The sequence below is a fragment of the Labeo rohita genome, chromosome 21 (genome assembly GCF_022985175.1).
Source record: "Labeo rohita strain BAU-BD-2019 chromosome 21, IGBB_LRoh.1.0, whole genome shotgun sequence".
NCBI classification, from domain to species: Eukaryota; Metazoa; Chordata; class Actinopteri; order Cypriniformes; family Cyprinidae; genus Labeo; species Labeo rohita.
Genome location: NC_066889.1, coordinates 998931 through 1120826, shown reverse-complemented (window position 1 = coordinate 1120826; position 121896 = coordinate 998931). Strand labels below are relative to the sequence as shown.

General features: G+C 35.5%; 4 protein-coding genes across 9 annotated transcripts; 2 read left to right on the top strand and 2 right to left on the bottom strand.

The window, feature by feature from the left end:
• Positions 1-835: 835 nt before the first annotated feature.
• On the top strand, positions 836-2720 carry zmp:0000001268 (CYTL1 domain-containing protein). Its single transcript, XM_051093140.1, has 4 exons — positions 836-988; positions 1074-1118; positions 1863-2012; positions 2155-2720. Exons 1-4 carry the CDS (start codon positions 839-841, stop codon positions 2215-2217), a joined length of 408 nt encoding a protein of 135 aa, XP_050949097.1. The 5' UTR covers positions 836-838; the 3' UTR covers positions 2218-2720.
• A 274-nt stretch (positions 2721-2994) lies between these two features.
• Positions 2995-56719, top strand: stk10 (serine/threonine kinase 10). Its single transcript, XM_051093611.1, has 19 exons — positions 2995-3424; positions 11478-11642; positions 25613-25661; positions 26087-26236; positions 27526-27598; positions 29660-29854; positions 30117-30198; positions 32675-32815; positions 35853-36512; positions 42696-42817; positions 44648-44854; positions 46694-46874; positions 48994-49086; positions 49187-49316; positions 49408-49532; positions 51486-51674; positions 51758-51883; positions 53879-53992; positions 55378-56719. The coding sequence occupies exons 1-19, from the start codon at positions 3266-3268 to the stop codon at positions 55516-55518; spliced, it is 3102 nt and encodes a 1033-aa protein (XP_050949568.1). The 5' UTR covers positions 2995-3265; the 3' UTR covers positions 55519-56719.
• A 1990-nt stretch (positions 56720-58709) lies between these two features.
• On the bottom strand, positions 58710-98301 carry sh3pxd2b (SH3 and PX domains 2B). 4 transcript variants are annotated; one of them, XM_051093104.1, is made up of 14 exons: positions 98039-98301; positions 92715-92795; positions 83556-83631; positions 80727-80803; positions 74227-74318; positions 72623-72648; positions 72364-72399; positions 68600-68734; positions 66887-66988; positions 63415-63532; positions 63139-63335; positions 62577-62623; positions 61891-62016; positions 58710-61791 (listed from the first exon to the last, which is right to left on the bottom strand). In XM_051093104.1, exons 1-14 carry the CDS (start codon positions 98108-98110, stop codon positions 60340-60342), a joined length of 2637 nt encoding a protein of 878 aa, XP_050949061.1. In that variant the 5' UTR covers positions 98111-98301; the 3' UTR covers positions 58710-60339. The 4 variants fall into 4 exon arrangements, with proteins under 4 accessions (XP_050949061.1, XP_050949063.1, XP_050949064.1 ...); XM_051093105.1 differs by lacking the exon at positions 72364-72399 and having other exon boundaries at positions 58711-61791; XM_051093106.1 differs by lacking the exons at positions 72364-72399; positions 72623-72648; positions 74227-74318; ... (2 more) ...; positions 92715-92795; positions 98039-98301 and adding an exon at positions 72282-72358.
• Positions 98302-99111: 810 nt separating this feature from the next.
• Positions 99112-106530, bottom strand: LOC127152462 (leukocyte cell-derived chemotaxin-2). 3 transcript variants are annotated; one of them, XM_051093136.1, is made up of 6 exons: positions 106477-106530; positions 106303-106362; positions 103266-103538; positions 103040-103177; positions 99650-99795; positions 99112-99472 (listed from the first exon to the last, which is right to left on the bottom strand). In XM_051093136.1, the coding sequence occupies exons 2-6, from the start codon at positions 106343-106345 to the stop codon at positions 99461-99463; spliced, it is 612 nt and encodes a 203-aa protein (XP_050949093.1). In that variant the 5' UTR covers positions 106346-106362; positions 106477-106530; the 3' UTR covers positions 99112-99460. The 3 variants fall into 3 exon arrangements, with proteins under 3 accessions (XP_050949093.1, XP_050949091.1, XP_050949092.1); XM_051093134.1 differs by having other exon boundaries at positions 103087-103177; XM_051093135.1 differs by having other exon boundaries at positions 103087-103177; positions 103356-103538.
• Between the last annotated feature and the right edge of the window lie 15366 nt (positions 106531-121896).

Sequence of the window (121896 nt, the reverse complement as noted above, 5' to 3'; positions counted from 1 at the left end):
ATGCTCGTTATATATAAAACGCAGAAAAATCTGTATGTTGAGTGATGTGCTGATATGGGTTTTTAATGGTTGGTGCCAATATTAAAAGAGAGCAAGGTGGCTGATTACTCATATAGTGCCAGTATGCAATGCAGCAAATGAGAATTTATATAAACACTTATTTACACATTATTTAGGAGTAATTATAGTTAAATGAATCATTTTTGACATTGAGGTATGTTCAGCCCAATTTACTTGCATCCTCAATCAAAACAAGACAAAACAAAAAATCAGCATTAGTGCTGTTGATGTCGATAGTCTCAAAATGAAGAAATCTAGCGATGTTGCTCTATCAGTAAATAAAATTTGCTCCTTCGACAAGAATTTACAATCAACAGTGACACTAGGAGACATGGATACAACATAACATTTCTTTCATTCTGCCTTTCTTCTTCTTTTTCTTTTCAAACCAGTATTTTATGGGATGGGTGTTTTTGCAGTTATGGAGACATTTGGCCCTGTAAAAATGAAACTCCTGTAGATTACACATACTCTGTTCTTCACTGACAGTGCTTTGAATCTTTATTGGGGCAAAGACAGTTTGTAGATAGGAGGGAAAGTTGTAATTTGAGTAAACATTTTCATGGTGCTAAATATTGAATTGATTCAAGTTTGTCTTATTGTTAAATGTTGTTTTGCATATTGTGGCATATTCTGAAGATGCTTGCCTAAGAAGAATCTGATGTGAATTCCAGCTTAATTGATTCATATATCATGTCATTTTCTGTAATGAACACAAGATGTTTGGATGTGCGGTGGTGTATAAATGCAGCAGTGCTCTTCACAGTGAGCAGACAGGATGCTAGCTTCCACGCTGCTGCTCGCGGTGGCGATGCCCGTGCTGTGGGCTCAGCCGTACCCCATACCACCAACCTGTTACACCAAAGTGCTGAGCATGGGTAAAGAGATCACACAAACAGCGGCCGAAATCAAAACAGACTACGACACTGTAAGTCAAACACAATAAACGGAGGTGAGTACAACAATGTCACAACCAAAAAACCTGATGTTTTATTTTGTGTTTTATGTTGCAGTACGGATGCACAGCTCACCTGCCCGACCTCTACATCGATATTCATGTGAGTACCTGTCAGTTATGCATTCAACATTTAAGAGACAAAACTTGCTTGTAATGTAAAATAATGCTGACATTCAAAAAAAAAAAAAAAAAAGCTAAGAAACTGAAAAGTTTAACTGCTGTCAGATAGTGTAAAATAGAACTGACGAAGAGTCTGGGTCAGATTTTACAAATAATAATAATAATAATAATAATAAATGTATATTATATGAAGAAAATGACACATAGTATCATTATTATTATTATTATTATGATTATTATTTATATTTTTGAATTGTAAGAATGTTTTTATGACAGTTCAGTACATTCCTCCCACCTCCATTATTTGTGACCCTGGACCACAAAACCATAATTCGCACGGGTATATTTGTTTCAATAGCCAAAAATACATTGTACGGATCAAAATTATTGCTTTTTCTTTTATGCCAAAAATCATTAGGATATTAAGATCATGTTCCATGAAGATATTTTGTGAATTTCTTACCATAAATATATAAAAACTTAATGTTTGATTAGTAATATGCATTGCTAAGAATTTCATTTGGACAACTTTAAAGGTGGTTTTCTCAATATTTTGATTTTTTTTTTTGCACCCTCAGATTCCAGATTTTCCAATAGTTGTATCTCGGCCAAATATTGTCCTATTGTATTGTTATGACTGCTTTTGTGATCCAGGGTCACATTTGTCTGTTAAAAAAGATGTGAATTGCCTTGTATTGTCATTCATATTTTCTTTCTATGGCAGAACGCTTGTGTAATGTCCACCATGAACTCGTATCTGTCTCTGCTCGACGATTTGAAAGAACGGCGATGTGCGTACACCAGGAAAGTACAGAATCTGAGTCATAAGATTAGACAACTCCATAAAATCATCACGTCACAAAGATGTCACGGGGTAGGTTCATTTTAAAATGAATTAATTTTAATTTAATAATTTGATTTAATTTAATTTAAAACAGGAACCAAGTTTATACTTCTGGATGTGTCTGTGCCCTAATTGGGTGCCTGTTTCTTTAAAGGATGTTTTTCTGTTGCAGGACTTGGTTTTTACCCGTGATAATTGTGAAGCATTACACTACAGATGGAGATGGAGAGGTTGAAATCACTTCAAACATCACCAAACTTTGGAGTTTGGAGGATGGTTTTACAAGATCATAAAGAGCCCATTACTCATCAGATGTTATTCATAATCAGTAGAACAATGAAGAACAATGTTTTTATAAAACGGCGTCCTGCATGTTGGTTGGTTACGCCAAAGTGACTTTGGTGAATTTGTGAATTTTTCAAATCTGAGCTTTATTTTAAAAAACAAATTCTTAAAAAATACTTTTAAAAACATAAGAAATACAAATAATTTCAGAAATTGAAAACATTATCATATAATGTTATCATATATGAGTAACTTAATAACTGCAAGAGATTGTCAAGTCATTGACTCATATAGCTGTGTATTTTTCACAGGTATGTCTAATATTTCATTTACTAAGTTTTTTAATTTGTATTGTTTTTAATACATATATATATATTTTTTTTATATTCTAAGCATATTCTATATAAAGTGTTGTATAAAATATTGACTTGTTTTCCGGTCTCTAATAAATAAACAAATTGTACTACATATAACCACTAGATGGAGGTTGTGTGCAAGTTTTTTTTAACTTTAGCTTTTCAGAGATTTGGTCTGTGCCTTGTTTTTTTTTCTGTGCGTCTTGAATATATTATTAAAACACCATTGTTATATACAACGATTAAAATTAATTATAATTCATTAAGATGGCTCGTTATAACTGCTTGTAGCTCATATAGTTATGACGCATAAATAGGCTTTAAAAACTACAAACCCCATGATTTTGTAGTCCGTGCAGTGGGCGTGGCTCTGTGTCTCACACTTACTGCAGCCGCGAGTGAACAGGTGAACATGAGTTCTTCAGTCGCTCTGACAGCGGACGTTTGCTCATGGATGGAGTGGAATAAGTCTATCACAGTTTGATGTTATTTTATTTTTTTAAACGATGAAGGTGTTTACTTCCGTGGAGTGTTGGACAGTTTTCAGCTCACACGCTTTTGCTATTTTCTGAAGCCAACTAATTCATCATCTACATCATCTGTTTTTTTTAGCATTTGAGTTTTCTGTCTGTATTATTTAAAATGGCTTTTGCAAAATTCAGCAAGATCCTCAGACTTCCTACAATTGAAGTGAAGAAGAAAACCAAACAATATGAGCACGTTCATCGGGATGTAAATCCGAACGACATTTGGGAAATTATCGGGGAACTGGGCGATGGCGCTTTCGGCAAAGTTTATAAGGTGAGTTCGAATGTTAATAAACCTGTTGGACAGGCAGCTAAACGAAACTACGACTTTTACCGTGGTGGTAAAAGGATTGGTTCATGAATATTAATTTAGTCGTGTTGACGTTGCAGTCTGTGCTAATTAATATTCATATGCCAGGCCTCTACGAGATTCGCTGCCGTTTGCCCGTAGCGGTCTTTCAGCCAATCAGTGAGACCTGCTTGGTGAACGTCGTTTGCGTACTTAATATTCATAGACCAAGCCTTGAGCGTAGTGGAATTTAAAAAGTTCTAGTAATTGGCAACCTTTTTGGTTATGATAGTTAGAATAAAAACATATGTTGTAAAAAAAAAAAAAAAAAAAAAAAAAAAAAAAAAAAAAAAAAAAAAAAATATATATATATATATATATATATATATATGTGTGTGTGTGTGTATATATATATATATATATATATATATATATATATGTGTGTGTGTGTGTGTGTGTGTGTGTGTGTGTGTGTGTGTGTGTGTATATATATATATATATATATATATATATAATATTTACAAATACAAAGAATTGTCTTTTTTATCGACACTTACGTACACACTGTTTTGCACTTTTAATAAAAAAAAAATCAGGTACACAAAACAAATGATCATTAATCATTTCTGTCTTAGAACTCTTCGTTTACTTTATTTACACGTATAAACAGTGTGTATATTTAAATTCTGAAAAAAAAAAACTTTATGAGTCAATCAAAAGATAACACTTGTGCACACTTGACTGAGTCCGGCTTGGTATTTCATGTACTAACGTGTGGTGATATGCACTGATGTGACATGAAGTAATGCACCCCTTAGGGCGTTGCTACCTTTAAGGAAACTATCTTAACTTAACTGTTTAAATATACGATGATAACTCTGTTTAATGGCACTGAGCCCTTGAGACATCCTGACAGGTCAAATGCGTTCAGTCTTGGGCCCCTTAGGGGCCACTCGGACTCTCTGAGTAGGAAGATGCTGGAATGTACTGCAGTTTCGGTAGGCGGAGAGGAACCCTTCTGTAGGAAATGCTGAATTTGCCTTTTGTCCCCAACTGGGTGTTGTGAACTATGGGGTGTTTCAATCCAGGGCCACTGTAACCCTCTTACCCTCAGAGACCTGGTTAACTGGGGTTAAACACAACTATAACAAAGACAGCTTTCACAGTGGACTAATACTCTAATAGAGCAAATCTCATGAAAACCTACCCTGGTCCCAAAAATAAATAAATACATAAATAATTGGAGCCTATTTTTAAGACATCTATAATTTTTTTTAGCATGCAATCAAACATTTTTCTTTTAACTTTTTAATTTTCTGAAATAGTAAGCAACTCTCGTCTGTAATTTTTATTAGACTGTCACATATTTTAAACTTTTGTATAATTTTTTTAAAATTTAAATCTGCAAAGTTTATTTACAGTTTATATTACTTTAAATATTACTTTAAAGTAATATTAAATAATCCTAAAATAACCTTCATTTTCTTCTTAATTTTTTCTTTTAAAAAGAAACAAAAGATCAGACATTTTTTTTCTTGTGCGGGTTAGAATGTGTAAATTATAATGATAAAATTTGATTTATATATGTATTTGTAACAAATATACAATAAAAATGAATATATATGTGAAAATATAATGTAAAAACTATACGTTTTGCGCACACTGAGTGCTGCTAAAGGAAGTTTCGTTCTGGGAGCTTCAGACTCATTTACGGAAAGGAAATATGTCAAAGTAATGAATGAGCGATTGTATAATAAGCACAGAACAATGAGTGTATCTAATATTGTCTAATGTTCTGTTCTTTAGAATCTCAAATACTTGTTACAAATGAAAACACTAAGAACAACACAACATCTTGGTGCTGATCATCTGCTCCTGCTGTAGAAGTGTACAAACGTTCTCTGACTGTTTGGCAGATAGCAATTAATCATGATCAGGATCTCAAAGTGAAGATCAAATTGTCGCCATGTACTGTTGATTTTTTGCCCTGGTTGTGTGGGTGCACATGGCTCTATGAAACAACATCCTGTGCACAGGAGATTTCGTTTTTACTCATGTTTTGCAGTTTAGACAATGTATATTACTTCCTCATTGCTCTAATAACAGGTCAGAACAAATGACAATACATTAAAAAAAGTAAGTTTTCTAGGGCTAATCAGTAACTAATAATCATAAAATAATTATTTTGGACATAACTTTTCATTACCATCTATTTTATCAAAATAGTGTTTAAAAGTTAACATTTTAATCCAAAATGCTGGTATTTCTCACCTCTCTCTCATAGTTTTGATTATAATATATCATCCCTTCTACTTGTGTATGGAAGTGTGTATTTACGTAAACAAAATGTTGTCACATTTCAGACACAATGTGGCCAGGTATATTTTTTTCCAGGTATATTATTTTTACTCTGCCACAAAATAATTCCAAAAGAAGTGATTGCGAGATATCAGTTGTGGCCTGTTGGCCCTGGTTTAAAAATACGTTTGATTTGATTGTTGATGTCTTTTAAAAATACACTAAAAATATTAAGGCCTATTTATATTGTTTAAATTGGGGTGCAAATATTTGAATTCCTTGATAAATGATGTGGTGCATGTGAAATCTGGCCATGATTCAACACCGTCCAATTCAGTTATTTTGGTGCGATTCATCAAAAAATGTTTAGGCCTAAATGTAAAGCTTTATGTATTTAATTTCTGCATTTAAAAAACTTATGTTATAGTTTATTATTTGCATCTATTTGATTTTATTTAAACTTCATATTCAGATTGCTTAGAATCTGTTCACTGTGAAAACAAACTAAAATTATTCAAGAATGAACGTAAAATATGTCTAGTGGTGGAACAAGTGATATTCACTTAGGTTTTAAAGGGGTCATTGGATGCAAAGTTCAGTTTTACATGTAAGCAGGGATGTAAGTTAGACAAGAATATCTCCGACTGAGCGATTGAGGTGCTGTGTTTCTGGATGTAATAATGAACATAGTGGTCGTCATTTACTCCCGACATCTGAGCCCCTGAAGATGCAGTAGATTACATTTGTTTGAAGGGAATGCGCTTCCCGATCTACATAAATGCGTCTATGTTCGCACAAATCATTCGTGATCCAGCTTCACTTACAGCAGAAGTGAGTATAAGGGTTTTTTATGAATCTTTGCGATCGCATTTCCTAATAACGTGCTAGTTAGCAAGTTTAGTGGCTAAACACAGCTAAATGCGGCTAAAGTAAACAAGCTTGTCACTCCACAGAGAGAAGAGAGGGGCGGGGCGAGCAGAGCTCATTAACATTTAAAGCAACCTCGACCAGAACAGGATGATTTTCGCAGAGCCGATTTTGACATGGTAAAAGGGGTGTTGTTTTACACAACCACTGAGAATTTTTAACCAAGGTATATTATAGACTTTTCATTAAGACCCTAAAGAATCATATCAACTTGTGAAAAAATGGGTATCCGATGACCCCTTTAAACTATGAGACTGATGATAAATATATAAACCTGGTTACTGTGTATTTAAAACACTATAACAGAAATTGTACATACATCGTTGCTGTTTAATTTATGAGTAACTGACAAATATGCATCACGTAATGTTTATTAATTTGTTAAAATGGTCCTAATGGCTGGAAATTATATATACAATTCAAATACATAAATCTTAAATTTAGGCCTAGACATTTTTGATGAATTGCAACAAAATAACTGAATTGAACTGAGTGAAATCATGGCCAGATTTCAGATGCACCACATCATTTAAGGAATTCAAATATTTGCAAAAATTCCCACACCAATTTAAACCTTATAAATAGGCCTAAATATATATTTTTTTGACGAATTGCACCAAAATAGCTTAATTGAATTCAGTTTAATCAGCCAAATTTTAGATTAGTCATTTAATTTAATAAAATTAGTTCGAATGTTTGCTAATATTTCCACCCCTGCTAAAAATGTATAGTGCCACTGTAATTATTTCTCATGGAGCTGTTTGCAGTTCACTTGGATTCTTTCTCTGATGGTATTTAAGGAGGAGTGAAGTGTCTTCCTGTTTTCTCCTGTTAGTTAATGCTGAGTAGCTCTTTGATTGTTAATTATTGATGGAAAACAAGTGGGCGCACGCAGCTGCGGTGCGAACGGCGAACTGTTGGACCTGAACGCCCGTCGGGGTAAAGTTTGACGTGTGTGACGATCATGCCGTGCCTGCGAGGTTTGCGATCACGTGAGCTCTGCTAATCACCAGCGTTCAGTGCTGTCAGCTTCACAATGATAAGAGTGTCTTCCCTGTGGGTGGAGAGGAGCATATTCTACACACTAGATAAACTACATCATCATCCACACTAAAAGGATCTGCTTTTGGCCTCACTGTTTCTGTCCATCATGTAGTTTCGCAATTGCCGCCCAGTTGATTGAAACCATTTAAGCCATTGTTTGAACTTCTAAGACAGGGAGATAATCAGACATAAAAGTATTGGTGTTTGTCATGCTGTTCTTTAGAAATAGTTTCGTTTGGTCATTCGGTTTTACCGAATTGGCCCTGTTTATCATCATAAACTCAAGATAATGACAATGAGTCCAAGGCTTGGCTTTTGTTTAAAGCTAATTTTGTTTGAGGCACAAGGTTACCGAGTCTGTTGTGTAAGAATGAAAGGTTAATAACTGATCCAAAAGTATTTTTTAAAATTGATAGTATTTTTAAATTACCCATTTGGGGCAATTAGCTAAACTACACTGTAAAAATAAAAAAATAAAAAAATAAATAAAAATAAAAAAAGTGTTTTATTTTTTGTTTTTGAGGTTGTGAATTAAACAAAGATTAGGAGTACATTTAACAATAGTTATTTAAGTCTTTCTACTTAAATATTTCATGTTAAATTCAATTGCTTGCAATTTCTTTGTTATTATTTATGAAATTTACTAACAATTACTGAGTTGAAATTGTTTCCTATAGCTTTTTTTAATGTAAATATTACTAGAAATTTTGTACAGTGTACACTGTGTAAAAAATTAATCAATTATGTTTGTGGCAAAGACAAATAGCTTCAGATTTATGGCTGAAATTATGATTGAAAATCTGTTTATGTCAATAATATAATTCTTTATTGAGGTCAACTCGACTCTATGACCTTCCATTCTTAATAATCACCAAATAGTCTATTTCTCAAGTGGTTTTTACATATGTTTGATACTTTCAGCCTGTTGATCAAATTACTTAATCTTAAAGTGATTTTCGTACGAAAATCATACTGCAGTAAAACCTGTTCAGGTCTCAGATTTTTTAGTTGTTCACCCACAAATTATGATTCATATAATTTTTTAAATAAATATAAAATGTTATAATTTTATTGTATAATTAGGAGTCACACGATCACTTCTTTTACCAGTGTTAAAGGCAGTCCTGTAGTAACCAGTTTTTTCCTTGTTCCGAGTTTTGCAAAATGAAGCAGAGATGAACTAATGAAGTAAATGACTTGTTTCGCTGTCATCATTACGCAAGCTACATAATAATGCATAGTTTCCAAGAATAGCTCAGAGTAGAAACTTAGAGTTATCATTTCATAATTATGGTCATTCTGACACAATCTGACACAAGCTGTAAGATAAGGGCTTCCTCGAATCTGTAGCTTGAGTGTTTTCTTGAAGGTGTGCTGGTACCAGATGTAAACAGAGGTGTTTCCTTTTTATGGATGTGTTGAAATAGTCATTACGCTGGGTTGATAGTACACTATCCTGCTGTTGTTGAGGGTTTGAGGTGGCCCTGCAGGATATTTAGCTCAGCTGAAAAGCTGTGTTTTTGTTCTATCCCCTTGAGCAGGTGCTGTAATCCTCTCAGTGGAAATGTAAGTGGATTTCAGCCTTTATTTGTGGTTATTCTTCTTTGAGGATAGGAGTGTTTTTAAGTCGTCAGCTATACTGTACTGTACAAACACTAGTGATGTTTCTATCTTCAGTCTCTTTCCCATCTGTTTGTCCAACCAATGAAAGACGATCAGAGAGAGACAATCAGAAAACTATTTTGTAAACTAAAACTAGATAAAAATGTGTGTCAGTATAACTTTAATGTTAGTGAGCCCTGTCTCAATGAGTGATTCATTGAATCATTCATTCCAATGATTCGTTCAAACCAGCTGATTCATTTCGAATCGAAGCAAGCAACTTTATAAATGGATCATTGAATCATTGAGTCAAATGATTTGTTCAAAACAGATTCATTTGGGAACAAAATGCTGAAGTGTTGTTCTGAGACGCACAAATGTTTTTGTTTGGAACTATTTTCATTGGCCAAACAACACCAACAACAACAACAACAAAAAAAAAACAATAAAATTGTGTCTCAATATTAACTCAGTATTAACTTTCTTAACTGTTCTATAAAAATCAACAAAACATTTGCAATTATGCTCATGCTCTGATATTCGGGAAAACAGCACTGGTCACAAAAAACAAACCCATATTTTTGCTTTCATAACCTGTATTATATTCATTCATACTGCATAGGTTTGCTTAAGGATTCTGTTTTTTGAGTGACATACTCAATAACGTCAGCTCACACATTGTTAAAACAACAGCTGCGATACTACCGTAGACAATAAATATCGCACACCCCTACACAGAAGTTCTGGTCATAAAAAGGAAGATGTTATTCTGTGAGATGTGTCTGTGCTGAGGTCTTCTGATATGGTTCTTCAAATTCAGAGGGTGTGGAGTTTCTTTTCCCGTTGTTTCATTGAACAGGGGTTAAGACAGATGTAAGTTAGTTGTGTTTACTAGGTCAAGCATTACATCAGCATGTGACTCATTTGCACAGTTTGACTCCATGACCCTTGCAACCACCCAAAACACTCAAGCATCCACATAGCAATGTCATGGCAACCACTGACAACACACTAACACTGTTTTTTTTATTTATTTTTTTCTTTTTGATTAAAAACTAATTTAGTCATCTCAGCCTGTTCTACTTTAATTCTTTCTTGCATTACATTTTATCACAGTTAAATGTATGTACAAGTCCTACTGTCTGTTAGTTGTGCCAGATAATGTCTGTGATAAGTTGATTTTAATGAAAAAACAAAAAAGCAAAAAAAAAACGGAAGTCTTGTTTTGAGTGGTTTGGCAACACAGTTTCCTCTAAAAACATACCCAGCTAACCACAATGACCGACCCCACCTTGATTAACGCTGCATACTAACACAACAAATTTCCCACCTCACTCTCACTTACACGTTAAGACTACTTCTGTTTTACTATGTGCATTTATTTATGTAACTTTACATTGGAAATGCTTGAAAAACACAGAAAAAAGACACAAAACTATCATTGAACACTATGGTGTTCATCAGTATTAGAAAAATGTAATCAAAAAGTGAAGATTTGACCATTGTGACCAAAATGCAAAAAAATGCTAAATAAATAAATACGTTTATTTTATTTTATTTTATTTTATTTTATTTTATTTTATTTTATTTTATTTTATTTTATTTTATTTTATTTTATTTTATTATTTTGGGCATCTGCAAACCCTCATGACCCTAAAGGTCAATATGCCTAAAAATTTCATTTAATGACAAAGCATGGTTGCTTCACATTTTCACATGTTATGGCTTCTCAAAAAATGAATGACTGACATAATATTTGTAAGAAAAAAAGAAAATTCTATTTATTTTACCTTAAGATATTTTTTAACATTTGAAAATAATGAATAAAATTATTATTGACACTCTTATTTGCATTAATTCATTATTGCATGTTATTCAAAATAAAAACATATAAGTTGGCTTTGCTTTTTTAAATCCATTTTAATTTCTTCAAACACTCATCACACCTTAATGGCAGCAACAAATTCATTGTCGCCTCATCTTGCATGTGCGGTAAAACAGTAATGATGCCCATTATTTGAGCTCTAATGGAGAACTAAGGCTGAATCCCAGAGGCCTCGTGAATGAACTGCACCAAAGGGACGAACATGGAACAGGAATATCAGCGGGATGTAATCATGTGAATCACACAGGCTTTGTTTTGATGCAAAACTCATTTGTTTTTCAGGCCCAGAATAAAGAAACCGGAGCACTAGCTGCAGCCAAAGTCATTGAAACCAAAAGTGAAGAGGAGCTGGAGGACTACATGGTGGAGATCGACATCTTAGCGTCCTGCAACCATCAGTACATCGTCAAACTGCTCGATGCCTTCTTCTATGACAACAAACTGTCGGTAAGATGGTCAAACAGAGCAAATTGAGCTTTCTTGAACACCACAAGGTGTGTTGTGTGACATAGTTTCTGAATTGCTCAGCAGGTTTAAATTAATAAATCATCTTTGCAGACGCCATACACACACCCTTATCGGGTCATCCAGTGTTCACTCAACCAGTAGTCCCTGGCTAAAATGTAGATTTTGATCATTTTCTTTCTTGTAAAAGAAATGCATAAATGAAGAAGAAAGCCAAAAATATTAGATGTCATCGATGTATATTTACTGAGTAATCCACTGTTTTGTAGAGGAGGGTCAAAATGACAATTTTCACCTGATTTCAGAGCCAAATTACTGGGGGGTAAAAATGACTTTAGAACGATGGCAGTATCACTATGTTATATATACACAGAGATTGGTAGGTATATTAGTGAAATCTAAAATGACATTAAGATATCTTTAATACTTCTTGAGTTACAGCCACGCAAACTTTGGGGAAAAAAACTCCAAAAGTGTTTTTTCCTTATTTTTGGAGTGTCACCATTGCCATATAATACTTCAAAGATTGCTAAAGTCAACATATTTTACTAACAGACCTACCAATATCTGTGTTAAAGTAATATAATATCACTGCCATCTTTCCAAAGTTATTTTTTCCTTTTATAATTTTGCTCCAAATCTCATGTGAAAATTGTCATTTTGATTCCGCTCTACAAAACAGTGGATAACTCTGTAAATATACACCCATGACATTTAATATTTTGGCTTTCATCACTATTTATGTTTGTCTTTTTTCTGAAAAAACATAAGCAAAAGGAAAGAAAAAAGCAAACAAAAAAAAAAAAAAATAATAATTTGGATCTTTTTGGCACAGAATGGTTATGTTTTAACCATTCATAGATCTGACAGACAATTTGCAGGTTTGACTGCTTAATTTTCACTTTCCAAACAAAAACACTTACACATCCTCCTAATATTAAATATTAGGCTTTAAGTTAACCATATTGTACACATATAGCATGTATCATTTTACTGAAGTCCATGTGTAATTACATTTTCCATGATAAATTTTCCCACCTTCTCTCTAAGAGGCATTTACACAACTTTTGGCAAGGACAAAGCAACCTGCACTGTCAGTTTTTAATGAGAATTGATGATTACCAGACAGCATTTACTGAAAATGTGCTTGAAGTCTTGAAAACTTGTCGGCTGTTGGCTGGCTTGTAAAAAGCTGTTGTCACTCCTCTTAATAACTGAATGGTGCATGAATGTAACTAATTCAAAACTGACAGCTGTATTTTACTGCTGCATGAATTTTGTTACAACGTCTGTAATACGTAAATGATTTGTGAAACGCAGAAGTTCACACTGTTGTTCATCAGGGTGGGACGAGCAGCTGAACACTATATATAGAAGTTGACAATGAATGTGTATGTTTGTGGTGGACTTTTGTAACTCCACAGACGACATGCTGTCAAGGTAACTGCCTGTAAAAGCGAGTTTTCATGAGCTTAAAGCATTGCTGGAATTCCTCAGTGTGAAGGTAAATTTGCTCGTCTGAAAGATGTCCTGAGCTCTGAGTGTTTGGATAAGACTTCCTTTTCAACAAACCCCAAATACTGAACATTAGTGTGCAGTGCTGTAGTAACTGATTACATGTAATCTGGATTACGTAATGGGATTACAAAATGAAGTACTTGTAATTAAAGTATGTTTCATTCTAAAATACTTGTAATCAGATTACAGTTACTTTCTGTCGATTACATAGTCGTCACACAATAGCAATAGAATAATTTTTTAAATTTCCTTTTCTTTTTTCAAATAGCCTACCACTTACATACATTCAGAAAGTCTTTCAGTTTTGTGGACATTTACACCACAACCAGTCACTAGTCAAGTGGATGTAATTACTCAGAAAATTGAGACGCAACACAGCTTTTGACCACTTGATTGACAGAAATCGTTTACAATTTAAAGGTCCACTGAAGTGCCTTGAAACACGCAGTGTTATTCTATGTGGTGACATTATTTCAACTGAAACAGGATAACAGGGCGTGACCACTGATCTATAATAGAGATCATTATATATAGATCAGTGGGCGTGACACATCAATCAGCCCGCCACCTTTTTAAAATAGCCAATAGCGTTTGATTTATATCTCCTTTGGCAGAGCCGTTGAGCTCGATAAAGCTACATTTGACAGCCATGGTCTAAATGATTACTCCCAAGATTCAATATGAAACTCTTACTAAAACAAATTAGTGATTATAATCATACTGAGGCTGTGTAGTTTTAAATCTGTCTCTTTAAGGGTGTTTTCACACCTGCCTCATTTAGTTTGGTTGAATCACACTAGAGTTCGTTTTCCCTCTTGGTGCGGTTCGTTTGGGCAGGTGTGAATATAGCAATCGCACTCGAGTGCACACCAAAAGCAAACCAAAGAAGCGTACCGAGACCTCCTTGAGACCTCCCTGAAGAGGAGCCAAAGTCCGGAGCAGACCGTGCGTGCTGCCATGGTTCGTGTGGCACAATGCAAAACTTGACCTCATTTGCCCCAATCGAAAGCATATTAATGCTGTCTAGATCGTTCCCTATCGCCTCCATTGTGCACTACGTGCCGTTCACCATACAAAAAATACAAGTGACCGATATCAGCCAGGGTTGCCAGGTTTTCGCAACAAAACCCGCCCAATTGGTACTCAAAACTAGCCCGCTCATGTTTTGGTGGGGGTCCCCCGATTAAAAATTGCATTCTAAGGGGTAAAATACAGGTTTTTGGTGGAATTCCCCTGGTAAAATTAGAATTCCAGGGGATAATTGTCACGTTATTGGGGTCGCTTAAACCCACAGACATGAAAAGCAACCCGCGGCAGCAGTGTTAAAGTAGCCCAATTCCGCAGAAAAACTGATCTCAGCCGCAGCTTCAGCTTCTGTTTATAGTGTAGGGGGCGGGACGCTTCAGATTCTAGAGAGCATTTGATTGGACAGAAGATTCGATGAGAAGCTGAAGTGCAGCGTTTGACATCAAAATCATTGATTCATATTGACGAAAGTGAGATACTGTAAGTTTTGAATGCTTATATCTTGTAAACGTGAATTGGCCAATCATTGTTTTAGAGCACACTAGCGTATAGATAACCTTAAGGTTAACATATTCACATTAAAAGCCAATGGGGACTTTAAAAAAGTGTTTTCTCAACATTTCAACATTGCAACAACAACATTTGTTTTGGTTTAAATTATCATAGTGTTTATTTAACCATGTATTACTGTGTCTCTGGAAGGCTTTTGTCATTCAAATCCATTAAAATACGTTATTTCTTATTCACATGTAATGCAGGGATCCCCAACGTTTTTGTCAATGTTTCATTTACTTGAAGTACCCCTGAGATTTTACATTTGCATGTTCATGGTTCTCTGATGTTGGTTAATGGTCACATGACATGCAGGTAAACAAATAAAATATTTCATCGTTTTTATGAAGTGCTAATATAGTGTTATTTAAAATAAAATTATATTCATTTTACATTTTTACGGTTTAATTAATGATTCGTTTTTCATTAAATTCACAAACCTCTTGCTGCACCTTCATGAACCCTAGTTTGGGAAACCTTGATGTTATGTAATGTTTAATGTTGTTAATAACAAGGAATGGAATATATTTTCTTTCTCTTTGTATTTTTATATCAATAACTTACAAGATTATTTTATCCTAAATGAATGCGATAAACAAGTTAAGTCAAAAGTAATCTAAAAGTAATCAGAAAGTAGTTTGATTATTTAAAACGTGTAATGTAATGGATTACTAACTACAATTTTTGTCATGTCATTTGGAATCATAAACGGACTACAATTTGTAAGTAATCTACCCAGCTCTGTTGGCACGTAACTGGGTTATGGATGTGAATAATGTCCCAGATTGCTGGAGAGGAGTGTGCTGTTACTTTACTCTTCACTTCTGAATAATCAAACTTAGATTTATTGCTTTAAGAATAATAAAGCGCCAATACAGACTCATATTGAAGGAGGGACCAGAGTCAAATCTAAAGGACAGACTATCAAGTAAACTTTGGCTGGAGTCTAGATATTTTTTGCTTCCTTTTCTTTAAGTGCTGCAGTGATGATTTTTTTTTATAGGCCAAAATCCGGAAACAGGTTAGCATTTTAGCACTTCCAGTTCCATTGTCCCAAAAGTCAAGACTTGTCAGACATTAATATGGTGATAATGCAGTCATGTGACTGTGTCATTTATAGCCTACAGTTAGCCAAATGTATTTAGGCTTTAAAATTTGTAAAAGCTGTGTTTATTTGTGAAGATCATCATGATGAACAAAATGTGTATGAATCATAATCTTTGGATGGTCACAAATCTTATTTTCTAATCCAAAAGCCAGTGGAAACCAAAGTAATGTGAACGTCAGGTCGGCCTACAAAAAAATGCCATAACCGCAGCATGCATTGCTTTTAACCTGCAAATGTTTGATAGATTAGTAATAGAGCTGTGATAGAGAAGTTTATAATTAGCACTGACGTGTTTAATTAGCATTTTCTCAAACAAGAGGTGTGTTTTGTGTTCATCAGTAGATGCCCGGCATAGCTGTCGGAGCAATCCTTCGCTGACATAGACGAACATATTTGGGTGTGGGTGAGGCGTCTGATCGTAAAATCTCTCAGTGTAAAGCATTCAGATGGGAATGTTTGTGGGGTTTTGTGAAAGGAAATGGCTGCACACTTGTTGTCAAACATAACAAGCACTTGTTCCTTCTAACTTGAGTGTGTCATGTTGACTTTGCCGTATCTGGTGTTGCAGATGCTGAACTAAAAGCACCAGACTGTCCTCAGACCTCAAGCATTTTGTTCGTTTACATTTAGGTGTAAGCAATGCGCAACAGATGGCGAAAAGGACTTTATTCAACTCGCCGGTGGGGAGAGAAGAACCACGATCAAAGATTTTGTGTTGACATGGAGTGAAAGCTGTACAGCCGACTTTCTACTATTGTTTTATTACTGTGTGAATTAGTGTAGTAGTAAACAAATATAGTTGTGTCAGGATGCCTTGCAGTAAAGTATACTGGCATCCATATGTGTGAGAAGAATGGGGCTTTCTGAAGTGGTCACATTTTCAGTTAAATGCCACAAAAACAAATTCTCACTGGGACTTACCTCTGGGAATGTAATACACAATAGAATTCAAAACAATGGTATTATATATTGTTTGGCCATTTAACCTTTTGAAATGAGGAATTAGGTCTTCTCTGTACCACATTGTTCACCTTAGATGTGACAAGTTCTTATGCTCGAGTCCTCCATCATACACAGTGTGTATGTGTGTGTGTCTGTGTATGTGTATATATATATATATATATATATATATATATATATAAATAAATAAATAAACAAACAAGAGTTCATTTGCAAAAACACACTCAGCTTTTAACAAAAAAAAATCAAATCAAATTTTTTTTTCATTGAGCATTCCAGTTAATCTCAAATTGCAAAAAAAAATACAGCTAAGTAACACAATAAAACACAATAAAAACATAACATAATAAAAAACATGTTTTTTGAAAATTGAAACAGTTTTTGCAAATGTTTTTGCAAATAAATTCAATATATATTTGCCATTATTCATAAGATGCAAAACTGAAAAGAAAAAAGGGCCCATAGAATGATAAACCTGTTCCAACTATTATCTTTTTATTCATTTTTTTTTTTTTTAACATTTATAGTGTTGTCAAATCGTTTTATTTATGTATTTATTTTTGTAAGTTTGATATATATATATATATATATATATATATATATAATAAAAAAAAAAATCTCTTGTATTTTTATGTAAAGCATTATTTTTAAATTTTTTTTTTTTATTAATTTTACAGTGTGCAATAATACTAATAACTTTCAAGCCACTGCTGAAAACTCATCTCTTTCAAAACTATTTGAAAAAAAAAAACCTCTTTATTCTACTCTTTTCCCTTTCTAGCTTGTACTTATCTGAACAATGCCTGTTTTATGGTATTATGAGCACTTCCTAAGTCGTTTTGCCTCGTCGATAAGTCGTTAGGACAAATCGCTTGACATATTCCCCACTTGTAAGTCGCTTTGGATAAAAGCATCTGCTAAATGAATAAATGTAAATGTAAATGTACTAATATTATTTTAATTAGTTCAAAGGGTCACACTATGTGTAGTGTGAGCACCAAACCAAATCTTCAGCTACTGTTATGAGAACCAGACTGAAAATCCTACATGCATCCCTGTCTGTTATTGTCTTGATTTGTTGTTGACTGAAGTCTGTAGCGGTCAGCAGCCAAGTAAACCTGTAACAGATGTGTGAAGATCTCTTACCTCATGCGTCACAGATGAAACGTGCCGTATCAGCGCGTGTCAAGGGATTTTCTGAACTCTTGTAAACTGTCGCTCCTAAGAGCCAATTAAACAGCCGGATGAAGGATGTGAGCTCAAAACTGCTGTCGCTCCTCCGTCTGTGTGCTCACAGCTAACATAATCTTCTCTTATCCTCTTTTATCACCATCACACACTCTCTCTGCTTTCAGTTCTGTGTGTCTCCACAATATCAGAAATGATTGTTGTGTCTAGTATCTCACCAAAGGTCAACAATAGGATTGTTTTTTACTATGTGAAGACATTACGTACTGTGAAACACATTAAATGGCTATAATCTGAACTTCAGTCAATGTTACTCAAGGACAACAAAGAAAAGTGTTTAACACATAAATGATTATATACTAGATGTTGTTTTACATTCTGTTAAAATAGTAGGCAGGTGGCTATGAAGCTTCCATTCCACGTCAACATGCTGCATCCAAATCTTTTATTTTAAAGCATAAATTGTGGCCGTGGCTCATCTCGCTACAGGCTCTTGGATAAAGTCCTTTAGCCATCTGTTGCGTCTAAATGTAAGCGTGGAGCTCTGTGCCAGTGAGGTGAAAGTGATAATCATCAAAATGAATTATTCAGCAGGTTGAATACGGTTCAGGGCACATGTCCAGAATCAGTCCAGTTATACAGTCATTATTGACTCCGGCAGCTGTTAACAGTGTTGTGGAATTGTCTCATTAAACACTGAGTCGTTTCTGTTTGTTTAACCTCTTGTTGGATTTGTCTTGAGATATGCATGTAGGCGCTCGAGGAATCTCACCTGTGTGTGTGTGTTTGTTTGCTCAAACTCTGACAATCTGACTTTGTTCTCGTGGTCAGACTGGTTGTTCTGCCTTCCTGTGCCTGCGGCCATCGCTGTATGTCATTGGAAGATTCCATGCATTTCAGAAAGCAAGTGAGTGATATAAATGTAGATGTCAATGACTGGTTTCTCTAGTTTGTATTGTGTTGACAGGTGTTACTGGAATTAAAGGACATTTTCTTTATAATACGTCTTTAAAACTTTTTTCTTTAAATCCGGATCTGTGATTCAAAAATGCGTTTAACTATAGATTTTCATACAAGGAGTTGACCTCTTCTGTGACCGAATTCATGAATTTAAATTGATTTTGAAATGTTCAATTGAAAAACAATTCTTTATACTCCATATGGCACAAAAAGTATACTTTCAGATATATTTTGCATTATATTTCAAAATAGACAAAAATGGTCAAAAATACATTGCTTATATAGATTTTAAAATATATCTATATATTCATATTTTAGCGTTGTTCTAGATACTTACATTCCCTTACATAAGTTTGAACTTATTTGTGACCCTGGACCACAAAACCAGTCGTAAGTATCACGGGTATATTTGTAGCAGTAGCCAACAATACATTGTAGGGGTCAAAATGATCAATTTTTCTTTTATGCCAAAAATCATTAGGATCATGTAGGAAGTAAAGATCATGTTCCATGATTTTGTAGATTTCCTACTGTAAATATATCAAAACTTAATTTTTGATTAGTAATATGCATTGCTGAAAACTTCATTCAGACAACTTTAAAGGTGATTTTCTCAATATTTAGAATTTTTTGCACCCTCAGATTCCAGATTTTCAAATAGTTGTATCTTGGCCAAATACTGTCCTATCCTAACAAACCGTACATCAGTGGAAAGCTTATTTATTCAGCTTGTATAAATATTACATAATACATATTTCATTAAACCATACTTATCTGAAATATACTTTGGCCTAAAATATTTTAGTGAAAATACAATTGTTTGAACTTTACATGTTTGGAAACTTTATTATTAACGTTATTATTATATAATAGTAAAATACTGATTTAGGATGTTAATATTGAATTAAAAGTCAATATTCACATTGTGGCTGTATTTTCTGTGTTTTCTTTTTTCAGGATTGTGTCGTAATAGCTCCGATGTTGAATATGCTCTTCCTGTACATTCTTTCTGCAAACATGCAGTCATGTGTCTATTGTTTGAAAACGCCTGGATTATCCGTCAGGCCAGTGACTCATTGTACAATGTTGGCATTACACGTGTTCAGTAATGAATATGCTGAAAGTCAGTCTTTTTTGTAGTACACAGTAGATGTGGCATTCTTTCATCTATCCATCCGTTTTCTGAACCGCTTTTCCTGTGTAGGGTAACAGAGATGCTGGAGCCTAATCCAGGGTCTCAGGTCATAGGGAAACACCCTGGACGTATGGCCGATCACGTCATACAACAATTATATAATAGTTCGATGATGAGACAGGCAAACTTGTTTGGTGACGTCAGCCTCATAATATGCGGTTGTTTAGGGCGAGCACAGATTCATGTCTCTAGGGCAAGCATTACTGTTATTAAACTTAATTTTTGGGGTTGAACAAACCCTGAGTCAGATCCCAGTCCATATGTAGAGTACAGTATGTCCTAGAGAATTTTATATATTACAGAAAATTTATTCTTAACACATTAGTGAATGAAACCCAATGTCACTTTATCTAGAGACCAGAGGCCTATTAATCAGAACATACCAGCCAACCAGAACACCCGAAATAACACACAAAGCAACAACTTGGCAACCAAACACCCAGTAAATGTAAATGAATTAAAAATTGTATGATGTCCCTCATGTGTTTTGTTTGCATGTCTAAGTGTGTAAATGGGTTGTTGAAGTGACATGGCATTTTCACTTTCCCACAAGACAAAAATGAATATAATTATTAATATTGGCATTATTTAAAATGCAGTAAATCGTTGAACATTTCTTTGTCCTACATGGATCTGCTGTTATAAAAGCTGTTGTGTTATTTTACATCAGCAAAATCTCAAAATTGTCCTATGGTGTGACTGTCTCAAGTATGGTTCAAGAAATTACAACTTTTATAAATGAAAAAGAAATGCATAAAAATGTTAATAAATACCTTCGGCGTAATAGTACAAGTGTCTATTTTAGTAAATGGCATTAATTGTTTTTATCCATGTAGTTCTGAAAACATAGGAATTTGATACAGTTTGTCTCTGAAAACCATGTCCTCTGGTGTGACACCGTATCCTGATTTTAAATCGGACAATTCCAGAGAAAACTTTAATTAGTTGAAGGACCCCATTCATGGTCATGTTACTGAAGCCCCTTATCAAGCCCATGACATGTGCACATGGTACATCTTTGTCTCAGAATTGTTCAGAAATTAACTTTTTTTGGAACAACTAGAAAAGTGTTTTGTTGTCCTTTGGTGTGACATCCCTAAATTATATTTTTAATTTAAAAAATGTATGTTAAACTACGTAATCATGAACAATGATGCAAACGTGTCTTGCAAACCACTAATGACAGGTTAGCTCGGAATAGCAAGGTCATTAATTGACACAAAAAGGTTAAAACGTCCTGTGGTGTGACAAATAATGTCCTTCGGTGTGACACCTGTACTGTCACATCATAGGACAAAAATGTCACACCAAGGACAAGGTCTCTTTAAAAAGCATTTTAAATAATCAAATAAGATTGGTTTAACTTATTTTCAGTGTTCTTAAATGTAATAATTACAATACTTAAACTATTTTCTGATGTTTTTGCAGAAAACTTGTACTCTTACAAGGTGTCATGAAAATAAGCATAAAATATGATACTTTCGTTTTGAAACAGAAAGAATTGGGGGAGAGAAATTAGTGGAAGAGAGAGGAAACAGAAATATAGACAGAAAATGAACAGGGATCCACCAGAAGGGAGGTGATCCTAAGAGAACGATGCAGAAAGTAAATAGTCAACATGATGCCTTAAAAAGAGTAGCCATATATTTAAAAAAAAAGTAATACAAATCTTTATGAAAATAGTTTTAATATTAATCATATTTAGCTGTGCTGTACCTGCAGTGTAGGGGCTAGAAGAGTTTCAGTAACTGATTTCAATACTGACTGACTGCGAGACTGAATTTTGTAGATGAAAATTATTTTGTTTTGTTTAAAAAAACATGTTGATATTGTTTGTATTAAAATTAAACTCTCTCATTTGATATGTTCAAAATTAAATAGAAATACTTTAATAACGATCATTTCTGTGACATAATGTCCTGTGGTGTGACACACATAAAAGAACCACAGATTTGTCTTTATCTTAAAACAAAAACAGTTGAGTATTGCAATAGGGAAGATAGAAATATCATTCATCTTAAAATGGTATAATTCTCAGTAGTTTTGAACGGATGACAGCAAAGTTTTTCATGAAATTTTCCAATAAGTCATGGTGGAAAAATTTATGTTAATTATAATTTCACTTTAAGTAAATAACACTATATGAAAATAAGTTTCTGACAATGAAGATAAATTTCTGTCATGCTATTTATATATTAATAATTTTTTTTTTTTTTAATTTTTGCTATGTCACACCATAGGACAAATTTATGGCACAGTTCAGTAAAACTGTTAAAAAAAAACAAACAAAAAACAAAACAATGAAAGAATCTACGAAGTTAGTGAGCCTTTATATTTTTTGCAAAGATCAGACTTCAAACTACATAAAAATATGCATTTATTCTTAAAAAATTGTCTTTTACAAAATAAGCATTTTTTACTGCCTATTTGTCAACTACCCAAATCTAAGCATTCAGGAGTGAAGATGCTCCATCAGAAAAAACAGCAGTTTTGTTGGTTTGTGCTCTGGTTTGTTGGACTGATGCCATTTCCCTTTGCTTTGGTATGTGGTTTATGTATCTTGGAGGCAGTCATGAATCCGTGTGTCACTGTGTTATCGCCATCATCACTAAATATACAGACACTTGTTTTTACCGGTCCACAGGGGTCGAGACATGAGAGGGTGAATGCTTTCGAGAATGCATTCATGTCTCGTGTCGAAATGCATTTCTCAAATGTACATTTCTCAAGGAGTAGTTCAGCCAAAAATGAAAATGCTGTGATCATTAATCATGTCATCCCAAACCCGTATGAATTTGAAGAATGACAGTGACAAGTTAGGCTCTTCCTCATACAGTGTTATATGATTCCAGAAGAGTTTAAAAATATAGTACAAAAGTCACATGGACTAGTTTAATGATGTGTTTATTGTGCCTTGTATTTTTTCATTCTTTAATTTGATGATGTACGTGTTTGAAACAACACAGATTACATAATGTCCTTTTACATGTCAAAATCTTGACCATGAAGTTGCAGCATGATGCCTCTTCTTAAAGTAGGTCAAGACAGATTGATTGACAGGCATGAAATTTGTGACACATTCCTTAAGTTTTACTCTTCTGAGTGCTTTCTCTCTCTCTCAGTTCCAGGGAAATTCCTGTTACTAATGTATTTTTATAGAACATTTGATGGAACTTTCTGGATCTGTTTGGAGAGCTGTGTGCAAAACTTGTAAATTCATGTCAGTGACAGCCAGATTACAGTATGTGAAGATCCTGGCCCATTATTGTTTTGGCAGGCGATGTGGGGTGTAGGTTTTCTTGGCTCATGTCAGACAGGGAGTCAGTCACCCCATTCATCTGGAGGGAGCATAGAGAAAATGCTGTGAAATTGTCTGATGACTCAGGAATTTGCTTTAAGATTTAAGATGGTTATCATTCACAACACCACTATTTTTGTATGTTGGGAACTTGTCAAGTCAAGATTACTTGAACATGTTTGATACACACAGAGATATATTTTATCTTTGTTTTTTGAACATGTGATGACATTGTTAGACATGTCATAGCATTTTTGTTTTTATGATATGAGTTTATGATAGTAAAATATTATTACTGCATAGATTTAACTTGAGGCAGGTTCATATTTATTTCAGATAAGAGATGGTTCAGTGCTGAACTAGCTGAAAAGCTGTTTTATTTTTATTTTATTTTATTTTATTTTTTTATTTTTTTTGCATGCACATCAATTGTGGATGTTTTGAGTGGTAAATTTAAGACCTGAATGAATGCAATAAAAAAAAAAAAAAAAACACTTTTTATTACACCATCTGTAAACGTGTTCAGTTAGAGGAACAAAAACTGAAACATCAGCACAGTCTAGAAATATATACAGAGACTCCGCTAACGACACTGAATAACTCCGGTTCTGTAGGAATAACAGTGACATGAGTTCATTTGTTTTTCTAACCAGGCTGTGATCAAACCTCTCTCTTCCGTGGAAATGTCCAAAAAATGATCCAGACGTTTTCGCCACTTAACTATTTAAACATCAGATGTGTTCTGATTGGTTGCAATTGTGTCGTGTGCAGAATTTCCCCTTCCAGTCTGCAAAAATACATTTGTGGTCACTGGAAGCTTGTTGTGTTTTGTCTGCTTGTCTCAGTGTAAATTATATCCTTTCACTAAACTGTGTGTGTAGGTGAATCTTCAGGCCAACTATATTATACCCCAATTATCATCATCTCAGGGTAATTTTGCTTATCCAGCAAGTAAGCCTGAAAGACTGATTTTAAAAACCATGATAGGAAAAATCAGCAGCTGATTTTTAGTTTAAAGTATTTGTCGTTTCATTTGGCATTAGTAACTTTTTTTTATGTTTATTAACTTTTTATTCATCAAAGAATCCTGACAAAAGAATCACAAGTTCCAGAAAAATATGAAGCAGCACAACTGCTTAGAAAAATGTTATTTTAATTTGACAATATTTTGCAATATTAGTGTTTTCACTGTATTTTTGATCAAATAAATGCAGCCTTCACCCTTAAAAATAAAGGTGCTTTAAAAGGTTCTTCACAGCGATGCCATAGAAGAACCATTTTCGGTTCCACAAAGAACCGTTCAGTCTAAGGTTCTTTAAAAATCCATATCTTTCTTACCTTTTTATAATCTGAAGAACCTTCTTTCGCCACAAATAACCTTCTGTGAAGCAGAAAGGTTCTTCAGATGTTAAAGGTTCTTTATGGAACCATTTAGACAAAGAAGGTTCTTCTATGGCATCATGAAGCACCTTTTTTTTTTTTTTAAAGTGTTGATGAGCAGAAGAGACTTCTCAAAAAGAACAGCATGTATTTAAAATAGAAATATTTTGTAACAATATATTACCCTTCAAAAGTTTAGGGTCAATATGTTTTTTTTTTCTTTTTTTCTTTTTTTTGAAAGAGATTTATAATTTTATTCAGTAAGGATGTGTTAAATTGATAAAATGTGACCTGTTTTCAACTTTGATGGTAAATCAGCATAAAGAATCACGTGACACTGAAGGCTGGAGTAATGAAGCTGAAAATTCAGCTTTGCATCACAGGAATAAATATGGTTTTAAAGTATATTACAATAGAAAAACATTATTTTAAATTGTCATAATATTTCACAATATTACAGTTGTTTTCTGTATTTTGTACAATACAAGTAAATGCAGCCTTGATGAACGTAAGAGAAAAAAACATTAAAAATCATACTGATCCCAAACTTTTGAACGAGCCATAATGTTCATGCTTCAAATTCTTAAATAAACCGTATCAATCTGGCATTGTTCTCTGTTCTGTTCGCATACACTGCACCACCTTTTCCTGTTTACATCAAATGACTCTTTTCTTTGAACTCCACTGAGTTCTTCTGTGTCTGAATTTGCCAGAAAACTCTCTCCTGAACAAACCCATCTCATGTTGTACCTCATTTCCCCTCACAGATAATGATCGAGTTTTGCCCCGGAGGTGCGGTGGATGCCATCATGTTGGGTAAGACCTGCATCTCCTATTATGTTTTCCTTCATGTTATCATTTTTTCATAAAAGCCCCCCGCAGCTTCCTTTTATGATCTTTGCTCATGGGTGAGTAAGCAAACTCATTTTTCCTTAAGTTTAAACAGGATATTGCATTATTTTGGATGTTTTATGAACGAGCTGGTCAAGGTCACTCAAAGTTCATTGGCTTTGGTTACACCACCCTGCCTCTTGAACTCTGAATATGCATGTTTGTGTTGTTGACATTGACAGAACTTTCATTTTTAATTATCAAATACCCTTTAATAGTCTTAAGAACAAGGCTTATTTAGTCTCTATGTAATATAATGTAGCGTTGCATAACAGCTATTTCATTTTCTTTTAACATGTTTTACTCATTTGGTGCGCTAATCTGAAGAATATATTGTTTGTGTCTTTCAGAGTTGGACAGGGGTCTTCAGGAACCTCAGATTAAAGTGATCTGTAAACAAATGCTGGAGGCTCTCCAGTATCTCCACAGCATGAAGATCATCCACAGAGACCTGAAGGCTGGAAACATCCTCCTCACACTGGACGGAGACATCAAGCTAGGTTTGTATATAAACGGATCAGTGCGACGGATCATCTGATTACAATCGGGTGCGGTTTAGCTCTGGCAACCACAATTATGGAATTAAACAAGTTGATTTGTGCTGAGGTTTCTCTTCTGGATTAAGGCCATTTATCTGGTATCATTTGTCTTTTTTTTTCTCAAGCACACAAACTCGTTCTAATTTGATGAGGGCCGATAATTATGTTACAAAACCTAGTAAGCAGCCTCGATGCATAGGCAGCTGCCTTCTAAAGGAATATCCTAACTGAATTGGAACATAAATGATTGATTTGGACACTTTATTTTATTTTAGAAGTCTCTAATGCCTACCAGTGCTGGATAAAAAGGCACAAAAATACATTTTCTGCTAACATTTTCTATGTGAATATATGTTAAAATATAATTTAAACTTGCTACTCAAAAACATTTTACAAACACTAGGTTTTGTAACAGAGCTAAAAATATCTTACTAATTCTTTTGACCTCTCTCACACTTACACACACACACACAGAGTCCTTAAAACCTTGCATTGTATTGTATGAAGGTTGCATTGTAAAGTACCAAAGTTTGCCAAGACTTTCTATTTCATTACACTTCTCTGTTCAAGTCTCACTGGATTTAGTGATTGAATGAGAGAATTATTCCCTCTAAATGCTGCTTAACGTGTAACCGAATGTGCCTTCGCTCTCTGCTGGTTAATGGTAGCTCAGAATGTCAGGCCAAGTCATACGAGGATCAGACCTTTACCACTTCCTGTGAGAAAAACTTACACATACTGATGTGCTTCAGATCGCAGCAGTATTAAACATAATTGTTCAAAAATACAGTCAAAACAACCGATGTTGTATATTTTTTTTTACTATTTGAAGGAACTTGATATTATCGACGAATCCTGGAAAATAAAATCCACAAAAATATTAAACGGCATTGCTTTCAAAGTCGATAAAAAGAAATGTTTCTTGAGCAGCAAATCAGTATATTAGAATGATTTCTGAAGGATCATGTGACACTGAAGACTGGAGTAATGATGCTGGAAATACAGCTTTGATCACAGGAATAAATTACATTTTAACACATTCACGTAAAAACTAGCTATTTGAGTTTTTACTGTATATTTTTTATTAAACAAATGCAGCTTTGATGAGCAGAAGAGACTTCGTTCAGAAACATTTAAAAATCTTACTGACCCCAAAGTTAACGTGTAACATAGTGTATAATGTATATTAGAGGTTTTACAGACTAGGATAAAATCTTCATGTAATTCAACATTTCTGTTTTTTGTTACAGCGGATTTTGGAGTTTCTGCCAAAAACACCAAAACCCTTCAAAGACGAGACTCTTTTATCGGGACGCCATATTGGTAAGTGCTAACGATATGCTGTTGTAATCAATTCAGGCAAATAGATATTGGACAAATGCAGTCGATGCTGCTTAAATTTGATCTAATTGGAATATCCTTATTAATATTTACCATTTAAACAGTGGCTGTAATAACTTGTTTAATGATAGATTTGTTTAAAAAAAAATGTAATAGTGAAGACAACAGGTTATTTGAAATATAATGAATATGTGATATAGTGCATACATTTAGCAAAATGATAAAATGCTAGCTGTCTAACAAGATATGGACAGTGGATGACTTTCTAAAGGTAAATGTGACGTTATGTGAAGCTTTTTTTATTGACGTCTTTCTGTGGTTGAAAGAATGAGTGATTGCATGAGACATGATTCATTTCAGGAAGTAGTTCTGTTTCTTTCAATGCCTTCAGATGTTTATTCATGTTTATTTGGTGGTATAGCTAGCTGTAAAAAGGCTCTAATTAGATGTCACGGTTTTGGGTCAGTAGCCAAAATTTCAGTGTCTCTACAGTATATAATTATATAAAACAAAATTTCTACTTAATAATTACACATTTTATAATTGAGATGAAGCTAATGGAAAGGGACAGTTGTGTCCCACAGGACTAAAGCAATCATTAACTAGAGCTCAGTGTGAATGTCCTGATATGAAATATCTTTCCTACCTTTGTACTTTCTTTAAGTGCACACAAGCACTAGTTGATGTTAGGTTCTTTTTATCGTAACTCGTAAACAAACGTTATCAGTTCTATTAATGGCCTGGAGTAAATTCTTTCAGTCACTGGCTAACAGTGCTGGGTAGATTACTTAAAACTTCTGGTCCATTACTGATTACAAATTACTTGATGAACATTGACACATATTAAGGAAAAGTAGTCTGACTACTTTTAGATTTACTTTTGATCTAACTTGTTTATCACAAGCAAGCCCAGACCAGAATAAAAAAGTAACACAAAAGTAACGTGATGCATTACTTTACATAAAAAGTAACTAATGAAATTAATACTTTTTGATTACTTTTGATCCAACTCGTTTATCACAAGCAAGCCCAGCCCAGGTTAGAAAAGTAACACAAAAGTAACGTAACGCATTACTTCCATAAAAAAGTAACAAAGTAACGTAATTAGTTACTTTTTAGGAATTTACACAATGTTGTACTGCATTACTTTTAAAAGTAACTTAAAAACATAATCTGGTTTAAACATACTAGGTAATGTAGTCTGGCTACTTTTAGATTACTTTTGATCTAACTCGTTTATTACAAGCAAGCCCAGATTAAAAAAGTAACACAAAAGTAACGTGATGTATAAAAAGTAACTAATGAAGTTAGTTACTTCTTAGGGAGTAACGCAATATTGTAATGCATTACTTTTAAAAGTAACTTAATAGCATAATCTGGTTTACACATATTAGGTAATGTAGTCTGACTACTTTTTGATTACTTTCGATCACAAGCAAGCCCAGCCTAGATTAAAAAAGTAACACAAAAGTAACGTAATGCATTACTTTCCATAAAAAGTAATTAGTAATTAGTTAGGGAGTAAAGCAATATTACACAGTGCTATTACACATATTAGGTAATGTAGTCTGACTACTTTTTGATTACTTTTAGATTACTTTTGATCTAACTCGTTTATCACAAGCAAGGCCAGCCCAGATAAAAAAAAAAAAAAAAGTAACACAAAAGTAACACAAAAGTAACGCAAAAGTAATGCAAAAGTAAGTAACACAATGCATTACTTTGCATAAAAAGTAACTAAGTAACGTAATTAGTTACTTTTTAGTGGGTAACGCAATATTGTAATGCATTACTTTTAAAAATGTTGTTAAGTGGTTGCTTTATTAAGAAACTGAACAGAACTGGGGTGGATCAATTAAGAATAGTTTACTGTAATTCTGTGAATAATTTTTCAAAATCTGATTACTTTTCCAAATCTGATTACATAATCCAGATTACATCTAACTGACTACTACCCAGCATTGCTGGCTACATATGTGCAGTCTTAATACTTGGTCTGACCAGCTCCTGATGTACCTGCTTTGGTGTTTCCTGTGTGTTCAGGATGGCTCCAGAAGTGGTGATGTGTGAGACCATGAAGGACGCTCCATACGACTACAAAGCCGACATCTGGTCACTGGGGATCACGCTGATCGAGCTGGCTCAGATAGAGCCGCCCCACCACGAGCTGAACCCCATGAGGGTCTTGCTAAAAATTGCCAAGTCTGAGCCGCCCACCCTGGACCATCCTGCCAAGTGGTAAGCCACAAAGTCCAGGGGGCATGGGAGTGACCGCCTAAGATTTTAGTCACTTACATCATTACTGTAACATTCCTTCCAAAGATGGGCTGTTCTCTCAGCATGACTGTGGTTTTTTTCTTTAATTTATAGCTTTTAACATTTCTAGAGTCTGACTGAATGTTGAAAAGTAATGGCTGTTGAATGTTATTTTATCACCATTACATAACAAGATTTTGTATCCCCCTCTTGGGCGAATGTTTAAGGCTTTTGTATATTTTAGGTCAATGGAATTTAACGATTTCCTGAAAACAGCTTTGGAGAGAAACCCCGAGACGAGGCCGACGGCTGCTCAGCTTCTAGACGTAAGGAATTTCACACATAGACTTGTCATGTGTCCACATGCTGTACGTTACTGCTCTGGTGTCATTTAATGCAAATGCATTTCAAAACAGCATGTGCAAATAAATGGCAAACAGCCACGGCAAACCCCAAAACATCTCGCCAAGGCAGTTGCTGCTTCCTGTCCCACTGGATGAAGGGAGTTACAGCAATTTACATTCTTTAGGATATTTCTCCACCCCATCCGCTGAACTAATGAGTTAAAGAGTTTGCAAAATGAAAAAGATTATGTAGAGCAGAACAGCCTAGAATAGTCCTGAACTGGCTTCAAAACTTGCTGGAAATTTTATTAGAAATGCAAAACCATAGTTTACATTAAATTGTAAGAACAGTGATCTGACCATAGATAATAAAGAAGTGATGTACAGATGATGTCACAACCCACAAATCCTCAGATTTTCCTTCAGTGTACAGTTTACTATTTGTAGTTTTTACACTGAATTCCTGTATTAATTACAAGCATCTTATTAAATTTTCCACTGTGGTTCAAAGATGAAGAGGGTTTTCACGCATCAAAACAATAAAAAGCTTAATGCAGCTTTAATGTTTTTTGTTTTTTTTTTAACATTAAAAACACTGTGATTTACAGAAAACACCCACTAAAATGTCATTCAGTGTAACAGTTAGACATCATTAAAAGGCTCTATTTTGGAATCACAGTAAAGCCCTAAAAACAAATTAACTGTTGTTTTAAATCTTTTAATAAGTAAAGGCCAGAATAAGTATGTTGTATCATTCTGTATAAATATATTTGTTGTGCTGAAAGAAAATAGAGCATTATTTCACCCATATTTTGGCATTTTATTTTCACAGAAGTTATTTTTGAAACATTAAAGACACTTTAATTACATTTAATATGCCTTCTATGTATATAAAATTAATGTAAATGTAATTTTATGCAGACAAAAAATAAGATGTCTCGTCTTTGACCCATATTTATGTATTTGTTTATGTATTAATTTGTAATTCCTCTATTTTATTTGCTATTTACATGCAGTTGCTGTTGGCATGTGTGTTAAAAGTTAATTGTGAACATCTGCAGAGCAGCCACTGAATATAAAACAACTTGAACTCGTGTTCTGATAGCACTCTCTCTTCTGTGTTTCATATTACATATTCGTTTAACGCTCTGCTGCATACAAAGCAGCCTGGAAGACAGGTGGTTGTTGGGCTGAAGGTGACATTGATATGCGGCGCACGCTTTTCTGTGAAGAGTTGTGTGCTGAGTTCATATATCACTGTTAGATGCTGAGTGCCAATCATTTACTGCAAAGTCGAAGTGTTTATAGGCCGTTAGTTTAAAGCAATCATCGAAACCAAGCTGGAGGTCAAAAGATCTTAACATACCTGAAACAGAACAGCATCACTTGCATGTAAGAGCATCATATGCATGGTGCACAAAGCCACAATAATCATCCATGCAATGCTATTTTCTACAAACAATGAATTGGGAAGCAATTTAGGATGCATGGTTTGTGAATTGGGATGCAGTGTTTCATCACTGGCTGTAGTTGCGGTCATCGTTGAGGGTAATTGATATCGCTGGCTGTACGTTTTTAACGCTTGACTCGCCCTCGCATACGCTCGGCAGCTGGGACGCTTCAATTAAACAAGGTGCAACTCAGCTGAATAATAGATGAGAGCAGCGTTTCTCTCTATTACACTGGTGCTTTCACAGTTCAGTTAAAGTCCTCAGGACCTGAGCACCTCACAACCTTCATCTAACTCAGCGCTTCTTCTAATTAAACCTCAGACTCTATCAAGAACAACATTTCATTTTATTTTTTTAAATGAACTGCCAGTTTTGCTGATTGCAAGTGTATTTCAAGTGAAATAACATGCTATCAAATCCTAACTAACACAAGTAATCATTTTAAAATAAAAACAATAAATAAAAATGAAACACTATCTAAAAATATTAATTAATAATAATAATACAAAATATAATATGAAAATAACATTTTTTAATATTTTTTTTCTGACCAGTAACCACCATCAGAGAACCATGAAAATGCACATTAAAATAAATACAATTAATAAAATCAAAATTAAAAAGTTAAAATATTGGAAGATTAATTTTAAATCTGAAATAAATATTTAAGATGTTTTTTTTTATATAAATATTTTCAAAATATGCAGTCCAACAATTTTTGAATCAAACAATATTTTCTCTGACCATTTTATATTTGATTTGTATTTCTTTTCTAAACATTGCAAAGCAACACAAATTTTGAAATCTGTTTACATTTTGATTCATTTTGACAGCAACCATGACACTGATGAGTGGAAAGACACACAATCAAAACAAATAAAGTCTCCAAATATCTATTCTCAGACTTATGTTATTTATTGTGCATGCTGTTTATGTTGACTTGTTTTTGTTTTGCACAATGAGTAACTGTTTCCGAATAATCTTTCCACGTGTGTTCTGTGTTTCAGCATCCTTTTGTCAGTTCGGTGAAGACCAACCGTCCGCTGAGAGAGCTGGTGGCCGAGGCCAAAGCCGAGGTCATGGAGGAGATCGAGGACAATCATGAAGAAGGAGAAGACGAGGACCCTGCTGACCACTCACCTGTACGGGTCTGACATTTCTCACTCATCACACATCTCACGTCTCTGCATCACACATCTCTCATTATACGCTGATAGAGACCGCAAATAATGCACTTCTCATGGAAAAGTGCCTAGGGCGTAAATAGAAACACGTTGTTTAGTGCTTTGACAACTCTAAATGTTATTGTATGTTTATTCTACGATTCAGTGCGGGTGTATCTATGATAAACAAAAGCAGTGTTCTACAGCACAACATGCCAAGAACTCAATGAATTATGCAAACACTTGCTCATCTTGGTTATGCAACTCTTACCATTGCTGCAGTGTATATATTGTATACAGTATGCACAGTTTTTTGTAAATATACAATTTCTAAAATTAGATGTATATGGCAGAGCATGCAATGCTGTATCAAACAATGCAATGCATTGATGAATTAATTACAACCAGAACTCTTAAACACTTCAGCACCTTGTATTCCAAGTAATAATCGGACTTTGCTTAGCTTTCAAGATAAAATAAAATGTGCATTTACATAAGCTAATGTTTCACGTAAAATATATATATATATATATATATATATATATATATATATATATATATATATATAAAAAAGTCTAAGAAAAGGTCTTATAAAGTCTTAATTGCTTTTCCAAAAATAAATGCCTTAAAAAGGTCTTAAGTCAAAGCAAAACGTCAAAAGTTTAATGTTTAGTCATGGCAATAAATGTTGCATGGACTGCAAAAAAATAAGATCTTCTTTAGTATTTAATACAAGTATCTAAACAGGCTTACGTCAAGATACTTGAGATGCAAAATTAATATATGAAGTCCTGTTTTCAAAGAAGAACCGAATGTAATAGAGTTTATGCTGAATGCAAAAACAAATATCTGTCAGTGGGGTTTAAAAAATTGTTTGTTTGTTTTTTTCTTTTTTTTTTCCTGAGCATGTTGACAAGTATTTGTTCCTGTTTTAATCATAAACTTACTTCTTTTTGATCAATTTCACAAAAACCCAAGATTTTTTATGTCATTTTGCTGTCTGTCAGTGGGGTTTCCAAAAATTTCCCCATTGAATTAAGTTAATTTTTTTTTTTTTTAGCCTGTTGGCAGATATTTGTTCTGGTTTTAATCGTAACCTCACTTCATTTTAAACAATTTCACAAAAAAAAATAAATAAATAAATAAAATAAAGTCACTTTTTGCAGTGCAATCAGAAGGTACGTTTTCCATGTATGCATTTGCCAGATGCCAGATTGGCACTGCAAGCGCCATACTCTAATGTTTGAGCTACAGGAAGTTACAGTAAAAGTGATTTCCATTTTCTAGTGTTTGAGAACAGAGGTGTTTAAACCAAATTTACTTTTGTATAATGAATAATGTAGATCTGTTAGAAGTTGTATTTTCAAACTTTAAAGTGTTGCTATACAGCTCACTGTATAATGTGAGACACTGCAGGTGAATAGGGTAAATAAAAACTAATAGTTATCACCTTACTTACCCAGTTGATTGATTACATTGATAATGGCTAACATTTTTTTGTATTACAAGTTGCCCAAAATGTTCAGTTTAAATATGCAAATAAGGGATTATTTAATGAAATATGCACTAATTTCCAATACAAAAATCTAAACGCTGGATGAAGTCAGTTTCAAAATTCTTGTTTAATTTTTTTGACACATTAGAGTCATGTTTTTACAGAGGGAATTTTTGGGTCTCATTTTTGTCACTGTTTAATTCAGAAAATACTTAGAACAGACAGAAAACAATATATTTTCACAATTTTTTAGGGAATAAAATGTTGCATATAATCAATCAAATTATATATGAACAAATCCCTCTGTGAAAACCTTAAGGATATATGTACAGGAATAAAAATGTGAAGGTTGGTGTGCTACTGAAGTGGGGATTTATGGCTCAGTGTAGGAGAAAAAAACTCAACTTAAAAATATGTATTACAATTGAAAACTGTTGACGCAAACAGATAAAGTGCTATAAAAGAAACACTTAACAGTGCCTTTTGGATATTTTCCTTCCACTAGTCTGAAAAAAACACTTTATGAAAAACGAAAAAGCCCAAAATCTCAAACTTGACTTGTTTTTGCCTGCAGTGTCTCCCCTTAAGAGAACATAATGACATATGTTTTCCTTTCAGTTTATCTCTTAAATTGTCCTTAATTGGTCTTAAAAATGTCAAAAATATTACATTGATCTTCATAAAACTTGTAGAAGCCCTCTAGCAGGGTTGCCAGATCTGCAAAACAAAACCAGCCCAATTACAATTCAAAACTAGCACAACTCTAGCCCATTTACATTTTTTCAGCAGTTTTCCCCTCCGACCCCTCAGTCGAAACAGTGTTCAATTAGATCGCTTCAATCGGTGGACTAAAAAACAACCCGCGACAGCATTGTAAAAGTAGCCTAATTTTTCTGTCTCATGGGCGCCACAACACCTTGATGTACCCTTCATAGCACAATGTAGATCTGACGTTTGTTCCGCTCATGTAATCTGACCGTAACAGGACCTGTGCCCCCCACCCAACTTTCACATTAGCGTCTCCATTTAAAGATCCATTCTAGGCCGTTTGCAGTAAATGTGTTGACATGGCACAATGGTACAAGTGTTCCAAAATAACCCCTAATACACTTCCTCTTCCGCTTCTCATCTGGCCTTCGAGTAAAAATGAAACAAAAGACACGCTGTCCACATTTCTTTAGAGTTAAATAAAGCACAGGACAATAGGACAAAGGCTGAAGGCCTGTGGCTGTGTACGAGTTTACTGTCAGCATCTGGCCTGCCGCCGACTTCAGCGTCGTTATGAACAGCGGTACATCATCTCTATGTGTTTCCTCTGTCAGTTTTAGTACAGGCACTGGAGGCTTTCCAACCATAGCATTGCTGGTTTATTCTGACAAGCTGTAGTAAACTTGTGAAGCTTGGCCTCCAAGTGTGACAGATGCAATACTTCACAATAGAGCTGATGGAGTGGTTTATTTTGAAGAAAGAATAAAATTGTCAGGCTTTTATTTCACATAGGCCGCTTTCTGTCTGTGTTCTTTTTAGGCCCCCATCAAAGACCCGTCAGAAACCAGCGAGACCAGTTTATTTGGGGACCATCGCCACAATGAAACTCCAGTTGAGCTTGAGGAGGAGCCCAGGACTCCTGTGTCCACAGAAACTCCTTTGAAAGAGCAGGAGGACAATCTCAGCGACAAGTTTCCAGAGGAGGATCACGACAAACCTGAGAGCGAGGCGTCCGGCAAGACCTCCAGCTCTGACTCCGGCATTGAGGATGGAAAAAGTACGCCGACGTCTGAGGAGGACACCAAGGCGGTCGAGAGCTCCGAACCAGAGCTTCCTATGCTGAGAACAACAGAACCCTCGGAGTCATCAGAGTCTTCCTCAGAAACCACGGAGCAGCCCTCGGCATCAGAGAAACCGGAGGAACCGGAGAAGGAAGAAGGTCACGGTGCAATGGAAACGCCTAGCCAGCAACCGCACGTGGCACCGAACCGAACCGAGTCCAAGGAGCCGAGCAAACGCATGTCTGAGATGAGCGACAGATCCTCATTGGCTGGTGAGGATGTGGAAAGTTTGCTTTCTCACGCCAACGGCAGGTTATCAAAACGATACTCCGATGTGACCAGTGAGAGCATGGACATCAGTCTGAACATGTCAGGTGACATGTCCGTCAACAAAGACTTGGGCACCATCTCTTTACGGGTGAGTCTGTGTTTAAGTCATGTTTTCCTATAAATCTGTGTGTGTTACACTGTTCTCCAGTAGTTCTTCCAGGGATCCAGCCGCACTACATGATTTAGCCTTGATTCTCTTCAATGCTTTTCAGTGCTTGAATCATCAAAGATACAATTTGAGGGATTTGCTGATGCATTGGATATTTTAAGCAGGTTAAGCATCTAGATCTCTGTACAATTCAGGTCCTGTAGTGTGAAATGTGTTTTGACATGAACTGATAATGGCGACCACAGATGTGTAGTGTGAAACTGCAATTCAAAGCATAATATCATTCTTTTTAATCTACTACGTTTCTTAAAACATAGCTCAAGAAATCATCACCCAATCATCCAATTCATGAACATGCTGATACTTTTCAATGAACCTGTTAAGTTGGGTCACAAATCGCACTGAATGATTCAGTTGTGAATTGCACTGATCCAACTGCGGTTGCAGTTGTAAATGAACAACTCGTTGATTCAAATGATCCTGTCAGATCGAGTCTCCAGTTAAAAACTCATTGATTCTGATGATTTGGTCAGAGTGAGTCTCCAGTAAACAGCTCACTGATTCAAATGATCCAGTCGGAGTGAGTCTCTAGTAAATGACTCACTAATTCAAGTAATCCTGTCAGAGCAGCAGGTCTCCAGTAAACAACTCATTGATTCAAATTATACGGTCAGTGCAAGTCTTAAAATGATCTGGTCAGAGTGAGTCTTAAATCTTCAAATCTTCTGGTCAAACAAGTCTCGAGTAAAAAATGTACTGAATTTTTACTGAAAAAGTTCCAGTTAGACTGCTTTTCCATCCACAGATCACCAAAATGATTATTACGTTTTCAATATTACATGAATATTGTGTTAAACATATTACATGAGTAAAGCAATATAAGGCACTTTTTTGCATTAGTCTAAATGTGTTTAGGCTGCAAGTTTTTTTTTTTTTTTTTTTTAAGAAACCATATAGTTAGAAACCATATACAGTAATTACTTTTTATGATGGTAAGACACATGTATGGATTATGGTTATGAAAGAACAATGTTAAAGTCCAAACTCATTTGTGCTGTCAGAATACTAACATTTTAACTTATTTATTTAATTAAACTTACAATTTATAGGTAAATTTACATCTGCATCCCTATCAAACTCAGTGTGGTACAGTTAAAGGAATAGTTCACCCAAAAATCATCTTCATATTATAAGATATTTTGAAGAATGTGGGTAACCGAACAGTTGCTGGTAGCCATTGACTTCCATAGTATTTTTTTTTTTCATACTATGGAAGTCAATGGCTACCAGCAACTGTTTGGTTACGACATTCTTCTGTTGAACATAAAAGAAGATATTTTGGAGAAAGAAACTCATACAGGTTTGTTAAACTTGTATATCATTTTTGCGTCAACTATACCTTTAAATGGGCCTTTCAAAGAGAGAGAATATGTAATTTTATTAATAAAGGCACATATAATTTAAAAAATAATTTTATGATTGTCAGTGCCTCAGAACCTCAACCTCCCTTTTGGTGCAACCAAATCGTGTGCTGGTTCTACTATCTGTAAAACATGGATAATATATAGAACACCAATGACAAACTTGGTGTTTAACACTCCTGCTTTTACTAATACTCTGATGTGTGCTCTCGTTCACCGTGCGGTCGTCTGTTTACTGCGTCAGTGCCAGAACCGCAGCAGAACAGAGCCCTGCTTATGAGAGGCGGTGGAAGGTTCTGGAACGTGGGCGGCTCTGGGCGGGTCGTTACACACAGTAGTACAGTGTAGGTACAGAGCTCACGCAGGGTGTGGACGCCCTCAAACAGAGCCGAGCCTGTCTGCAGACACCAGCAGAAACCTCTCCCATCCAAACCATCCCTGCCGCACCCGCTTCAACTCTCTGTACTGAGAGACGGACGAATGCGTGCCCTTCTATATTCAGACAAACCCAAAAATGTGCTGGACTTTATTTAGCATTGCAAGTAAAATTATTAAACAGGCTATTATTATTAGGGGGGAAACACATTACTGGTAATGCAAATTATGTAATCAGATTACTTTGTCCAAGTAACTAGTAAAGTAATGCATTACTTTTTAATTTAAAAATTTGCATTTCATTCAGCCTGAGGCTTTTTCATTTCACTTTTGGTGTAAAACGGCTTTTACATTTGGCAAAAAGAGAACTTTTTATATTAAAACCAACCAAGCAAGCCCAGCCCGAATGAGAAAAAGTAACACAAAAGTAATGCGTTGCATTACTTCTTATAAAAAGTAACTAACACAATTACACTGTAAAAAACAATTTGTTGAGTCAACTTAAAATAATTTGTTACCCTGCTGCCTTTATTCAACTTGAAATGTTAAATTATACTAAGTGACAACTTAGATATTTGAGTTGAATCAACTTAAAATTTTAAGGCAGCTGGGTTACTTACGTTTAGCAAACACAAATATCTAAGTTGTTACTTAGTACAACTTAACATTTCAAGTTGAATAAACTTATTTTAGTTGACTGAACTTAAAATTTTAAGGCAGCAGGGTAACAAATTATTTTAAGCTGACTCAACAAATTGGGTTTTTTTTTTTTTTTTTTTTTTTACAGTGTAGTTACTTTTTTAGGGAGTAACGCAATATTGTAACAATTTACTTGTAAAAGTAACTTTACCCAATGATGAACATTACGAAAATTCATTTTTAAAACTATGTAGATCTTAAATACGAATGAATGATTTTGGAATTACAGGTTGCTTCCCAAAGCATCTTGGAGAAGTCCTTGAACGAGACTCACGAAGTAGCTTGGCCAAGCAACAGCCCTGTAATTTATTGACAACCCTACAATTTAAGTCATCATTTCTATTTTATAGGCTTAACAAAGCAAAACCTTGCCAAACAAAGGAAGTGCTTCCAAGGTATCTGAAAACCTGCTGAAATAGTCAAGACATTGTTTCAAAGCAGCTTTGCAGGAAATTCTGATGTTTATGTTTATAGTATCTTACTGTTTTCATGCCTTACAGTCACATTTTGCAGTTGGAGCTGGGTGATAATGTAGAAATGTAATTTTTGTGATGATACAAGCAATCCAGCAGCTGTGATTTGCTATGTAGTATGTATAACACTCTACAGGAGTATACTGTGTGTATGCAGACAAATGCAGACATACTTCTTTATATAAAGAGCTGGGTGATAATATAGTTGCATTTTGTGATGATATAAGCAATTACACAGTTGAGATCTGCTATATAGTGCTTTACTTGAGTGTACTGCATGTCTGCAGTTAGTTAAATGTACTTTATATCCAACTTTTAATACATCACTGTCTGATAATATAATTTTGTGAACTATATTTAGATTTAGAATTCCTGCCTTTGGTACACACACTCCTGGTTGGGAAGTGACCTAGATAATGTCAGTATCAGTCATCAAAATGGTACCAAAACCATTGCATCGCTCAAGCAAAAACAAGCACATGATAACAGCTGGGATGGGTTATGAATTATTTACTCATATTACTGTCTTAAAGCCCTTCCTGGAGCTGCATTATGGTCATGATAAGGCTTGCGTTTATATGATTCACAATAAAATGTGTTGATATACACTGCAGTTTGGGGCCAGTAAGTTGTTTTTTTTTTTTTAAATAGCTTTTTTTTGTTTTGTAATTTCAAATAAGTGCCATTCTTACTATTCATCAAAAAAAATCCTGACCAGCTGTGTTTTTTGAGCAGCAACAATGTAAAAAACAAAACAACAACAACAACAATAAAAACAATTTGTTGAGTCAACTTCAAATAATTTGTTATACTAATAATAGGTTGTACTAAGTGAGAACTTAGATATTTGAGTTGACTAAGATAAAAAGCTGGGTTTGTTACCCAGATGCCTTAAAAATTTAAGTTGAACCAACTCAAATATCTAAGTGGTCACTTAGTACAACTAGTTGACTAAACTTTTTGAAGCTGACTTAACTTAAAACTTTAAGGCAGCCAGGCAACAAATTATTTTAAGTTGACTCGGAATTTCTTTTTTTTTTTTTACAGTGAAATCAGTATATTAGAATGATTTGTGAAGGATCATGTGACACTGAAGACTGGAGTAATGATGCTGAAAATTCATTTTTGATCACAGAAATCAAATTATATTTAAGGTATTTTAAAATAGAAACCTGTTGTTTTAAATAGCAATAGCAATAGCAATAATATTTCTTATTATTCTCAGTATTTTTAATCAAATAAATGCAGCAATGATGAGCAGAAGAGACTTCTTCAAAAATCAGAATTTTTTAAAAATTAAAAATCTTACTGGTCTCAAACTTTTGAACTGTAGTGTGTATGTGTATATTCTCAACATATTCCGGTGCACTGCCTTCCCCGATGGACTTGTATTGTGCTTGACTGTAATCTTCAGAAACTGGTTTTGAACCCGGAACAACACTTTAAATGAAGTCATTCATTTGTTGCATATTTCAAGCGTCTCATCTGTGAAGCTCACGTCAGATTTTCCATGCGTTTCTCCCAAACGCTCTTTGTCTCTGCTCCATTCAGCATTGTGCATCAGTCTCTGTGTGATGATTGTTGAGTGTGCCGTCGCTGGCGTTCTGCTCTTTGTTCAGGGCACCAGAGAACAGCCTCGTTTCTCATGTCTGCCATATTTGCAGCATGATTCACACGCTGAACTCTCTCTCGACCTGATACTGCACGATCAGAAGGCTTCAGCAACAGCTTTAGCAAACGTTCATGCATGCACGCTGCATAGAGACCTGCGGCTTTATCGTGCTGAAACCACATCACAGGATGGGTAGACGCGTTCAGGGCTTGACAAGTACAGCATGAAATTGACAAACTTGTGCCGACAGTGGCTTTTCAGAGAGGATGTGAGTGTTTGCTCAGCTGCGTTCAGTAGACACGGGTCTGAGAATTGTTTGTCGACAAATGATGATGACGAGATCCAATTAAATACAATTTCAACAATGTCTGATCAAATGAAATGAAATGACAGAGCGTTCAGATATTTGACTTTGTAGTTAGTTATTCAACAAATACTACCATGTTTAAATATTCACAATTCATACGTTATTTATTTATTTATTTCATTTTGTTGAAAGATTGCCCCTTGTGCTCTCTCAGTCTGCTGTATACATTCACGTTGTACTCGTGAGCTGCTGACACTTCCTGTCAGAACTGGCTTTACAGGATAACAGCAATCTGACTGCTTCCTGCGCACACCCTTCACGCTGTTTTGCTTTGTCATTTCGTCTTTCTTCCTCCAATTTAGCCATTCATTATGCCTCTGGGTCTAACAATCAGTGTTATTTTAGTGCATGTATGTATATTAATATAGATGTGTATGCTTTGTTTTTAATGCTTTTTAAAGAAGTCTCTTCTGCTCATCAAGGGTGCATTTATTTGATCAAAAATACAGAACAAAAAAACTGTAAAGTTGTGAAATATTTTTATAATTTAAAATAACAGGTTTCTTTTTTAATATACTTTAAAATATAATTGATTTCTGTGATCAAAGCTGAATTTTTATTGCATTACTCCAGTCTTCAGTGTCACATGATCCTTCAGAAATCATTTTAATTTTTTTTCTGACAGTAATATTTCACAATATTACTGTTTTTGTGTTTTTGTTCAAATAAATGCAGACTTGATGAGCAGAGACTTAAAAAAAAAAAAATCTTACTGATCACTGATCTTAAACTTTTGAAGGCCAGTGTGTGTATCTATCTATCTATCTATCTATCTATCTATCTATCTATCTATATATATATATATATATATATATATATATATTATATAGTAGGACAATATTATATTATACAATATTATAAATATTATTATGATTATTATTATTATTATTATTTTATTTTTATTTATTTATTTTTTTTAATAAAACTTTGTTGATTTTAGTATGTCAAGTTAAACTAAAATAAAATAAGAACTGCTGCATTGGCAACTACCTCAAGTACCTCAGTTACCTTTCATTTTATTTCAAGTAAAAAAAAATATTTTTAATGTTTTGTTTAATAACTCTGTAAGTCCTTCTCCTTCTGTAATTTCTTTTTCTTTTTTTTTTTTTTTTTTTAAATCCACAGTTCCCCAAAATCCTGCTACCACACCCATTACAGTCTCCATTTTCTTTTTTTTCTCTCACTACAATTTTCTCTCATTTATTTTTCCACCAGGACAACAAGAAGACGCTCAAACGCACACGTAAGTTCTTGGTGGACGGCGTGGAGGTCAGCGTCACCACCTCTAAAATCATCACTGATGATGAGAAGAAAGACGAGGAAATGAGGTTCCTCAGGCAAGTTCATTCTCTTTAATCAAACTCTTTGGGTATAAAAAAAAGCCCTAGCAGCATTTTTCCACTTGATGTTGCATCTCGGCTGTGTAAACAGACTATTTTAGGTCTCAGGTCCAAGACCTTATCCTTTCCGATTGGGACAGAAATACACAAGGGAAGCTTTGTGTAGGGCCTGAGGAAGTGGGTTGCTTTTAAAGGACAAATCTAGACATCAGATCTCCCTTAAACAGATAAATCCATCATCTGAATTCTTGTGAAATGGCTCTTTTCTTGTGAAACACCTTAGCTGCTGGTAGCAGATTACACATGGAGTGTTTCCCACCACTCGTGAACGCTGTCAACATCTGCACCTAAAAACAACAACACTTCTGCCATCTAGTGGTTTGATAGTAAACTTACATTTGATATTATATCCATCAGTTTCCAGAAAAGAGCACAGCTCACTTCAGCCTCACAAAAAAAAAAACACATCCAGGTCATATTTTACCCCAAAATCAAGATAAATATTTTAAAAGTATGTGTATGTATATCTATACACACATACACACTGTTTTTAAAAAGTTTTGGATCAGTAAGATTTAATGTTTTTTTAAAGGAGTCTCTTCTGGTCTGCATTTATTTGATTAAAAATACAGAAAAAAAACCCAGTAATATTGTGCAATATTATTGCAATTTAAAACGATAGTTTTCTATTTTAACATACTTTAAAATATAATTAATTCCTGTGATGCAAAGCTGAATTTTCAGCATCATTACTCCAGTATTCAGTGTCATGATCCTTCAGAAATCATTATAATATGTTTTATTTATTGATTTATTATCAATGTTGGAACATTGTGCTGCTTAATATTTTTTTTGTAACCTGTGATACTTTTTTCAGGTTTCTTTGATGAATAAAAAAGTTAAAAAGAGCAGCATTTATTCAAAATAGAAATATTTTCCAAGAAAATAAGTCTTTACTATCACTTTTCTTAATCAATTTAACACATCCCTGCTGAATAAAAGAAAAGAAAAAAAAAAAAAAAAAAGAAAAATTACTGACCCTAAATTTTTGTTGGTTGTGTATATTGTTACTTGTATATTGGATTAATGATGCTAGAAATTGAGCTTTACATCACAGCAATAAATTATATTTTAAAGTATATTAAAATAGAAAAAACATAATTTAAATTAAAATAATATTTCACTTTTACAGTTTTTTTTCTTTATTTTTGCCCTGATGAGCAGAAACAGAGCAGAGACTTCTTTAAAAAACGTAAAAAATCTAACTTAAAACTCATAACATTCCTAATAATAGACTTACAAGTCTACATCGGCTTATATAATATCTTTCTCTCTTTTGGTTTTGTGGTGAAATATGTCTGGGACGTGTTCTTGACAGGCTTAAAATTTACCCCACATAAAATATCTTTGTGGAACATTCCTCTGGTCTTTGGCTGTCAGTGAAGCCATGTAATGAATGAGGTGGGGGCGTTTTCCCATGATACCCCTGTAGTGCCGTCTGTGGGCCGTGACCGTGGAGAACAGACTAGCGCTGCATTCTGGACATTCTTTGGTTGGCGGGAGACGTCACATGTGTTGCTTCAAATGTTGGTCTTAAAGGGACAGCTCACCCAAAAATGAGGATTCTGTCATCATTTACTGACTGTCCTGTTGTTCCAAACCTGTGTGTCTGTCTGCAGAGCACAAAAGAAGTAACTGAACCGTATTGACTTCCATTGTATAGACAAACTTCCCCCCAGAGATTTCAAGAAAGATTGTCATACGAGATACACTTACAGGTCATGAATGATTCCTCACATGAGTCTTTATGTTCATTCACACACACAGGCGTCAGGAGCTCAGAGATCTGCGTCTCCTGCAGAAAGAGCAGCATCGCGCTCAGGCTTTGCTCAACATGAAGCTGAAGGAGCAGCGGGAGCAGATGCAGCGCAGATTCGACCAGGAGATGAATGTGAGTGTCACAGACGTCCATCGGCCACAGAAGCCCGTCTGCCGCCACAAACACATAAAAACAGATCTAGACAAAACTTCACTGCATGTTTGTTTTCAACTCAATTTAAAGATATTATGAAACGGCAAGACGCCACCCTTAGGCCATCCAAGATGAGATGAGTCTCACTAATGGATCCTCTGCAGTGAATGGGTGCCGTCAGAACGAGAGCCCAAACAGTTGATAAAAACATCACAATAATCCACAAGTAAACCACACCACTCCAGTCCATCAGTTCACATCTTGAGAAGACAAAAGATCCAACATTAAGACATTTTTACCATAATCCATAACATTTATGTCCATAATCCATAATAACAGTGGTCTGGTCTGAACCAGGAGAGAAATCTGCACAGATCAAGCACTGTTTACAAGCCAAATTAGCTTTTGATGTCAGAGACAACAGGAGATGGACTTTTTCCACTAGATGAAGTGTTGTTATGGATTATGGACTTGTGTTTTAGCCAGAAGCAACGGTTCGGAGTTAAAACGCCTTAACGATGGATTTTTTCAGCTTTTGTCTTTTCAAGATGTTGACTGATGGACTGGAGTGGTGTGGACTATTTGTGGATTATTGCGACGTTTTTATCAGCCGTTTGGACTCTCATATCTGACGGCACCCATTCATTATACATTGTATATTAAATGTTATATTAATCAGGTGAATGTTGTCTGAACAGTCCTTCTGTTAGAACTGGAATAGAACTGGACAGTTTGTGTATGTAAGTACTGAAGTAAATAGTTTTGGCACAGTGCATAAAGGAAGAAAAACTTATGAGAAAACAGCCTTTAAAAATATGTATTATAATTGAAATCTAAACAAAACATTACCGCTCAAAAGTTTGGGATCAGTACGATTTTTGTAATGTATTTTAAATGTTTCTAATGCTTATCAAGGCTGCATTTACTTGATCAAAAATACAGAAAAAATGTTATATTGTAAAATATTATTACGATGTAAAACAATGTTTTTCTATTTTAATATACATAAAAAATCTAATTTATTTTTGTGATCAAAGCTGAATTTTTCAGCTTCCTTACTCCAGTATTCAGTGTCCATGATCCTTTAGAAATCATTCTAATGTACTGATTTATTATCGGTGCTGGAAACAGTTTTATTACTTCAGATTTTTTGGAACCTGTCCTACTTTTTTTCAGGATTTTTTGATAAATAAAAAGTTAGAGAACAGCATTTATTTAAAATAGAAATCTTTTCTAACAATGCAAACTACTGTTCAAAAGTCTGGGGTCAGTACATTTTTATTCTTTCTTTTTTTGAAAGAAATACATACTTTTGTTTGCCAAGGATGTGTTAAATTAATAAAAAGTAACAGCATAGATTTACATTGTTAGAAAAGATTTAGATTTTGAGTAAATGCTGTTTTTTTAACTTGTTGTTCATCATGAAATCCTGAAAAAGAAAATCACAGGTTCCAAAAAAATATTTGTCAGCACAACTGTTTCCAGCATTGATAATTCTAATAATAAATCAACATATTAGAATGATTTCTGAAGGATCGTGTGACACTTAAGACTGGAGTAACAGCTGATGAAAATTCAGTGTTGCAACACAGGAATAAATTATATTTTAAAGTATATTAAAATAAAAACCATTATTTTATATTGTAATAATATTTTGCAGTAGTATTGTTTTTTTTTCTGTATTTTTGATCAAATAAATGCAGCCTTCATGAGCATAAGAAACTTCTTTAAAAAACATTACAAGTTATAGTGATCCCAAACTTTTGAGCGGTAGTGTGTGTATATATGTGTATATATATTATATATGGGAGGGGAGAAAGAATAAAAACATTCATAATATTACACACTTATGTTAAATGTTACTGAAGAAGTGCTGAAATATCGGTGTGCTTTGCTGACAGACCAAGAAAAAAATTCTACGACACAGAGCTGGAGATGCTGGAGAAACAGCAGAAACAGACCATTGAGAAAATGGAGACGGACCACACCGTACGCCTGCGAGAGGAGGGGAAACGCATCCGTGCCGAACAAGAGAAAGCCTACCACAAGTTCCTGGACCAGATGAAACACCGCAAGAAAGAGGTGAGACAAAGTTATATAAACCCTCACAAAAGTACACTTGAACCACATGTCATTTCAGTGATGTTCCTATCCCTTCCTCTTTTACAAAACTACTAAAATTAAATTGATACTCTAAAATTTGTAAGTATTGTAGAACTGTGTTTAATATACAGTGCTGCTTAAAAGTTTGTGAACTCTTTAGAATTTTCTAAACTTCTGCATAAATATGACCAAAAAGTTGACAAAGAGAACTCAGTCAAACAAATGAGATGAAAATATGTACTTTGTCATTTATTTATTATTAAAAATTATCCAGCGTTAAATATTTGTGAGTTGCAAAAGTATGTGAATCTCTAGGATCGGCAGTTAATTTGAAGTCTGTCTGTTCCGAAGTGCTTTCAGTCAATAGGACGACAATTAGGCATCAGTTTATAAAACAGCCCTGTTTTATTTAAAGATCAGGAATCTATTAAAGTCTGATCGTGTTTGTGAAAGTGAATCATGGCACAAATAAAGGAGATCTCTGAGGACCTCAGAAAAAGAGTTGTTGTTGCTCATCAGGCTGGAAAAGGTTGCAAAACCACAAATCCACAGTCAGACAGATTGTGTACAAATAGAGGAAATTTTAGATCACAGTTGCCCTCCCCAGAAGTGGTCGACCAACAAAGATCACTCTGAAGCGAGATGTATAATAGTTTCCGAGGTTGCGAAGAACCCTGGGATAACTTCTAAGCAACTAAAGGTCTTTCTCGCTTTGGTTAATGTTGAGGTTCATGAGTTCATCTTCAGGAGAACAGTGAACGACCGTGGTGTGCATGGCAGGGTTGCAAGGAGAAAGACACAGCTCTCCAAAAAACACTGCTGCCTGTCTGCAGTTTGACAAAGATCATGTGGACAAGTCAGAAGGCTATTGGAGAAATGTTTTGTGGACGGATGAGACCAAAATATAATTTTTGGTTCAAATAAAACCTGTTATGTTTAGAGAAAGAACAATACTGAATTCCAGCATAAGAAGAACCTTATCCCATCTGTGAAACATGGTGGTGGTGGTGGTATCATGGTTTGGGCCTGTTTTGCTGCATCTGGGCCAGGACGACTTGCCATCATTGATGGAACAATAAATTCTGAATTATACCAGCAAATTCTAAAGGGAAATATCAGGACATCTGTCCATGAAGTAAAATCTAAAGAGAAAGCGGGTCATGCAGCAAAACAAACAATGACATTCTATCAAAAAATGGTTAAACAAGAACAAAGATGATGTTTTGGAACGACTGAGTCTAATAGAAATGTTGTGGAAGGACCTGAAGCAGCAGTTCTTAGGAGGAAACCCACCAACATCACAGTGTTCAAGTGTTTCTGTACTGAAGAATGGGCTAAAATTCCTACAAGTTGTTGTTCAGGACTGATCAGCAGTTACAAAAAACGTTACCTGCAGTTATTGCTTCAAAAGGGGTCACAACAGATACTGAAAGCAAAGATTCACATACTTTTCCACCTTGCAAATATTTAACACTGGATGATTTTTCTCAATAACTAAATGACAAAGTATATATTTTTGTCTTGTTTGTTTCATATTTAAGGAGCTGTGTGAAAATCTGATGATGTTTTGTTTTATTTATGCAGAAATATAGAAAATTCGAAAGGGTTCACAAACTTTCAAACAGCACTGTATAAGTGTGGAATAAATGTTGAAACTGCGAAAATATTATCGATGTATTGATTTTTATTGATTTATTTTAGAATAGTGAACATCTGGAAGCAATATGGTTGACTGTGTGAATAAAATTTAAAAAACGAATGTCTATATATTGACTAGATCTATAGGACGTTTATAGAATGTAATTTTTATTTTATTAAAATACAAACTATGACTAAAAGATCACATGTTCAGAGGTTTTGTGATGAAGAGCATATGTCATATTACATAATGTTTTGCATAGAATGGAGAAGAGGTCAACATTATAATATGTCTCAAAGATTGAAAAATCTGTTGAGCAACTTTAGAGTTACTTCTAATCGTTTAAATAATGCAATAACATTTGTGACATTTTTAAATGTTAAAATATTTGGCCTTTGTAGTTAACATAGATTTGTGTTCAGTTTAGAATAAAACCGTTTCATCTGTATTTTGTCTCAGGTCAAACAAGAAGTGGAGAAAATGCCCAGGAGTCAGAGGAAAGAAAGCATGAAGGTCAAAATGAGCAACTTTCAGCAGACAAAATTAGAGGAGGTGAGTTAAACACTTCGAGCTGTGTGTGCAACAGCGTGTTCCGTGAAGAGCGCTACAGAAAAGCTTTGTGTGTTTTTGTTCCTGACTCTTCTTTGTTCAGGAGGAGAAGTTCCTGGCGGATCAGAGAGATTACCTGGACTCGACTCTGAAGAGCATCATCGCTCAAAACAAGCGGGAAATCTCTGAGACGGAGCGCCAGTGTCTCATCAGCAAACAGGCTCTGCTTAGAGGTATAAACGCACTCAGATCAGACCGTCCTTACCAAAACCGGTTTTACATAGACTGCACGCTCACAAACCGAGTGCTGTTGTCGTCTGTCAGAGCGAGAGGCCACCATCTGGGAGCTGGAAGAGAAGAGCTTGCATGAGAGACACCAGCTCCTCAAACAGCAGCTGAAGGACCAGTACTTCCTGCAGAGACACCAGCTCCTCAAGAAACACGAGAAGGTCTGGAACGATCCTTCATTCTTACTACTTTTCCACTCAAATCTGTGAAAGTCTTTAGAGCCAGCCTGCATTTCCACTGATCTGTGAAGTGGACAATGACATGAAAAAACATGGAAATGACAAAGAAATTAAAAATTGTTGTGCAAGCCTGAATAAGTCATAGAAAGCAATATAAATTATTAATGAATATCTATTTCGAAATATATTTCTTTAGATTCTCTGTTCAAAATTATTCAGGTTAAAAATGACTGTTGATTAGAGTAGAATTTGTTTGCATTTTATAGACGTATTTGGTTTGTGAGTATGTTAGTATATCATTTGAACTAGTCTGAAAGATTCATTAGCAAAACAGTCTTTATTATCATAAATAATAATATAATATTTTCTATTTGTGCTCTAAACCGTTTAGAGGCTAAATATTCCTTGTGTACAGCAGGGTTATTATGATTTCAATTAAAACAATTATTTGTTACTTAAAATAAAGCTGACATAAAATATAAATATAAATGAAAACTTAAAGCTAAACGAAAAGTAATTAAGTTTAGGTTGAAGCCCTAAAATTGCAACTGAAAAAAAAAAAATAAATAAATAAGCACATTAAAAACAAATAAAACAAAAAAAATATTGAAATAAAATATTGGTAACAGTTTACAATAAGGTTCATTAGTTTCATTAGTTCATTACTTTATTACTTATTGTAAGTGTTACCAAAATATTAAACATATTAATAACTATTATAGTACATAAATAGTACCTTGACAACTAACCAAACTGAATTTAAGTTAAGGCACTACAATGACAGGAAATAAATAAAAATGAAAAATGAAATAAAAATAAATTAAACCTAAACCAATATAATGGTTCTGAAAAAAACAAACAAACAAAACAAAAAAAGAAACCCTACAATTTAAGCAATAAAAATATAAATTAAATGTTTAAATGTTCTAAAATTGCAACTGGGAACCCAACCAAACAAATGTAAAAAAAAACAAAAAGAATAATTAAAAAATAATATAAAAACATTAAATTACATAAAACAAAACAAAAAAAATAAGATGATACAATTAAATCAAATCAAATAAGCGCATAAAAAAAACAAACAAAATAAAACTAAAAATATAGAAATAAAATATAGATATAAAAAAATAAAATATAGAAATAAAATATTTGTGACACTTTACAAGAAGGTGCATTAGTTAAAATGAACTAAGAGCTTCTACAGCATTTATTAATCTTAGTTCACATTTCACAATTTCAGCATTTAGTAATGCATTATTAAAATCACAAGTTGTTAACATTAGTTGAAGATAAAGATAAATATAAAAGAAGATGAAGATAAATATAAAAAGTGTAATAAAAGTATTGTTCATTGTTTGTTCATGCTAGTTAATACATTAGCTAATGTTAATGAATGACACCTTATTGTAAAGTGTTACCAAAACATTAAACATTAACAACTATTATAGTACATAAATCACTAAAATGACAATAAATAAAAATGAAAAATGAAAAAAATAAATAAATTAAACCTTAAACAAAACAAAAATACAATGTAAGCAAAATTAAAAGGAAAACTGAAAATATAAAAATAAAAGCTAATTTGATATATTAATAAAAACTGTAATAGCGTATAAATACTGCTAAAATAACACAGGTGTAGGTTAAAAGAGTTGGTTCTCTTTAGTGAATTCTCGGTTATTACATAAAAAAGCATTTTTGGTCAAAAAGCATGTGTACTTTTGTTACCATCTAGGTTTTTTTTTTTTTTTTTTTTTTTTTAAAGTGATGCAGACTTAGTTTGGTGTTAGCAGTTCCTGGTTGAAAGACATCAGGGTTAATGGGCTGCTGTCACATTTTATTCGTCTGAAGTGATACTGCGATCAGATTAGGTGGAAAGGTGCTGTTATGTTAGCGCTCTGACACTGACCTGTGATTGTACGGTGTGTGTCACAGGAGCAGGAGCAGATGCAGTGCTACAACCAGCGTATGATTGAGCTCCTCAAGGCCCAACAGCAACAGCAGAAGAACAGGCTGCCCAAGATCCAGCGCAGCGAGGCCAAAACACGCATGGCCATGTTCAAGAAGAGCCTGAGAATCAACTCCACCGGAAGCTCAGCGGAAGACCGAGAGAAGATCAAGCAGGTAAATTGTGGCTCTCTGACGACCCAGATGCATCCTCCTCTCAAACACCCTCATCTCATTCTCTCTCCATCTCTGGCGTTCAGTTCTCTAGGCAGGAGGAGAAGAGGCAGAAGGCCGAGAGATTGCACCAGCAGCAGAAACACGACAACCAGATGAAAGCGAAGATCAGCGAGTGTGAGGGAAACGCCAGAGAACTGCAGCAGCTGCAGGTGAACACAACATTTCACAATGGTTTTCATGGCAGGCTTTTTAAAGATGTTCACATAAAACAAGATACTATTTTTACATTTTACATGGAAATTTTATGTGGAAAAAAAAAATAATAATAATAATAAATAAAAAAAAAAAAAAAAAAAAATATATATATATATATATATATATATATATATGTATGTATATACACATACACACATATATACTGTTTGGAAACACCCCTGGCAAAGTGTGGTTTTGGACAATATCAGCATAAATCCTTATCATTTTTTGGTGCAAATACCTTAAGGTAAGTTGACATTATCATTGAAGACAAGCATAATAATTTTCATTTTGATAACATAATAATGGCAATATATACATGTCAAAGTCAGACATGCCCCTTTGCCAGCTGTGATGCCTGGTTACTGGTTTAAAAGTTTAAAATACAATGAATTTAGGCCCAGATTATGCAGAGCTGTAATAGCTGCTAATGCTGGATAATTTGATCAAACGAAAATTTACGTTTTTCTATGTATAAACTGTGTATGTAATAAAAAACGTTTTTGTAGTTTGTGTTGTCCCTTATCAGTGCAAAATGATCACAAATTAAAAAGGATTCATGCCAATATTGTCCAAAACCCCACTTTTCTAGGGCGTTTCCAAACTTTTGGAGGGCAGTGTGTGTACATTTATTTATATATATATATATATATATATATATTTTACACACACACACACACACACACACTACCACTCAGAAGTATTTGGACAGTAAGATTTTTAAGACGTCTCTTCTGCTTACCAAGCCTGCATTTATTTGCTCCAAAATACAGCAAAATCAGTAATATTGTGAAATATTTTACTATTTAAAATAACTGCTTTATATTTGGATATATTTAAAAATGTAATTTATTTCTGTGTACAAACCTGAATTTTCAGCATCATTACTCCAGTCTTCAGTGTCACATGATCCTTCAGAAATCATTCTAATATTCTGATTTGCTGCTCAACAAACATTTTTAATTTTTTTTTATCAAAGAAACTTGAAACAATTCTACTCAGGTGTTTTCAGCATAACAGTAATAATAATAATAATAATAATAATAATAATAAAAGTTTTTTTTAAGCAGCAATTCATAATATTAGAATGGTTTCTGAAGGAGTAACTGGAGTAATGATGCTAAAAATTCAGCATTGAAATCACAGGAACAAAATACATTTTAAAATATGTTATATAAATAGAAAGCATTTCTTTTAATAGAAAGCATTTCTTTCTGCTTTTGCTGTACTTTGGATCAAATAAATGCAAGCTTGGTGTGAAGAGGAAAACATCTAAAAAACATTACAAATCTTACTGTTCAAAAACGTTACTCTAAAAACTTCTAGATAAGTTTTGTTTGGCTGCAGTACCAAACATTTCCACTAGATGAAGTTTGTTTCCCATTTGTCATTTTTGACTGTGATCAGTAAAAGTGTGACTGTTTTTTTCTGGAACATTTAACCTTTTCGTATCACATCCATGATTTTTGTTTGCGTTCACATTTTTGTTTGCGTTCAGCATGTGCCAAAACCTGTACCATGTTTTGTACCATTCCAGTGAATCAAATCAGGAAAATCACATACCAAAAGGTGTTTTTGCTTTGTGTGAAAATTACAAGTAGTGTTAAGCAGCAATTTTGAGTACATTTTCTGTCATCTTTGTAGGAATGTATGAAGATTGAACAAATTATTATATATCTTTAGCAACTCTGTGAACGTGAACAGCACATACAGTAACAGGCACATACCAGTATACACATAAATATCAACATCAGACAACTATATGTCTTTGTTTTCAAATCCTTCAGTTTCTACACTTCAATGGTGTTGTTTCCAAATTCACTTTCAGATTCAAAATCTCTGTCAAAAACACAGTCTCAGTATAAATCGAAGGCCAAACCACAGAGACAAAGATGCATTTTCACATGTAACCGTAGCCTGATGTGTGTGTGTGTGATTGTCTCCTGCAGAATGAGAAATGTCACCTGCTGATAGAAAACGAAACGCTGCGTCTGAAGACTCTGGATGAAGACCACAACCAGCAGATGAAGGAGTGGAAGGAACGCCTCAAGCCCAGGAAGAAGGTCTGCACTTCACTGTACTTACACGCTTCAATCTAATCGTGTGTCTGGCTCATATTTGACTTGAAAAACAAAAAACACTAATATAGATTTCAACTAATATAGATAGACTAACAGACGCGTCAAGTTTTTCGATGTATCAACTGATCACAGTTATTAGATCTATTTGTGCTTTTTTTTTCCTTTTTTCCGATATTCACAATAATTGTAGTTTTAAATTTCAATTACATTTTTTTTTGCCATTCAAAATTTAATCTCATTAAATTTGAATCTATGATTTTACTCACAATATCAAATTACTTGCCTTTTTTTTTTAAATTAAAGTTGAAGTCAAAAGTTTAGAATGTACCTTGCAGAATCTGCAAAATGTTAATTATCTTACCAAAATAAGAGGGATCATATAAAATGCATATTATAAATCTTTTCACACTGAGCTGAGGACAACTGAGGGACTCGTATGCAACTATTACAGAAGGTTCAAACACTCACTGATGCTCCAGAAAAAAACATGCATTAAGAGCTGGGGATGAAAACTTTTGAATTTGAAGATCAGGGTAAATTGAACTTATTTTGTCTTCTGGGAAACATGTAAGTATCTTCTGAAGGGTGGTGCTAAATGGAAAAAAAGAAAAAGAAAAAGATATTTAGGCAAACTAAGAAAAATGTATACATCTTCATTCTGTTCAAAAGTTTTCACCCCCCGTCTCTTAATGCATGGTTTTTCCTTCTGGATCATCAGTGAGTGTTTCAACCTTTTGTAATAGTTGCATATGAGTCCCTCAGTTGTCCTCAGTGTGAAAAGATGGATCTCAAAATCATACAGTCATACTTGGAAAGGGTGCAAGTACACAAAACATTTTTTTTGCTTGACAACCAAAAAATTTGTGGGCCCTTAAGGATTTTTCTGAAGAGCAGCGGGCGGTTCAGGATAAACAAGGGACTCGTGAACAACTATCACTAAACAAAAAAACATTTAGGTAACAACAGAAGAATCAAGCGCATGTGAACTTCTGAACAGGGTCATTTTTATAAATTCAGCTATTATTTTCTCTTGTGGACTATATGCAAACATCTTTTATTTGAAACGTCTTATTCAAGTAAGACAGTAATACATAAAAAATATCATGCATTTTTATAATCCCTCTTATTTTGGTAAAATAATTAACATTTTGCAGAATCTGCAAGGTGTATGTAAACTTTTGACTTCAGCTGTATATAAAAGGCATAAAGGCAATACAACTTATACAGTGTTTATTTAAATAATATTGTTTGTACAGTAACGAGAGGGAACACGTGCTTAATTGTGAGTTCATGGCTGATGTGAATAAACATCAGTCGATTAATGTGATGCTTGTAGAGTGTGATAAGTTGTTGTTTCCCCTTTTCAGGTTCTGGAGGAAGAACTAAACCTGAGGAAGAAAGAACAGGAGCTTTTCTTCAAGATGAACGAAGATTCTGAGTCTCACACTGTCGGCACACTAAGTAAAGTCACAAAGTTCTTGCCGTACACTGACTCGTCCACCACATGATCTCCTGCGTCGATCCGCACCGCTCTCGCCAAGTATTTGAGCTTTTGATTTTGGTTAGTGACACTTTTCTGGAGTCAGATTTCTCTGTAAATGCACAAGAATCAGTGAATGCAGTTCAAAGCAGCGGTGAAACATCGATCACATCATGCTGAAGCCAAAAAAAGCATTTGACTAATACCAAGAACACACATACTGACTAATACAGCATCTCTTCAAAGTACACTTACCAACATTGAGCTTTATTCTTTTAATAGTGACCAACACAGATGAAAGTACTTTGATGTATTCATTTAAAGGCAGGGATTTTGTACTGGTGAACAAGAAACGAGGGCACTGGACCGATTAACTAGAACAACTAGTTTATCTACCACTCAAGGTCTGACAGACTCGCTCGCCTTAGTTTATTTAACAGCTACTGTTGTAATTTTATCGTTATAGGTTAGCAAAAAGTGTATTGCCAAAGATATTGTACAAACCTTGCATATTCTTATATATTTGTATTTTTTCTATGATCATTTAATATATACATTTACATTAAAATTGCAACTCATCACTTTTTCTTTTATAACCAGTTTCCTTGTACAAATGTTTAAATGCTGAAAAAAGGAATTTATGTTTTAATTTTTTTGAACTGCTGCACAGTTTTTCTTTACTAAAGTGAAAAGTATAATTTTAATTGGTACAGTAAGTTATTTTACTGAATGTTTTTTGTCCTTTTATGTATTAGACAGCAACTAATTTGCCACTTTTATTATTACGTCCATCCAAATGTGAGTTATCGTCTGCCACAGGACTGTCAGTGGCACATTTACTGTAAATGCATCACACTGGACGAGACAAGAGCGATGACACCCAGAGTTTTATGCATGTTTTCTTGAGTTTATTGTTCATTGTTTTTATGTGTTGCTGTTTAAAGCACTGTCACCTAACCGAAGTGCAATATATTGTTGTGTTCCGATTTTATACACGTGTTATTTTACAAGAGATTCCTTTCTTTAGCTGTTCGAAGGATTTCTGTGTACCAAACCAATTCCTGATGCCTGAAGGTACGAGGATTTTACATCTTTTTTGTCTGTGGAGCACAACGTGGATCGTTACTTTCGGAGTCTGTAACTCTGTGTAACCAAAGGTTCAGTGTGGATGATGTAAGAAACTGTTGTCCTACCAGAGTATCTATAATAAATGAGATGTTTATTATTCATCTATGGAGTTCCTTTTATTTCTATCATTTTCATTAAGGACTTAGCTTTAGAAGTAACTTTTATGGAACAGCTATTTTATTTAAAAAAAAATGGAAATTCTGTCATCATTTACTCATCCTCAGGTTCCATTCCAGCCTGTATGAGTTTCTTTCTTCTGTTAAACACCATTTTGAAGAAGCAGCTGACGGTAGCCATTGATTTCTGTAGTATTTTTCAATGGGAAAGTCAATGACTACCGCCAACCTTCTTCAGAATATTTTGTGTTCAACAAAAGATCAACTTGAGGGTGAGTAAATGATAGAATTTACATTTTTTGGTGAACTGTTCCTTTAATAATTATGGCACACTAAAAAGAGGAATTTCTCCATTCCAGCTTTTATATTTGGTGTTTCTCTCGCAAACCCTGTAGCCGCTTACTACGGTTGAAGGTTGATTTTGGTTTGACTTTGTTTCTCACTGTATTCAACAGTTAATTCTGCTCCACTCATTTAATTTAAATCATTCAATTAATTTGATTAGAAGAATGGAACCGTTTGCATTACTCTGCTACATGCGTGTTCCTTTTATTGGTATTTTACTTAGTTTTAGTTGTTGTGCAGTCTACTGTACCTGACTGACCACTATAGCAGGAAATGTCCAAATTTCGTAATCTGGTTAAAATGTGGCTGCGTCAGTAACTCAATATCACTTACACAAGCTTATTAAGAAGTCAATATGACACGCGCACGGCTGTGACTCATCTGAAACCGCAAAGAAAACACTTCCTCAACATTTCCAAATAACCTCTGCACAGGAACTTGTGCGCAGTTTGGAAACATTAAGATTTTTAACGTTTTTGAGTCTCTTCTGGTCACCAAGGCTGCATTTCTTTGATTAAAAATACAGTGAAAACCCTTATGAACGTCAATTTTATACTTTGAATACCATCTTTGTGATGGAAAAGCTGAATTTTCCGCAGCCATTAGGGTACTACAATCTTTAGTGTCACAATATCCTTCAGAAATCATTAGCAATATTTCACAGAATTAATTATATATATATTTTACATTAAATAAATAAAGCCTTGGTAAATAAATCTTAATAGTTCAAAACTTCTGCTCAATAATATTTCCTTAAAATTGTACAAACAAACAATAGAACCATCACAGGAAATTCTAATGGTTTCCACTACAAATGCCATTACAAACATTACAAACCACACAAAATGTTTTTCTGTAGTACGTTTTTGGACATATTCCATCAGGATTTATTGGTTTTAACACCAATAGAAGGTGACCAATTACCAGTAGAGACCAACAGGGTCCATTACAGTTTCCATTAAAACCAATACAAGTCCCATTATAGCCAGTAAAACCATTACAAATTTTGTGATGGTGTCTGTTTTTTTGTTTTGTTTTGTTTTTTTTTTCTTTCAGCAGGGTAGTTTACAAAGTACTTTATAAAATATTCAATAACGTAATCAAGCCACAGAACCAAAGATGTACAGTACTGGTGTTTCCACCTTCATTAAACATTTCACAAATCTTGTTACCTCCATGTAAATTTGTATCAGCCAAAGATCACTGAAAAATTTTGGGAAAGGTTTTATCTAAAAATATGTCCATTTAAAGATATGGACTTTCAAGCAAACACATTAATGTGAGATATTTAATATGTTTACATAATTTGATATTAGTCACCAATTGGTTTCATTCCTAGTTGATTTACTGCAAATAATAATTCTGCATGTAATTTTGAGGAAAATTAAAGTACATTTATAAGACACAAATAACGTGTTCGGCTCTCCTTTATTGCTTACTTTTAGGAAATGGGTCAAACACCATTTGAGGGAGTTTGAAGACCCCTGACTTCCAAACTTCCAAAATCCAGTTATAGTTTTTTGTTTTGGTAATAAAAATGAAGTTCCCTTAAATTCTGTAAGAAAATAAATTAACCAGAAAACTCAAAAAAGACAATTCCATAAACTGAAGACAGCAAGAAGTTTACTGTTGATAACTCTCATAGTTTTAATACCAGTATAAATGAAATTGCTCAAAATAATAATAATAAAACATTTTTTGACTATTTGAAATGTTTATTTGATTTACATTAAGAAAAAAGTTAAAAGTCAAAACTTGAAATACTACGGACAAAACATCACAAAAATGCTTAGAAAACAACAAACAAACAGGTTACCCATGTCATCTTGCCTTTGTTCATTTTTACCTGGTTTGAGTTTCAACATGAATTTTATATATCTGTGAAACTCAAGTTTCATACTTGCAGCATTTTCCCTCTTCTCTCTTTTATCCTTCATATGATTTTTTTTTTCTCATAGTCATTTTCTTGCAAAAACCTATTAAGAACACCTTCCATTTTCCTTTCCAAACTCAGGCACTTGCATTTGTTGCACATTTTTTTTTATAGATGGAGCGCTTTTATGAATGCATTTTATAGCAACTAGGAGCTGATGACCATAGAGCAAAACAAACATAGGATTTTTCGGTGCTCCCGGTATTGTCAAGTGAGCCTGGGCACCTATTTAACACTGCTTTCTGATAAATGAACGGATAACAAAACTGTCAAAAAAGACAAGAAATAGTTTCGTAAAATAATAAACCACATTTTCAAATGTAGTGTTAAAAATAAACATGTTTATCAAATGTATGCTTGAAGCCAGTCAAGCATGAATGTTAAAACATTTGACAATGATCGTAAAATATCTAAAGCACCTTTGTCAGTGATATGAAAATACTTTGTTTGGGCAATACTGACGATATAAAACAATGACAATATTATGGCTGTTCTGAGGTATTCTGTTATTCACTAATGTATATGATTGGTACTGCATTAAGGGGGTTGCTTTTTTAATATCAATGTTTGCTAAAACATTCATGTGACAGAAATCAAATAAAAATGAAATAAGAAATGGGTGCCACTGTTCTGTAACCCTTAAGGCCATGTGTTTGTGTTTCCTGTTTCTCCTCGTTCTGCACCTTCCCTTTACTCGTCAGTTCCGCAGTGCAGATTTCTACGTAAAGTCTATAAAAAAAAGTGCAGACTGAAACAAAAAAGTAAAGTAGATAAATAAGCAACACGATTTGTAGCGTTTCATAGTGTTAGAACCAGAAAGCAGACCAATTTCTGTAAACTAAAAGCTTCAAAATGGAAACGTAACAATAGGAAGCTAGTTCAACAAATTCTCCAGGCGTTGATTTTGCCACGTAAGCTCAAGCCTGCTACTTGTACGGTTTCATAGTATGCGTAATATAGAATTTCTAATCTGCTGATAGACATCACGTTTGCATAATCGACACCAAAAGCACAGAGCGCTTTGCGTATTATATTGAGGCACATTATCATGAAGGCTGCATATACTGCTAGTCACTTAAACCTTTAGCGATACATATAACGTTTGATTAACATAAGATTAGGCAAGAACCTTGATGTTCAGTGCTAACATATGAAAGCACACATGGTTTTCCCCGAAAGGGAAAAGAGTTACAAAAAAAAGCAAGCAAACAAATTATTATGGCCTGTTTGAACTTGCAAAGGATGGAATGTCATTTTTAAAAAAAGGTACCCATAAATAACAGATGTTAATTAAATAAGTTTCTTTAGGCAGCTAAGTCAAGAGTACCTAAGGTTTCTTGGTCAGGTAATTGGAAGGGAACCAGCCCTCCATCACTGGCCCATCGCTCACACTTTTACAAAACCACCAGCCGCTATTATTTCTCTCCAGAACTTCGAAAACAGCACCCTCTTTGAAGCCAGGCGTCTGCTCGTCTCCTTCAAAGTCCGCCACAGCTAAGAACAGCTCCTCTTTGGCCGGCTCCTTGATAAGAGGTGGGAGCTTGTCTCTCGGAGGCCCCGGTTTGTCCGTCTTAATGAGGGGCTTCGGTGGCACGGGTACTTTGGGCTTGGGTCCCTCCGTCTCCTTTGGTTTTGTTTTGGGTGGCGGGGGTCTGCTCTGAGGAGGGCCGGGTGGCTTGGCCTCCGGCAAGTCTTTCTGGGGAGCTTTGGGAGCTTCTGTAGGACTGGCTGGCTCAGGACACTTCTTTGGTGGAGGAGGTCTTCTAGGCGCCACAGAAGGCCTTTGGGGAGGCTCTTTTGGTGCGGCTGTTGGTGGTTTAGTTGTTTCTGACGGGTCATGACCGTTTTGTTGTTTACTGGGGAATTTGGACTCCTCATTAGTTCTGCCATTATTTGGGGGGTTGCTGGATGGCGTATCACTCTGTTGGTTGGGATCAGTCGAGTTGCCGCCGAGCTCTGGAGGTTTAGATGGGCGAAGCTTACTCCGAAGGTTTGTGATGTCCAGCTCGTTCTTAGCCACTGGCTCTGGTTTGGTTGCAGGTGGGGGTTTTGGTCTGAGCACTGGTTTCGGCTTGAGGAACGGGGCTGGGCTGGCCGAATCCGGCTTGTCTTCTTGCAAATCTGGTTTGGGTTTGGGAGGCTGCTTGGCCACATGCTTTAGGTTGAACTTTTTCACCTCCTTGGCCGAGACGTTGTGGCCACACTCCAAGCCCATCTCGTTGCGCAGGTAGAGCTGCTTGTTCTTCTCCTCCTTCTTCATCTCTGGGGGTTTGTCTGGTTTGAGAGGAGCTGCTTTTGGAGTCACCATTGGGACGATGACCCCTGGGGCTGGTGGTTTGGGCGGGAGAGGTTTAGAAAGGTCTGCTTTGGGTTTGTCCTCCAGTTCCAGGCTCTTGTTGATGGATTCTCTCCTTGGCGGTAAAGCTGGCTTCTCTTCAGCCGTGGGTGAGGATGGAGGAGGAGGCAAAGGCCCTGAAAAATGGGAGCTGCTCTTGACTGCATTGGGCTTCCATTCTCTCAGCTTGGAACGAGTGGAAACATCAGAGTTGGATGAAGGTTCATCTGGCAGGGGTTTGGACCAACTTTGCTCAGAGTTGGCATTATTGCTTGAGGTATCATCAAGCTTCAGCTGACCCATCTCACCAGGAAGGGGGGCCAAAAAGTTAGGCCTAGAGGCACTGCTAGTCTTCTTGTATTTGTCAATGAATGTGACTGGAGCCCAGCCTTCTTTATCATCGATCTGAATGTACCACCAACCACTGGAGTTCTTCTCGATGACCTGCAAGTGCAAGATGTGAGGTAATTATAGAGATGCATGTGTTCATTTGAGAACTAGTCAAAAAATGAAAGCTGAAGTATTCTCTGCTGCTATACTCACTTCAACTTTCACTCCTGCCTGGAAGCTAATGCCGTCTGGGATGGTCGTCTGAAAGTCAGCTATGGTGTAATACTCCTCCTCTACTTGTGGGGGCACTGGAGGTTTAGGCAGATTTGCTCCTCGTGGCTAGAACAAGAGACAGGCCAAGAGTTATTAGCATGTCTTGGGTGCTTCTTAATTCTCAAACTGATGCTTCCTTGTTTCCTCGCTTCTCAGTCCTCCAGCCCGTGTGTTGGAAACCAATCAGAATCAAGGCATCTTGAAGGGCATCTCAATTTTCTCAATCAGGGGTTCTCAACTCTGGTCCTCAAGGTCCACCGTCCTGCAGAGTTCAACTCCAACACTAATCAAACACACTTGAACAAGCTAATCAAGGTCTTTAAGATTAGATAGATACTGGCAGGTGAGTTTGATCAAGGTTGGAGCTAAACACTGCAGGAAAGTGGATCTCGAGGGCCAGAGCTGAGAAATCTTGGGTCTAAATGCACCACGAGGAGGTGAGGAACAAAGAGTGAGGAAGCTTCCTGAGGAGTCCTAAGGGGGTGGGGCTAAGATGCCATGAAAGGAAGCAAAGAAAGGAAATGAGGATGCACAAATGAAAAATGAGAAACACCCCTTGAGTATCTGTAAACCCTGAAGACAGAATTAGAAATATTTGAGATGCAATTGTAAATGATGACCCTTACTATAGTAAGATCCCGGCGTGGTGGAGGCCTCTGTCGTGCTCCTGCTTCTGCAAAAGAGAAGAGGGCAGAGATTAGAGGGTCACAATCTCCTGTTTCTCTTGGCTTCTCTTATTTTTGGCTGTTCCTGTTAGGGGTTGCAAGAATATCTGCATATTTATTTTACACCAAATACCCTTCCTGATGCAAACCCAGCACTGAGAGTGGACTACAATCAAGCAAGTAAATGGTACTAATCTGGCCATTATATTTCTGAATGACACAACTTGGGATCCATTAATATTATTTTTTTATCTCTGCTTCTGGACCTTGATCACATTTTTGGAGATTATTTAGCCTATTTGAGAAACCTTAAGTTCAGCAACCAGGGCCTAAAACTAACACTCGCCAAACGCCAAATGCAAGTAAAAATCGTTGTTTTGTCACTGCGTGTACTAAATAGCATCAATCGCATCGCGATTACAATGCCGTGGCTGCCGTTGATTCCAAATGGCTACAGATATTTTAGTTTGTTTGTTTTTTTTGTTTTTTTTTATAGATTTTAATGAAACAAACTGTTGCTTACTGCGCTTGCTTTCTGAAAATGGTGAAAATCGGTCGCGCTGATTCTCCTTGTTTTCCTTGTTGGCATTTTGCTGTTTGCAAGCAACGTCTAGGTCATTAGTGCTGGCATGAACTGGAGCTCCAGCTGCCATCTTCTGACTGAGGATATCAGCTTTCTTCAGATAGGACGCCGGGGCCCAGCCCTCTTTTCCTTGGTATCTATGAGGGCGAAATGGACAATGCTGTAAGAAAATGCCTGTTAAGTACGTGTTCTGAGGACATTTGGGTTTGATTTTACCTGATCTTCCACCAGCCTTCCAAGTTTTTCTGAATGACCTCTACAGTCATGCCTCTCTCCAAATCAATTTCATCTTGATCGCGTGCAGCGTATGGATAGATCGCGGTGTACTTTTCCTCTGAGGATATGAAAGGGATATTTGAAATTTTAGTTAAAAGTGCCATTCGTGAAAAACATCCAACCACTACAGCCCGTTTACCACTTAGGTTTTCTTTATTTTGCACAAAAATGTACACAAATACAATTATGTTTCACTAAAGCTTGACAACCAGAAAGTGTCCAGTTGCTTGAAAACAATGATATCCATAACATTATTATTATTATTTTTTAGAAGACTCATCAGCTTATAATGCTTTCATTGTTTTGCCAAAACTGTTGAAAACGTGCAGTGGTAAATATGATATAGTGGAAAAAGTTTCGCTTTTAACATTTGCACTTTTACAGTGAATGGCTGCTTGTAATCTGCATTTCCTCTTTCTGTTTTGAGCTTTCTGATGAATAGCAGATGAAGGAGGGTGGGGAGGATCTGACCAGTGACTCAAACTACTCACAGCATAAGCACATCTGCTGGGAAGAATGATTATTTTCACATGCTACCAACAAAATCACAATCTAAACATAACATGAGTACACCAGGTTTGATGGGTTTAAATTCAGATTCACTTCTATGCCAGAGACAAACTTCAGCTTTATCATTTTTGCATTTCATACTTGCTCCCAGAATGTCAAATTGTGTAAATATATGGGTTATTCAGATTTATCATTTAACATGATACTAGACTCAATAAGCTGTATGGTTTAAGGCATCATTTTGAGTTACATGTTGAAGTATATTTAAAGATATGAACATGAAGATATGAACACGTATGAGCAAATGTAATATTTATTTATTGAATAATATTATATTATTATTTTATGAATGTTATTAATGATTTAATTAATGAGCAGCTGCCTGTATTTGAGAATAAAAAAGCATATCAAGGAGCACAAAATGAATACCCGTGGCTCCTGATGATATACTGAGGTCTTATGAAGCGAAACGACTGGTCTGTGCAAGAAATTTAACATTATTTAATAAATTATTACCGGTAATCCAGGTAACGGACAAATCTGACTCTTTTCTGCAAACTGATATGCTTTTATTTATTCTCATATGGGCAGCCACTGACTTGCCTTTTATGAATCACCAAGACTCACGGTTTCAGCTAAAAATCTTCTTTATTCTTGGATGTCTTGAGCGTGAGTAAATTAACAGTAAATTTTCATTTTCACTTTAATTTGTTTAAATTGTGATTGTGTTTGTTTGACATTTATATTTACAGAGTTTTCATGACAAGTCATGCATCAGTCAACACCATGTATTTCACAAGGGCATGAGTTATTTCACATGCTTTGGCAGTCCCTTTTGCAAACCAGAAATGAAAAGTAAAATGAAAGTGTTGTTCAAAAAAGGCAATTCCCTGATTCGTGCTGTGGTCAGTTCTACAAGACATACAGGTTGCAGCGCATGCACCGCATGCAGGGGTCACTGATGCATGCGTGGGTCAGATCATCGTCACAATAGAGTGATAAAGTGGTGTGCTCTCCACCTTGGCCAAAGCCTGTGCCGAACAGATCCCCTAAAGTACGCCGACGACCAACGTGCCTCGGCAGTGACCAAAATCTCCGGCACACTCCAGCAGAGAGCAAGCAGACACATGTGAAAACCTTCAGGTCACGTCTCTTTATACTGCACATGCTGCCCTAGCAAATATCTACTCTTACTAAAGACTGAAGAACTGAGAATAACTCTATCCTTCTCATCTCTTTTTCTGAGTAACATCTGAGTAAGACTGGCTTTCTAAAACCTCTGGTGAAGTGTGCAATTTTTGTGCTACTAAACAGAACTGCAACGACAAGCTTATTTGTACTTATGCTTTGACGTTAGGGTGTTGAGGGTGGATGTCAGGGCATTAAAATGTTCTGGCTGGTTTTGTTGATGCTTACTTACCCAAGAGACTCTTAGAGTCTTCATGACTCCCCTTACCAAAAAGAAGTATACTTCAAGTTTATTTTATTAAGTATACTTAAGTAAAGTTTAAGTATGTTTTAAGTGTACTTTATGTAGTAAGTATTCAAATATCAGCATACTAGTAGTGTACTACTTTAATACTCCTTGGGACTAAACTGGCCCACTTCCTAGTATATAAAAGTATACTTTTAAGTATAACAGTATAACAGTAGTAAACTTTGAGTACACAACTAGTTTACACCTATGTTTTCAGTTTGCAATGCAAGTATACTAAAAGTGAACTTACAGGTATACTGATAGTTTACTAATTAAATACTTTCTATGCATTTTTAGTACACGTTGAAGTAAAATACTAGATTAGTAGTTTTATACTGTAAGTATACTCCATAATTTACTCATGCTGCAATGCATGCTGGGAACTTACAAAGCCTTAAAATTCCAACAATATGAAATTCTTTGCTCAGACAACTGTGTTTGACTAGTTGGGACAACATTTGCGTAATTTTGTTGGTCTGACATGGGTTTTTAGTTTGAAGAAAATAGCATTTTTTAGTATTTGAGACTCAAAATGTTTCGTAAAAAGGGAAAATATGTATTTGCATTTTTTGCAGTGTGGAAGCATCTGTTTTGGTTTCTTCTTCACTTGTGTTTTGGAAATTCTGTACAGAAGAAGAGTAATAGCATCTCTCATGTATAACAATGAAAACACAGATTCTCAGAGCACAAGTATAGCTCATATATATTTAGCCTTTTTTTCTAAGTATAAATCAAGTATACTAGTATTTTAAGCATATTTCTGAGAAGTACATAAGAAGTAAACTGGAAGTATACTTTCCTATTTTTAGTTTAAAAGAAGTATACTAATAGCACACTTGAATAAACTTTCTCATAATTTCCTTGTAGGAACAAATCTGGCAATGCATTGTTTTTCATTTTAAGTAATTAAGTTGATTTTCGGAGCTTACTGGCAGATAATTGTTCTAGTTTTGATCATGAGCTCACTTTCATTTTGATCAGTTTCTCAGAAAACAAGACTTCTTGTTTCTTGTAAATGTGAAGCATTGCTAAAACATCTACCTTTAGAAAATATATCGACATCCTGTGTTCCATTCAATTTATTACTTACATTTTCTTAAAAATTCTTGTAAGTCTTATACTTCAGTCTAACAGTTTCTTCAAATCACTTGTTTGAGCCAGAAGTAGACTTGGATTTTCAAACAGAGAAATGCTGTCAATGTGCCACAAAACAGTTTACACTCTTGACAACCTATGGACTTGCTTCTAGTTGTCATTCTTACAGTTTCTCCATATTAAACTAAGAATTAGAACATTCAAAAAATTACACACTTCACCTTCAGAGATCCCAAATCTGAATAAACAGGAGGTTTTTAATTGTTGCAGACATTTGATTCCAGTGAGAGTGATGATGAGGAACATTTGATGACAAACAGGACTCTTTACCTTCTTCTGCTGGAAGTGAGAAATCATCAGGGTCATCCTGAGCTTCCAGACATGTGGCTGGTACCCAACCTTGAGCGTCCTCAGTGCTAACAAACCACCAGCCTGAGAAATAAGACAGGTTTGGAACATAATGAGGGTGAGTAAACGATGACAGAATATTCATTTTAGGCTAAGCTACTCGTTTAAAAGCACTTAACCATGGCCGTACACATCACTGAGCTCTCCGAGGTCTGGACCTGTATTTTTCCTAAGGTGTATATAATAGAAGTTGTAAAATAATTGCTTAATATTAGTTCCACTTTTCTGCTTCAAGGAGCCAGGATAGGCAACTTTTCCATAAGCTGCACTTATCATTGTCAAAAGGTTTAAGATCACCAATCAAATCAAAGTAGGCGGGATTTACTGTTTAGACGCTGCAGTTGACAGCCATAAAGTGCAAGATAGTAAATAACGTAATATTTAACAGCTCTTTTACGGTATAATGTAAATGGTAAACAACTGACAGATATTACACATCACTACTGTATAATCAAGCATGTAAACTAACTTTTGTTTAATTTCACCTCTTTTGCCTATAGGCTATGATTTACGTGATTCGCTTAATTCATAATTGTAAATGTGATGAGATACAAAACATTAACAGAGCCATTTTCAGCACATTATAGTTTTCTTGGAATTGTGAGTTTCTTTTTTCTCGCAACAGTGAGTTTATATCACGCAATTATAAGAAAAAAAGGACAGAATTGTGAGAAAAAAAGCCAGATTTGTGAGAAAAAGAACTGCAAGAAAAAAGTCTGAAATGCAAGATATAAACTTGCAATTGCGAGATAAAAACTTGTGATTGCAAGAAAAAAAAAATTGCAAGAAAAAAAAAATTGCAAGATATAATCTCTTGCAATTGCAAGAAAAACTTAAGTTGCAAGGAAAAAATGTAAAAAATTACAAGACAAACTTGCAATTGTAAGAAAAAATAATTATGGGATATAAACTTGCAATTGCGAGAAAAGAGTCAAAACTGTGAGAAAAGTCAAAATTTTGAGAAAGAAGTAAGAATTGCATGATACAAACTTGCAATTGCGAGAAAGAAAAGTCAGAATTGCAATTTTCTATCCTGCAGTTCTGACTTTATACTTCACAACTGCAAGTTTATATCACGCAATTAAATGGTCAGATGATCTGACCAATCATAACTGCTATTCTGTCCAACAGACAAATCAGACAGGAGAGTAGATTTACTTCACTGGACTGAAAACTTGAAAAACTGTGTGTACTGACGTCTTTCAGCGGGTGAAATAAAATAAGTTCTGATGTTCATTCATGTTTTTTTCGTGCTTTAAATTAAGAAGAAAAGACGATTGGTTCATGTGTCAACTGATCTAGTAAGGCAATATGGTGATCTGTCACATTAAACGGTATTCATTGTTTGAATTTCTTAAAAAAAGACAACATTTTAAAGCTGAACTGCATGAGAACATGATGTGTAGTGTGAGAGCGGCATTGTTTGTCGGACATAGCAACAGTAAACAAGGAAGGCGGGTTTTTGTAAAGGGTTGATTATCCATTTTTTTATTCAGTAGCAGAAACGTACCCCAATAGTTTTTGAACCTTGGTATTTATAAAACGCTGTGTACGGCGCTGGACTTGATTGATGATCAATGAATCCAGTCTGGATTAATTAATGTTGTGACTGACAATAACAGCGAAGGATCCTACCGGATTCATTCTTCTCGATGACCTCCACCACCTGCCCGACGTACAGGCTGATCTCAGAGCTCTCCTGTTTCTCGTAGTCGGTGACGGCCACGTACTGGTCCAGCAGCAGCGGGTCAGCTGAGGATGAGTCTCCTCCTGGAGGGACAGAGGGGACAGCTATGGACAACTCTCCTGGTGTCCCACCACCACCACAAGAGGAGAAAGAAGCAAACGTGATTGAAAAAGATCAAAGCAGGAAAGCCAGAGTTTTAGTGCTGAGTCTTGCGAGGAAACAAACCCACACCAAATCAGCAACGCCGCTACGCCAGATACGGAACAGAGTGGAATTATTATTAAATGGCTCATTTTAAGGGCTTTCTGGACAAAAATATCTTGATTATTCTGCAAAGCACATTTACTAGAGCCTAAAATGATATAATTTACGGTATGAAGAACACCGGTGCAGTGCATGAAGATTAGTGGTGATTCGTACCAAATCATTGAAGCAGATACTGACTGTGCTCCAGCTGAACTGATTTGCCCATTTCTGTGAATGATTTCATGAGGCTCTCTCTCAAAAAAACCCATTTCATATGCACATCTTATGTGTATGTTTACAACTCTGGTTGATACTTCACCCAAAAAGAAAATTCTCTGATCATTTACTCACACTCATGTCGTACCAAAGCCAAAAGGCTTTTGTCATCCTCAAAACACAAATGAAAATATTTGAATGAAACCTGAGAGATTTCTGTCCCTCCATTGACAGTCCATGCAAACAACACTTTGACTATTCAAAAAGTTTATCAAATTAATATTCAGAAGAGCTGAAATGTATGTACTTAGATGTTTGAGCTTCTGTTTACCATATTTTATGAGAGTTGTGTATATGCATTCATCAATGTTTATATAAGCATAACATTTATTAAATGAAATCTGTTCATCATATAACGCGACCGTGTCTCTTCAGAAGACATATGGATTCTTATTAACTTTTTGAATCAATGAAGTTTTGGTTGTAGAGACTTCAACAAAAGGCCAGAAATCTCTTAGGTTTCATTAAAAAAAATCTTGATTTGTGTTTAAAAGAAGAAGCAGACAGACAACTACTAGTCCCTGTATAACTTGTGCATGGCCACTGATTGAAATGTCTCCTTTTCTGCAGAATGCAAGAAAGAAAGAAGGAACAACATGAGGTGAGTAAATGTAAATTTAATCTAAAGACAATATTCCCCGCTTCTTATTCTTTTGAAATCATTCACAGATAAAGTGTAATTTCTGCTGAATTCAAAGCTGCACATTGTCCAAAGCATTTACAATTTTTAGTGACTAAATAAGTTACAGAAATGATTGTATAAATCGTAGAGCCCTGATGAACATTTTAATCACAAGGTTGAAGAGAGCACAAAAACCACCAGTCATGCACTAAAATATCAAATAAGTTATTCAATTTGTTTCCATATTTCTTATGCAGTATTAGATAGAATCACTACTTTGCATCTCACTAAGCATGCATATTTTAACTCAAAATATGTTTCTGAAAGTATTTGTGTCTGGTGTAGGCGTTGCTCTCTTTTACCTTGTGAAAAAAAGTGATATTTAACTGCTGCTTTATTGCAATGCTAAAGCACTTCTACTATACGGGAACACTAGAACTATTACCAGTACCATTTCATAGGGATGTAATGATTCACTCAACTCACGATGTGATATGATTCACGATACTGATTTCACAATGCACTTTTCTACCGGTTTTTCCACAAAATGAGAAAATAAATGAAACAGTGTTCTTGTATTGTTTCTCAGACTCATTTCAAATGCTGCACATTTCTGTGAAATTGAAATATGTCACATAACAAAACTAAGTTGAATTTTTAAAACAAACCCCAAATCAAATAAATACTACAAATAAAATAAAGCTCTTCATAGAAGGTTTTGTCTGTGCTCTTTCCATTTAAAATGAGAGGAAACCACCGCATTTTAATCACAATCCAAACAAAGATGGTACATACATGCAGCATGAACAGTTTCTGATTTAAATTACGACTGTATGATTTTGAAATTTAGAGCTGAAACATAATGGCCACACTTTTTCTTTGTTAAACTACAGTGCAGTGTTGCCAAGTCTGTGGTTTTCCTGCAGAATCGGGCTACTTTAACACTGTTGCCGAGGGTTGTTTTTCATGTGCACGGGTTTAAGTGATCCCAATAACGTCATATTTAGCCCCTGGAATGTGAATATATATATATATATATATATATATATAAAATAAAAAAAAAACCCCAGAATGTGCTTTTTAACAGGGGACCCCCTCGAAATGCGATTGGGCTAGTTTTGAGTAGCATTTGGGCGGGATTTGTTGTGACAACCTGGCAACCCTGATGACGTGCTACAGAACAACAGGCCTATAACAGACCTGTAAAGATTAAGATTAAAATGTAAACATGTTTAGGTTTAAAACTAAGTATCAAGTATTTGCTGTGATGAACGCCATAGCAAATACTAAAATCTGAAAGTCTGTTTGATATATTTAAATCAGCGTTGCCAGGTCTGCAGCTTTCCCGCAGAATTGGGCTTCTTTAACACTGTTGCCATGGGTTGTTTTTCATGTCTGTGTGTTAAAGTGACCCAAAAAACGTAATATTTATCCACTGGAATGCAAATTTTACCAGGGGAAACCTGCCAAAAAAATGTGTATTTTACCCCGCCAAACGCATGTTAAAATTTTAACATGGGACCCCCTCGAAACGCAACTGAGCTAGTTTTGAGCAATTAGTTGGGATTGGCTGTAAAACCTGGCAACCCTGATTTAACTCCTGCTCAAAAACAAAGTAGCACAGCTGCTTTGTTTACAGGTTGCCAGGGTAAAAGCTGCATTTCTGCTGTCCTTCAGCACCACCTGCTGTCTGAGCATCAATGTGTTTGTTTACATTAGAGTGTGCATACAGTGGAGTTGTGCATTTTAATTGGCTGATGGGAAAAGTATTGCAAAAATATGATTAATAAATAATTATTCACAGTATTTTGAAAACAGCAGATGGGCTGATTGAGATGTAAATTCACTCTCTGGCAGAAGGTGGTGCCAACACTATCTCACGACCAATTCGTATTGTATTTTACGAAACGGCTAATTCATACGACCTCACTCATGCGATTTTTTACGATTTGTCTAGACCCCAGTGACGGGTAGGTTAAGGGGCGAGGGTAGGTAATTCGTATGAATTCTTATAAATTGAGGAACTCGTAAAATGCGTACGATTTAGCAAAAAAATATACAAATTCATACGAGTGAGTTCATACGAATTCGTACGAATTAGCCACCTTGTGAAATAAGTACGAACTGCCACGAGATTGGGTTGGTGGCACTGAAACATCAGTGATACAGTGTTTCCTTGGTTACTGCATTAATTAACTAATTAATTAATTAGTATCATCTAAACTTTACTGAAGACAGTCAGTTCCCCTCAGAGATACATTTATCTAACCCCCCACCCCCAAATACATCATGATTCATTTAACATCTCAACCAACTTAAATCATCACATATTTTTATCGATTTCAACTGGCTTGGAGTGCATCATTACATCCCTATCATCACATACTAGTTGCTCAACTATCTGCTAAACGGTCCTCCAGTAACCCACCACCACACCGCCATGCACATCACACAGGAACGGAGCACAAAGCTTTGCCCTTGCCCACCTAAGAAACGGCCTCCCGCGGAAGGGCCGCACTTCGAGGGCTCACACACAAAGAGCATGGCTAAGCAAGTATCTGTTACTACCTCTCTTTAGGAAAGTAGTCGCTCGCTCCACAATGCCTGATGAGGGAACATGAATGAGAGCAGGAGTGAGGGCGAAGGTGGAAAAGTTTGGAATGAAAAGCATCCACAGTAAAGGGTGCAAGATGCACATTTGGTAGCTCAAATGAAACATTTATGAAGTGCATGGTCACCAGAGGGCACACTAACCACAGTCAATGTGAATTAATACTCTCAGATGTAACTTACGCATGGCACGTTGTCAAAAAGATCATTTTCTCACCTGATTTCTTTTTTCCACTGGGTTCCCTGTAATGAAGATATGTATGTTAGATATTCATGTTCTTATTTAATGATAAATATTTGTTCTTCTTAATGCAAAAACAATTTTAGAACCATGATACACTACTGTTATGTGTTATTTTAGTATCATTGATATACTATTATAGTTTTAATATTTAGATTTTTTTTTTATTTTAGTGTAATTTAATTTTTTTAACATGTCTGTATTGGTTTTTGTTTGTATGAGCTATTTTAGTACTTCAAAAAATGAAATGAAAAATCATCAAATGAAAATGAAAAATGTCAACTAGCTGAAACAACATAAGTTCAAGCGTTTTTTATATTGCGTTTTATTTATTAATTTATTTGTTATTCATTAATATAATTTTGATCACAGTATAAATTGGTTTATACATGACAATATTTATTTATTTATTTCTTCTTCTTTTTTCTTTTTTTTAATAATAAAAAAAAAATCTCTAAAGGCTAGTGGCTATTTATTTATTGATTTATTAATTTATTAATTTATTAATTTATTAGTCATCCCTTCAATATACAGGTTTCCTACCCATTTTCCATTTTAAAATTCCATACTTTTCCAGACTCAATTTCCAAACCTCTCAGTAGATTTTCAGACCATTTTTATTTTTTTAGCTTTATATGTGATATATAGTCATCTGTAAATATTTTTATTTTCTCAGGGTTTTTTTCATTGGTTTTCTCAAAGTGACAACATACAGTCTCTAAAATTAAAAAAAAAAAAAAAAAAAAAAAAAAACTTTTACATGCACACAAGAAATATTTTGTGCCCTCCAGAAACTATTCACATAGGATGCGCATAGAATTTTTTTGCATGCTTATGTATTACAATTTCTAGTTTTACATAACCTATCTCCTGCATCACTATCAATAAAATGAATGAATTAACAGATCTACATGCACAGAATGTGTCTTTTCTTATTGTATTATCTCTAATAGCAAGGCTATCAAGAATGATGACATCAAATTTGCCAAGTTCAAGGGTCTATTAAAAAAGACTTGTACTGTAAAAAGTGTTTGAAATTTGGTTTTCATTAGGGCAGTATGCCATATTTCAAGGCCTTAGGTCTCTTTAACACATACTTTGTAAAGGCCAAGAAACCACACTGCGAAATGGGCTGATGGTACAACAGGCGGCTCAGTGTGCATCGTCCTATATGCTAGGTTTAATGGTTTCTCGTGTGCACATAAAAGTCTGTATATTTTTAATTTTTGCAAAGGTCCTTGAGGGTATGTAATATGGTGCTAAGAATGTTGTGAGAAGATATCGAAAATGCTCATAACCTGCATTTTGCATAATAAAAAAAAATCACTAAACAGCTGCCATGAAATCTAATTTCTTCTGCAATAAATTTATTTTCATTAAATTCTTAATTTTCTATTATAAAAAACTAAGTAGGGGCAAAAGTCTGGAAACACAACTTTTCCAGACCTGGAAAATACTTAAATTCCAGAATTTTCCATACTTTTTCAAACCCCTTAGGAACCCTGAATATAAATTAAAGTGCATGAAGTTATCTGTGTCACTTTGATTTTGTGTGTGTATTGCATTGAGTGCAAACATACTCTTTTGGTGGGTTCAGGTCTTCAGGACGCGTCTCAAAGAACACACGAACCTCCTCACATTGAGAAATATACACTGGCAGCTGAATCAGGGCCTGAGGAGAAAATATACACAATTACTCGCTAATGTAACACACATTTAGAAGTGTAATTTGCTGACAAGTCATCAATTCACTTATACTACGTATGCAAATTCTGAAACATTTATGAAGCAAAGCGTTAGATGTTGTATGAAAATTATAACCCGTTTCATCTACACTAATCTACAAAACACATTCTTTTACTCCCTAAATGTATTCCTTATAACATACAAGCATGCAATAGTCATATAAAAACAGATGCATTTACACAGACAGCAACTGGAAGTTATTAATTTCTTGTGTTCCATTTATTTTAATGCAGAACTTCTTTAAATGCATAATCACTGACAACAGGCGATGAGTCTCAATTCTGTGCTTTCATATCAGGGCATGACATGACGGCAGATGGGCTGTGTGTTTCACTAGGCATTGATGGCAGGCTGTTTCTGTTTCACGAACCGCGCGTCCGTCTCGCAACGACCCACGTGAGCTTTCAGCTCTGGCTTCGAATCCAGTCTCTAATAGAGCTCCATGTGCCTTCTGGCTGACAGAAGATGCTTTTTGCTGTTGTATATTTTGGCAGAGGAGCTTTAATTTAATAAAGCTGAGTGCTGCTTCAGTGTCCTTCAGACGGACGACCCTTATGTCCACGTGCTGAGTTATGACGGCTGACCTGACTGGAATTTTAAAATCCACGCACTCGGACGCATCTGCTCAAGGTGCCCTTTTAAACTCGGAGCTTTGGCCAATTTTTCACAATTGCTTTTGACTCGCCAATTACTCTTGCAATTGCGCGTCTGCCCAATGCTCAATTTTCTTAATGAGAAGGGTGTTCTGAATGGCAAAAACATGCTTCTTTTATTAACAAACGGGAGGGTGGTTGGTCGAAGGCTGATGACTGGTCTGCTTCTCAGCATTGGATATGGATCTTATTCACGTCGGTTTCCATGGATATCACGGATGTCCACAGATTGATGCCTCCCCAGGGTTCAGTACCTGACCTCCCCGCTCATTAGCATTCCCTGAAGTCACTGCCTATATGGAGGCCAATTATAGTAAATGCACTCTACTGGGTGGGTGCATTACCTTGATTGTTTTATGTGTGTGTACGTGGAGCGAGCGAGACAGGGTGAGAGACAGAGAGAAAGAGATGAATGTAAACGTAAAAAGCCACAGACAGGCATGTGCCATGTTTATAAAGGAACAGGTTATAGCTCACTAAATACTACAGGATATACTGTGCTGTTTAAATACCACCTAATTCTTCTAACACTTTAGATTAGAGAACACTATTCACTATAAATGAGTTGCTTAATAGCATGCATATTAACTGCATATTGGCTGTTTATTAGTACTTATAAAGCACATTAATGCATGACCATATTCTAGATCCCTTAAAGGAGAAGTCCACTTCCAGAACAACAATTTACAGATAATGTACTCACCCCCTTGTCATCCAAGATTTTCATGTCTTTCTTTCATCAGTCGTAAAGAAATTATGTTTTTTGAGGAAAACATTTCAGGATTTTTCTCCATATAATGGACTGATATGGTACGTGGTTTTGAACTTCCAAAATGCAGTTTAAATGCAGCGTCAAACAATCCAGCCGAGAAAGAAGGGTCTTATCTAGCGAAACCATCGGTTATTTTCATAAAAATAATACAATTTAAATACTTTTTAACGTCAAACACTCGTCTTGTCTTGCTCTGCCTGAACTCTGTGTATTCTGACTCAAGACAGTTAGGGTATGTCAAAAAACTCCCTTAACAAAAGAGGTAAAACAGCGATGTAGGACAATTTTGAAGTTGAGGGAGAACATGAGATGGGAGTTTTTCGACATACACTGACTGACATGAACCGGAACAAAACAGAGTTCAGGCAGAGTAAGACAAGACGAGCGTTTGACATTAAAAAGTATATAAATTGTATTTTTTTAATGAAAATAGCCAATCGTTTTGCTAGATAAGACCCTTCTTTCTCGGCTGGGATCGTTTACAACCGCATTTGGGATCGTTTGAAGCTGCATTTAAACTGCATCTTGGAAGTTCAAACAATTGTTGTTCTGGAAGTGGACTTCTCCTTTAACCCGACCCAATAACTAAATGTAACTACAGTTCTACAACAACTACTTATCAATAAACAGCAAATTAAGAGTTTACTGAGGGACAACTCTAGTTAATAGCGAGTATGTGTTCCCTAACCCTTTTATGCATGGTGTCCACATTTGTGGACAGTTAATTTAACTCTGTTTAAGGTTCATTTATCATGGTAATTTTCTCCAAATCACTTGAGGGCAGTGTCAGTAGACTGACAGCAATATTGTAACAGCGGCTACTATTTTGAATTCCAAATATTCCTTGCTTGATGACATCATTAATCCTAAATGGCAGACAGCGACAGCCATGTGCTAAATGTCCCAGGCATATCTGTGAAAAACTTTTATACAGTATGTACTGTAAAGTAGTAAAGTAATAAAAAGAATCATAAAAAAAAAAAAAAATCTAGATAATGTTTTCCATAAGTCATGCAATGTTTTACACTAAAGGTAATAATAACTTTTTCTTTTGAATAAATAAACAAAATTCAGATTAAAAAAATAAAATAAAATAAAATCATCACTAATATCCCTGATTTTCAAGCTAAAATAATCTCTGGAGTACTACTGGTTTCCATTTACCTGACAAAACAAATACCTTAACAACATTTCTGACCTTTCACCTCAATTAATATAGATCCTGCTCCAGCATTTACAAAGCGAACAGGTCAGCTGAAGAGGTTCACACTGACGCTTATTAATTCACTGCTGTTAGTTCCCACTTGACTGCTATAACTGTATCAGGTGGTGGGTCACATGACTTCCACTGTCTGCATGACATCACCAATGAGCCGCATTAAATCACCAACACTCAGTAAAAATCAATCGTGAAAGATTCAGTCCCCCTGCAAATTCTAGTCCTCTTAGGACCTCAAGAATTAATTTATGTGAATGGCACACTGAATATTATATTGTGTCTCCCTGTTACAGTGCTTTTTATATTTTGAAAAGCAAAAATATTAATTTAACAATACAGCATTTTCATATTATTTGACAACTTGCCCTAATAATCCATTAGCAACTGGACTGAAAACATAAACCCTGCATCCAAATATGCCTACTTTTTAAAGATATATTAGGCAAAAAGCAATTATGTGAATGTCTGAGTATGTCTGAATTTATAGTTTTCATATTCTTATTCAAATACAGCATCTACTCCATGGAAGCCCATTTTCCACCATGGATTAAAAAAAAAATGTATCTGCATCTCACATTTCTGCTTTTCGTTCTCACAATTCTGTCTTTATTTCTCTGAACTGAATTTACACCTTGCAATACTGACTTTGTAACATGCAATTGTGAGTTTATAACATGCAATTCTGAGAAAAGTCAATTGTAAGATATAAACTCGCAACTGCGAGAAACAAGTCATTGTGAGAATTGTAAGATAAAGTCACAAGTTAATAACACCCATTTGTTCCTACAGTTGTCTAGAAGATCTAGAAGAGCTGTTTCATTAGAGTCATTCATAGTTCAAACTACTGAGATTGACCTATATACATATATAGTTTACATATACATTCTGTTTTTGTGGTCATTCTGTACATTTAGTAGCACTAAATAGGAAATACTGTGAAACAATGAAATGATGCCATTAAAAACAGCGTTCTCAAGGGTGTGTTTGCGCATCCAGCGAAGGCATCATTTCTTCTATCTAGGCAACATGCGACAGCACTGATTCATCAGCTGATGAGGACACAGCTTGTTTACAGTAGGTGTCTGGGAAGTGCTTTGAATTACTGGAACTGAATTATGACTTTTAAATGTTGTTTCTGGAGAACGTCACAGTTGAAAGTGGTAAAAGCCTCCTTCATAGAGTCGCAGATCATACCCGCTCACACAGGCGCACTCAAAAAAAAAAAAAACACTTGAAGCAACATTTTAAAAAGCTGTTTCCTCTAGAAACAGCCCTTTAAAAAGTCAACAAAAAGCCATGATGTGCTGACGAAGGCTAACTCAGTGCAGCTCCAAACCCCTGCCCTAAAGCAGACATTACGCTGCCAAGTGCGGATTCCTGGCTTTTTTCCCCCTTCTTTAACCCTTCCACCAAAAAAGCCCAACGGTTACTTAAGACGGAAGAGTCTTTTATGTTAAGGCAATTCAATTCACAGCGCAGACCACCACAGAAAAACTGCCTTGAAGCAAGAGAATTTATACTCAATCTCTCTGAAGTTAAGCAGGAACCAAAAGTAGGTTAACACTTTGAAAATTCACTATGAAGTTTTTAAAAAGGTGAGTTTGCTGAATGCCAAGACGTACATTAGTTTGGTCACTAAGGTTTTTTTAAGATACTGATACTTTTATTCAGCTCCAGTGCAATCAATATCTCTAAAACGACAGTGAGGACTTTTATAATCTTACAAAATATCTTAAAAAAATGCTGTTCTTGCTAACTTTCTGTTCATCAAACAATCCTGAAAACTCGCACTGTATTCAAGCTTCCACTTTTCATTAAGCAGCAACAATGCTGAAAATTCAGCTTTGATTTTAGGAATAAATTACATTTTAAAGATGCTGTATGTATTTTTAGACAGTTTTTAAGTATAAAAATAGCATAATATGTTTGCAGATATGTCTATATGTGTGACCCTGGACCACAAAACCAGTCATAAGGGTCAATTTTTTGAAATTGAGGTTTATTCATTATCTGAAAGCAAAATAAGCCTTCATTGGTGTATGGTTTGTTAGGATAGGACAATATTTGCCCTCTGAAATCTGGAATCTGAGGATGCCAGAAAACATAAAATAAAAAAAAATAAGTAAATAAAAATAATGAGAAAATCACCTTTAAAGTTGTCCAAATTATGTTCTTAGCAATGCATATCCTTACTTATCCTAATGATAATATCCTAATGATTTTTGGCATAAAAGGAAAATCAATAATTTTAACCCATACAATGTGTATTTGGCTATTGCTACTAATATACCCAAGCTACTTAAGACAGCCAGTTATTCTGCTTTGAAATGTGCATTCCGTGTCGGAATGTCTGTTTTTGTTTTGGTCTGTCTGACTCCGCCCACTGCCAGTTTAACCAATAGTATGTCAACAGCTTGGGTTGCCAGTTGATGGAAATACACATATTGCACCCACTGAAGTCAGCACACTCAGTCACAGATCACAGACTCCACCCAACCTAAAAAGCCTTGCCATCCATCTAAAAAGCTCTATGAGCAACAGCATATTGAAACGCAGATAAATCAACTCTTACACTGTAAGGCTTGTTAGCTAAAATAGTCAGTTACGCTCATTTCTTGTTGCATCTGGCAAACCATGTGAGTGTCAAGTCTAAGGAGGAGTGACGGGCGAAACAACTACTACACTTTAAATCAGAGGTTGCATCAGACTTGCATTTTGACGGACAGGGTCGTAAAAATAATATTACCAGTCAGTTTTAATTTTCATATCTTAATCACACATAACACATTTAATTTCTTTTATTTTTGTTCACATTTTCATTTTTAATCATTAATCTACAGGACGACAGCGCAGTGTTTAAAAACAACAAAATACACTAGGGCTATTTCTCGATTTTTTCATATACTCTCATTTTAATGAAACAATATTAATTCCTAAATCCTAATCGATATTTTAGTCTATGTTGTTTTCAGTTGATGAATAAACAGCACATAGTGCCCAATAAACCCAATAAATCGCAATAGTCTGAGCTCTGTCCTTTGTTACTTTTAATATGAAACATATTAACATCTAAAGTCTTAGATTTCAAATTCTGTTCATTTCATTAGGAAATGCAAGAAATAAATCCCGTTTTGGCACTCTTTAATGCTAAACGATAGATTGCTGTAGCTAAAGTGAGTAGGCTACTTGCTGATAAAAAAAAATTGTCAATGACGGACAATTTTCGGTTAATGCGACCTCTGCCTTAAATATATATTAAAATAGGAAACATATTTTAAATTGTAACAACATTTCATAATATTGGTGGCAGTCTTTCAAATACAATCTCCACCTTCACATATTCAAAGTTTAGTTACAAGACGTAAGAAATTATGGCGTTTGGTTTTGCTGATGTCAAATCTGATGCAACACTTGTTGACATGCCATATGTTGCACTTGCATGAGATTTAAGAGCTACAGCAGACTATTAAGCTACATTTATGGTTCTTTGTGTCTTTTTTGGTTACGGTCTACTGGAAAAGAGCAGCTTGGACATCTAAATCTCTGCTAAATCTCTCAGTCTGTGTTTCACGGGAGAGAAACAGAAGAGGTTGGGGCGACTGGAGTAAAGGATGTATTTACTGTGTAAAAGTAATGCTAGTGTCAGGTGAGATGTTCATTGTTGTGTACTTTTTTTTTTTTTTTACTTACCCGACAGTACTCATTTATGGGTTTCAGGCGTTTCATGGCCACGTCTCTGATGTGGCTTCGTCTGAAGAGAATCTTGCCTGTAAGGAAATCAAAATGATCATCACAAACACACCCTGCGTTCGCCAGCATCTTCATTCTCAAATTCATCAGCACTCTTTACAAGGTTTGAAAGGCAATTTTGGGAAACTTTTGGGAATGTCCCTTCATGCTTTATAACCATTTTATCAGATGCTGGAAGGCCACAAGCATGAAACTTGCCCAAACAAAGATTGCGGCCCATAAAACAATACCAAGAAATAAACACAAATGAGCCTCTTAAGTTTTATGACTCACATCCTGCTGAACTAAAACCGTATACTGTGGTCCATTTTAGCTGAAAGAAGTGAAAATATAAAGTGAAACATGTGGGAAAACAACTGGGCTATCCCACCCAAGGCCCCGGGTCATGGATCTTTCAGCAATGGCACATTCAGAAATATGAGGTTGAAAAACACCTTGATGTGTGTGATGTAGTGCGTATGCGTGAATGTGTTGGGTTACTGTCCTGTATTTACAACAAACCCTTTTCACACTATATTAACAGCCACATCAAATCAGGCACGACAGATTACACCTGGCATTTACATGCGGTTCCTGTGATCAGATTTTGAGGTGAGGGACTTTTTAACCATGTAAATAGAGTCATGTTACAGTATGACACCGCTAAGAAATCCAAATAACTGCAAGCGATATACATTATTTTGATCTAAATCAATCTCAACTGAAGCAATTATCATTAAACTGAAATTTAAAAGGTCTGTTCACACCAAGACAAATATTTGATGCAATAAGCATTTTAATTTGAATGAACGGCTGTTAATGCATCTGTTCAGACAGACACTTGCATTTGCATTTCTTTTTATGGAAAAATGTTTTAATCTTATTCCCACTGCACTGCCAAAAAAACTGGCCAACTGAGAGTTGCATAGCGGTTTGTGTATATCTGTTACGCAGTGCCTGTCCTAGTGAAAAATAAGTATAATAAATCTTATTTTAAATACATTTATTTCATGCTAAGTATACTACAAACACATTTACATATGAACTTAATAAAAATACCCTGCAATTGTATTTTTAGTATTCTAAACTGGTATATTTAGAGTCTGCTAAATTGGAACAACTAATTTTGTACTTAATGCACTGTAATTGTGTGGAAGTCGTGCCGAAGCCCAACTAAAAATATACTCAAGTATATCTGATTGTGCTAAAGTGAAACTACTGCAAGTATAGCTTTAGATACACTTTAAATATTTTGCATTTAAGGACCGATATTATTTAAAGATCATACAATCCTCATCAACAGTTCTCCTTTTTATAGTAAGAAATGTGCACTGTGCACAAGTAGTACTCCAAACAAAGTTTATGCTGTAATGTGGTTATTAAGGGACACGTGATACAAGTTTGCGAGTTACTATCTCCCTATAGTAAGAAAATCTCTAGGTACCCTTTATTGTCTCACCAGGTGTTTCTTGTTATCTTGTTACCCAGTCTGTATATGAAGAGTTCAGATGCAAAACCAGCTAAAAGCCATCTTGGTCAAAAATGAGATAATAGAAACATGTACAAAGTAGCCAGAAAAAAAAAAAAAGCTCATTCCAAGAAATACGTCAAATGGACTTTTCATATATACCCATGTGTTTCCTTGTCTTACTCTGTCAGTCGTTAAATGTTTGTGAATTTACATGCTACTGTTATTATTATTATTATTATAGTTAAAATTAATTTAAGGGCTCGACAGGCATGGCTCGATTTGAAAAAGGGGATATTATTTTTACAGATTAATTAAAAACCACTGCAATGTTCAAACAACACGTAAAAGTGAACTTAGCATCCAATGACCCCTTTAAAAAAATTCTATATATAATTTATATAATGATACATTTCAAATATTTGAAATTTATTTTCATCTACATTAAAAATGTAAAAATTGTATGTGATGGTAATGACATTTTTCAGTTAGTCAAATAACTTGGATGATGTAAAAATGCAAAAATGAATTGCTTAAAATGTACTAATTAATTTAGTAAAATGTATTTAAAGAGCTAAAAAGTTACTTTTTTCTACATTATTATAAACACTTACTTATTTAACATATTTTTACTTAGTTGTTTATGAGAAACAATAAAATGTTTAAAGGTACTACAGTATCTTTTTAAGCCCAAATCATCAACGGGACAGAGCAGTTATCCTAACTATCCTCTCTATATCTTGTTAAGAGTCAGTATCTGTTTTTAATAGACAAGTGCTACAATGCAATCGCATCTTTTACAAGTGTGTTTACAGAGAGCTCACTAATGGATGTTGAGTGGTGTACATGATGCTCAGGTAATTACAGGGGTATCTGCATAGATTCTAGACAAAGTGCTGTGTCAGTAAGTCCAGGCACTGGTTAAACGGTTGTAAAGTGCTGGTATGTAAGACAACTTTCAGGTGCTTGTAGACCGTCTGATCCACAAGCAAACAAACCTTCCAGGCTGCTTAATTACATCCAGGTGTTCAGTCTAAACGAATCAACTGTAACATTCACAACTTGCCGTAAAAGATGCCAAGCTAATTCTGTATATACATGTCATGAAGTTAAACCATTGTGCTGGAGCGCTACAATATCTGGATAGCATTTCCAATCATCTAAATGCCAGCTGCTTAGTATGTGACTTGAAATCTTCACTCATGGTGCTTCACAGGCACTCGGTTCTGCTGCTGGATTGTACGAAATTGAACAGAATTTCTGTAGACTGTGAATTGACTTTAATGTGTGTATAGTAGGGGGCGTTCTGGAATGATGTTTACCTGGTAAAAAGGGAATGATTCTGCGTTTAGGATCCTTCTGTCCTCCTTCCACAGGGAATTTATCCAGAAGTTCCATCTGCAGAACAATAATATAGAAAATTTAACATAAGCATGAAATTAGATCTCATTTTCGTTCTGCAGTGTAACATTTCTGAGTCAAACTAGAGAAAAAACAAATGTAGGGCAGGACTTGATTTAATAAATCAGGAATTGACTGGATTGTGAAAAAGCAAAACAAAATGTGATTTTGCAGTAAAGCACCAGCAGTTGCTGATTATAATGCATTCAACAAATGCTCGTTCCCCCTCCTTCCTGATCTGTATGCGTGGCCTGTTCTACATAGACATACTGACATAGTGGAACATTTTTATACTCTACACCTCCCTCATTTATACTCCAGTCCTGGATGCCCCATAACACTCACTCGCAGCTATATGTTATTTTTCTCTGCTGGCACCAATTAACATTTTCCTCCCATATGTAGAGTTTTGGTTACAGGCCCTTATTCCAGTCCAAAAGCAGCTGTGGACCAATGAAATCACACCTGTGCCTTTCCAAAGTGTAGCGTTGAAGTAGATCATATGTGCTTTTTACACATTCATTCACTGATGACTATAGCAGAGCTGGAGTTCATCATCAGAGTGACGTTTTCCAGCACAGCAGTTCTATAGTTCTAAAGGACCAACAGTTCACCCATAATCCCATCATTACCCATCATTTTCAATCCAAGATCACTGTGGTGACACTCCTTCAAATAGCAATACTTAAATTCAAACAGATGAACATGAATCCGGAAGAATTTTATTATGTTGTTTTTTGGCGCTAAAAGGAAGTTCTATTGCATTTGAAAATAATGTTTCACCGACACGAAATTCGACCCTAAATCTAACTAATATGTTAACAAAAGCAAATGTGAGATAAATATACATTTGCTAAAGCCACCATACCATTTTAACTTGCTTCTACAAGTGTTGATCACACTGGAATGCAAGTGAAATGCTGTACCGGGTGCGCTACCGAGCACATTTATTATATCAGAAAAGCCATACATATGGAGCAGGTTTTATGATGCAAATATCAAAATATATTAGTTAACAAAACATATACTCTGGTAACACATTTGCATAATGTCCACCCACGTTCTACGTTGCGAACAACTTGCCCGCCCATACATTTCCATGTGGTTTACCTCACATGGAAATTTACACGTACATTATACGGAAGGCGCTGTATCCTACGCTGTGAGTAAAATTGTTTTATATTTACTTCCAAAAGATGATGAACCTACAAAGATTGTATTTTCTACCGATCGTTCAAAATAAGTAGTTGCATACGTTATGGTTTGTGTAACAACCCTGCACATGTCATGCTAACCGGCTAAATCACGCTTCTGTAGTTCTGTTGTTCAGCTGTGGACCCACTGTAGTCTGACAATTTGTGATTGATGCAGCTTGACTGTCTGTCTGTCTCATTAGTTGGAGTAATGATAAAGGATGGCGCACGAAGTGGCTTTCACACCGAATGCGGAAAGCGCTGTGCTATGAAACCCATTCGTTTTAATTGCTTCTGCCCTGCGAGGATGGCTTGTTTCGGCCTCGACCAAAGCGCACGCGCAGCAGAGCACGCACGCCGCGGACAATTTTCAAATGAGTTGTTCAAATGAACTTTTGCCGCTGCGCTCTGAAGGTCTGCACTGAACCCAGCGGCCAGTGCAGCGCTTTCCGCGTTCGGTGTGAAAGCTGCCTTAATGCCTTATACAATGTTGAAGTTTACAACACAGAGGTGTGCCCGGTTCACTTACATAAGCAAATTGCGAGCACTTTCCACAGTAGACCGTGCTAACTTGTCGATCAGCCACTTCAGCCGTTTCATCATCAGACTCTGGCTGGAATTGTTATGGTAAAATCGATGCCATCTTTTCTATGTACTGACAAGTATCCAGGGCTGTCAGTCAGTTATGGCAATGGGCGTTTCGTTCTCCGACACGCTGTATGCGGTAGACCAATCATAAATGACTGCGCCATCTGACCAATCGCAGCAGTGAGGACTCACGGAAAGGAGGGGTTTAGAGAGACTGATTCTTCGAACTGCTTCGCACGAGTCGTTTATGAATCATTTAGAAAATGATTTGACCTTGCATACATGTAAACCTGTTTTGGGAGACAATATTAGCAACCTTTAAAATGGCATAATAGGGGCACTTTAATTGATAATCTGCCCCTGTAATCAAAATTTCTCTGAAAAGGAACAAAAATGGTTAGAATTTTATTACCTCTAATATTCATTTTAGCAGAAACTGCATTAAAATGTATGTACAGGCATAATTTTGGAGTTACGCAAAAAATGTTTTTTCTAATGAGTCTAGGTCAGGGGTGCCCAACCCTGTTCCTGAAGATTGACCTTCCTGCAGAGTTTAGTTTCTAACCCTGATCAAACACACCTGTCTGCAATTATCAAGTGCTCCTTCAGATCCTAATTAGTTGGTTCAGGTGTGTTTGATCAGGGTTGAAGCTGAACACTGCAGGAAGGTTGATCTCCAGGAACAGGGTTGAGCACCCCTGGTCTAGGTCATATAATTATGTAGTGTAAGTAATTTTGCTCATAAATGCAATGTTGACTTACTGAGTCGCAAAAGGCTGAGGGGAACGGAATGATGTAATGTGTCCGATTTGGATGTGCAATTAAAGAAATGACATCTACACTGTCTAATGGAACAAATAAAAGGTTTTTAACATACACTTTCGGCATAAACACCAAAGCAATGCACACATTTAAACGCTAAACCTTAGTGGTGCCGTAGTTCTCGCTCATGTCTGTTTCGAGACTAATGATGAAGCAAACATATACGTCATTCTGCCAGACAAAGCTTTTACTGTTGTCGGCTCATTTATTAAGCTGAAGAACAATGTCTTCTACTGTGACTCAGCACCATCAGAATGACGGCACACAGATAAAACACTTCATTTCCTCTTTCGCACAAACCAGTGAGCTGCATGGGTCTATAACAAAGCAGTGTCTGCCTTTTCTGAGATTTCATTTTTGTTAGCTCTACATAACCGTTTCCACATTTTTAAATAAAACTTGACAGATTTATAATTCATTTCCAATACAATGCATTTGGACATTTGGTAGACTGCAGTGGACCAATGAGTTGCATAAACAGCCTCCGTTTTAATGGTACTATTTTACATGTTATAATTTTACAAACAGCATGCACACTATCAAAATGTCAAAATGTCAAAACTAGTCAAAATGTGGATTTACCTACTTATACTTCGTAACAGTTTCCACGGTCAAGGTGACACGACAGTGTAACTTTCCTGTCTGCATTTGCTGTTCAAACTCTAGGTGGAATAATATTGGGTTGGAAAAGGAAGGAAGAATTCATTTTTATGGATATTTACACATCCTGTGAGAGGTATCCTGATGGGGATGACGGTAATTTCCTGCTCTGCCAGCATTACTCCTGCTGCTTACCATCATATCATTCACTGACAATACTGACAACGTAAAGCAGGCCTTTAAAAGTGATAATTCACTCAAATTAAAATATGTATTATGAAAAAAGCTAGTAAGTAGTTTTGGTTACAGCCAGGGGTGATTCTAGGATTTTCATTTATATTTTCATTTATATTTGTATAATAACTAACTAACTAAATAAATAAATAAATAAAATAGACAACCCAAACCTGTTTCTTGATTTGAAACAATATAACTCATTAGAACATGTAGAAATAAATTTTTCTATTTAGATATTTATTTTTTTTAAAGAAAATTATTGGTCTAGTTTCTACAACTTTCAAATCGGAGCAAAAATCTGACTTTAAACTTGAAAGAATTAAAGATTTGACATTTATCATTTTTAAAAAAACAAAAAAAACAAAAAAAAACAAACCATTGTGATAATATTTTTCCCATATCGCCCAGCCCTAACTACAAGTAAAACTAAGGATCTCATTCACAAACCACTCTCAAGCTAGACCTTCTTTAGACCTGGTGTTTTCACAAAAATCAGTAAATCAGCCCTTAATCAGAGCAACAGCAGAGGATGTGAGCAACTGAGAAGAGAACAAGGAAAAGCTGCCAAGAAAGCGACTCCAGTAAATGTCATTTAAAGGAGTAGTTTATGAAGACTCCTTTATGATAAGTCCATACAGTCAGCCCTTTCCTCTGCTGAACAAAGAGAAAAGCCTCCCCGCGTGACAGCCGTCTGTCTGATGTGACGAGCAGACACGGATCTCTCTGGAATCCACGAATGCTAATCACATCCATATGTCTGAGAGCCACGCCTGAGATCGGGTTCGGCTAAACTTCAGTTGTTTGAAAAAACTAAGCTGCTTAATTTGTTCATTATGATATATAAGAAAAAAATAACTATAAAAGATTTAGATTCAATTGTAAATAACGTGCAATTGTATCTAATACACAATGAAATGTCCAAAAACATTATCTTCAGTTACACTTTTTTAAAGTATATGACTTCCATAAGTGAATAAAATGATATGTTATGAAAGACTAATTAATTAAACTAAAAGTAATGCTTCATTGTGATACCGTTAATCAAGTACTAGTTAAAACTTGCCATCCCAAAACTTGTGGTCTGAATGTAAGGGTGTGTTCCACCATTTGCAAAGAGATTCTTCAATCTCTAAACCCCCCAAAACTATGAAACAGCGTAACCACATTCAGACGTCTGTGTCATAAGATCCGCTTCACTACTGAAGCGCATTAGTGGTTGTGTTATTTACCCTCTGAATGTCCTGCCTCACTGCTGCTATGTGCTGCATCAGCACTAGAGTTCCTCAACAACGCAGGAAAAACAGCAGCAGACGGTGAAAGAAATAGAGGGAAAGTTGAGGAAAAAGATACTAAAGCAGTCACATGCGTCATAGGAAAGAGGCATCAAGAAAAATAGGAGTCAGTCCATGGAAGTCAATGAGAATGATTCGCTTACACTCAAACACCAAAGCTTTTGAAATTCATTACATAATATTGAATTTCTAATTGCAATGTGTGTCAAAATGATCACAAAATGACAGTATTTCACCAAGTTAGCCAAACCAAAAGATTCCTTCTGAATCAAGTCACAGATAAAAACAAACGAGCAGTGGAGGTTTTTGCTTGGTTAACACATGGCTAAAGTCACTCAAAATAAATATTCAGAATATTCCGGGTTTAGTACAAGCTCTATATGCAGTATTTTAATCGTAATTGTTTTAATGTTAATTACGACAACAACAAAAAAAAGGTTACAGTGATATACTTGCAATTAAATGAGGCTTTTTTGAATGATTTAAAAGCATAATGATGGAGCTTAGTATTTTATTAAACCACATAACTCTTCTGTTAAAGTATTTGTTAAAATTACTTGAAAAAAAATCATGACTTTACAGTCATTTGGGGATTAATGACACTGAATGGCAATGTGAAATTGATGTAAAATTTGATATAGTATTACACAGAAAAAGTTGTTTTTTTCACACTAAAATTACATTAACATGCACATTGCCTTGAGGCTAGAAGATTAAAAACAGTAAATATTTTATTGTTTATAGTTAGTCAAAATGTAATAGATTCAAAATGCATTTTATACTAAGTATGATTCAAGTCTATTAACATATTTACTGACATATCGCTCGAGACTTACTGATATAAAAATTGTAATTAAACTTTATTTGGAGTACTTTGTGGAATTTGGAGTTTGTGCACAATGCACATTTCTTAATATTAAGTCTAAAATAATATAATATGTCACTACTGATGAAGATTCTATGAATCTTTAAATTAGAATATCTTTAGTTGTACTTCAGCACTACTTCAAGTACAAAATGAGTTGTTCCAGTTTAGCATTTTTTTAATATACCAGTTTAGTATACTAAAAGTACAACTGCAGGGCATTTTTATTAGGTACATAATATGTACTGGTATTTGCAGTATAATTAGCATAAAATAAATGTATTTGAAATACACTTTAGTATATCCATTTTAGGGACTGACTGGCCTCATTCACTAGTAAATGGCTTAATAAGCTTTTAATAAGCTTTTAATGGCTTTTAATAAGAAAAGGTAGGATAATACCAAAAACGCTGTTCTTTTACTTAGCTTTGTACAGTTTTTTTAAATGAATGTTTAAAACAACAACAATAATTGACAAACAATGTAAATGTTGTTTTAATAAACACTGTTGCACACCTCTTGAGCTAAATTAATTATTGTATTTTTAACAAAAATATTATATATTAAAAAAATAGATATTATATAAAAATAGTTTCCTTAAGAATCCACCACATAAGACATTTATAGACCTATGAGCTCACTATCTGATGGGGTTGTATTTTTCCATATGGTTCACATTTCTGTGGGACTGCCCAGCGGAGCGGTAACATTTTCAGGAAGTCATGGCACAGCTCACCACGGGGATTTCTGACCATTTGTACAAATTTGGTGAATAGCTTCAGTTGTGCTGAGTGCTTCTAATAATAGTGGTTTTCCGGTATAAACTGTTTGCAAGGTTTTGGCTGCTATAGAGAGGAAGATTCAGCATAACTGACCACCGTCATCGAACGGGAAGTTCAGCAAGCCTTGAAGTTTAGGGCTTTGAACTGTGTATTTATTTATTTTAAGTATTAATCTGGTGATCTCAACTCAAGAACCTCACGATCTTTATAACTAGCACTAACTGTCAACAGATTAAATATGTAAACTGATTTATGATCCATCACAATTTATAAATCAGTATTTGCCATGATGTGTGTATATATATACGTATATACAAAACATGCAATACTAATGACCAATGTGCTCACGCATAGTAAGTGTTGGCAGAACATCAGAAAATCAGAATAGTTTTCAGCAAATGTTCTTTCTTGGCCTTCTGTGATTCTGGATGAGATGTCATTGCGCAACTCACGCAGTTCTTCTGATCAAAACAGGAAGAGTCCCGATCATTATGACGTCAGTGACCGTGATGACAAAGTGTCCAAACTGTGTTTGTCAAATAGCATCAGATTAAGCAATCTGGAGGTTACAACCATATAGCAAAGTGCAGACTTCATCCAACAGGCCAAAGCTTTTATTTTAGAATATTATTGTGTTTGAACCAGTTTTCTTCGTGCAACAAAGCAAACTGACCAAACAATTAAATTTCAGCCATTTCTCTAATTTCCCAAGCATTGCTCCAGTGTTTCTTAACTAGTGGGTTGTGAGCCAAAAGTGGAATCTGAGTGGGTCGTGGAGTGTGCAGCCAAAGAAGTAACAACAAGTGTTTTTCTGACGTGAGGCTTATTTTGAAAAGCTGTTGACTTCTTTCACATGCAGTTTAAAATGCAAAATCAGTATTTTCAGTGAGATGAGATGTTGTCGGTCAGGCTATATGTCAGTGTCATTATTCCAACCTGTTACAAAACAAAAAGCCTCTTTCATCTCAGAAAAATTAATTTTCCTGTCCTGTCAGCAGTTTTTCTTTTTTTCTGTGCTCATTGCACGCACTCTTTGATTGTATGCACAAATTCAGCTGTTTATCACTTCATCATAAAAAAGTGCAAAAGAAACCCTGAGCATGCAATGTCATAGTTATGTTGTCAATTCAGCCGTTAGTTTGACTAACAGGTGACCTGACCAATCATAATGCTGAATCTGCCATTCTGTCTGACAAACAATAGATTAACATAGATGGACTTGAACTTGAAAAATGTTGTGTATTGACTTCTTTCTGCGGTAGGCTCACCTAGCGCAACCATTTCACATCATTGAAATAATGGCGCCCCCAATAATCCAAAATATGTATAATACGATATCGACTTTTTAAAACAAAGTAAATCTTTCATAGGTTTTCTATGACATATTTCAGTAAGAGACATCATTTATGTTATATTAAGCAATACAAGTCTTAATACCCAGGGTTCTCTTTAAAGGAGAAGAAAATTACAGATAATGTACTCATCCCATTGTTATCCAAGACATTCATGTCTTTCTTTGAACTTCCAAAATGCAGTTTAAATGCAGCTTCAAACGATCCCAAATGTGGTTGTAAACGATCCCAGCTGAGGCAGAAGGGTCTTATCTAGCAAAACGATCGGTTATTTTCATTTAAAAAAAAATACAATTGAAATACTTTTTAATGTCAAACGCTTGTCTTGTTTTACTCTGCCTGGACTGTTTTTGTTCTGGTTCATGACAGTTAGGGTATGTCGAAAAACTCCCATCTCATGTTCTCCCTCAACTTCAAAATCGTCCTATATCGCTGTTTTACCTTTTTTGTTAAGGGTGTTTGATTTTTCTTTGCATGTTCTTGCAAGTTCTGCAATGATGTAGGATAATTCTGAAATTATTTTTGAAAATACGGAGAAAATATGATTGGAGTTTTTCGACATACCCTAACTGTCTTGAGTCAGAATACACAGAGTTCAGTGAGAGACATAACGAGTGTTTGAGGTTAAAAAGTATTTAAAAAAAATATATATATATATATATATATATATTTTTTTTTTTTTTTTAATGAAAATAACCAATTGTTTCACTAGATAAGACCCTTCTTCCTCAGCTGGTTCGAAGCTGCATTTAAACTGCATTTTGGAAGTTCAAACTCGGGGCACCATATCAGTCCATTATATGGAGAAAAATGCAGAAATGTTTTCCTCAAAAAACATTATTTCTTTACGAATGAAGAAAGACAGACATGAACATCTTGGATGACAGGGGGGTGAGTACATTATCTGTAAAGTTTTGTTCTGGAAGTGGACTTCTGCTTTAATGACCATGGGAAATTGGGGGTCCCATGGCCAAACCTGTTGAGAACCACTGTTCTACACTATCCAGTGCACTGGCCTGGTCAGATATCTTAAGTATGTTTCTACACACTTCTGTCAGAGCCATGAATAGGATGATTTTTCCTGTTGCAGGAATGAACTAATTCCTGCCACATAAACTTCAGCATTTCTGTGGTCGTCGGTAAAATCCATGTTGATTTCTCCAAAAGCTAAGCTTTCAGTTCTGCACATGACATCAAACTCAGAGTTTGGTATTACTTCATCAAGGTTTCATTGGCAAAGATCAGTCACACTGGTTAAGCTCTCCGTTAAGCCTAAAGGATGCTAATATTTGGATTCACATGTTCATCATCACAGTGTTATACTGGTACTACTGTAGTACAAAACTCACCTGAAGGTCGAAAAATTTACTGTAGCGCCTGAAAATGATCTCAGTGCTGCCATCAGACCACGCCACTTTGATAATGTAAACCTAGAGTAAAAAAGAAAGAGAGTGTTAATCCAGATTTACAGTAACAATTCTTTCAATTAAGATAATTATATCATATACTCATATTTCCTAACCAGTTCAAGTACCAGTACATTGCACTCTTTTCCCTGCAACTTTGATGACTGGAGCTTCCAAGCTTCAAAGGATGCAGAAGCAGCATAAACGTGTCCTAAATGTGCCTCTAATGACCTGTGAACATCCCATCTGATTACACATGGTAGCTTTGACTATAATTTAAACCGTTACTCACTGAAAAATGTCTTTGATTTGTTTATTTAAGAAATAACAATGTGATCAAACATTTGTTTTTAACATCTGATTCCGTTTACAAAAATGGTCTGATTGATTTGCTCACTAATCACTCATTGATTCAAGATTTTGCTTGCCGTGATTAACAGCCAGCTGGAAGAAAACATTATCACCGAGCATGTTTACATGCATAACTACCAAAAAAAAAAAACGAGTTCATGAAAATGGTCAGAGTTACATTCCACCTTTGTGAGATTCTGTGTGCAGATATTAAAGGGGTCATATCATGAGATTTCATGTTTTCCTTTGTCTTTGGAGTGTTACAAGCTGTTCGTGCATATATAAGACCTGTAATGTTGCAAAGATTAAAGTCTTAAACCCAAAGAGATATTCTTTATGAAAGTTAAGACTCAGCTGCTGCCATGTTGTGGAGAAACTGTTTGTTCCGTTGCGAAAGCAAAACTACTTTGTTTGGCCTTCCAAATGAGTACACAACTAGAAATCAGTGGTTAAATACTGTTCCAGAACAGTACATTCGAGTGTGTGCAGTGCATTTTACAGAGGATTGTTTCCTGAACCTGGGAGAGTAGCCTACAGCGCCGGCTGTACACAAAGGCTGTTTTTATTAAGTGAGGCAATTCCAACTTTGCTGACGGCTTGTAAGTATGTTTTCATATTTATAGAATTTGCTACTGACTATTCACACATGGTTTTTGAGCAGTGCTTGTTGTTTGACGTTTTTACAATCACAAATACAGGCATGGTTTTAAGTTTACATGGCGTGACGCAACGCAACACCTAAAAAAGACAGTGTAAGTCATTATAATCAGTATTTATGTACCCACTGGATGCAACAAATGCCTCATTTATAATGGGTTTTATTGGTTTTGTCTCGTCGCGGCGGGATTTGCCATCACAACTTGGTAAGGGACGCAACGTTTCCATCACACGCTTGAGGTATTTCGGCCAATCACAACGCACTGGATAGCTGGCCAATCAGAGCACAACGTGAAAATTGACGTGTTTCAGAAAGGCGGGGCAGAGAGAAGCAACAATAAGGTACAGTATGTGGAAAATAATGTGTTTTTGAACCTTAAACCATGTAAACACATTGCATTACACCAAATACACAGAATAGTGTTCTTTTTAGCAACATCATATGACCCCTTTAAGGTTCTTCATTCCCTGCAAGGCCAAGATTTAGTCAACTTTTATATCCTCCACCAGTGAGCAATTACAAAAAATAAATAAATAAATAAATAAGGTAAAGATTAGTGATTAAGGTAAATGCAGTATTTAACTTTTGCAGCACAATTTGGGGGATCAAATTTAAGTTTATAAATAAATAAATTATTTTAAATGTAATGTTAAAAAAACAACAAGAAAAAACAAACAAACAAAAACAACAGGTTTGCTGTGTTTCTTTGTAGGGTTATATATCTCCAAAACTTAGTGATTATGTATCAATATTAATATATTACATATTATTTGATAAAACAGTAATATCAACATGACTTATAATAATAATAATAATAAAATTATTATTATTACAACTAGTAAAAATATAAAATACTAAATAAAAAAAATAAGCATTGTAATACTACACTGTAAAATTGAGTATTTAAGAAAATAATATTATAATTTTCTTTTACTTGTTATTTTCAAACATTTACAAACAGTTTAAACAAAAAAACTGCAGGTAGCCTTAAGCTTCTGTTTTGTTGTAAAAACTTTTTCAGAATATAGGAGGACAATTGGTGCATGTTGTGCTCCACTTTCATGTTAAAGTGACCCAAACTGAGAGCAGATGCAGAGCTGTTTACAGTGAACTGAGATGTACTTGTACAAAACACCCTGAAACACACAGCATGTATGTTTATTTAGTTAAATGCATCCTTTGCACTAGGACATATCAAAATTTTGGTTTTATGCTGATTAATCGTGAAGCCCAATCCCCAGCCCAACACATAATAGTGATGCTTGTTTTGGATTTCAGCTTCACAGCATAAGCACTGCATTATTCAACAGGTTTAACTAACAGGCATTTGTCCTCAAAAAGTTAAAATGTTAACCATTCTGACGTTAGCCTGCTTACAAGGTGTCTGCTTTTTCCCTCCTCTGTCTGTAGTAGAGGGGGAAGGGAGTATTTTTTTTCACAGGGGAAAGGGCCTGTCTTCACCAGTGACCTGTTTGTTTGAGCAATATAGCAATACTTTATTTCCTCTAAGAATATAATGTTGTTTTCCCACACATCTCAAATCAAGGGTCCTGTATTGATCAGTATGACTCAATCCAGTGTTTTATAGAGCATGTGCCGCAGGCTATTAGTGATGTTTATAGTAATCGACTTGCTTTCTCACGTTGTATTCTGCCAGGAGAGCAACACCAGCGCAGGATTTTCTCAGGATAACTGATGTCTGACCCCCCCACAGCACTGAAACCTGGATCACACTTATTCTGGCTTTCTAGATCATGCCATCCTGAGAAACGCTACCGAGGATTCCATTAGATTGCACACAACACTCTCTATCCAGCTGTTAGTCCTGCCAGCAGTGACAACAATGCACAACACATGTGGTGTTTTGTTCTGAATGACGTAAATTGTTGGCTTCGTGATATTAATACTGACTGGAAATGCGGTAAGACAAATACAGAAGTGAAATGAAGACTAAAATAAGCTCATGACACGGCTGTCATATCAAACTGTTTCTGGATCAGATCATGGGTTTGATTCTGAGGAACACACATTCAGTACTGGCAAAATGCATAACTCAAACGCACTGTAAGTCACTACGGATAAAAACGGCAGTCGGATGCATTCAAGCTGGTGTGATTTTCAGGGGGATTTTCCAGGCTCACTTCTGGTCAGATGACATGCATTTCCCATGTCTGACAGTAGATGGTGATGCAAGTTTTCCTACCGACAACCTAAAGCATGCATTACAGGTTCTTCCAATTGGAATAACACTACAATATAATTTTAGGTCTAATGTTCATAAAGGGCAGATCAACGGTTGGTAGCTATTACCGTCCTCAGCATGAGATGTACTGTCACTGCCATCATTCTTGGCACCAAAACTAATCTTCATTTTAGCTTTTATTGTTGGTTTTATTTTCAGTGTTGCAAACAACCTCGTAAAAGGTGCATGACTAAGATCCTACAAAACAGATTGGGATAGACTGTTCAAAATGTTGGAAATAGTTTACAAAAAGATTCAAAATGCTTTCCTTAAAACCTCATGGGGCCTGTATGTTGTATAAATTAATTTATAGTAAATAAGTTAAAGTAAAAAAAAATATATATATATATATATTTATTTATTTTCTGTATTTTAATTGTTCATTTTATATGAATTACACTGTATTTATAAATATGTACATTTAAATTTCAGTGATGACATTCGTATTCAAATATCCCTGTTTTTTTAAATGAATTTTATTTTTTAAAGTTCAGTTTCAAATTTTTTAACACTGTTAGTTCTGGTTAAGACCAGGAGAATTATAAATAAATACAAATAAATAACATTCTTAAATAAATACCTAGATACATACATACACTTAAATGTTATTTGCATACCATAAAAGTTATTAAAATCATATCAAAACATTTGAGTCTTAATATTTACAATAAGATTTTAATTAGACACTCATTATTTTAAAAGTCATAGTTTACTGTAATAATTTGTTTTCTATATTATAATGACTTTTTTATGTAATAGAACAAATAACACTATAGAACTATAACAAATAAAACCATCACTATAGTTTATTATTATTACTATTATTTCCCATAAAGCTTTTGATTTTGGAGTAAAATATCACTGGGGCATATATTTGACAGGTTTAGTGAAATTCAGCCCTGTATCGAAGTACAGAAAATAAAAAGGTCTTAATATTTGGGCGTAAATCAACCTTGAGCTGTAGTGGCTTACAGGGTTTGTAAGCTTTTAAATGATGTCTATTTTGTGTCAAGCAAGTGGTCTATATTTATGTTTATATATATTTACATTCACATTTTCTGTGGTAATAAGCTGCTCCAGTTAAAAGTGTTAAAACACAAAAAGTACAATTACTGGTAATTATATTAGCTGAAACAAGCTGTTAATTATCAACGATCAACCAAAAGAAATGCAGTGCATTTCAAATGCTAATTCTCCTGGTTTATGCTCATATGAATGAACCAGTTCCTACAAAGCATATGCATGCACAATAAGTTAACTAGAAACAAAAAAGTAAGTCTGGAAAACCTTTGAAAGTTTCAAACAACTGTTATTATTCTGATCTCCAAACGACTAATTAAAATACACAAAACTTTGGCTTAGTCAGACTGGAAAAGCCAAAACTACGACTGCCAAAACACCATCCCATAACAGCTGAGAATAGCCTCAAGAGTGCTGCAGAGCGGGGTTACGGGGTGTCGAAGGGTGTTTTGAGGGTGTTTTAACTTTAAGGGTGTGGTGAACAGGACAAAAGGCCTCCAGAAACATTGAGGAGTCACAGCACCTCAGCAAAGTTCTCAATTTAAGTTAGTAAACACTCCACAAATGAAAAGCACTCTCAAAACTTACACTTACACTGCAAATATAAATAATATGCGTGTGTGTGTGTTTGTGGGTGTCTAAGCTACTAATGGACTCAGTTGTCTTTGTTACATTTATGCAGATGTGAAAACATCTGGACTAACCCTGTTACTACAGTATAAATGACTTATAACCCACTGCTGTCTTCAGACTTTATCTGACGCTTCAGGTGTTTAAAACTCCACAACAGCTGAACAGAAATACTTGTAAAAGAGCAACTCTTTCGGTGTGTTGTGCTGATGTGTAACTTGATCCTCCTGATCGCATCTCCAGCCTTTGTTCAGACAAACAGCGAAACAAACTCAAAAATACATCACTAAACACTTTCATTAGGATGAAAAACATTACGAAAAGTTCATTAAAGATCTTTACAGATGTCAATCACGGGCAACTTACATAGTGTTTGTTGGGGTTTCTTCTCTTTTGCACATCTTGAACAGTTACTTCGTGTACAGTCCGCCGTGGCATGTTGCAACAATCTCAGACTAAAAACAGATACACAATAGCGTTCGCTCCCACAGCAGAAAATCGGATAAAGTTTTCCGCATTGACTTCTAGTCATTCGCTTGTTTGTCTATCCGTTTCTGCGGGTTTATAGTCCACGTCGGATTTCCTGCAGTCTGGACCGAGCGAACTCCCAGCCTATCCCAGCTCACCGACTCTAATTTAATTAAAGCCCGACGCGTTCGCACGTCCTACTATGGGAATGCGTGACTCATGAATATTAAATACGTATAGCGACGTTCGCCAAATAACCCTAACTGATTGGCTCAAAGGTTATATATATATATATATATATATATATATATATATATATATATATATATATAGTAGGGTTTGTCTTATGAATATTAATTAGGCTACGTGACTAGACGATTACTGGAAACGCCAGAACGACTTTAATAATATTCATGAGGTATTCCTTTGCCATAGTAAGATCCGTCATTTTGCTCATCCGAGACCAACCCAGTGGGACTAATTAAAGGGGAAACGCACAATCATATCCTTTGACACACATGCAGTTTTCACTTCCTGCAATATTTGCCTAATATACATACATACATATATATATATATATATATATATATATATATGTGTGTGTGTGTGTGTGTGTGTGTGTGTGTGTGTGTGTGTGTGTGTGTATGTACTGTACAGTTTTAGATGATTGGGACCCATCTCTTCTACGTAAGTAAAACGTTAGTCAGCATAAATATTTATGTATTTATGGATTGTAGAAGCTTCAGTAAACGTCATAGGGTGGGATGTTGTCATGTTGCCATGTTGCCAGTCTGTCTGTGTGGTAGTTTGGAAAATAAAAATGAGGATGTAATCAACCATGGATGCCAAAACAAGAATGTCTTGATGTCTTCTCATTAAAACTACTATACATAATTTAATTTATTTGTCATTTATTTTCTGACACTTAAAATATAAAATATGAAAAAAAGGAATTGAATGAGAAGGTGTGGAGTAAATCTGAAAACAACAACAGCAATACATTTATTGTTATTTTACTATTGTTCTGTATATGTATACTGCCATCTTGTGGTGCTGTATTGTCATGAAATAAATACTTGACGAAAGGATTACATAAAATATATTATTGTGTTGCTTGTCGGTTTGTCATGTTATTTAAATGAAGATTTAAATGCATAAAGATGGCTCATATGAAAGGCGAGGGATCAGAGCCATCACACATCTGAAGCTCCAGGTGTGAGGTGATGCCAGAGAAATGCTCCTGTAGGGGTAACAGGTAACCCATGGCCTCTCCCTGAACTACAGAGCCAAAGTAAACATACGGACGGATGTTGAAGATTTTCACACAGTGTACTGAGGATAGATAGATAGATAAATATTATTAAATATAGGTCAAAGACAAATAAGTATTTCTAGTTTAATACTAGTTTTAAAAAGCATGTGCCAAGTCATTAAACATATAATGTAATGAAATATGTTTCTAAACGCATAGTTATTTTATTACATACTGACAAGGACTGTGTCATATACCTTTGTTATAGAGTTTGACACCATCATACTGAACAGAGTCTCCTGCTGCTCTCCCAACAGGACCACCCAAGTTTCCAGTAAAAGGAGCATTGATGATGCCGTAATCACCACACACAATATCAATTCCCTTGTGGATCCTCCCATCACTGAGGGCACAAGATAAATAATGCATCTTAAAAAGCAAAGGTGAAGCAAGAGTTAGTTACTGTTCTGGAAAATGCTTAAACAGAGAAATGTTTTGATAGCTCCACAGGAGCGCAGTGTTTACACTTTTCATGGAAATAAAACTATAAATGGCTTACTTATGCTTGTTTCTGCACTTTGATGGCAAGATGAGCACATATTTTCAACTGTACATAATAAAAAAAATCACCTTTGAGCAATGAAATCTAAGAGACTGTGTTATATTGTGAATATAACCACCGCTAAAGGGACAGTTCACCCAAAAATTACAAATTCCATCATTGTATGATCTTCTTTATTTTTCTTTATTTTAAACTCAAAAGATATTTTGAAGAATGTTGGTAACCAAACTATTTTGGTGACCTTCGACTTCTATTGTGTAGTCAAAAAATATCAAAATATCTTCTTTCATGTTCCACAGAAAAATGAAATTCATGGTAGTGAGTAAATGATAATTTTATTTTTAGGTGAATTATCTTTCACAGTAGTTGTGACAAAATAAGTTGTGACTATATTGACAGTTTAGCCTGATGTTAAGTGCCTTATTGCTTTTATAAATATATATATATATAATGTAAAATGTTATGTTTCTGGCTTCTGACTGGTTAACAGGTATTAAGATGCTAAAATTTGTTCATCATGTCCTTCTGCTGTGACTTTGTTGCCACCACAACGAAAAATGTTGCCCCTAAGAATTTTCTTACTTGTTTCCCAAGGTGACGACAGTGTCAGTTGTAACAGAGCTGGCTCTAGTAATAAGCAGACCCCCTTTCACCATGGGTCAGGTGGAGGAGTATCAATACATCACTGATGCAACCTCCAGAGCTCCTCCAGCCCCAGAGATCTCATTATCCTAGACACAGAAGCCCTTCTTCCTCCACCAGTCCTGTCCAACATGATGCGCTCCTTGGTTTCACTCAGATTCATAGCCTCTCCTCCTTCAACCTTTGAACCCAGCATGATGAATTCCTTGGTTCTTCTCCTCCTTTGCTTTTTTTCTAGCCCCTCTTCCATCCAGAACCCTAGCTCCTCCTCCTCTGCTGGTTCCACCCAGCATGATCAATTCCTTTTTGTTCTACCCAGAAATCTAGCCCCTCCTCCTTTGATGGTTCTGCCCAGCATCATCAATTCCTTGGTTCTGCCCAGAACCCTAGCTCCTCCTCCTCCTCTGCTGGTTCCGCCCAGAATGATCAATTTCTTGGTTTCGCCCAGAAATCTAGCCCCTCGTCCTTTGATGGTTCCGCCCAGCATGATCAATTTCTTGGTTCAGCCCAGAAATCTAGCCCCTCGTCCTTTGATGGTTCCGCCCACCATGATCAATTTCTTGGTTCCGCCCAGAAATCTAGCCCCTCTTCTATCCAGAACCCTAGCCCCTCCTCCTCTGCTGGTTCCACCCAGCATGATCAATTCCTTGGTTCCGCCCAGAAATCTAGCCCCTCGTCCTTTGATGGTTCCGGCCAGCATGATCAATTTCTTGGTTCCGCCCAGAAATCTAGCCCCTCGTCCTTTGATGGTTCCGCCCAGCATGATCAATTTCTTGGTTCCGCCCAGAAATCTAGCCCCTCTTCTATCCAGAACCCTAGCCCCTCCTCCTCTGCTGGTTCCACCCAGCATGATCAATTCCTTGGTTCCGCCCAGAAATCTAGCCCCTCGTCCTTTGATGGTTCCGCCCAGCATGATCAATTTCTTGGTTCCGCCCAGAAATCTAGCCCCTCGTCCTTTGATGGTTCTGCCCAGCATGATCAATTCCTTGTTTCCGCCCAGAACCCTAGCTCCTTCTCCTCCTTTGATGGTTCTGCCCAGCATGATCAATTCCTTGGTTCCGCCCAGAAATCTAGCCCCTCGTCCTTTGATGGTTCCGCCCAGCATGATCAATTTCTTGGTTCTGCCCAGAAATCTAGCCCCTCCCCAGAACCCTAGCCCCCTTTGATGGTTCCGCCCAGCATGATCAATTTCTTGGTTCCGCCCAGAAATCTAGCCCCTCTTCTATCCAGAACCCTAGCCCCTCCTCCTCTGCTGGTTCCACCCAGAAATCTAGCCCCTCGTCCTTTGATGGTTCCGCCCAGCATGATCAATTCCTTGTTTCCGCCCAGAACCCTAGCTCCTTCTCCTCCTTTGATGGTTCTGCCCAGCATGATCAATTCCTTGGTTCCGCCCAGAAATCTAGCCCCTCGTCTTTTGATGGTTCCGCCCAGCATGATCAATTTCTTGGTTCCGCCCAGAAATCTAGCCCCTCGTCCTTTGATGGTTCTGCCCAGCATGATCAATTTCTTGGTTCCGCCCAGAAATCTAGCCCCTCGTCCTTTGATGGTTCTGCCCAGCATGATCAATTCCTTGGTTCCACCCAGAAATCTAGCCCCTCGTCCTTTGATGGTTCCGCCCAGCATGATCAATTTCTTGGTTCCGCCCAGAAATCTAGCCCCTCCTCCTTTGATGGTTCTGCCCAGCATGATCAATTCCTTGGTTCTGCCCAGAACCCTAGCTCCTTCTCCTCCTTTGATGGTTCTGCCCAGCATGATCAATTCCTTGGTTTCGCCCAGAAATCTAGCCCCTCTTCTATCCAGAACCCTAGCCCCTCCTCCTCTGCTGGTTCCACCCAGCATGATCAATTCCTTGGTTCTGCCCAGAACCCTAACCCGTCCTCCTCTGCTGGTTTCACCCAGCATGATTGGTCCCGCCCAGAACCCGACCTGCATGATGGACTCTTTGGTTCTGCTCAAAATCCTAGCCCATCCACTTTTGCTAATTACACCCAACATGATGTATTTAACCTAGCCTAGCTCCTAGCCTGGTTCACCATAGCCCCCCGTCCTCCGATTCTGTCAGTTTATGTCAAGTTTTGTCACTTCAGGAAGATTTTCCAAGTAGGCTTCACCTTGATCCCCATCTTTTCAGCTCTACCAGTGTTCCTCATCACCCTAGCTCCAACTTGGATTGCAGATGCTTTGGCTTTATCTGGATCTTCCATCTTAAGAGAATTTACCTACAAATGTCTACAGAACTCTTTGATTTTCTTTTCTTTTTTTTTTTTTTTTTTTGTGTAGTAATTATTTTATAAAACAATAATCCACTTAAGGCTGTGCTGTTTGTCCACTGCATGTCCTACCTAGTGCCCTTTAGTTGTGGTTAATTTTTACAATATAGCACAACTTCTCATACCTTATTACTTAAATCATTGCTATGTAATAATAATAAGTACAAAGTCACCAGTTATCCATGATATGCTCTCAGGAAAGAAGCTGTTTCTGAAATACCTCCTGGAGTTAAAGCCACCACAGCCGTAGCTGTCACACGCTCGCGCTCTGTTATGATGGCTACCAGCACACAGAGCGCTCCACGCTGTAGCTGAAAAAGGCCACAGGAGTTAGTCTGTCTCATGTAGTTAAAATAAACCGATGAGTATTGCATCTAGTCATAAAGTGTCAAATCAGACCTGGTGTACAACACCAGCGTGATTTCTCTCCCCGACATTTATCCTTCAGGTATCTGCCCTGACAGATGTAGGTATTGCGCTGACAGATACCTCCAATGCTGGTGCAGCCCATGTCATTTCTTGGCTTGGCTCCTCTTGTCCAGTTTAAGGCCTCTCTTGCTTTTCCAATCACAGTCAGTCTTTTATCAGGTTGGGGGATTTTAATTTCCTCCCCCTGTTCTTTCCTTTTTGTTGTTTTCTTGTCATTTTCAAGGCATATACCCACAAGAAACACTGCAAGAAGCAATACAGACATATTCTTTATAAGTTTTTTAAATAAAGCTGTGTTATACTGTAAATGTAATTACTACCAAAAGGATGCATTAAAGTGCAGTCTGACTAGTGTCTTACTGTTTTTATAAAATGATTTTCACTTAATACAACTGTTAGGAATATAATATTGTACAAGGAAGAGACTTAATACAGATTCAATACATTATTTCAGCTGTACATAAATTTCAGCTGTAGCATCTACATAATTGCATGTGGTGATTTCGAAAAGTTCTGGTCACATGACTCATGGGAGCCAGTGATTTTTGGCATCACTGACTTTCAAATGTATGTAAAGCTATAGTATGGCTTTAACTTTAACTTGGAACATGGACCATGTTTATTCTTTTTTTTTTTTTTGGTACTTAAAAATGTAAAAAATACAACTATTAAGAACAGAAAATTTATTAAACGTTTATTTTATTAAGAAAAATTCATCTTTTGTTCTGTAAATTATTTTTTTTTCCAGTATTTTCAACCACAGTAATAAAAAAACTCAATCAATCAATAATTAAATAATCCTCAAGTGCTCTAAGTCATAACCCAGCTATGCAAGTTTGATTTAAATTTAAATATTTGAATTTTTTTTTTAATTTATGAAATCATAAATGATAATACAGTAACAAACTGATTATAAGTTTAAAATAAAATAAAGTACATTTGAAGTTTGCTGAAAAATATGTAAATTCATTATATATCAGTGCAAATCACAGTAGTTTTGGAGTTTAATGTCAGTGTTGTGGAGGCTTCAAGAATGGTTTGAAAACCCCTGCTGTAGGAACAATTATCAGAAATGCTTCATGGAAGTGGGCGAACGTTGCTCAACTCTTTTGCCATAGTTTTTGTTTCCGTGGTAACAGTGACTTCTGTGACTGGTGGTGCTGCCTTCAGGATTGTGGGTGTTGTATAAATGATTTCTGAGAAGCATATACACTTTACAGCCTGAGAACTCATGGTAGATCTGTCTTGAAAGATTTATACATTATCATTAAAAATCAGTGTCTCTATGGAAAAAAAATGAATGGGGTTTTACTGTAGAACTCCACTGGTTCATACTATACAGTGTATTTTAGCTCAGCTGGAATACTATATTGACCAGTCAGCATACATGACTGGAGCTGTCTGTTTTATAATGTTCAAAAAATGCATGATTCTTATGATTATCAACATAATCTGTAAACATCAACATATACAGCAATCAAGTGGCCTGAAGTTTTATTGTTTTCTTGCAGATTAGTTGTTATTTCTTTTCCCCAGGCGTGAAAATAATGAATTGGCAGACTGTAAACTTGGCATTCAAAGGCACACTGTGTTCTGGCAGTTTTTCAGACTAAAATAGGCTTTGCTTTTGTATTAGCGCCTCCGAGAGAGCAATTTTCTAACATTTTAAAGAAAATCTGCATAATAGTCATGCTGTCTTAGATTGTTTTTTTTTTCTTTCTGGCCCAAATTAAAAAATGATGTTTATAAGCATTGTGTAGCCTTGTGTGAAAATAAAATTAAATCTTCCCCTCCGCACCAACTCTCAAATCTCTTGTGAATAGTGTGTCTTGTTTGTTTTGGAGCTGAATGATTTCATTGCATGGAAAAGGGCAGCATGGTCATTCTTCTTGTGTGCCTCATAGAAAAAACAGGTTTGGAATAACATATATCACTGACTAACCAACAATCAGCTTGCTTAGAATTTATTTCTACAATAATTCATAAATATTTTTGTGTTCTTTGCAAGAGGTTGGGATTTGAAAAATGCTCATGACAAATTGCAATAATCTTCTGTCTAATGATCCATAACACATATCTATTCTTGGTCTTGTTCAACAGCATGTGTGTAATTATAAAAGTCAGTAAGTGGAAAGACTCATTAATCACAGCGTTATTGCTGCATTAATTCCTCAGTCAACCTTTAGATTCATCTGATAACAAAAAAACATGTCCATTCCCAAAATGAATCAGTGCATTTGCATATGCAACACAATGCTTTGCTATATATGCTATTGGATCATTATTTTTCTCTTTTCAGTCATTTGGGACTCTGAAGTTGGCTTCAATTTAATGGAAGGGAGTTTCTCCAATTATGGGCACTTTCTTCAAAGTAGGATCTTTAAAGGGTACTGGTAACTTCGGCCTAAACATTGTGCATACCAGTTTATGGACATACCTTTAACTATAAAACACAACACAATGCAATGCATAATCCAAGATTAAGGTAAAATGCATGTGAAAAATTAATATGCAAACAAATCACACAGTACATTGGGCCCTATTTTATGAATTCTTCTAGTTTATTTATTTTAATGTTAAATAGATCCAAAAATGGACATCTCAGATGGATTCTGTAAGTTTTTAAACATCATGACAATCTTTATTTCCATGTCTTAGATTAGCAAAAAATCTCAAATCATGTATGCATGGATAGGATGCATTCTGTGATGGAAATGACATTTTAGAGGCATGTCAATTATATAGCATTACGTATGCCAATTTTCTACCCTCTCTGACCATCTGAATGAAAAGTGCATTTTTGTTGCGGTTTCTTGTTTAAGTCTTCAGCGCAACTGTCAAATAAATACATATAAGGCATTTAAAAAGTAAAAAAAAAAATAAATAAATAAAATCCAATTTGAATGTGACCTTTATATAACAGAAAGAAAAAGTGGAGGTCTGTTGAAAGTGTCAGTAGGTGAAGAAAGCAATGCGATTGCAGATGCCTAAAGATCGGTGTACTTACAACATGCCAGGAAAAGGAAAATCAAGGAGAACTTCATCAACATCTTTTGAGGTCAAATATCTAAAAAAGCAGGAATAGTTGTGGATTGAATATGACATCACAAAATATGGAATCAATGTTTGAATCCTGAATATTTACCAAAGTTAGGTTGTATAGAGTTAAAGCAGTGCTTACCCTAGCGTCGAACCCAGAGCAGAACAGAATGAGGCCTGTGTCAGTAGAGGAAAACATCAGCTTATGTCACATGATGAGCCTCTCTTTGCCAATGTTGATATTGGCCTCTAAAGATGTTTCCTTCTGCTTCATATGAGAGAACCACTTTTAGAAAAGAAATTGAAACATTTGAACTCATAATGTAAGATCCTTGCTTCTTATGTCATTACTAATACAGCGATTGATTTAATTAGCACTGATTAAAGTTGCAGCTACTGAAAACATTGACTTCTGTATTCAGTCAAATGTCTTTAGAATCAGTTCACTCCTCATAGACGGGCATTCAAAAGCAGCCGATGCAACAAAAAACATTTTTTGTCAAGCAAATATTGCAATTATTTCATTCTATCTACCTTGGTCAAATGATCAATCACATGACAAATGTTAGTCAAGGGCACTTAGATTTCAACCTGTTAATTTAGTTAGACTGAGATACTATTATGTTTTTTTTTTTATTAATATTTTGAATTAGTTTTTCTTCCATGTTAATTTTAGCTGATGTTTATACATTTTTAATTTCAGCTTTAGTTTTTTGTTGTTGTTGTTTTAGTACAAAACTAATATAAACAACTGTGAGAAATGTTGCTTTGGCAGGTAGCTGAAATAAAATAAGTTCTTAAAATAAGTTTCAGTACTGTTCAACTGCTAAAAGAGAAGTTCACTTCCAGAACAAAAATTTACAGATAATGTGCTCACCCCCTTGTCATCTAAGATGTTCACGTTTTTCTTTCTCCAGTCGTGAATAAATTGTTTTTTGAGGAAAACATTTCAGGAATGTTCTCCATATAGTGGACTTCTATGGTGCCCGTAACTTTGAACTTTCAAAATGTAGTTTAAATGCACCTTCAAATGGACAGATATTTAGCTATTATGTTATATTAGCATGCTCACATCCTTTTGATTTCCCTGCCAAAACGCCCCCCCAAAAATCAGTCTACAGGCTCTCATAAACCATCTGTGAAGTCAGGTAAGATCTCATTTTTAAATTTTACATTTACAACAGGCATGCCATTTATTGCTTATTTCCTTAAAATGTGTCTGGGTGTCATGTCTGGCCCATTAAGTCGAAGCAATGCTGCCTCCAATCATCATTTTGCACCTGTAAAGTCTCGTTCAAAGTATTGCAGACTCTCACACAGTATATACGTCACATCGTCATTAGCATCAACTTTCAAATAACCTTCCACTACTTTTTGTCCTTTGTCAGTATCTTTTTCTCTGGAGAATGTGTGTGTGTTTAGGAGACTTATTGCTGCAGGGGGTTCTGGGAATGTTTTGCTTTAGGTGTATTAATTCAGAGAGGAAGATATTGTCTTTCAGTTGGACTCTAGGGGCTTTTGATGCTGCACAAACTGAATTTTAATACAGACGAGACACCTCTGCTGCACACTTTAATGTCTTTATGGTGCGTGGGCTTTGATAGCACATGTGTTTATTGCAGAGAGTTGTGCTCTAAAAATCAATATGGCATCCAGCGATGAAATTGGAAGGGGGTTATCGAGTCAACCAGGGGGTGCTGAAGAGAGACAACACTTTAGTTAACCCAGATTAACCTGCCTGAGAGACAGTAACTCGACACAAGGGCTCTCTTCGATAAACATTTGTGCAAATGGCAGCATGAAGACGCTGGACGAAGCCCATGAAGGGGGTCACATGACATTTCACTCAAGCTCCGTAGTTTGTTTGAATTGGCAAGGAGAGTCTGCAACGATGCTACAAGTGTTTCCTAGCAACAGTGTCCCGTCCCTCCCCCTTCCTCCAACTGCAGCATTGCACCACTTTCCATGGCTCTGAAATGCATTTCAATTTTGAGACTCTTGTCACAGCCTCTCCTGGAGAAAAGAACGTAAATAATAAGTGAATTCGAGCCACACAAGCTTAAATTTGTTCATATTACAATCTGAAATATGTCTGATCATAACTCAAAATGCACTGCAAATATTTTGGAGTGTTAAACCGCTTTCTTCCATCATCAGTTTTCTTTTGAAAGTCAGCTGCTGTTATGACAGCGGAATAGTTTGAAGAGAATCCTGGTGTTGGTTTACTTTGATACTATTTTTCACAAATAATACATTTCACAAGTAATGACAAAGAAATGGCAAGTAGTACGTTGAATAAATATGAAAAACTGAAATAGTATTTTCTCATAAAGCACACTCCAGGAATCTTCAAAAAATATATATTTTTTTAAAAGCTTAAAAATAAATAAATTTAGAATTGCAAACATTATGGTATTGCAAGTTATCACAAGTGTTATATTTAAATATGCAACTGATGCATTATCCAAAATAAATGCATTAATTTGCATATATTTCTATATCAAAAATCTTAATAAATTGATCAAGCCAGGTTCAAAATTCTTTTCATTTTGTTGACATAAGCTTTTAGATTTCTCTTTTTATCCCTTCATACTGTCAACAGGCAGAAAGACAAAGAAGAAAAAAAACATTTTCACTTTTTTTTTTAAATTTTTTAAATATTTAATTGAATTTGTATTTTTAAGGGAAATAAATGTTGGATAAATCAATCAGGCAAATTATATATGAACCAAAAAGAGAATGTAATTTAGGAATAAAACGGTAAAGTTTCCCTGTAAAGTATTCATGTAAGGGCTAATTTTGAGAAAACCACCTTTAAAAGCTGTATTGTGAATAAAATATACAAATGCAAACAACTAAAGAGCTAAAAATAAACACTTAAAAGAGTAATGTAGATGTTTTCTTTTCACTAGTCTGAAAAATCCTTTATGAAAAGCCAAAAAAAAAAAAAATATATATATATATATATGAAATATGTTTATGCCTGTAATGCACATCCATTTTAATGCCACAAACATCAGAAGGAACTCTTTCATCTTGAGTATTGAGATTCTTTTGTAAGAACTGTTCACTGAAAGTATTTCCGCAGAGCGAAAATGGCTCTTCTGTGGTGTTGTTGCATAAACCCCTTTTTGCAGACTTTATTTATAAAAGTATGGTTGCATTGTGATGGCCAAGCATTTCAAGTCTGCATACTTGCAAAATGAATGTTTCTGAGGTAAAGTGTGGTATAATTCAGAACAGATTAGTGAGTGACATCTCAAGTGAGAAACATCAATTTTATATATTCATCCAACTTCTTAAAGTAATTTCCTCCTTAAAGTTGTCATAACATGTGAAATTTTCTTTTGACAAACATCAGCCATTGTCCTTCTCACAGCAAAAAGAGAAGGCTCATAATAATAAGAGAACATAATAAATGTTTTTCAAATATATGGCTGTTCATGTGCATAAAACCTTCTCAAGTTCGAAGTGAACCTCAATGAACATAGAAAAATAAAATAAAAATAGAAAAGCATGCCATGACCCATTTAAAAATAATGACTACATTTGCTGACATTTTGTTTGAGAAAGCGACAACATAAAAGTCTTTTTGACCACATAGTTCAACTTTATCAGTATTTCATAATATTTATGCAAAAATCTGCCTCATTAGTTGATCCATTTGCTTTAAGTCAATACTTGCAGCTCATTTTACTGAGATGTTAGATATTGTTGAGTGAAAAGATATTCAGTAGGGTGGGTCTTGATTTTATCATTTGGTAACTGACTCGACTGTGAAAAATGTGAGTTTCATATCAGAGTTCCTGAAATGCTGCCAGAACCCAATTCTTTAAATGTAGGCTGCCTTACTGACGTCAGCTGAAAAGCAAATTAGAAAGCATTTTTACATTTTTAAAGATTACGAAGACAAAACATTTATTTTCTTTGGAATAGCATGCATTTATTAATCATGCACAGGAATGCATATTAAAGTATTAGTATAAAGGGTCGATTTTGATTTCATGTTGACTTTACTGGCAAAGCAACATTGTCTTAAAGCAGAAACTAAAACATTCCTTAGAGACCACAGATTATTTGCATAGTCTTTCTGCTTTTATTTTCATACTTCCGCTAAGTGCAATCATCCTAAATGCACTGTCACAAATACATTTAATAATCTTTTGCATAACATTGCTCCACTGCAGCTGGGCTGTGGCGTCGTGTAGTCCTAAAAGTCAAAGACAGGGGGCGCCATTGCATTTTTAATCCAATCAGAAGTGTTTCATATTCTTCAGAAGTGCCTCCTACGGTCCAGTTGCTGCTTTGAAGTGCTAACTTGCAGTCTATGCAGTCTTTTCACTTGCTTGATAAACATTTTGTGCCATACTGAAGCTATCCATATTTGCCCAACGTGCGCTGACAGAATTATTACGCATTATATTTGAACTCAATGAGTTTGATTGTCCGAGCAGAGCCGCAAGGTTATTTTTCCATTCGAGAGTAAATAACTTTCTGATCTTTGCTGTATGCCCTCTCACTTTGAACTTCAATCTTATCGAATCACATCACGCAAGCAGCGTTCTTAATGAGAAGCGCACAGACAACTCAACTCAATTGACCCCAATAGAGTTTGACACTAACACGCTGCTAATCTAACAGCGAGATACTCAAACTTTAGTATAGCATATGCATTCAGGCTAAATAAATTAGATTTAACTATTTATTTGCTCTTTTTCACTTTGACACTCACATTTTTCCTTCTCCACCTCTTCTCAGTTATGTAATCTAGGTCATAGTCGAATGTTCTGGTAGATGTATGGAAGCTGACGGCTCTCGCTCACTGCAGAAAGCGCTGTTTGATGGGGCCGGTGAGGTGAATGTCACATGAATCACAGTCAATCAGATATTGAGCAAAGAGCGGCCAGGCAGTCCTGATGGATCAGGTCGGTAAGAGAATATGAATCACAATCGAGACGCACAGCACTTATCGGACAGGTTTTGATGAATGCCTGTTTGCTCGCAATCCAGGGGTGGTGGTCAGTAGTAGCCAATTACCAGGAACACTGTCGATACGTGTAGCCGGAATAAACGATGAGGGCATCGGGACAAAACACTTGAAGCATTTCATTCTTTTACATCAATAAAATTTGCATTATATTGGATTTCTTCCCATATAACTGTAATATCCTTTCTTGGTAATTACTGCATGTAAATGCAAGCCGAATTATTCATCAGGCAATTTACCTAAATGCAATTTGTCTCTTTCATATGCCTTTAAAAAACAAACAAACAAACAAACAAACAAAAAAATGCATGCATATTTATGATATGCGTTTTTATGATTGTATTTACTTGATTGGTAACACCTTAGAGTAGGGAATGCATATTTATGCACTATTAACTAAGAGTTTTCCTTGAACAAACTCCTTATTTGCTGCTTATTAATAGTTAGTAAATTAGTTGTTAAGTTTAGGTATGGGGTGGATTAAGGGATTTAAAATATGAACATGCAGAACAAGGCATTAATATGTGCTTTATAAGTACTAATAAACAGTAAATATGCTAGGAATAGGCATGCTAATAAGCATCTAGTTAACAGTGAGAATTGGTCTCTAAAATAAAGTGTTACCATTTTATTTCTTTATGATGAGAACTTTTTTGGACACTTTGAGGAACAAAAAAACATGAATATGTGTTTTTGTTCTCTGTATGCATAATAATGCATTATTAAAAAGACATAATGCTTTGTTAAAAAGATTTCTGTCATCACCAGTTGATGCATCAAACCTGTTTCAATCTGTTCATTTTTAAAAGTTTGGGTTATTGCATTAAAAGCTCCTAATGACATCATTCTTTCAGTAACTCTTCAAAGTAAACAACTGTTAATTAAAAAGTTGATATTTGAGAGAAAAAAGCCCCTTGTATATGAAGCCCCTTGCAATTTAATAACACTGAGCTTGTAATGTCAGATTATACTCAAATATCATCAACCCTGTTACCTTTAGATTTAATTGTATATTTCATTACTATTATAAACTATTATTCAAATTACTAAATGGTGTTTTAATTTGGCAAAGCACATTGAAACACTTTAAAAATCATACAAAAATCATCTCATCAAACTAGAAAGTGCACCCGTTTCAGAGAACCTTCTGGTTGACACACATTAATATGTGTGAGCGAACCCTGTCGGCTCTGTCTCCTCCTCTCTGCGATTGTGCGAGACTGTGCATCTGACTAATTCCCACAATCTGTGCTCTGCTTTAAAACACCATTCATTAAAAGAGCACCTAATTACAGCAGTTGCATTATCTATAATTATTTTTCCAGCCAACTTCCCTGATAAAGGTTCCTCTGTGCAGTCAAATATGTAATTATATTTTTAGAACACCAGTAATTCACGTAATTAAAGTAGAGCCTTTCTTTCAGACATCTATATATAGCGTGTAGAATGTGCTTCACCTCAGATTTTTTAGCACGAGACAATGATGTGTTATCGTGAAAGACCAAACAGACAGTTAGCAACTGGTGTTAAGATGATGTGAAGTCAGAGCTCCTAACGATCACATTGGATGTGAACATTCAACTGAAACAGAAAAGTTCTAAATCCTAGCACTTTTTTTTATTGAAAACTGCATTTATGTCAACTTTTGTTAAGTAAACAGCACATTTTGATTGATGAAATGACATTTATACTTTCTAAAGTGTCCAGATGCTTTTTTTGACGCCCTGTGTTCAAAAAAAAGCCAAGAGACGTTTCTGTAAGTTAATCTTAATATCATTTGGCAGTAAAACAGCACCATGGAAACAAGGGTGGGTCAAAACGTGAAGGCTTTTTTTAAACCCCGGTTGACGCAGTAAATCCATGCATTGGGCCTCTAGATGGCAGAAAGTCCACGCTGATGCATTGCATTTCGAACGCAGCAAATGAAAGTCTGAGGTTAATTACAAAGATCCCTCATGCAGAGAACATGATTGCTTAAATATTCTTCAATAATAATAAAAAAGCCTGGCTATTAATAATCTGTTGGTTCACACGGTGCTGCTGCAGTACCAGATTGCGTTTTGAAACTGTAGCTGGATAAAGTACTTGTATATGCATATCATGTCTGCTATCATTGAAGCATTGCAGATGTTTGTAATTTCAACTTTAAAGATGATGATGGACATGCCATTAACTGGGATGAATAAATACTCTAGTGATCCTCAAAACCTAATGCGAGCAGTGATTTGTGGTCAAAAGAGCATGATGGTAAAAGATTACGACAATGTGCTCCCCTGCATAATATGCATGCACAATGTCACTCTCTGAGACACAGTAATGCATTACGGGTAAGTTATAAGTCAACTAATGAAAGGCTTAAAGCATTCTCATTCTGACAAGATAAAGCACGGTTGCAGCATATACTTAGAGGTCATAGAAGAGATTAGTGGTGGGAAGTATAAATAAAACCTTTTATCATGGCAAGAGCATCATGATATTTGAGATTCAAAAACAGAAATGGTTTATATATGAAACAATACCTATTTTTGGATAATCCATTGAATCAAATACAAAAAGTGAGATCATTCATAAAAAAGTGATGATAATTCAGTGCACAAACTTTTCAAATTTGAGTAAAAAAATAAAAGACTCTAAACTTTAAATGAGCCACAAAGATAAAAGAGTAACTTTAAATAAATGCAGTAGTAACTGGAGGCATTTGCAAAACGTAGCTATTTGAAAGTGTCATTCTTATTACTGGGTCTAGATGGAAAAGACAGCAAAAGCTAACGAGGGTCTGTTTAGGAAATGTTACGTGATGAGCATGTGGGAGTTTCGATGCCTTATCGCTGATCTACAGGAGCGAGATCTCCCACACATGTGCCACCTATCTCTGCAGTTCATCCTGTTTGGAGTAAAATATACACTATTATCACGGCTCTCCGTTATGCCTAGACACGCCGGGCTCAGACACATCCACTGCGGAACGATATGAGAATAACAAACCTACTGGGGAGCCTCGGTCTACTGAGCACAAGCTAAAATTATATTTGGCATATACCCCTAGCTAGACATCTTCAGAGGCGTCCTCACCTGCTCTAAAATCCACCGATCCAACAAGTCTCAGTACGTTCCTGTCTCCCGTGAGCTGCAAGTGATGCCAAAAACCTAATTATTTTCAAATTCTTTTCATTTACGCATCTGGCAGACGCTTTTATCCGAAGCATTGTATTCAAATTCAACATTTAATCAGGGCTCGCATTCCCTGGGAATCAAACCCGTGACCTTGGCATTGGCAGCACAGTGTTGTGCTTTACTGGTTGAGCTACGAGCACACACAATAGTCCATTTTGTTCTATGAAATGCAATAACTAGTTATTTCACATGTAAAAAAAAAAAAAAAAAAAAAAAAGGAGTGCAGCTTTTTTGTTCAAAACTAACTAGGAGTGGTTAGTTAGCAGTGCAAAGTTGCTACGGTATTGCACATTGTTTGAATGTTGCTGTGTGGTTTCTAAAGTAATCTGAGTGATTTGGATCCCCAACTCCTTATTATATTGTGTTTTTTTTTTGGTCCAGTTTTTGTTTGCATTTTATCACCTGGCAGTTGAAAATCAAATGTTTTATAATTTAGAAAATGTAATAGATAAATATTTAATTTTTTACATTTTCAGTTTTCCAGTTTTGTTCAGTTTACATATACAGGTGCATCTCAAAAAATCAGAATATTGTGAAAAAGTTCATTTTTTTGTTTGTAACTTACTTCTGTTTATTTATGCACTCAATACTTGGTCAGCAGCACAAATTACAGCAAATGACTTGCTCCTAGCACAAATGACAGCATCAGTGAAGTGGGACATGGAAGCGATCAGCTCGTGGCACTGCTGAGGCACTACTGTACCTTCATATTGTCTGCATATTGTTGGATTGACTTTTTCTCATCTTTCCATTGAAAATATCCCACAGATTTCATATGGGGTTCAGGTCAGGCATGTTGGCTGGCCAATCAAGCACAGTAATATCATGGTCAGTAAACCACTTGGAAGTGGTTTTGGCACTGTGGGCAGGTGCTAAAGTCCTGCTGAAGAAGGAAATCAGCATCTCCATAAAGCTTGTCAGCAGATGGAAGCATAAAGTGCTCCAAATTCTCCTTTCTTAATGTTTAGTGTCTATATTTACATATACAATGCATATAATTATACAATGTGTATATGTGTGTGTTTTTGCTACATTGTGGGGACCAAATGTCCCCACAAGGATAGTAAAACCTGAAATTTTTGACATTGTGGGGACCGGCCTGCAGTCCCCACAATGTTAAAAAATTATTAAAAATAGTAAATGATGTTTATCTGAAAGTGTAACGATGCAAACATGTTTTCTGTAAGGGGTAGGTTTAGGGTTAGGGTTGGGTTAGGGGATAGACAATATCGTTTTGTCAGTATAAAAACTATAGAAGTCTATGGAAAGTCCCCACAATTCACAAAAACAAACGTGTGTGTGTGTGTGTGTGTGTGTGTGTGTATGACAAGCTCATTTGCGAAAACAGATTACTTTCAAAAATATTTTTTTTTTTCGTGCATTCCAATTAATCTCAATCAAACTGCAGTTGGATTACATTTATATAAAGTAAAATTAACCAAAAAATACAGCTAACTAACCCAATGAAACACACACACACACACACACACACAAAATGACAACATAATAAAAAAAAAAAACATGATTTTTGAAAATCTGAGTTATCTGTTAACTCTTTATATGTATCAGTAATTTTTTTTTTTAAGAAATTTCTTTTGCTCATCATGGCTGAATTTTGTTAATCAAAAATACAGAAAAAATAGTAACACCGTGAAAAATTATTTAAACGTGAAGTAGCTGTTTTGTATGTGAATATTTGTTAAAAAATTAATTTATTCCTGTGATGCAAAGCTGATGTCATGTCAACCAACTATTGTGGGAGCGGCCTCTGTCAGTGTGACGGCACACCGACAGGCATCTGAGAACGGCTCGATTTGAAAAAGGGGATATTATTTTTACAGATTAATTAAAAACCACTCCATGGATTTTTGTCATTATAGGGTAGATGTGTACATACACTGCCAACACACAGTAATGTTCAAACAACATGAAAAAGTGACCCCTTTAAGCTCCAGTTCTCACATATAACTATGACATTTGCCTCAATAAACTTATTTTTTTGCTGCTTATTAGTAGTTAGTAAGGTAGTTGTTATATTTAGGTATGGGGTGGATTGGGGATCTAAGATATGCTCATGCAGAATAAGAGGTTACACTTTATTTTGATAAAGTTTTTTATTTTTATTTTTATTTATTCTTTAGACATTCTACTAACTATAAGTAACTTTGCAACTACATGTCAACTAATTTTAAGTTGCAACAAAATGTCTACTAACTCAGACTGTTAAGTTAGGTTTAGGGTTAGTAGAATAAGTTGACATTTACTTGCAAAGTTTACAAGAGTGTAAGAAAATATTAAGCAGACAGTCTACTAATACTCTAAAGACTAGATGACATGCAGTTGCAAAGTTACTGTTAGTAGAATGTCTAAAGTGGACTATCAAAATAAAGTGTTACTGAATAAGACATTAATATGTGTTTAATAAACAGCCAATATGCTACTTGCATGCATGCTAGTTAATAGGGAGTGACTTGGTCCTTAAAATAAAGTAATCTTTTTTTTAATAGTTTTATTTAACGATAATAATCCTGGGTATAATTAATATTTGTAGCAGAGGTTTGGTCTGGAATAATGTGCATTGATGAATATTATCTGTAATACAATATTAAAACAATAACATGGGTCAATTTTGATTCCAAGTTGACTTCAATCCATGCAGTGTGTTTAAAAGTGAGAACGAGACCAGACAGGATAGACTGTAGGAAGACCTGCTTTGAGCCAGAACACTTGATTGACAGACTTTGAGGAGACACGCGGAGCTCCTTGAGGCTGAGCAATGACATTCGTTTGGATGAGCCGCCTGGTGAACGCAGCCCAATGGGGGATTCAACATCGGCCCGTCCATGATTAATCACATTGTCGTGGATGACAAATGAACAGCTACCACTGTAACCTACTTTAAAGTGCACGAAGAACCATGCCATTTCACCCCTTTTTTAACGCAGATAGGAACAGCCAGTTTTCCTGCCCTTAAAACATGACACTTAAACAAGACACCAGTTGTTATTTGCATGTTTCCTTTTAACTAGTTTTGCACTGTGCTTAACAGTTTTTCCTTCCAGTCCAACAGCAGCGGCTTCCTACTAACTTGATGCGTAAAGGACTCTTTTCAGCTCCATATGTTCTGTGAACATCCTTTTACAGTGATGCTGTGACTAGAATTTTTAAAAGTATAGCTTCAGTAGTCAGTGACTAAGGTGATAATCTTAGCAAGTGTTTGCTCAATGAAACTTCAAGCTATTTATGTAGTATTAACAATATTACATTTACACGTTCAGTGCAAAACTACCACCTTTCTAAATCTGGCTATTACAGATTGCGTCTTATTCCCAAAAGCCAGTGATTTTCCATACACAAGCAATGTCACACTATTATCAGAGTTCCAAATAAAATTTGGTAGGAGTGTGTTTATCTGGTACTCTCAAATCACAACACAAGGACACGTAAACAGCTGCTTAACTCACTACCGTGCAAATGAACTAGTCTGGGGGGAACATCGAGCCAGGCTCTCCATTTAATCACACTGCAGTCTATAATTGAGATATATTAGTTTTTGAATTATATATTTACCAATCGAACACGTTCCGTGTCACTCCTGTAGTGATTTACTGAGGGGGAACGACTTCTGATGTCACGCATTGCTCTGATGAAACCTGGCTGCAGTGTTGTGGTTCTTGTCTGGTAAGATTGTTTAGCGTTTTGAGGCAGCTGGTTGGTCTGTATCGCTGTCTGCATGAGTGCACATGCTTTGGCTTGTCAAAAAAAAAAGAAATCCACACAACAGGCAAACAGACTGCTCAAAACGCTCTCTTCCGCATAAAAGAGGTCAACACGAGCTTCCCGCGGGCTGACCGACGGTTCTGCTGACATGGCCCAGGTGCGGGGGAAATCACCTGGACAGGACTTGGACGTGTGATTCCTCCCGGCAGCTGTTCCTTTGGATAACGTGATAAGCTTGAAGCTGGTGCCTGCAGTTGAAAGCCGAAGAGAAGCAGAAGAGAATCCGCATTAGCCACCCTAAACTAAATTTGCAGGGTTGTATAGACCAGTGGTTCTCAACTGGTTTTACTTGAGGAAATTTTAGCTTGGAGATCAAGTGGTGACCAGACATACTACAAAAACTGCTTGTTGTACAAAAGTGTCTTTAAAATATATTGACATGACCAAAAACCTACACGTAGGCCCAAATACATGCAAAATAATTAACTTGATAAATGGTGAAGGACAGCTGACCAATTTAGTTTCCAAAAGTCTCTTAAATGGTTTTATACTCTTAGTAATTATTCACAAAACACATTGGTTACCTAACACACATTTAAAATAGACATAGACATGTTATGTAAATTAACCCGTTTTATATAATTTCATTGACTCTTAAAATAAGGTTTCATTTGTTAACAGTAGGTAACTATATTAAGTTAGTGTACCAACTAATATAACTAATGAGCAGTACATTGATTAATCAATTTTAGTAAATATCCAAATCAGTGTTTACTAATACATTTTAAAATCAAAAGTTGTAAAAAGCTGAGCAAACATAAGTTAAGTAAAAATGAAAAAATGAGACCTTATTGTAAAGTTGACCAGTGTTATCTTTAATATAGTTTCAGATAAGACTAGTGACACATTATCTCCTGATTAATATTGACGTATTTTTGTTTATATTATATTTGTCCATAATGGAAAGCACATTTTGTTTCAGCATATTGTATAAAATATTTCTTCAAATAATAAATCAGTGACCTGATGTAACATTTCCAAAAAAAAAAAAAAAAAAAAAAAAAAACACTCAATGAAGAAGCCATTTATTATAATGGTTGGTTGCATTTAGCATTGTTTCCCTTTCATGACCAAAACAGAACAGACCTGCAACCTATTTTTTTGGGTCACGACTCACCCAAAAATAGACTCATTTGGCAGGCGATTTGATCTAAAGTGACTTGCATTGGAATAAAGTTTTGCCTGTTATCAGTTCACGCATTCCCTGGGAATCGAGTTCATGACCTTGTTGTGGCTAAAGCCATGCCTGACTGTTTTAATTACAGGAATGCTAAGGGGTCAAAGTCTGTTTTTGGAGTCTCCTATAATATTATGAAACAGCAAAATGTTACAAACAGTGTTTACAAAGCAGCTCTATATTGGTATTCCTGATTGGGGTTTGCTCTAAAACACATTTAACTGAAAGTATTACAGACTTAATTTCAATGCATACGGCTCTGCTGCAAAGTCATTTACAAAGAACCAAAGCATTAAACCTGGATTTAGTTAAAAACGTAACACTCTTCTTTTGCTGCATTTTATCGCTAGTACTTCCTTCACAAATTAGTATTCCTTCAGAATAGTAAGGCTAATTATGAGTTATATCCTTGTGTATTTTGTGTTTTGTTAATAAGATTTCAGAAAAGCACCTGAACTGTGCGCATTAGTACCGTATGCACCCTTTAGGGCTAGATAAGGCACAACGGTTACCTTTGACAAGCTACAAGTGCTTATTCTTCTTGACAGTGTATGTTTGTGTGAAAGTAATCCATGATAACCACCAGGATATATTTTGAAAGGTGCTCAGGTTAGGTGCAAAGGTACCATATACTGTTTGTCATTTCAAGACAAATATACTAGAATCCTGCTGCCGCAACATGCGCCTTGAAGAACTGAGCGCTAACAGGGTTCATCAATGCCACACGGACGTCCAGCTGCGACCTCCACCAAGAACATGACAAGTCCATTTACACGTCCTAGAGAAGCGTTGCCAAAACAGACACTGTTTAGTCTCCGACGTCCCTCCGATGAAACCCTCCAAGGTTGGAGATGCACAAGACGGATGTCGAGTGCCCTTCTGATGAGGCCTAGAAAGTGACATTAAAAATTCTCCAAGAGGGCAAACTTAAAGTTTGAGATGTGTGGGCTGGTAAAATGGCTAAATGGTTTAGTTTAGTAAGTTTTTAAGTGATTAAGCTAATGGTCGATTCTGCTCAGTATTTTGGAAACACAAAAATACTGAAAATGATTTTCTCTGTGTCATAATAAGTCAGTTTTTCTTGTACTGCTTGCCCATGCACAACTTGCTGCTGCTGCTACGCTTGGGTGTTGTCGGTGTTTGCCAATAACCTTTAATTGGGCCCTAAAACTATGCTCATCTTTCTCCTCTTCTAGTGTTTTGGCAGATGTCAGTTTGCATCATTGGTTCAATTTTGACATTTACTGACAATTTCTCACACTTCAAACAGGAATGGCTGTCCGTGTGTGTCAGAGAAAAGGCAATGGCAGTTGGAAAGTATCCAGAATGATAATTATATATCACAGATGAGATAAACAGAATATGGGGCTTGAAAGGGAGTGTCTGGGATGTCTTTTTTTTGGTTTAAACCCCCCAGTATATTTAATATTTTTCAGTTTTAATTTGATTTGTTTTAATTGAAATCTGTGTAACGGAAACAGGTCAATTTAGCTCAAAGGGAATTATTTAAGACTTAATAGGGAATTTGAACAGAATCTCCGTTCTACGGCGGATTAACGAATCAGCCAGCGATTCATTGAGCGAGCCGCATAACATCAACTCTTCAATGGATATCCAAAATATAGCGAAAACACTATTTATTAGTATGGTAACAAGGTCGGCAGTTTAAGACATTAATTTGTAAGCACAAAACACAAGATACTTCTCTTTTCAATATGAATAAGAATTTATTGGATAAACCTAAGACATATAAACTAATCTAACACATAGACAAGCATTCATACATTCATACAGTTTGCAGAAAGAGAGAAAATGAGGAAAGAATGAGTTTATAAGAGTGAGAATATGAAATCCAAAGTTTATAGCACATGTGTATGCAATTGCTTAGACCTGAACAACCATCAGTCATTTATTAACCCTCACACTGAGTTTCTCAATGAGGCTATTAAATTTTATGTTAATTGCACCAGTTCAGCTAGAATCTGGGGCTTATACTTGCATTACCTTTGTGTTAACGGATTCCCTTCGATGACGTCATTGCAGAAAGGGGGGTTTCCCAAGGTTGCCGATTGGCTGGAAGTTCGTGGTCGTTGGAGGTGATGTCTTGGGCGTTGGCTGGAGGATGGAGTCGTGTAGGCTGGTTGAAGTTTTGAGGTGGGCACGAAGTCTGAGACACGGCTTAGCGGCAAAACTTAACTTAGAACACGAAACTCTCAAGATAAAGTGAAAAAAAATGTTTCTTAAAGTAAAAGAAAGAAATGTGACAATCTCCTCATGTTTTCGTTTTTAGAGGAGTGGCTGGCGTGCAAGCCAGGAAGCGTTCAAAGAATGCAAAAAAACAGCGGCAAAAATGATGGCAAAAAGCATGGCTAAAAGAGAGAAAAAGCCCAAACTAAAAGCATGACTAAAAGCAATGGCTAAGAGTCCTTACTAAAAAGCAAAAT

Coding starts and splice junctions, on each gene's coding strand:
- stk10 (XM_051093611.1), top strand. CDS start 3,266: ATGGCTTTTGCAAAATTCAGCAAGATCCTCAGACTTCCTACAATTGAA. Junction 3,425..11,477: donor CTTTCGGCAAAGTTTATAAG/GTGAGTTCGAAT, acceptor TTTGTTTTTCAG/GCCCAGAATAAAGAAACCGG. Junction 25,662..26,086: donor GGTGGATGCCATCATGTTGG/GTAAGACCTGCA, acceptor TGTGTCTTTCAG/AGTTGGACAGGGGTCTTCAG.
- LOC127152462 (XM_051093134.1), bottom strand. CDS start 106,345: ATGTTGATGAAGTTCTCCTTGATTTTCCTTTTCCTGGCATGTT. Junction 103,178..103,265: donor ACGCTGGTGTTGTACACCAG/GTCTGATTTGAC, acceptor GGCCTTTTTCAG/CTACAGCGTGGAGCGCTCTG. Junction 99,473..99,649: donor TGTCAAACTCTATAACAAAG/GTATATGACACA, acceptor ATCTATCCTCAG/TACACTGTGTGAAAATCTTC.
- zmp:0000001268 (XM_051093140.1), top strand. CDS start 839: ATGCTAGCTTCCACGCTGCTGCTCGCGGTGGCGATGCCCGTGCTGTGG. Junction 989..1,073: donor TCAAAACAGACTACGACACT/GTAAGTCAAACA, acceptor TTTATGTTGCAG/TACGGATGCACAGCTCACCT. Junction 1,119..1,862: donor ACCTCTACATCGATATTCAT/GTGAGTACCTGT, acceptor TTTCTATGGCAG/AACGCTTGTGTAATGTCCAC.
- sh3pxd2b (XM_051093104.1), bottom strand. CDS start 98,110: ATGCCACGGCGGACTGTACACGAAGTAACTGTTCAAGATGTGCAAAAG. Junction 63,336..63,414: donor GAAGGCTGGTGGAAGATCAG/GTAAAATCAAAC, acceptor TCGCCCTCATAG/ATACCAAGGAAAAGAGGGCT. Junction 61,792..61,890: donor AGGCAGGAGTGAAAGTTGAA/GTGAGTATAGCA, acceptor TTGCACTTGCAG/GTCATCGAGAAGAACTCCAG.